Source organism: Cupressus sempervirens, chromosome 3, assembly GCF_028749045.1.
Source record: "Cupressus sempervirens isolate cs-2001-9-10 chromosome 3, ASM2874904v1, whole genome shotgun sequence".
NCBI lineage: Eukaryota > Viridiplantae > Streptophyta > Pinopsida > Cupressales > Cupressaceae > Cupressus > Cupressus sempervirens.
Genome location: NC_143120.1, coordinates 260,518,095 through 260,662,273, shown reverse-complemented (window position 1 = coordinate 260,662,273; position 144,179 = coordinate 260,518,095). Strand labels below are relative to the sequence as shown.

Genomic DNA, 144,179 nt, shown 5'->3' with positions numbered 1-144,179 from the left:
ATGCTTCCTTGGTTAGTTGAAGTGAGCTATGTATTCAATATTTGATCTTATGTATTACGTGATTGCAATGGCTAGATACCTATGCATTCCAGTGAGATGGATCATCTACCATATAGACACTCTTCTTTTCATTCTATTTCAAAGGAGGTTCTATAGATCAGCAAATTTTTTTTGACAAAGTTTGTGGCTTCTTCATGCTTCAGTGATTTTCTTCATGATCACTCTTTATTCCTATTTTCTAGAACATTCCTCTAGTTGGAGGCTTCTCCTGTCCTTCACTACATTTTTTGCTATCTCTTTTTGGAGTAGATTTTTTCCCACTAGATTTTCTTTATTTATTTGTTTCACAGAGATTTTGTTGTGATTAGGTACCTCATCAGGCCTTGTTGCCAGGACCCAAGTTTGCTTTCAGCTTTTCATTGTAGTTTCCTTGCTCTTTCTGCATTGTTTGTAGCTACATTGTTGCTCAGCTTAAGGGGGGATGTTAGAGAAAAAGGATAATTTCATTTCATTTATTAAATTACCTTTTCTCCTTTCTTACTATTTCACTTTATGCATTTTTTAGCTTTCTCTATTTAATAATTAATTAGTAATTATTAAATGGTTTTTCCCTTTAGGTTACCTTTTGTAACTTATTAGGTTACCCTTTTTGAGTTTCAATCTCCTTTTATAAGGATTGATCTCTTTGTAATTATTATCTCTTGAATAATCTCTTCTTCATCTTAATATACAATTTGCATTTTTTCAAATCAAACCCTTGCCTCTTCTTGTCTTTTTCTTCTCCATGACAAGTTTTCTACATACAAGTATTCAAGGGCTTCATAGATTTGATTTTCATATTTTCTCAAATCCTATAGGCATATCAGGGAGCTCTAAAGGAAACACATCTGCAAACTCTTGCAAGATAGGAAAATCATCAAGGGAAGTTTCCTTTTCAGAATCCTCATCTCTGTCACTAATAGTGATGACAAATAACTGACATCCCTTCGCATACATCGCTTAAGCTACATAGCAATATCATACAAAGAGATACCAGTCTATGTACTCTGGAAATCATTGTGGGAGTGCCATGAGTATGTACACATTCTGCTCTCTTCTATCAACAATCTATCTTGGCATTGTGGGCATATAGTCAACCCACATCAAGAACTAATCATAGGTACCTAAAGAGGCAATGTGAAGATCAGATATGGTAGTCATGTCTCCAATCTGAAACTCACAACCACAAACCAAGGAATTAACTAACACTCTAGCTCCTAAGGCTACCTATACCTCCCAACTGACATCATGTCTAACTGCCACTAGCCTGCAACACTCTACCACAAATGGAGATATAAGAGAGTTAGTAGCTCCTAAACTAAATAGAATAGAAACTCTACTACCTCGAATCATACCTGTAGCCTCAATAATCGTAGCTTGGTGCTTTGGCTAATGTTATCAACCGCTACAAAAACCCTGTGAGATCTACCCATGTCTTCTACTATGAGCTTTGAAGTAGCCCCCCTCTAAAAACCTAATGTTGGACCCTATGGGCAATCTCTAGCAAAGTGACCCATACCACCACAAGTGTAGCATGGTCCTCTAGCTTGAATCTAAACACCTTGTGACCTAGTCTGTTGAGTACCTCTAGTCCTACTAGATCCACAAAAACCACCCATGTTGGACAGTTGAGTCCTACCTAGCTATGTGTAAGGGGTCTATGTTTTATGATCCCATCTAGGACCTTGAGACTGCCACGGGTGCTTAGGCTTAGAGCCCCTATATTCTTGTGATGATCCTTGTCTATAATCTCATGGTTGTGGAACCTTAAAGGATCCTCTTGACTGATTCCTATTCCCTTTCCAAGGGGGCCTTTGTTGCCCTAAAGACTAACCTAAGGTGTTACGGTTTTGAAACTAGTTGTGTCCTCTCTTATGGATATCTTTTGCAACTAGAGTTGTCTCAACTGCCTCTTTGAAAGTAGTAGGAAACACTAACCAGACTGAATCCTGAAGTGGTGCATTAAGACCCTTAGAAAAATGATGAATATGTAGTTTCTCATCCTTCATGTACTCAACATAGGGAAGGAGTTAGAGAAACCTATGCTCATATTGTGGTACTGTAAGACCTCATTGCTAAAGATCATAGAAGGCCTCCAACTGTCTCTGCCTAAAATGCTCTGAGAGGTACTTGTCCCTAAATCTACTTAGAAATGGTTCCCATGTGAGTGTGTCAACATTCACCTCGCCTAAAGCATCCCCCTGCTACCACTAAATAGAGGTTGAGTCTCAGAGAAGATGGACTACAAGTCACGCCTACAAATTGCTCCCATAAGGACACAATCCAAAGCATTGTTGTCAACTCTGTAACCATGCCTTGGCTCCTACACTGTATGTATCTCCCTTAAAGATAGGAGGTTGGAATCGAATCAACTCCCTAATCTCATCTCCTATGTCTCTAGGATCTCTCTCCACTATGCATCCCACTGGGTCAGGACATGGCAATATCTGATGAACCCACTCCTCGTGATCATCCTGACCTTCAACCTGACTGGGTCAAGGACTCCTACTCCTCTCCCTAATAACTATCCTATGGCTACCTAAAATCCTCTACTCTAACTATGGAGGCATGGGTGGTGATCTCTGTTGGACAACTCCTATCAATGTATGAAGGGCATCCAAAATATCATGGTTAGGGTTTGGAGGTGGTTTATGTGGGGGTACATGATCCCTTCTAGAAACCTCAATTTCTTAATCTACTTTAGCATTAGCAAAAGGGGAAGCTCTAGGAGCCCTACCTCATCGACCACCTCTTCCAACACGACCAGCTCATGTAACAACTGGCATTCTTCACAAAAGTTTAAGTTTACATAAGTTGATACATGGTAGGTTTAGGGCAAGGTTAAACTACTAGGTGAATGAATTATTTAATTAGGTTAATTGTTCACATTTTTTTAGGTTAAACTATAACTACATTGTTAATATGAACTGTAGGTTTGCATTGCACAAAGAGTGTTCAAGTTGAAAGTTTAAGCTATTCATGTTTCGATATTAAATCTTTAAAAAATATAAGGGTCCATTTGGCAGCGCGAATACAAGTGGTATAGGCATATGTAAATTCTTAAAATTTTGAATTCTTCATTTGGATGCACCAAATTGGAATTGGAATAGGAATAAAATAGGAATACGTATTCCAATTTTGGCCCAAAAATTAGCATTTGCAATTTCACCTACATAGGTGGAATTGGAATACATATTCCTATTCCAAATTTATTTATATTAAAAAACATTTTTTTTTGGGTTTGTGGATTCCTCATCAAATTCTGGCTAAACCAAACAGAGAATAGGAATATGTACCCCCATTTTCTATTCCAAAATAACTATTCCTATTCCCATATTTATATTCCTGCAACCAAACAAACCCTAAGTTTACTAACTAAAGGTTTTCAATTCGTTTGTTTTAGGTTTAATTAGCGAGGGGAGGACAACATATATGCCACTACATGAGCACAATTTGAGGATTGCAATATGGGATAAGCACTATTTTAATATCACTATTTTGGTGGAGAAATGAAGACATGTTGGAGTCTAAATGGAACGTAGTTATGTATTGCTAAATAGGTATTAGTCATTGTCCACTCATCAACATCACAATTACATGCATAGAAGAAACATACTTTCGCAAGGTGGTGAGTTATTTAGGGCATTACAAAGATGATATATAGTTTGAAGTCCTTGAGGAGGCTATTAAGGAGATTCAACCACAAAATGTAGTCCAAGTAGCAATAGATGTAGCATGCATGGAAAGCTACAAGAAAGTTGGTTGAGGCAACCTACAAAAATTTGGTTGACTTTTTGTAAGGTGCATGCCACAATTAATGAATTCAAGGACATGAGAAAGTAGATTGGAGTGGTCAGCAATGCGAGACAAGCACACTTCACCTGCACTCTGGACAAGCATTTGGAAGAAAAAGTTCTTGAAACCAGTTGAGACCAAATATGCATCCTATTTCATTCTCTTAGACGAAAAGATTGAGTTGCAAGAGGCACGACAACTCAATTGTGAGTACAAAGTATAATCGATGGGATGAAAACAAGATAGAGCAAGGGAAATAGGGCAAACAAGATGGTGAAGAATGGTATATTTCAAAGTGATGCCAAGGACACTCTCTATCATTTCTTTAGTTTTCTAGATCATCAGATATAGAGATAGGGATGCACCTAACATTGGAAATTTGTATGAGTGCATCAATTATATGCTTGAACAATTGACAATTGTTGTGTGAGGACCCCAATTTAGCAATCTACAATGAGAACATTCGGCCAATGATTTGGCGCAAATGGGACAAGTTGAACACTCCCTTGCATATGGTTTCTTATGCATTCAACCCAAAGTGATACATGCCTAGGCCTAGTAGAGTTACAATGATTCTAGATGATGAGGTGAAGGCAAGGTTTTTCAAGTGGATAGGTAAGTTGTAGAATGCTAATATTGTTGACACAATTCACATTGAATGGACAAAACTTGGTAATCTATAGGGTTATTTGGATGCAGAAAAGATGGATATAGGAACTATGGCATAAAAGACCCAATCTTGTCATGGTAAAAAAGGAAGACTACCACAATAGTCATTTGATTTTTATCTTAGATTTATATTTTTCACTGGAGTTCAACAAGTGTTGCATACCCCAAGGTTGACTGTTATATCTAGATAGGTCGTTCATCAACAAAACACAGTAGGGACACACAAGGTGGAGTCTTGGAAGGAACGAGAAACAACAATGCACTAGGTGACTCAACCTATAATGTAGTAAACTCCAACATATGTAGATATGGATAGTGAGGCCCCATAGGTTGGGTTATTACGTTCAAAACATTTTAGAAGCATTTGATTCTTCGGATTGTTTCTAGGTGGATTGGACCAACCATGTGGTCAAAAGGGTGGTTGTTGTCCTTGTCAAGAGCAAGCACTCAACAATTTCAACCCTTTGATCGATGACCTGACCCCCTTCTTCTCGCTCACACCCCCCTTGGAGGAGCTCTTAGAAGAAGAGTGAGAGGGGGGAGGGGGAGGGGATGGGTCAAGTCTATTATCTACCCCTCCCTACTTATGACTAGGACAACTAAACCTTGAAAGTTGCCCTTAAACTACAAAGAGGAATTGACCTACTCCTAGCTTCATCCACTCCCTTAAGAGGAACATACTTACCTCTAGGTGAGTAAAGAAGCTAGTGCCACTAATACATTAGGGGTCAATTTGCGATGTCAATTTGTGATGGCAAGAAAAGGTAATGTATTTTTGGCTTCTTTTTTTCAATTTTAGCCCGATGTTGTCGCAATTGCGATGGAAGGCATCACAATTGCGACGCCACTAGGATATAAGAGAAAAAAAAATCGAAAAACCTCATTTGAAAGAAATCATGTGACACAGGGTTCTTCAGAAAGGAAAGGCACGCGGGAGACTTCAGCAGCATTGAGAGGGACATTGAGGCAAACTTGAGGCATTGAGAGAGTCGAGCAGAGACCCGCATCGGCTAACTCGACACATTGAGAGGGGCAGAGACCCGCATTGGCTAACTCAATGCATTGAGCTTTTTTGACCAACTATATTGTATGGGGATCTCTGCAGCGAAAGGTCCAAGGGCAACATTCAGAGGAGGAGGATGGCAAGGTGCAAAACAAACAAACCTATTACTCCTTTGTTCTCCAATCATTATTATTATTATATATATGAAGTAGAAAATGGGAGGAGACACAACCATACCAAATGTAAATTATCTCCTGGCCGCCAAAAATGTGGTGTTAGATACACAATTGCAACCATTGACTATAGTCAATTTTATTATACCACAGATGCGCTATAATACCATAGACCCAGATGTACATTTGACCATCGCCGGCCATTTTGTGTTTTCGAAAATTGTTTGCATTGAACAACACAATCGTAGTAGTCTGATGTACATGTGACCATTCCCGGTCATTTACTATTTTTAAAACAGATTATATTAACCTTACGATGGCCCAAAAATATGACTCTTGCATGTTTCTCCAAATAAGCCTCACAATATCTGCAATTAAAATTGGTGAGAATTTTGTATTGTTGTTTGTTGTACAATTGGCAAGCATTAGATAGAACGAACTCTATTGTACCATCAGACAAAATATAATAATATAACCTGATGTACATGTGACCATTGCCAATCATCTTTTAGTTTGAAGACCGTTTGTATTGACAAAATTCTAATGGCTTGAAAATAAGATAACTTTGTGTTTTTTCATAAAAGCCTTGCAAAATCTATCTGGGTCATTGCAACACAAATAGAATGTTCGTAAATTTTGAATGATAAATGCATGTTTGTGACATGGCACCTGCATAGTTTTAATATTACAGAATTCAAGTGAGCTTTCGAGGAAAATGAGAATAAAGAACAAATGTTCGAAGACTTGGCATCCATCAAATTGATCAGGGACCAAGCCTATTATTTACAAGGCTCTTACTTGTAATTAGTACAAAACAACATTAAAGCTCCCCCTTTGGAATAAAAGCTTTGGTAGAGAGGCTTTTCTCATTGCAAGGATAGTGCTGAAACAATATTCAGCAATATCTTAAAAATCAATGATGAAATTGATTTGTCATAGTTCAATAGAGAGACGTTGCTTTAAGGAACATGTTTCTAACATGTGTATTGGATACATTACGATTAAAGTCGATGCAGATGCAGTGTGAATTGTCTATAGAGACCAATATCTCTCACTAGATCCTTGAACTATGGCCCAAATTGCAATTTCAACATACTTCATAATTTCATTCACTTCTAATCCTCAGTGTGAATATGTTCAATGAAAAACATGTTCAAGCCATCAGTCAAAATTTCAATCTGTTCTGCTACTAACTACTTTTCATCACACACTTACTATGGATTCTAAAGCCACTTTTTCAATCCTAAAAATAATCTATGGCATATTTTTAAAGAAAAAACAATCCAAAGAAAATCATATCTTACAGGTCGGTGTTTTAATTCACAACGGCTCCTGGTAGTTATTTCATCCAAAATTTTACCATCATCAACATTCTCATTCATGCCTTCCAATATATCTATACCATCAAGATGTCGCTCCTGTATGTTTCAGTGAAGAGAAACCAAAGTATAAGTACTTACGAGAGAATCCAATACTGGAGACAAAAACAAGAAAAGGAAGTAAAGGATTGTACTGATGTAAGATTCTGAGATTTAAGGCAATTACACTAAAATTGAAACTCTGGTAATGAGTAAGGGCTTCACTCTCTTCATATTCAGTTGCATCTAATTCACTTAGGTACTGAAGCTCAAATAGCTTTGGAAGAATATACTGTCTAATTGAAATAAGCAAAAAGAAAGAAAGAGGGAAGAGTATCCCTGCTATTGGTATCTTTGTAATACCGAAGCATAACAATAAGTAAACAAACTATAACAATGTAAATTTAGCAATAGTCTTGAATGGTACTATTTCAAGAAATGAAGCATGTACATCCTCAAGTACTCTGCAAAGAAGTCATTTCAAAGAGTTTAGTTTTTCATAACCATTTATTATGTTAAATGAAAAGCACATAAAATTTTAGATTTAAAAATTGATGAATTTTAATCTCATTTTAGGAAAACCTTTCATGAGTTAGCATGTTAAAACAAATAGTAAGAAGCCAAAGGAATGAACAAAACCAAAGAAAAATGAACTAAAGATGTTTAAGACTCACTTATATCTCCATGATGGTGCAATGAATAATATAAGGAACCTCTCCCAAAATTGATTACCAGGTAAACTCTTTATTGCCATATAAGCAAAATAGCCCCACAATACTGATGTAGGGATCTTTTTTATAACAGGCATGACACCAACACAGGCAACCACAAGAATGGACTGCATCAAATTGCTCATTTGTTGTTCTTTGACTCTAACTAGAAGTAATTCATCGACATGTTTTTCAGGATCAAAAGCATGCCCATTCGTTTCAGTGTCCAAATGTTTGAGCTCCTTCAAGTCTTTTAACGACTATAGAGCAAAAGAGGCAAACAAGAGGCCTTTCAGTAGACATGACAGGGTAAACAATTGTTCTATTTACTTTCGATAACACTCGTTGAGTAGCATTTGGCCATGAAAGAGAAGAGGCGAAAATCAAAAAATTAGTGTTTAGGTTGCTATGCTTGCTGGCACGTTTTGGCATGACGGAGCAAGTACCAAAGTGTTGGGCCTATCATTCTCGCAGAGGGTGCTCCTGAGCTTCCCATTTCTACAAATGGTGTAACACTTGTTTAATTGCATGTTTAGTTTGGCATGCAAATGAGCATGTGTAATATTTTTCTTGTAGATCTATTTATTTTTCTTGCAAGGAGACATAGCATAATAAAAGGAAATATGGTTAAAAGTATTTGTTCAGAGCTCATTTTCAAATTGTTTGAAAGATCACTCAAGTCATTCTTTAAATCTATGGATTTGTGGTTTTTTCTGTCAATGCAAATCATGTTGTTGTTAGTAGGCTTAATTCCTTTTGATTACTATCTATGGCATTTTTTCATCTTCTTCATAGGGGCAGGAAAAGCCATACAAAAAGTTTCAAGTAGTCAGCATAGCTTCTGTTATTGCTCAACTAGTTAACAATATACCAAACAAATGCATCATTTATCCATCTGTATATTTTTACTATTTTTCTTAAGTTGACAATGCTTCCTTTTGAATCTATTTATGTTAAAGCAGGATGTATCAGCATTGATTGTAGCAGAAAAACAAGTTACACAGATGAAAACTTGCATTGTTGCACTTATAGCTGACATTTGACACTTGGAGTTGATATGCACGTTTCTTTGAGGTGGGTGATAACAAAGAGCTCATCAATTTTCACTGTGTTATCTTCTGGCTACAAGTCTACACCATTCTTCACTATTTTTTATTTATACCTAATACAATTTTATTTTTCAAAATGTTTATCATTGCCATATTTTTTGACAATTGGCTTCTTTGTATTAACGCCTATAAGGAGCCATTGGATATTGGAAGATAAAGGTTATAAATCTCAGGTAGTTTGTCTGCGAGATTTCTTTTGGATTTGGCTATGTTACATGAAATGTTGAAGTAAGATGCATATCAAATATATAGTTATGGCTTTTGTGTTATGTCCAACTCAAACATGGGCATTTTTTCCTACGGTTACGATTCTGTGCATGATGAGCTTGACTTCATTTTTCATGTCTGGCAATGGGAATTTTTGTATGTGCCTCATAGCCTAAATTTATATCTGGTTTAGGAGTTTGACAAGAGAATTGTGCAAAATATTACAACTTTTGAGTCTATTGTACTTGGCCTCGCTAAGGCTGATAAGCTTATGAGATCTAGGCCCTAGTGCCTCAAACTTCGGGTCCAAGATTTTGAATCATTTTCCAAACAGTAATACTAATTAGGGTTTTGTTGATGGATTTTTCGTAAAATATTTCAACAGCAACACGTAGAAATTTTCAGGTGGCTGGAGACAAGCAATTAATCAATTCTTGCTTTATTGCATGTTTTCTCTCCTGCTAGTTGGGATTTGTTTCTCAATAGATAATATTGTGTTTTTCAATTCATATTTGATATTACTCTTCATCTTTCTTCATATATCAATTTCTCACATATTCTTTTTTAAGTTGTTGCTTGAATTCCTATTTATCTGTTCGTAAGTTGCCTTTGCCTTTCAATTATGTAACACTTTTTCTACCTTTTCATCTAGTTATAATAAACTGGAATGTCTCCTATGGACTTTATATTCAAGCCTCAATCAAAGAACACATTAAAATAATTTTCATGCCACTGACATGACATATAAGTGACCTGAAACTAATTATAATTTAAAACAAGAATCCGTGGGTGCCCTTCTCTTTTACATACTCTCTAAGTTTTCCATTATTAATAGTCATATTAAGTTCCTTGGGATCCTAGCAGGGTATCTTCAAAAATGACCCATATTTTCACAACAATATGCCAGCTAACTGATTCGATTATAAGTTCTAAGGAGAATAGGAGAAGAATATATAATCCAACAAGGAAAGCTTAAAGGAAACTAAAAACTATGGCAAAAATAAAATAAAATAATCATCTGAGTTCATCCAATTTCTAGATTTCTTGGGAATTTGGTAGAAGCTTCTCTATTGTCTTGAGTATTTCATGCCAAATTATGGGCTCTCTTATTAAATGAGCATACGCAGTTTAAATGGTATACTCTTACAAACTATTAGCTCTTTTGTTGATCGCTTAGCTAATTTCCCTACAGCTACGAGCAGAAATTAACAATAAATATTTGACATAGTTGGGCACTGATTTCAACCCATTCTGATTGATTTGTACAGATTCTTATAACAAGTTCCATATATTTAATTATATTTAGAAACTATCTTTTAATGCTTTATTTCAGTGTGCTACATATTCTATTTCATATTTGTGATATATGATGAAAGTATTATAACATATGGAGGAATAGTCCATGAGTGGCGTGGCCAATTGAAATGGTTTTAGTTTCAATTTTACACCATTTGATACAAATAATCAATTTACCAATCGACCCCTAGGTTCATTCCATTTGCAGTAAAATCTTCATTACATAGAAAATGTTCACAAAATCTATGTCAATGCTCACACATCTTCTTGGACTTACGCAAATCTATGTCAATCCTCACACATTTTCTTGGACTTACGCAGGAACTATGTTGCCCTGCAGCTCTTGTTAAATATGATATCAACTTGACTTTTCTATTAAAGGCTCTTATGCTGAATTGAAAGCCAGGTAAAGAAAAAGATATTATACACTATTTTGTTGGTACCCTGTGCAGCACAACAAACTTGTTCTTACTATAAGAAAATTTTATTTTCTTTTGTTTCATTGCAGATCTTCTACTTGCACGGAGGTCTCTCCCCATCATTGGACACACTTGATAACATTCAAGCTTTGGATTGTAAACAGGAAGTGCGTCTATACTCATAAGTATAAACTTCTTCTTTTCCTGCAACACATATAACAGCAATTTTAAGTGCTTGCAAGGTATATACTTATGAATAAATATTACATCCTAATTTAAATGTATGAAAACAATTTTCATTCCTTTTAAGCTTTATTCATCTCGAGGTGCAATTCACAAACTCAAGAATAGTAGCTTTTGTTCTTCAGGATACCTTTAGGGGAAGAGTATGTGAATGCCCCCTCGTGTCTGGAGTCCAATTTAGAGGAGATGGTTACTTACACTGCTAAGGTTTGTTGAATCTAATTCTGAATAACATTGCTTGCTATTGTTGAATCTAATCTAATGTATATTTTAACTAGACTTGTAGCTTATATGTTTTGAAATTTTTGTTAGGCCTTGTAGTTTGTATAATTTGATTGCTGGAGAGCTTCTACAGCTAAGCAAGAAGGCTGTTGCACGAGTTATAGCCACACGCTCAGGTATGAAAATTGTTTTTTTTTTAATCTAATGTATATTTTAACTAGACTTGTAGCTTATATGTTTTGAAATTTTTGTTAGGCCTTGTAGTTTGTATAATTTGATTACTGGAGAGCTTCTACAGCTAAGCAAGAAGGTTGTTGCACGAGTTATAGCCGCGCGCTCGGGTATGAAAATTGTTTTTTTTTAATTCTAATGTATATTTTAACTAGACTTTTAGCTTATATGTTTTGAAATTTCTTTTAGTGGCTTAATGTTGTAAGGTCTCTTGAAATAAGACCTTCAGGCGGTTGGTCAAAGTTTTACAAATAATCTTAGGAATAAAGTCAAAGAAAATATTTTTAAAATATTAAAGTATTTAGCTAGGTCTAAGAAGATTTGTGTACTTTCGACAGTTTTTCTTAGTTTTTGAAAGTTGTAGACTGAAGTTTTCATAGCCCAATTTTTGTTTCCTGCAAAGAACGATCATGTTAGATAATATAAGTGAAGAAAAAAACAAGGAGACAATCGCTAGATTGTGGTATAACTTGAAAAGAAAAGGTGATGGAAAATGTTATTGTTCTTGCAATATTTGTAAGGGCTTAAACCATAGAAGACTGCTAATCAAAACAGTTAAGAGACATTGTAGGGAGAATGGTCACATTGAAGGGGGGCATGACTATCATCCACTGGTAATTCGTTCATTATATCATTTTAACAATTTATATACATATAAAATCACTTGATGATGAGTTGATGATCATGGTTTATTTATGTTAATCAATTTTATATAGGTTGATCTTCCAAGGGAAGTACATGATATGAACCACAACAATTCGAAGAATATGGTTTTCGAAGTGGAGGAACATGGACGTGCAAATATCCAAGGTGAAGATAATGATCTCATGGAAGATGACGATCATGCGCCAGAAAACACAATTGAAGAGGATGGTATAAATACATTGATCCATGACACATCTAGTCCAAGAATATCTAATCATGATGATGATGATAGCCTCGATGTACCTTTACTTCAGAAGGCATACAAGCCCCTATACAAAGACTCCCAAACAACTCTTCTCTTTGTTGTATTGTTGTTGTTGAACTTGAAGGTTATGAATGGTTTATCCAACATAACAATGTCACGTATGTTAAGGTATGGCATATATGTCTTTATAGTTAATAAAGGGTGAATAATGTACCACTAATATTGTTTATATTAACAACTTATATTTTTTGCTGTAGATTGATAGGCGAGTTTCTGTTACCATCATCAAATATTCTACCTCGCTCATATCGAGAATTAAATGCTGTTATGAAAGATATTGGAATGGAGTATGAAGCAATACATGCTTGTCTCAATGATCATATTATATATTATAAAAAACATGAATTTGCAACACAATGCCCTGTATGTCATACAAGTAGATATCAAACAAATCGACTAACAAAAAAGGTGCCTCAAAAGGTTCTTCGTTACATCCCCATTATTCCACGGATGCGACAATTATTCACGTGTAGTAGCTTGGCTCAATTTATGGATTATCATGCACGCAATAGAAGTCGAGATAACATTATTCGAATCCCTGCGGATGGTTTGGCATTTATGCACATAGAGGAAAAGTGGAAACACTTCAAAGAAGAACCTTGTAATCTCAGGCTTTCATTAGCAGCGGACGGTGTCAATCCATTTGGAGAGATGAGATCTGTTTACTCGATGTGGCCTATTTTTGATATCAACAATAACATTCCTCTGTGGATGTCAATAAAGAGGGAGCGCATTATGTTGGCAATGATTGTTCCAGGTATCTTATCATTTGATAGTTATTAATTTACATGTACTTACAAATCTTACAGTGAAATGATCATAATAATTATGTAATGTTATTGTTCATTCAAGTAGATAAATATCAAGTAAAATATATGAATGTATATATTGAGCCTCTTATCGATGAGTTGGTGGAGTTATGGAATGGTGTCACTATGTATGACGTGTCTAGACCAATAGGACAAAGACAATTTCAATTCCATGCAATACTTGCATGGACAATACATGATGCCCCAGGGCTAACACATTTTTGTGGTATGTTATAGTGAACTCAAGTTGCGCACAATAATTCTAATTATAAAAATCAACATATTTAATAATCCAATTATATCATTATCTTGTAGGTCTTCAAACAAAGGGAAAATTTGCATGTCCAGTTTGTGGTCCAAAGATGAAATCTCGTCACTCAAAAAGTTTAGGAAAGCAGGTGTTTGATGAGTGTAGACACTTCCTCCACAGGAATCATAAGTATCGAAGTACGAAAAAACATATTTTCAATGGGAAAGAAGAGACTACATCAAAGCCACGAAGAATGACACCTCGCTTATGGAAGTTGGAATATAATAGAATTAATCGTCGAGGTAATGTCGTTCCACCTAATGGTTTATGTTTGTAATTTATATATTTCTATTGTGATTTTTGTTGACTAATTGTGTAATTGATGATCGTGAAGGTCGTCAAGGCAATACTGACAACCTTCCAAAGGGACTAAAAAGCTATCCCAGACAATTTAGTAGCTTGCTCTACTACGAGCACTTACAAATTGTGCATTTGTTTGATACTATGCATATTGGAAAGAATGTAATAGAGACATTGTGGAAAATATTGGATGGAAGGCGTGACAAAAAAAAAAATTGTCAAAATTTGTAATGACATACATGAATCCAATCATGCATTGAAGAATTTCATTCACCCAAATAGCAACAGAGATCAGATTAATATAAGTGCCCTTCCATGGTTATTAACGGAGCAGCAAAGTGATGCCATAAAACAAGTCATACGAAAAATTCGATTTCCCACAGGATTTGCTGCGAACATAAACAATCTCATATCAAAAAAAAGTGAATTTGGGCCAGGGCTCAAAACGCATGATTGGCATACTTTTGTCAAGGTAAGTTATGTTCTTCTGTATTTACAATATATTCATAAACTACATGTACTGTTCATTATGTTATGTTAGAAAACAATGAAATGATTGGTTTATAATAACTGAAGTACGTGCTTCCTCTATCTCTCCCAGAGCACCTCAACAATAACATCAAACAAGTGATATACGATCTTGGAAAATATATGTGGTAAGCAGTAATATCTGTTCAATTTGTTGTATATATTTATTATATTCACGATTTTTTTTCTTGCTATGTAATCTATTGTATATTATTTTGTAAAGTCTCATATCTATATATTTTTTGTGACTTGAATCTCTTAATGTAGGTGGTTGTCATCTAAAGAAATCCATAAAGAAGATATAAACTATTGGAAGAGAAGAATTCCTCATTTACTGTGTGAAATGCAAAAGTGTCTACCTCCAACTTTTTTCAATGCACAAGAACACTACCTCATACACCTAGTTGAGGAGATTGAATTGTGTGGACCTGTACACACTAGGTCAATGTGGATGGTTGAGAGGCATTTGAAATCTTTGAAGGCTTTGGTTCGACAAAGAGCACATCCTGAGGGTTCTATGGTAGAGGGATATATGGTATACCAGACGATGGTGTACATTACTGAATATCTTCTTAAGTTTGCATCAAATATCCATGTAGATCGCATTTGGGATCTCGAGCCTTTTAAAAAATTAGAAGGGGAGTACTTGATGGGGAAAGGTACATTGAGGAAAGTGAGAGGTAATAAATTATAAGATGTTATTGTAATAAATTATTTCTTAATCTTCAAAATAAATCAGTTGTAAGTTGTCTATTTTTTTTTTGTACAGGTGCTCGAGAGTGGGATGCACTACATTTGTATATTGCAAACAATCTTGATTGGATGACGGTATGGATTGAACGATGTCAACATTCTGGTCGCACATTAACATGGGAAGGTGTATCTTCATTGGTTAAAGAAGCTCATCGTAATGGAGATTCCAATGTTATGCAAAGGGAAATAGATTTAGCACGTGGTTCAAGAGATTTCCAGGTACGAACAAATTTATTAATCACCCATATGTTTATCAACTCAAGATACAATAATTTTGATATGTTTCACATATTATTGCAAGTTAAACACCACAAGGCTATGTTCTATAATGGTCAAAAATTTCGCGTCAAAGTGTTGGATGACATGAAGAAAACTTGTGATTCGGGAATAACTATAATCTTTCAAGTGACTAATATTTCATCTAGAAACGACTTACATCCTCAAGAGTCTGAAAATCGATACTATGGCATTTTGGATGAGATACTTGAGTGTGACTTTAGTTCCTTCAAATTAGTACTCTTTGTTGTCAAATGGTACAGGCTACCACTTAATCCAAATGATCCTGATAGAACTGTTATTGAACATGATAATGGATTTACAATGGTTAATACAAGGTCGTTTGAGCCAGTTGGGGATGAGCCTTATGTTCTTCCAAGCCAATGTGAGAAGGTATTTTACTTAGAGGTTTCACATAAACTGGGTTGGTCATTTGTTGTTAAACATGAACCGAGAGGAAGGCCAATAAAGTATAATGTGATGGAAGAAGAAGATACTGAAGAAGTAGAAGATGGTGTAGATGGTGATCACGATCGACAGTTATTGGATGATGTTCCTGACAAAAATTTTCATGAAGAAGAAGATGATGATGATGACGATGATGCTCCTACTGATGATGATGATGAAGATGATGTTGATGTTGATGTCGATGATGATGTTGATGATGACGACGACGACGACGATGACGATGATGGAGAGGATGATGATGATGACGACGATGATGATGATGACAAGGACGATGATGATGATGACAACGACGAGGATGATGATGATGGAATTTAGAGGTATGTCATCAATCCTTAATCTATTTAATATTAATTTCTTGATAGAAATATATTTGTCTTATATATATGGTTACATAGTTTATTCATTATCTATTTAAAAGCTACAAGTTTCAACTACAAATAGAATACTGCTAATCTAAATTAATTAAATAAAACTATTTAAAACACATATTGATGCGTGAATGTATTGAGCCTTATTTTCTTTTAGGTCAAAAGCATTTGTAAGTGTTTAGTTTAGAAAAGGGAATTCATTAAATATCTATAAAAGGGAGTTGTACCTAGAATAAAATTCATAGGGAAAACATAATATAAGTGCTTACCCAATTTTTTGGTTAATAATTCTACCTCTATAGGTGATGCAGAGACCCTAGGTGGACTTGCAATCATTCATAACAAGAGGGACTTCCATAGTGTTCTCACAACACCAACCAAGCATCTTCATAAGATCCCTCTCCTTGATCCACGCCAACTCCATAACCTATCAGAGTGCACACCAAATCCTTATGCCACCTTAGGTTCTACATCTTTGGAATAATCTCATGAATGTCCCTCAATCCATCCAATACATTAATCCAAGCAATCTAATCAACAAACTATCAAATGCTCACAATGCCTCAATAGGTGCCAAACTTGACTTCACCTTAACTAGGTGTTTCCTCCACCTCCACACACATCAGACAACTTCAAATAGCATGTCCCCAAGGTGACTAAGCCCTCAACTCATCAGCTGATACAAAAACCCAGTTTTAGCCCTTCACTAGGCCTACTTCCCTAGTAGGCTTATAATGTGAGATTGATTTAAGTGTTTTATTGTGTACCTTTTAATGTTTTTAATTTTTATGTGATGCTAATGATGGATGTGATTATGATTATGATGTGATTATGCTCACGATAATTGAATTACATTTGCAGGAAACTGAACCCCTTTCAGGAGCATCCCGCACAGTCTCATGGATCAACAAGTATAAGTCAATACTCCTTATAGATAGTCTATTTAATACACTTATCAATAGTAAGATTGATGTCTTCTAATATCTCTCCCATTTGCAGGTACCATCAAATAGGTATTTGTCAGAAGTGTCTTCCTCGAGTGAGGAAAATATAGGAATAGAAGAGGAAAGTGAGACGTGCAGTTTATCTAGAACAGAGAGATTAACTAGAGGTCAAAGGACTAGAAGGAAATTCAATAAACGCATGAAATTTTTCCTTGCTCAATGGGGGTCATGTTCTTATGATGATGAGATGGAAGGTGACATCAAGGTGCCCTTGAGGTACCAACATCTACAGAAACATTGGGTACCCAAGGAACTTCCTCCAATAAACATTGATTTTTGTGTTAACGAGAGGATATATCACATAGCACCATCATCACTACATGGTTTGGTCCTATTTTCTATGGATGGCATAAAGGTGTCTTACAACAAAGTTTCTAAATTGATGGAGTATGTTGGACTATGTTACGATTACAAAAGTTGGATGCATATTGTTCAATATAAAAAAAGTATGCATAGGTATGCCCTCTCGGCAATTATATACAACAGCAAGACAATAATCAAAGTAAAAGTGTGGCTATATACATTGATGGAAGGCCAAAAGCAACAGGGAATATTGCGGGTTTTATAAATAGTACACGACCTGGGTCAACTATAAAGCAACCCAATTGCATATTTGAGGCACGCAAGGGAAATCGTGTATTCATCTATGCGATAAGATCAATACATGCAAGGGAAGAGCTTCTTATTGATTACAATTTGAACCGCATAGATACAAACGAGGCTACTATCATGGGGGTGGTACATACTATTAAACCAACTTCTAATCAATGACTCCAACATACCATTTAGTCAATAAATTTTTGGCTAACATTTTTATACTTGATCTTTGACACAGGGGCACAATATGGAGCAACCGCTCGGAGGGGATGCTGGCGATGCTCCCGACTCATCTACACACGAGCAGGTAAAACTCATTGTAATTGTGCAAACTAGATAGAAGAAAAATGTTATTTTTTTAATGTTGTTTTCTTCATTGTTTTGGATTAATTTTGATAATACTAATACTATTGTTGTCACAGAGGACCAGTGGTCAGAGGGAGGGAAAGGAACCTGCAGTCCCTGATCAGCAGTCCCCCCTTGAGGAGGACCCTTTTTATATTGATTTAGCAGACACCGATGACCCAATCGGTTTTACTAAAATGTTGCTAAAGAAAATTGGTAGAGAAATTTTACGTTTGGCAACCATAAAGCCTACTACTCATGAAATAAGAGAAAGAGGAGTTGAATTGATGCACACCTCTAAAACCTTAAAAGTAAGTATTAATGAAATTTTTAATTATAACAAGAGTTCAATAATGGTTTTTATGTTATGCTCTTTTATGGCATTAATTAAAATATGGATGCGTTGTCTTTATAGAGTTTTTTGCGTGATTTCGAGCCTCGTTCCCATGATGAGGGTGTTGCAGGTGGTTCAGGTAGATCGCATGTTCCATTCCCCACTTTTGTTTTCCACTAAATATATATAGGAATGATCATAATCATTGACAATACATGCTCGAACAATCCTTTTTTTAATGCTCTAACAATCTTGTCCATGCTAGTCCACGCGTTCTATAAATATGCATGCTCTAACAATTTTATTCAACTTCACATCAATTGAATCTTATGATGATGCCGCCTCCATCCAGGACAACCACAAATCTCTTTCCGACTATTGAGTCATCAACACGCAGCTTACAGGCATCGATTGTTGCACCATCTGCTGGTACACAAATCCCTCTTTTTCTCTCTTATGACAGCAACAGACAATTTTTCTTTTACAACTTTTTAACATCGATTATCATTTGTTCTTTTATACTTCATGACAAAGACTTATGAAACTTATAAAACTTTTTGCAATAGGAGCTACAGCATCATTTCCTAGATGTTCCTATGTTCCTAGTACAGGAACAGTGAAGGATGTCATATTGATTGTCAGTGACGATGAAGGCATTCCATTAAAAGTAGCCAAAGTTCCAAGTACTTTAAGTTATTATTGTTCTATAGTGATATAATAGTAATTTAGTTTTCGATCACTCTTCATCAACTAATGATCCCATGATTGTTTTGTAGGGAATGATCTTTTTTGGAGAAAACTTGGTGATGAGTGTTTGCGAATATTTGGGCCCACCCTGCGTACCTGGTGGAACATCATATCCTAGCTAAAACCCCAAACCACTATTTTGATTTCATATCATTGCTATAATAGTTTTCCTTTTCATCCATTTCTTGAACTATATTAAAGGTAGCTTCACTTCATTTATGAGTCTAACATGTTTTTTTTTACTTAAAAGGTGGAATAACCAACACAACCGTCGAAGGATGATCTTATAGAGAGCATGACCCAACTCTTTGGACCTCGTGCATTCGAGAGAAACAAGCTCCTTGAAAAAGCCGATTTATGTTTGAAGTATATTAGGGACTAGTACAGAAAAAATTTACGGGATAACCACAGGTACGAGCATCCGCCCTATGTTTCTGAGGCTGAGTGGCAGGCTCTGATTTTGGATGGAAAGTATAAAGCTAACAAGAAAAATAGTATTACACAGTGGAGAGTACAGCAAGGTATGTGATACTGTTGAGAATCTAATTATGTACTAATTAACCTCTATATTTATACTATATAACATATTTCAAACTTTTCATAGATTGCCTGACACATCAAAGGCAACAAAGGCAAGACTAGAAAAGCCTGGGACACACAAGCTCGGCTCTGGTGGTTTTTTGAAACTTCAAGCAAGAGTTGTAAGTATTAGTAAATGAAAAATTGTATCAAATTTTTTATATAATGTGATTGGAAATGCTAGGATAGACTAGCTTGTCTATGCTCCTAATCCTCAACTTGGATCTCAGTGTTCCTCCACACCAATATATGATGCAGAGTAACACGCTTTGGAAGCATTGGTGTAAGATAAAACTCCTAGGCATAGTTTTCCACTTCCACCAAGAGATTTCTCTTATCTCATAATATCCTATGCTTCTATAGGATCTCCTAATAGGATTAGATCATTAACTAAATCCTATTCACTCTTTACTAAAAGAGTCACACCTTGAAAACTCCACCTTGGATGATCCACACCTTAATTTTGGTTCTCTTTCTCACTTTCACTTAGATGGATATAAGTGCCAAATCCACTAAAACATCACAAATTTCAAACTTCATTGTGGGGACCTTCTTCACATTGAATTCATTCATATTCCATCCCATTTTACTGATTTGGGAAGGTTCTTGGCTCTTAGGTTTATCATATTCAAGATTTCATCCTAACCCTTAACACATAACATGAAAAAGTCTTCAAAATGACTATAGAACACATCTCAACCACTGTATCAACACGTTTTAGGCTTCAAGTATGACTGTTCCTTCAAAAACCGAAATATCACTTCAAAAAAGAAGTTTTCCAACCACTTCATTAACTCAAACTTTTTACAATATGCAACCAATTCTTGGAGATTCAAGACATCACTCCATTAGGTGTCTTCTCCACCATTCTAGGGCCTATTTGGTCGAAAATAACCTCCCACAATCAAAGGAATCCAAGGCTATCCGTGTTGCATGGAATATTTGCAATAAGTGCAAAATGTTGTTATGACAACATTCTTACAACACTTGGCAACTTTGATAGATGCCTTAATCCTATATTATAGGCTTCTTATCCTCGCATATTTTGAGGATCCAAGATCATTAATGATCATCATATTAATTTAATAACCATTAACCATTCTTAGGCCTAAGAACTAATCTGTTGTTACAACGTCTGCTCCTTTAATTCATGGACCCAACTCATCACATAAGGCTGCATACTAGTTACTTCTCCCTTGTACCATTCAAGGCCTCGTACACCCAACCTTGACACCAAGTGTTTTGGACAACTCCAACCCTCTAACATAAATGGAAACCAAAACAAAGATCAACACAACCCAAAACAAATCAGGTCTAAGGAAAACTTGTTGTTACCAATGACAGGGCAGATTGTAGCACTTGACCTTTATTCTACACACCCAACCAAGAGTGAAATTGGATCCTCTAGGACTCCCAAAGACCAAAGACAATTTAGAAAAACTCCAACATGACCAAAATAAGGTGTAACAAGGGTTGGAAACCCTGCTAACTATTTACCATTTCCTTTTGATATTTTAACTACCCTCCATTGGTTGATGAAACAATGCAAGTAAAATTCACCATACCACGCAAAAATGCAGGGCTCAGAGTTCAAGAGATGCCTCACAGAAGAGGATAAGAGAATTGGCTTCCAACAAGGCTATAGAGCCGTGGCTGAACAGCTACGAGCTAAAATCAGTGTGGAAGGTTCTAATAACAATGCATCTGAGCCATAGGTAAATAAGCTAAATGAAATTTATTTCAAATTGAATACTTTACCAATTAGTCTATTTGATGTTAAGTTCCAATATAAAGTGAGTATATCTATTTTAAGCAAGCAATGATAACAATGCATAGGATGTTGGAATGCAGCCTGACAATCCTTCTACACAATCTGTGGATGCCGAAGGTTCGCATGATGTGCATCCTAGTGGTGGAGGTATACATTTGCTATTAAAATTTTTATATGTAATTGCAATTGGTGTTTGGATTAACGTAACATTTTGTATAGTAGTTGTAGAGGATCGAGGGGTCGATGTTCATGACCATGTTGACGTTGAGTCCAATCAAAATGATGTGGTCAGATTAGGTAAAGAGGGCCACAGTTATGTTATTTAAAATAATTAAATACTTGTAACAATTATAATAAATTATTTTTAATTTAACTCTTTTATTTGTTATTGCAGAGGACCCCCCTTTGCAACAGCATAGGAATTTGAGATCATCAAGAACAGAGAATAGAACAACTAATGAGGGGGGAATTGATGATGACACTGATGCTCCTCTTAGAGCTTACATAGAAAAAAGAAATAGAAAGAAAAAAAAGAAATGATTGTCATCTACATACCTTAATTGATAATGACTGAATTTTATATCTCAATGAATTTAATTATGTGCTAATGAATGTTCATGAATTATGTGTTAATGCAGAATATTGATGAATGTTGCATGTTAACGAATCTAATGTGTTAATGAATGTTATCATGTGATATTGATTGAATGTTACATTTTATTAATGGTTGAAAGAATGAATGAATGTTAGATGTTAACGGGGAATGTAGAGTGATGTTAGGAGGAGGGGGGTGGGGCCAAATGAGCTTCCATCTTCACGTGGTTGGCCCTGTTTAGTAGAGAATATTAAACTATTCTTGAAACAAAGTGAAGCTCAATAAGATACTAACAATAGGTGGAAACAAGAAGCAATAACAAGCTCCTTCTAGAACATAACTCTTACCAATTATTGCTATCTTCCCCACGCTAGGAATCTCCATCATATTCTCATATGCCTGCAACAAAATTAGAATAACAAACCAAAAATAACTCATATTTTCATACTTCTCCATGCTTGGAATATAATCACCTTATTTAGCCTTCCCTTGGCTCTTCATCTCCATTTTCTTCTCATCCTTAGTCTCTTTGCACCTTGAGACCTCTACTGTTGTCTGCAACATGTATTCACACCCTTGCCATTTGCCTTGGTATAACAACTCCTGGTTGGTGGTTGTTCTATCCGATTTAGTCATCATTGTCTTTGTGGATTTTCTTTGTCCAACTTTCAATGGACACCATATAGAACCAATCAATATCATATATGCTTCTCCAAGCCTTGTTTCTTTGCTATTTACATCAGCATTTGTACTTTTCATCTTTGTTCCAATCATCTCATTTCCCTCAAGCCCTTCAAGACCTAATATTTTTCTGTCTTCATCAGCATCCTTTCTCTTTACCTCTGCTACAACCTTTTGAACCTTTTTGGTGTTAGGTTCTCCTTGCTCTTCAACACTTGATTGCTGCTCATTTGTTATTTGTCCTTCAAATGGACAACTTGTCTTCATATCATCCTTTTCTAGGTTCTTTTCCTCAACCTCATTCTCATTAGTTGTTTGCTTCAAAGCATCATCCTTTTTATCAAAACATCTTCCATTGCTTCACCATGTTCCTCTCTTCTTAGGAACCTTTCCCTCTCAAAGATGCCAATGCTCGCTAACACCTTCCAAGTTGTCTTGTGCTCCTCCAATGGTGTTAATACCATCTTCTCTCCATTATTTGTGAAAGTGTAGGTGTTCTTTCTGCCATCATGTAGGGATCTCTTCTAAACCTGCCAAGTTCTTCCTAAAATTATATGACAACCACTCAAAGGTACAATGTCACACAGTACAACATCAGTATATGATCTAATGGTGAAGGGAACATAAGCTTGCTCCTTCACATCAACACAATATCCAACATCTAATCCTTGTGCTTTGTAAGGCCTAACATGTGCTATTCTTGGTAGATTCAATTTGTTAACCATCTCAAATGAAACAAGATTTGTAAATGAACCACTTGAAACAATAACCTTTTAAAATTTCACAGATCCAATCTCTAATCTCTAAACTTTTAAAATTTAATAAAATTCATATTTTGACTTGTTTATTATTTGACAGGTTGTTCCTGGAATCATGATTGTAACTTAGTTTCATCACAATGATCCTTATGAACTTACATGTACATTCACTAACAAGTAACTCTAGATGAAACTTTAAGTTTATTTATCACATTTCAACATTCTCACCAAAATCTGAACTACATTATCTCATGATTGTTGCAGAGTACCACTGCTCACATGTGAAATATGCATCTAGATTACTGAACCCTTCTTAAAATTAGTTTCATTGAATTAATATATGTTATGTTGGGTGTATAATTTGAGCATGAGAATAATGTCATATCTATCTACGTGTTTTGCCTAACAAACTTCTGAAATATAATTTCTATAAGTTTTTAAAATTAGAGTAGATGAATTATTCTATAGGAAAAGGTGTTGCATTTAAGCATTTATTGATAGGTTTGGACATTAACAATTTTCTATTTCTAGTAGATTATAATGATGATAGTATGATAAAAATATCGTTAGTATTCTAATTTAAAAAAATCCAAAATAATATAGTTATTTGTTTTCACTCCAGGATTTTCTAAGACAACTAATTATTTTATCTAACTGCCTTTCAGCTTGCATTAACAACTGCAAGATTATTATTTTATCGTAACTCTAATTTCTTACGATACCATCCTTATCTATTTGGAAATATTGTAGGTAACAATCGCTTCCTTGGCTTTGGTTTTTAATGAATATGCTCTAAAGAGCCAATTTGAGACAAGCATCTACCTTCAGGTGAGTAATTTGTAGTGATCTACTGATATGAATTTTGCTCACTTTCTTTTATTGCAGGTCAATTATTCAACTATTTTTTTGGGATCAACATTTGAACTTCCATTTTCAGAGGTTAGAAAGTTAGGCTTAGAAACTCAAGTTATGCTGAACCATGCCTGGATATCAATGTCTGGTTCAAATAATAGTAAATCTACACAGGAATCTCAATCTAAGAGAAGCTCTAAGGTATTCTTTTGATCAATAAATAAGTTTTGTTCTTGAATTGTGTTCATCGTTGAGGTTGTACTGAGATTTGAAACGATGTATTGTTTTAAGTTCTTTCTATCAAGCTTTTGAGTTTTCTCTCGAATTCATGCCTTTTTGGATTTTGTATTTTTTGGACTTTGGTAATGGTAGTTTTTATAACCTTGTGAGTAAAGGAAAAAATAATTGGTTCTAGTTTTTAGGATTGTAACAAGTCCAAGCAGGTCTGCATTCCTCATTAATAGACTAATAGTTTATGTTAAATCTATTTATGCTAAAAACAAAAGGTTTCTAGGCACATCAATGTTACCTACACTACATAGTATACTGATTGTTCCTACTTCAAAATATTTTATTATAATCTTTGAAGAAATTTAACAAGCTTAGATTATTTTTGTCAGTGAAGAAACACAACCCACTGAAATTCTTTCCACCAAAGCTTAAGACATTGATAGCTTGATCCAATTTATCTTTATTGCAAGATGGTAGTCCATCAGCACGATCATCATTTTTTTTTGGCCTGGTAGGAATAATATAGTTTATCAATATTTCTATATGTTTATATTCCTGATTTATTGTCAATTGTTGCTGATATCATTCATAGGGCATATAGGGCATATTGTAGGGTTCTTTGGAGCCATACCTAAAACAATATTATGATAGCTTTATTTCTTTTTAGTCTTCTTGCTTCATTCATGTCAGTGATTCTCACAAATAGGTTATTCATGAGTTGCTCACGGTACAAGGTTCTGAAATTTAAAAATTTTAATCATTTCATTGATTATATTGTTATATGTGGAATTTGTGTATATTTTTTCTGTATGACAGGCAACTGGCTTCATGGAAGAGCGAAATTGAGAAAAAAAAATTAATACTTACATATGTGCATATAGTTGGTTTTGTGTCATTTGTTGCTGGTTGCTGATACTAGTTTAAGAGCATAGGATGGTTTAATGTAACCTTGATCTTATATTTAATATGGCTCATTAGATCTACTTCCTATTTCCTTTTTATTTTCTCTATCCCTTGATTTTAACATTGTGTCAACAGAAATTAATGGATTAATCTGAGTTGTGGTTTTGATGTCATTTTCAATTTATCAATTCTCTTTTAGGTCATATGTATAAATTATTAATGTTATATTTGTGTAGGTATTGTTGTATGGTGGACAAGTGACCTCATGGAAGAGTGAAAATGGAGAAGAGTTACTTTTCATGAGCAGTAAGGTGACTGTGACATCACTAATGAGTTCATTATTTATTCCTTAGTTACTAATTAAGAAACTTGTAACTTTATAAAACTTGACAAACCCAAATTTGACTTGGACTCAACTCAACAAAATTTCCAAACATAAAAAAAGCACATTTAACAACATTTATAAAACTGATATCAAAGAGCAAATAAGTGGTTTGTCATTCATTCACAAACAATAAAGAAGCTCAATACAATCATGGTGTTATATGATAAAAAATTGCAATTACAATTAATATTTTACAAATTTCTTCTATGAGTAGAACTTCTTAGTGGCTGTGTGGGTGCTCTTGAAGTTGATGATATTGATTCAACTTGAGAAAAATTATCTCTTTAATAGGCATATTGTAGGCAGCTGCATCCATTCACATACCTTCTGCCTTCTTATGTGGTTATACCTTCTACCCATTCTGCTACTTCTTTATTAATTTTAGTTTTACCTTCCTTAAAAAAGAGTGTCTCTTAGGCTCGTCCATATCATTGACAGTTGAATTTAAATATGAAATTATGTCATGAAGGTCAATAAGAGGTAGATGCTAAATGTATTGCACAAGAACAAGGTTATTTAAGTACTATTGAGTCAATATTTTGCACTTCTTGGTGTGGAGGGCTTCAAATGTGCTCAAATTCCACTCACAACTAGAACTGCTACAGGGTTGGCAAACTTGGAAGATTGTGCACCACAATCTTCTCACTACAAATCTACAAAGACAAAATTTAGAGATTGAAAAGCGAGAAAATAAATTGAAAGTTTTAGTAAATGATTGATTTATTTATTTATTTGTACAAAGTTGTTACTTTTCTAATGTATAAAGGTGAAGATAACAGCCTTATGTCTGTGTCCTTGTAAACTTCTTCAAAATTTTGTCCTTAAGGTCATTGTGAGGGACCATCCTCTATATTCATGTGTTGGGGCCATCCACGATGTTAATAAGTATCATTAGAATTTCTGCAGAGCAATTTGCAAAACCAAGTAATCACTGTTACAGATACATCATAATGTAAAAGTGATATGTACCATACTGGTCTGAAGTTATTCATTGTATCTGATATCTGCCTTATTGAAATGTGATATGATTGATTCTATTTGGTTTGTAAAGACGTTGGATATTTATTTGATCTCTGTCTGATATAATATCTTTGTAATGGTGATGACCCAATGATGGGTGATCTGTACTGTTGCAATTTCTGATGCAACTCTTGTTACTTATGTGATATATATGTCACTATTCCTGATCTTAATCATTGTACTCATGGGATCTGGCTTTCTAATGTCCAGTGGATTACTACCACTTATGTCTGTATAGAATATAAAGTAATCTTCTGTCTGAATAATGTCCTTGGACTAGTTATTGATGCCTTTTTAATATCATTTGAAGAATTGCAACTCTTCATTGCATCTTTTAGTATTTGGCTCCTCTATCATTATTGCACCCTTTTGGATAACTAATCTGTGATTAGTATTTGTGATCAGCATGATATAATTTAAAGAGAAAACACTTACATTTTAGTATCAAGCTTGTTTTATGAATGAATGGAGAAAAACTAGCGACATATCCATTTCAGCTTTGTGTTTTCTACTGTTAGTATTTGATTATTAGAACATAACTATACATCCTTGTGAATTGGAGTTTCAGCAAAGATTTAATATTATTTGGATTTCTTCCTTATTGTAGCAAAGGTTATGGAGGCCCTGAACATTCCAAGAGGTGTCCGGCGTGTGCGTTTTTGAACACTTAGTACTGACAGGTATTTTAAGTTTTAATAATATGGATCTGTATAATTCTAGTTTTAATACAATCTTATTGCAGGTTGATAGATTTTCTTAACAAGTTTTCAAAGTGTTTTCTATAAAGTCATTGTTCACTCCAGTTCGATCATCCTGACTTTTAGCTGCAGGCGCCTTGCCTTTGGTCAAGCATAAAGCTTTCCTTAGGCCCATGTAATATGGTGGGTAATTTGTTGGGTTTCTCCTTACCAATGAAAACTTTGATGTGACCCTTACTGTATGCTTTTGCCATGCATAACATGAATAAAAAACTAGCAATACTACATTGATGTGCAATGGGTACACTGAAGAGGTAGAAAATCAAATAGAAAAAATACATTGTTCTATGTTTTGCATGTATTTATGTAATACATGCTTACTAGGCACCATTACGAATATCTTCCTTATTTGTCCAATGAGAAAGGACTCTAATTGGAAAATTTAGGTGCATATCTCATGATTTCTGTCTTCCTCTTGCTACCTCTCCCTATCTCCATCTCTGCTTTAGTTCTCTCTACTTATTTTATAACCTATTTATCCCTCTATCCCTATCACCCTCTTTCTATATCTCCCTATATCTTTCTCTCTCATTCACCATCTATATATCTCTTTATCGCCCCTTCTCCTTATTCCTCCATATCTCTTTATCTGTTCCTCTCTATCTTTCCCACTTTATGTCCCTGAACATCTCAGCTTTTAGAGAAGCAAAAAGCTTCTGCTAGTCAAGATCAAGTGAAGCAAAAGGCACTGCAGATTGAGAGCATGTGGGCACGAGTAGAAGAAATGGAGAAGGTTGCTAGGGGTACCAGTGGTGTCCTCAAGGAAATGCAGCAGAAGCTTGAAGATATGGAACAAGAAACATCAAGACAAAGACAACGTGCAACAGAAAATGAGCAGGAGCTCTGCAAAGTTAGGCATCATTTTGAGGTTCTAAGGTCTAGTATTGATAATTTAGTTGGTGCACGAGAGTCTCTCTTGTCCTCTGAGAAGTGAATCCAAGAAATGGAGAAAATTTTGGAAGGGTAAGCCTGCTCATCATCTGTTATATATGTTTTATTTGGGCCAACTATCATGCTTTTTGAAGCTGACTTTTGACTGATCTAAATTTACTAGGTATAGGTTTTCATTGAATGTTCTCATTTTTAAAGAAATCTTAATGTTTTCTTATTGTATTTCGTTCACCGTCATCATTTTATCAAATGTCAAATAAGCTATATCTTCATAGGGTAGACATCATGCAATACAGATGAGAATGTGTAGTAGGAATTTAGAATTTAATGATATGTACAGGCCATCAACCAATTCTAAATACCATGTTATTGCTTTCTATTTTAATATAAAATGGTATGTTCAAAAGAAATAGAATTATAGTGAGGAGCACTACTCTTGATTGATTTAAAGCAGTGTCTACAATGAATATGGTCCATATAGTTTTTTAGTCACGAAAGTTAGCCACATTTTTAAGATATCAAAATATGTAAATATAGGTCATGGAAGATATTAATTTATTAAAAGAACACTAAGCATTCATTTTTACATGTGAAACAACATTTATTTTCTCTAGATTTTCATTACCTAGATTTATCAAAAGTTCCAGGTCAAAAAAATTCATGGAGGGGAAATAGACTTTGCTGATTATTTATTTATGAAATTCAAGCATGATTGAGTGAATGTTGTAAGTCTATCCATCAACACCAGAATATGAGATATTGATCTTCTACAGAATGAGATGCATGATGTAGAATTACATTTTTATACATTTGCTAAACAATTATTTACTCAGACGCTAGGTTAATTTCATTTCTCAGGTTGAACTAACATATTTTTGTTTTTATAATTTCAGTTTTATGCGTGTACTTATTAAAATTAGTAAAAGGCTATTGAAATATCCCAGAAATCGCACCTTTTTTTGAGAATTACAATCTTATATTATTTGTCCATTCTTTTTTCATTATGCCAAGCCGGCTCAATTCTGTATTACAACATTACATTTGTTATATGCCCAGCTAAATTTTTGAAGCAGTTGAATTTCATCTCTTTAGCCATTTTGTTTCTTAAATGATTAATCTGGATTGCTCTATATCCTAACATATTACATATGATAAGAGGAAGCTTTGTGAAAGCTTTATATACTAATAGAAGTCAAGTCACAGAGTTTGTTGTATATTCTAGTTCAACATTGGAAACAATTTTTGTGACTGGTAACAATATTCACTTTCTTTTCACCAATCAGAATCATCCACAAATAGAATGACGCACTACATGATAAACAAAATAAAAAGATGTTAGAAAATGATTGATTATGGTGTTCTTGTTCATGATGGCGGGAGCACACATTCTGCTCATTATTTCTGCTTTTTTGAGTCACTTAAACCTTTCAAAATTATTTTTATGCTGGGAACTCTAGGTTATAGTCTTAGAAAAGTATTTTATTCATTAACAATTGCTTCAATCTGGCTTGTAGGTGAAGTGCACACAATGTTCTTATTGCTCAAATAAATTTGATCCTTTCTTAGATTTGAGCCTAGAGATCATTCGAGCAGATTCCTTGTTGAAAGCATTATCCCATTACACGGCAGTGGAGCAGTTAGATGGGAGTGTGAAAAGAGATCAATGTGAACGATGCAAAGTAAAAGTGAAGGCTCTAGAACAACTCATAATTGATAAAGCACCACATGTTCTTGCAATTCATCTCAAGCGCTTCAGTGTAGTTGGATCTGGAGGAAAAATTGACAAAAAAGTAGACTTTGGTTGTACGTTGGATCTCAAACCATTTGTTAGCAGTTCACATGTAAGTAGCCCTTACAATATTATTTGCCAGTGGATCACATTTTCAATGGAATATAATAATATAGTTTTTGTAATATCTATTGGTTTCTTAATAAATATTGCACATTTGAATGATATTCTAGTTTCTCTGTCTATTGATCAATCACAGGAGGGCAATTTTAAGAACACTCTTTATGGTGTTCTTGTTCATGATGGCTGGAGCACACATTCTGGTCATTATTTCTGCTTTATTTGTTCATCCACAGGCATCTGGCATGCTTTAGATGATAATCGGGTATACATTTGCTACAGTTGTGAAGACATGTTTAATTTTGTGGAGCAAGCTCATTATAATTTGTGTATAACAGGATACACAAAAGAACTACAATTTTATGTAGAACCTTTTCTTTATATGGTAACACTAATTATACTGAAGTTGCTTAGACTGATTGAAGTTATTCTTATGACATTTTGTACTCTAGATTTATTCAGTCAGTGAGAAAAGTGTGCTTTCCCAGAAAGCTTACATGCTATTCTATATACGAGATAAGAAAACTAGCATTCAAACAGCAGGTGGGTCTGAATCTCAGTATAATGGCTCTAAACTAAAGAAGAGGGTGTCATTGAACATTGGACATCCAAAGGAAAACCACTTATAAGATTCATATGCCCCCCAGGTGATAGAAAAGATGCATTCTTTCCAAATGATAGCAATCTCTTTTAGTGTTGCAGTTGTAAACAAGATATCCCAACAGGTAGAAAATTTGTCAAATGTCAATTTCATTTCAGAAGGTCTAGAAAAGAACACAAGTTCTGGCCAGTCATGTAGTAAATCCAGATCATCAGCAGATCATGATGCTACATTACAGATGGTGCCTCCAAGAACCAATGGTATTCAAACAAATGTCTTCTAGTCAAGTCATACCATAAGTAATGGATGCACATCAAATGGGTCTAGTAATAATGTTAAGAAGTAGGAATCTGAAATAAAGGGAACTGATTCTGTGGGTAATTTTAATATTATGGTTGTTAGACATTCTCGGAACTGTGATGTGAGCAATGATAATGAGAACTATATTGGTAGAAATTCTGAAGCTTATTCAAAAATTAATGCTAACAGATCATGAGAATGTCAAACATTCTACAAATGGTTTGACAGGTATTATTACTCGGCATCATGCTTGCAACGGGGTCGTTGTGGCGGCGACGGCAGTTGGCGTCGCCGCCACAACGGCCTCGCCAAAGTGCTAGCCGCGGATGTCGCAATTGCGACGTCCGCACAATCATTGCAACGAAATGTGCGTCGCACACATAGCGACGCTGTTGCAATTCTTGAACTAACGTCGCAATTGCGACGCCATTGAAAGAATTGCGACGGCCGACGGCATCGATGCCACAGCTACCGCGCCGCCGGTGCCGTCGCGTCCCCGTCGCAATTTGCCATGGACGTCGCAATTGCGACATCCACGGAAGTACTGGGAAGGCTACCGCCACAGCGACCCCGTGGCCAGATGCCGACACGACCCCGTCGCAATGTGTGAGGAGGACGTCGGAATTGCGACGGGGACCGCATGCATTGCGACGGGAGTCGTGCCGGATTAGAATGGTGAAATTGCGACAAAGGGGCGTCGAAATTGCGGCGGCAAAGGATAGACGTCGTAATTTGCGACTAAAAAATGACGACGTCTATTACCATCGCAATGGCGACACATTGCTATTGTAAATGCGACACTTAGCTGTCACAAATCGATGCCGAATGTATTAGTGTGCCTATAAATATTGCCTTGCACCACTAACCACAAAACACATGTACACGGAGAGTCTAGTAGTACAATGGGTTGTAGAGCCAAAAGAGCTATCACATATTGGTGAGAATCTCAATCAGGATGTTATGGCTTTAGATGCAAGGCTAATTGGTGTTCATTTGGTGGATCTTGACCACGAGGAGTCCACTAGTTTCGTTGATGAGGGGTTTCTCTTGAGGGACGATTAGCAGCCTCCTTCATTTCATTTGACTTATTGTACTTCTTTAGATATCATGTTTCTTGTTGTAATCATCTTTATGATATTTTTTATATAATAGAAATATCCCACTCGCCAATTCAACAATTTCATTTGTCAAAATTGAAATTTTATTTAGTGTTCTACCAATGTTTATTGAGTATTTAGTTTTTGCAATTTTGCTATTTTACTTACCCTTTTCATAACTTGTATTTCCAATACTAAATGTGAAAAAAAACTAAGTAAAATATAACTTTGAAAAGTGACGAGTTCAAATCACAAGATAAACGTCATTAGGTTGTTGGCACAATTTCCAAACAAATATTAATTGCATTTTGCCGAATTAAAACATAAGTCTTTGGGACTAACAAAACTTAAGCAAGGCCTCGGATAGCATCCATTGTAAGGTTGAATGCTAATCCATTTTTAATCACATTAACAAGGCACATGTAGAAAGCGTAAAAAATGGAAACTTAAAATTGACTTGAATGTTAACTTTCTTCTAGTAGATTTTAGATCATACAAGAATATACATGAATAATACAAACACCGAATCATTATAAAACTTAAGTCAAAAGTGTTTAAAGGCCATATTCAAAGAATAGGCTACACCATTGCACCATCCAAGATGTTCCTGGTTACGAAGTACAAGATTTTATACTTGTAGTTTTGAAAACAAGATACACTACAAAAGAGTCATCTAGAAATACTTGTTGCTTCACAACTCAAAAGAAGATCGATTTAATATTAGTTTACCTATTTCATTTTTAAATAAGTTGGAAGTGCACTCAGAAGTAGAGAAATTTTATATGAACATTTTTTTTTCAAGGTTCTTTAAAATCCTCTCTTTGAACCCTCCACGGGCCCCAATAAAATGATGGCTTCATCATTGGAACAGCCTCCCCTGGATGCTCCTCCCAATATTTTTCCTGCTAATTAAAAAATAAAGAATGAATAGCAACAAATTATTAACATTCTAACTTGCAGAACGAATCAAACTAAGCTGAAAACCCTAAGTTGCACTTAGATTCTTACAATGTAAAGCTACCAATTGTGTCAATTAAGGTTATAATGCATGTGCCTTGTGGCTACTTTGGTATATTGCCACTATATAGTAGGCAAAACACATCTCATTTAAGGTAACGGTGATGTTCTAAAGTGAAACAAAAAATTAATACAATGTTGCTCTTCAGAGAACAGGACTTATGGAAGAAAGTATACAGAACATTTAAAATTATTTTGATACAGTTCAACAGAGCATAGCCGTTTTAATCTACAGTTGTTTTTCCATAATCTACTGTATGATAGCTACTCCAATTTACAATTTATCTATATAATTCTTTGAAGCTAAGGTGTTTCAATTTATAAATTTTCTGGTACAACCAATGTAGCATTGGAGGATACTTTAGAGGTCCTCTTGTCATTCTTTGCATTGAGGGTTTCTTCAGTGAGTTCCCAAAGTTTCTAAAGCACCGAAATACCAGAGTTGCAACTATCATATGTAACCAGAACCAGCTATAATTTATTTATCAATTTGTCCGACAGATATCCAACTCAGCATCAAATATTTGACTTATAATGAGGAGCTCTATTCCACAATCCTAACACTTCCATTCATCCTAAGAATGGGTCACATGGTTATGTTACGAAAAATCCTACAGAGTTTCATCTTAAAAAAACTTCCTTCTTATTACCACATATAGTTGTAAATGCATCATCTCCTCAATAGCCCTAAAAAGGCTGATAACTTTCTTACTTTGCTAATAAATCAAGTACTCAGATGCAAACAATCAAATACAAATATAACAAACCAAGAAGATTATACAGTGGGCTGTTTACAGTAAATACGAAATGGGAACAAAAAATAGACAAACTCAATCAATCTTATGATTTGGGGCAGAAGCCGTGGTTCACTCTAATCATCATATTTGGAGATAACTAAGTTACCAATTCAGATGTGAAACCAGAAGCACATGCGGATATAGGATGTGGGGAATTTTATTTTTGGGTACGGATGCGTTTGGAAACATATATATATATACATCACTTGATAGTATCATAATACATATGATACTTCACCATTGATCAAGATTCAAGATATTTCATGTCAAGTATATAGTTCATAGTGTATATATATATATTTATATATATATATATATATATATTTATATATATATATATATATATATTTATATATATATATATATATATATATATATATATATATATATATATATATATATATATATATATATATATATATATATATATATATATCATTTGATAGTAACGTAATACATATGATACTTCACCATTGATCAAGATTCAAGATATTTCATATGTCAATCATGTTAAGTTTTCAGATTTGAGGGCAGAAAATGGTGAATAATTACTTGCACATTATGTTTTGGCTTGTTCATTATTCACCACCCAACACATATAATATATATGAGATGAAGAGCTGCGTCTTCCAAAAGACATGACACTTCAAATGGGGCCATTTAAGCTTTCCCACTTAATTGAATTATCATATAATAAAATAATATATTTCATATTGTTATTATTATATTGCCATTAAATATGTAGCCACTCTTGGCTTACATTTGCATATTTAATTATTTATTGTTGATCTTTGCCATAAAGGCCACAAACATTAACACTCCCTCTTGGACTTGAGAAGAAGATCAACCAATAAGTCTCAAGTCTATAAAAGACCTCAACTTCTCTATCTTCACAATTGGTAGAGGTACCAAAAACATAACTTCAATAGATCTCAAATCTATTATATATCCAATATATCATCTCATGATGTAAAACCCATATAGATCTCCAAAGATCTCAAAGTCATCATCATATACTTTGAAGTATTAGTCTCTTGAGTCTAACTAACTCATTCGAACATCAAATCCCTAATGTCACATACTCCAACCTTGAGTTTAACTAACTCAACCGATATCAAATCCATGATATCAAAAGCATTGGCCAAATATCAAGTCCATGATATTCACTAAATGCTCCAAGTAATGGCTTCCTGACATAATGGCTTCCTGACATCAAGTCCATGATGTCACCATGTACTCAACCTATGGATCCAAGATCCACTAGTCACAAGGACTCAATTGACATCAAATCCATGATGTCACCCGTACTGGTATCCAGACATTAAGTCCACCAAGTACTAAATCCAACATCAAATCCATGATGTCACCTGTACTGGTATCCGGACATTAAGTCCACCAAGTACTAAATCCAACATCAAATCCATGATGTCACTCGTACTAATATCTGGACATTAAGTCCACCAAGTACTAAATCCGATATCAAATCCATGAGGTCACCTGCACTAGTATCCAAATATCAAATACATGATATTCAACAAGTGCTCCAAGTACTAGTATCCGGACATTAAGTCCAACAAATACTCAATCCTTGAATTGAGAAGACTCAAACCATGAGAATTTTCTGTTTATGTCACTTGGTCCAGATTTATCTAAGAATTAATGGTTTATACGACCAGTTTTAATTCTTTAACTCGTACTCAAAAATGAATATAATGTAATATCCCTATTGACATTCAACCTTAAATAGAAAAATATTTTGCTATGTTTAGAGTGCACCTGGAAATGTTTGAATACTCTTGGAAATGATTTCCTTTGACATATGGTGGCTTCCTCTGTGCACCTCAGAAGTGTTTCACCTTCAATAATGAATTCCCTCTCAATCAATATGATTGATATTGTCACAAGTTGACTAAACCATCTACTCCCTCTGAAGCCAAGTTTATCAACTTCTTGACCTCTTTGAAGATGACAGACTCCCTCTAAATTTGAATTTCATATGTGTTCGTCCTGAAAGTATGTCAAAGATAGATTACAAATAGTTCATAAAGCTAAACTATCTCGAACACAAATACAAATGATATAAGCATACACGATTTATTTAAAATTCATATGGATAATAAAACATGAAATACTTATCTTTTATGAATTTCAAAGTATTTCTTTTCGTAAGGTGAGCCCATATAATATCATGCATGAATCAACTTTTATATGATTGTTGAATCTGCAATGGATGTGCCCCGCATTCTCTGTTCCACATCACACTTCCTTTCACCCTGTCAATACAACTTTTACAAAATAATGAACCAAAACGCAGTCATTCCCCAAAAACTAGCTATTTGCTTTGCTCCGATGTAGCAATTAGCATGCCCTCTTCTCGAACAAGAGGAAACCAATACGACTCAAGAAAGATTTCAATCTTCTTGTTTATGCAGTCTAAATCAAATTTCCACAACCATTACCATTTAACAAAATTTAAAGCAGATTTCACAACCTCATTAGGTCTTCTATGTCCACGATGGAAGACTACAAGCAATCATAGAGCCCTCGCCTTTGCTAGAAATCATGTAGCCCAATCTCATGTGAAAAAGACATCCTCAGGTTTGGACAAATCGACACCCCCTCAACCTTAGTTCTAAGTCTATGAAATTGAAAGTTGGGAGCCTTCATCCCAAACCCACGATGTCATATAGGCAAAAAGCTCATTCTCTACAACCCACATAGCACCCCGGTAGCTCATTCATTTACTACGACATCCACAGCCAGACTTCTCAAGCCCTCAAATTTGCTAGACACTTGATGTGAATGCGTTTCTCTTATCTTCTTACTATGGTTGTTTGAACTACTTCCTGGTTTATAAGGCCTTGCTATTTACAAAAGACAACCCACCAACAAGCGATATTCCAATCATGCAAGAAGCATCGATAGAACCTCCTCAAACACCACTCACTCTGAGCTGTCTCATATGGTACAGACTATAATTTAAACTGCTCTGGCCAGTTGTCATTCTACATGTCCCAAGTCACACAATTCACTTTTGGTACCCAAAAATTACTACCAAGAGATATGAGAGTTACGAGCAGTTATAAGCACACTGGGACTCCTTACATCGAGATTTCCACAGTAAGCTAGTAAACTCTGCCCAACTTTATAATCTCCAACAACAAATGTAACTCCTGTCTCAATCAAATGTCACTATAAACAAAGTTTGTTTTCAGAGTGATACCACTATACAAGAATCGATATTCTCAAGCCAATTGGGCGCTCTGGAGAATAGTCATTGTATCTGGGATCCCACCTATGAACTCGACACCCGTGGAATTATAATTTCAACTCATTGGCCAATGAAATAATTTGATTAAAGTACCGATATAGTTAACTCAATTATTTGATTGAAATCTCTCCTTGTCTTTTCATGCCCCAAATATATAGCCTGGAAATGATAACTTATCCTACTCGCCGATTGGATCAGCCCCTTCAATACCTTCTGAATCACACACCAAATTATAGAGAAATACGCCAAGCAATTGATCTGGACTCGCTTGAAATATTATGTCAATGCAATATTGGAAGCTGTTTGTTTCTGCCCATGAATTTGAATGGATCTACCTTCAAGCAATTAAGTTTCCCACAAAGGAACCTGGCTCTGATACCATTGATCAAGATTCAAGATATTTCATATGTCAATCATCTTAAGTTTTCAGATTTGAGGGCAGAAAATGGTGAATAATTACTTGCACATTATGTTTTGGTGTGTTCATTATTCACCACCCAACACATATAATATATATATGAGATGAAGAGTTGCGTCTTCCAAAAGAAATGACACTTCAAATGGGACCAATTAAGCTTTCCCACTTAATTCAATTATCATATAATAAAATAATATATTTCATATTGTTATTATTATATTGCCATTAAATATGTAGCCACTCTTGGCTTACATTTGCATATTTAATTATTTTTTGTTGATCTTTGCCATAAAGGCCACAAACATTAACAAATTAAATAGTTCAAACTTCAGGCACAAATATTCATGTTCTAGACTCCATGTCCAAACTACAAAATCAAAAACAAAGTTCATGATTCAATATCATTGTTCACTAATTAGAATCATAAGGATTCTCAAAAAAATCTACATCCTCCTCATCTCCATCCACTACAAGGTTGATATCATTTGAACCAAGAAAGGTTCCACTTGTGCTAGATGCAAACAAAATGAGAACAGTAAACCCAGCTGCAAACAAAAGGGAGATTGAATAGTTGAAAGGCCTCTATTAGGGCTGTTTCAGGGGGTTGGCACAAAAAAATATAATAAAATCAAAATGTACAAATAAGCATGTCTTAAATGGTTTTTAAGTGAAATTTGCCCATTTTTTTTTACTTTTTCTATGTGGATGCTGACGGAAGCTCCCGGGTGCCCTATGGGTGCTACTAGGATGCCAGTCACAGGCAACTAGATGCGTCTGGATTCCTAAAACAGGCATCTGCCCACATCCAGTGCCTATGAGTTGCATTCGGGTGGCACCCATAGGGCTTCCATCTGTATCCACGATTTCATACGTATCCGCTTCTGGCTCCAGACATTTCCTGCAAGTATCGGTATCTAAGGGAAATAACAATCTACATAAAGAAGATACTATTTTTAGAGCTTTGAACTCAATTTTCCTTCATAAAACCTATTAGAACTACCTGAATGTATCAATATTTCCCAGTGTTACCCCGACGCAGGGGTGCGGCGGTGCGGGGGGACGTCAGGACGAGTTTCGGGTGCAGGAAAAAAAAGGCCTCAATTTGGGGACGGCAGGGGTGCGGCAGCGGGGAAGCGGGGGGGGAGGGGGTTGCATAGTATATATAAATAATATATATGACTGAAAATGCTAATTATGAAATGATACTTCAATATATTATATAACATTAACATACCAAATGTAGTTGAATACAATGAATAGAGAAAATTGAAATGCGATTCACAAACCATAAATATTTAATAAGTTCAAACTTGAAACTTGAAACTTCATAACCATTATTGATGACCATTTAACAAATTAACTTAGTTCAAGATGCAAGATTCAAAATTCATTGTCCAAATATGATTCTATGAATATCATATATCATAAAGATGCTCATGATGACAACGAGCCAAATAGCATGAAACAGTGAAATAATAATAATGTATCATAGCCATATCAAAGTGAGTACAATCAACAAAATGACAAAATTTCAATAATGAGAATGGAATCACCGTCTATTGGTCTTATTAAACTTTCAAATAGACCACATGGGACCCACACCCAATTAGGGTTAGCATGCCTAAAAAACAAAAAACAAAAAAAATGCAAAAACATTTTTTATTTTTGACTTTTTTCGGCCATCTTCTCAGAGCACCCCGCAAGCACCCACGCACCCAAGCACCCGAGAAGCACCCAAGCACCGCGTCCAACCTGGGTGCTAAACGGGTGCGGTGGGGGTGCAGCGGCCGAAAATCTCCCGGAGGGGGTACTCAAGTGCGTGATGCACCCGCACCGGGTGCCCCGGGGTTTTGACCCGGGTGCGCGCACCCGGGTAACACTGATATTTCCCGAAAGATTGTTCCAGCATACTTTACAATTTCGTGCAGCGTGTATTTTGCTTTCTCATGTTCCATATACCAGATTTGGTGATACTCTCAAAATAATAAAATAATAGAGTGAAATTTTTTAATTTAATGAAGTCCACAACTTCCATGAGAATAAATGAGGAAAAGCAAACACAAAACTCATCCATTGTATTCATATTGACCTAGCTCTGGGTTATGTCTTCCATGAAATTCAAATACAAGGAAGTTGTTACAAATAAACTTCATAAACAAAACCCTCTATTGATCGCTAGTACTAACAAGAGCTGACAAACTAGTGCCGACAGAACAGATATATGTATAGGTAGATGTAAATTCAATTAGTAAAAATTTTGCATTTTTTTTAATGTTTCCTCCCATTTTCTAAATTATTGAGCTTTTAAAACACTGAAGCATTCACCAATGAGAACGTCATTTTTTTCTGCTCTGAAAAGAAACGTTGAAACAGAATTTATTAAGATATTTGTTTTCATATTATTGGTTTCCAAAACAAATTGAATGTCCCCAGTTGGGATTGTTTGAAATGAATATTTAGTAGTTTATAAGCAGAAGGGATATTATATTTAAAAACAGCTTCATTTTCATAAGGACGCACCAGAATGAAGGTTAGTGGAATTGTCTGACTGTCAGAGGCCTCAAATAGACTATCTCAAACATGGTTTGGATTTGCTTAGCATCCCTATTGATGAAGTATTTCATTATATTGTTCACCCAAAAATTCCTCCTTCCTTCCATCCCTCTCTACCACTACCTTAACCCTTTTATTGTAGACCATAAATATTACATTCACTTCATAATTCAGATCTGAAGTTCCAAATCTAAATAACAGGAAGACTGTCATAAAAGCAATACATTGGCCAAGCTTTATGCCACAATATGGGAATGAACTCCTTGAGCACTTGGAGAGCAATGATCTTAGTGTGATGCAAGCTTCAGGAGAGACTTCTAATTTATTGATCATCACTGCCATCATAAAACTAATCCCTCCCTTACTCTTCATCCTCACTCAATTAAAAGTAGAGATCCCTCTCTTACCAAGCAGTAGTCCATCCCTCAGAGCAATGATCTTAGTATGAGGGAATTATCAGGAGCAATTTCCAGACTATTGACCATTACTACCATAATGAAATTAATCCCCCCCTTCCCCTCAATAAATAGTGATCCCTCTCTTACCAACCAGGCGGTGTTCTCTCCCTCCCTCCCTCAGGACTTGTCTGTGGACATGTTAGCTCTCAACTTCTGTCTTCGAAGATTTTAAGAAACTAACTCAAGCTTGTTATTCTGAATTTGTCTTGCAATAGCATGGACTAAGCAAAATTAGATTTCTCATCTGTTCGATCGTAATCTGACAATCACATTTCAATGGTGAAGGTACAGATTGTTTAGGATTTTGTCTGCTAATACGATTTGAACATAAACTAGTATGTGTGGAAAGCATGGTATCTTAGTATTTTGATTTAGCAGGTCATAACACCACTATAGATCTAAGAAATCATTCTAGTTTGTAGCCTGAAAGTACATACAGAAGTGCATATGATGTCAATCTCTAAACTTGCTTAACCACATCAGGTCTAGCTATTCAAAAATAAGTTGATCCTCTTCTCAAATAAGATCCAAGATTTAAGGTATATTTAATATATCTGGGAGCTTGTTCGTCTACATTGCATTATCTTCATTCTAAACATACATATGGCCTAGCTGTGCTCTTTAGAGTTTGGTTAGGAAGTAAAGTGCAGCAGTACAAAAGAAGACCATAATAAAAGAGAACAGCAATGATCAACCAAATATGCATACAAATAACTGAGAGAAAAAGCAATTGATTGACATGGTTGGTGAAGAGTGCACAATCACACTGAGTGGGAGAGGAGGGTGAACCACTAAGTACTATTTTTACCAATTTAAACTTTATCCATCACAATAGCTTCAATTACTAACTCTTAACAGTCGTACACACAATAACAATAATGTTTACATGAAAATCTGAAAGGGGAAAACCATGGAAAATTAATGCTCTTATATAATTCTTATTTTATAATTTTAGTAACCACCAATTCCTAAGTTAATGTTGCCAAATTCTTACTAAATTCTGAATTTGACAATTTGTAGGCACCAAACCCTACTGTTAAGCACCAACTTAACGACATGTATCAATTTCTCCTTTATGAAGCACCAACTTCCAGATCAAATACCACCTTCTATTTTGCTAATTCAGCAGATGATGGACATTGCAATTTCTTCAACTCTAATAGCTTCTTGAAGTTTACTCCTTCAATGATCTCCTCAAAATTTTTTATTTTATAATTTATTCACACAAATCTGTCCTTTATAATTTCTTTATATAAATCTGACCTGAATGCACTTATCCTTTTCTCAAATCTGCACTTATTTCTCTTCATAATTCTGCCATAGACTCTTATAACTTTGTGAATATTAGCTCTGTTGATTTACATGGTATATCTTTATCACAGACATGCTCTTCAAAATCTAATTATGATTCCTCTATATATCTTTATCTTCCTCTCAAAAGACGTGACTCTTTATTAACAGAATCGTGCTTCAAAATGTTAATCTCTATAATCTTTTTATTAATGATATACACCTTCTCATTAATCGCAACCCTTGGTCATTAGTTTAAATTGTGCATTTTAAAGACTAAATGAATCGTGCTTTGATTTCTATTATCATAAGTAGCTAAATTCTTACTAAATCTACCATTTACTAATTTACATCTTTTAACAAATTGCACTTTATTATATTAATAATTCTTGATCGCTGTCTGTCTTATACCATTGTCATCTAACATAAACTCATTGTAATTGCTGCATCTGAACATTACTATGATTAATATAAACATATATACATCTATGTTATCTTTAGTTGCTAGATATCATAACCAGTTCTGAATAGTTCTCATACTGCACAATATGAACTTCAGAATCCACTGTATTAAGGACATCTCTGCAGTGGTACACCTCTATGTTAAGTGTAACTTTGCATTGTTTGATGACTTTAAATCCTCATTAGATTTCTAAACAACGAACTCATTTTCTATCGGCTACTTTTTATCTTCATACTGGTGTTTATTAACATCAGCTATATCACTGGAAGCTAGGTCGAATGGTTGCTGCTGCTATTGGATGTGGTATTGCTGCGGATGCTAGCATGAGGTCTTCTAGATCTGCTGCAGCTAGTGTGGCTGGTTTGAGGTCTGGCACTGGTTCTGTTGCTGGTCCTGGTGCTGGCATGTGTGCTTCCGCAGTTGCTGGTGTTTATTACGAGGTAATTGGTAAATACTTGCTTATTAATAACAGAGACCGAGAGGTCAATTTATACAAAAGGAAGAGACGATGTTTCCTTAGGAAATGATCCTAAAGAATAGAAACATTCTATTCCAGAGAAAGCAAAAAACGAAAGCAAACTAAAGCTAAAGATATTTACAAGATAACCATTAACTAATAATAGACGTCTTATCTATTATTGTAATACCCTCCCTTAATGGTTAATCTATCTAACACACCAAGCTGTCCTCTGAATTTGACAAACTTATCAGGACCAAGAGGCTTGGTGAGAATGTCTGCAGTCTGATCTGAGGTAGGAACATACTGCAGATCTATAGTCCCGTCTTCAACCAGCTGTCGTATGTAATGACAATGAACATCCACATGCTTGGTTCGTTCATGGAAGACTGGATTCCGTGCTAACTTGATAACGCCTTCGTTATCAACAAACAGAGTAGTCGGTCCTGCTGGTGACATCTGCATATCCCCAAGCATCCGACGAAGCCAGACAGCTTCACATCCTGCCTTAACAGTCCCTCTATATTCAGCCTCTGTAGAAGAGAGAGAAACTGCCTACTGCTTCTTGCTGGTCCATGTGACTGCACCGGATCCCAAACTGAACACATATCTAGATGTTGACTTTTTATCATCAACAGAGCCTGCCCAATCTGAATCTGTGAACCCACTGAGTTTAGGATTAGAACTCCGAGAATACAGAAGTCCATAATAAGAAGTGCCCTTCACATAACGAAGCACACGCTTTGCTGCCATCCAATGATCAGCCTTAGGAGCTGTCATAAAGCGTGAAATATAGCTGACTGCGAAGCTGATATCAGGCCTAGTAGCAGATAGGTAGATGAGGTTGCCTACTAGTTGCCTATACGTAGTATCATCAACGGAAGGAGAATCAGACTTGGCTGATAACTTGAGACCTTTCTCCATAGGTGTAGATGCAGGTTTGCAATCCTGCATTCGGAATTTGTCTAACAAGGCCCTGGCATATTTGGACTGAGAGATGAATATACCAGAAGACTGTTGCCAAACTTCAACACCTAAGCAATAATGCATGAGCCCAAGGTCAGTCATATCAAAAGACTGGCATAAGTTTTGTTTGATTCCCTGAATCAAAGATGCCGAACTGCCAATGATGATCAGATCATCCACATAGATAACCAGAAGGATGATGTCAATGTCAGTAGTCTTGATGTACAGATTTGAGTCTGAAGAACTCCTCTTGAAGCCTTGATCACTGAGGTACGTATCAATCTTGATGTACCATGCCCGAGGGGCCTACTTCAAACCATAGAGAGCTTTTACCAATCTGAGAACCTAATGGTCTGTACCAGCAACCTTGAAACCAGGAGGCTGCGTCATGTAGACCTCTTCATGGAGATCACCATTCAGGAAAGCACTCTTTACGTCCATCTGATGGACCTTCCAGCCAAACTGTGCTGCCATGGCTAGGACAAATCTGATGGTGCTCATCTTTGCGGTAGGAGCAAAGGTCTCATCATAGTCAATGCCCTGACGCTGAGAAAAGCCCTTTGCCACTAAACGAGCTTTGTACTTATCCAAAGTACCATCTGATTTGTATTTGATTTTGTAGACCCATTTGCAGCTAATGGGTTTCTTCCCTGGGGGAAGATCAGAAAGGACCCAAGTGTTGTTCTTCAGCAGGCTCTGGTGTTCAGATTGCATGGCCTGTTCCCACTCTGGAATTCCTTTAGCCTCGGAATATGTTTGAGGTTCAAACACACTGTGAATGTTGGCCATAAGAGCAAAGTTAACAGAATCTATAGTTTTGCTCTTTTTCCGAGTAGTTCTCCCATCAATGAGCTGATCATCATGAAGATCAGCAAGTGTCTTAGCCCACCACTTAGGCCGGAGAGGAGAATGACCAACAGTAGTACTAGGAGATGCTTGATCAGCAGGATCCTGATCAGAAGAATCTGGATCAAACTCAGGTGAAGCATCTTCAAAACGAGGTGATCCTGCAGGAGAAGCCGGAGGTGGCTGTACAGGTATCACTGGCAGGACTGGAGCTGTAGGAGCTACTGGAGCCCTCCCATCAGGTGGACCTAATGGAAGCCGAACTCCCAAATCATGAACCTACATAGGCTGGTCTACTAGATCAGGAACAGGAGAAACAGGCATGAATGGTCCTCGCTGCTCATCAAAGACTACATCGCGGCTGTATATGAGACGAGATCTCTCAACATCAATAAGGCGGTAGGCTTTGTGAAGACTGCTATATCCAGCAAGCATCAGTTTCTGACTCTTGGCATCCAACTTGGTGCGTGAAGCATCAGGGATCCAAACAAAAGCAAGAGAGCCAAAAACCTTCAGGTGACTGATTCTGGGCTTGCGACCTGACCAAGCCTCTTCCGGAGTTTTACCTTTGACCGCCACTGTGGGTGACCGGTTCAACAGATAAACTGCAGTGTTAACTGCTTCTGCCCAAAAACGCTTCGGAACATGTCTGTGTTTGAGCATGGAACGAGCCATCTCGGTGATTGTCCTGTTCCGACGTTCAACTACACTGTTCTATTGTGGCATGTGGGGTGTGGTGAACTGGCGTTGGATGCCATGTGTATCCAAGAAGCTGGAGAAAACATCAGAACAAAATTCCCCCCCATTGTCTGATCTAAGAGTAATAATAGATTTCCCAGACTCTTTTTCAACTAAGGGTTTAAACTTCTGAAATACAATAAATGCATCGGATTTCTTTTTAAGGAAATACACCCACATTTTTCTACTGAAATCATCTACAAACAACAGAAAATACCTGTACCCAAGAACAGAAGGAGTGGCCATTGGGCCGCAGATATCAGCATGAACAAGCTGAAGTACTTGAGAAGCTCGCCAAGAATCGCCACTGGGGAAAGGTGTGCGATGTTGCTTCCCAGCCTGACATGCGTCACAAACTCCAAGGTGTTGGGTTTGAATCTCTAGCAAACCAAGAACAAGCTCATCCCGAACAAGTTGTGAGAGATAATGCACATTTAAGTGCCCATATCGTTGATGCCAAAGTGTGCTGATGGAAGATCGCCGAGCAGCCATAGCTAAGTCCTGAGAATCACCAGAATCAGTAAGTTTGAAAAGACCATGATCCTCAAGACCAACTGCAATAGTAGACTTAGTCGCCCGATCAGTGATGGTGCACTGATGTGAACTGAAGGTGACTGCCAAGTGTGGAGAATGTCGCAGCAACTGACTGACCGAGAGTAGATTTAGTTCCATCCCTGGAACGTAGTACACATCAAGGAATATGAGCTTCCTCCCAACAAACTGAATTTGAATGTTGCCTTTACCAACAATCGTGTACTCTTCTCCACCACCAAAGATAACAGAATCTGAATAAGGTTGGTAGTCAATAAACCAGTCTCTGCGGTGAGTGAAATGTCGAGAGGCACCTGAATCAATGTACCAGGCAGATGACTGCACATGATCTGCGGGTCTTTTAGCCATGAAGGCATAAAAGGCAGATTCCGCCTGCTCAGTGTGCTCTGCATTGTTCACTTTGGGTTCCGAACCTGATTGCTTAGACTGGGTAGCTAAGCGTTTCTGACATGCAACCTTCATGTGACCATACTTGTGGCAATAGTTGCATTGAATGTTCTTCTTTTTGGTACCATCGGATGCTGGAGCAAAAGACTTCTGCTGAGATGATTGCTGAAACTTGCCCTTATCCTTCTGAAAGGATTTCGCAGCAAAGGCTTGCTCAGTGGAGGTGGAACTGGAGCTGCTACCGAATTGTTGTTTCCACCGATCTTGCTGAAGTAGCAGGGTGCAAAGATCAGTGAACTTTAGATCAACACCAGTAGATGTGATGTTGAGAGTCTCGATAAAATGCTCATAGGAATTTGGTAAACTCCGAAGAGTGATTACCACAATATCCTCTCCCTCCATCTTGCGACCGATGGCAAGTAACTGATCAAGGATTTCCTGAATCCGATTCAAGTGTGCTTGGAGCGAGGTGTGCTCATCCATGACAATAGAAAACAAAGTGTTTTTCAAAAAGAAGGCTCTGCTCTTGTCGGAAGTCTCATGAAGACCTTTGAGATGTGTCCAGATTTCGGCCGCTGTCTTGCCGGATGGAATCTGAGAAAGCTGGTCATCAGCTACGGATAGTTTGAGAAGCATTACTGCCTCTCGATTATTCAGATCCCATGTATCTTGATCAGGACCCGAAGAAGTCGGACGTTGCGTAACACCCAGAACAAGTTGATCGGTGTTTCGATATTCGAAGATTGCGACGATGCGTTGCTTCCAGGTTCCATAATTGTGACCATTGAATTTGGAATTATGCTCGAGCAGAATATTTGTCAGAGATGCCATGGCACGTTTTTCAATGAAAAACTGTGAAAATCTGTGAAGGCACGTTCTCCGAGGCAAAAATACGGAAGACCCAGAAGAATCAGAGAATGACCCAAAAGAGAGCTCGAAAAACCCAAAAGGAATCTGCTATCATTTTTTGAATCCGCTGGCTCGAAAATCGAGGCACAAAAATCGAGGCACCCAGAAAAACGGACAACCCAGTTGAGCTCTCGAAAAACCCACCAAGAATCTGCAAACAAAATTTTTTTACGACCCCAAAAATTAGGGTTTCGAAAAAAAACGGCCCTAACTGAAAAAAGCTTGAAAAAACTTCAGATTTCTTGATGAAAAATGGTGGAATCTGCTTCCCAGCAAATGATTAGAGACTGAGACGTTGCAAGACAGAGTGTGACCTCCAAATGATGGCGGATTTGCAAAGGTTTGTAAAAAAAAAAAACGCAAAGCCGCGACTGATACCACGTGAGCTTGCTGAAGAGAGAAGCCACGATTTTCACCAAACACAGAGCCATGAGTCTAAAGGACCAGACAATTCGTGGTAAAAAATACCACTAAAAAAAATGCGATTTGCACAAGATGTTAGGCAAAAGAAATCGCGATTTTTAGATACCAGCTAAGAATGGTACAAAACGACCACGATTTTCATGCAATTTGCAGACCCGTAATTCAGGAATTTCTCCAAGCAGAAAACCCTAGGTGGGTTTTGGAGAATTTAACTGAAATAATTTTGAAAAAATTTAAACAAATAATTTCAAGAAGAAATTATAAATTTTTCCGAAAAAATTTAAGTATTTAGCTCTGATACCATATTACGAGGTAATTGGTAAATACTTGCTTATTAATAACAGAGACTGAGAGGTCAATTTATACAAAAGGAAGAGACGATGTTTCCTTAGGAAACGATCGTAAAGAATAGAAACATTCTATTCCAGAGAAAGCAAAAAACGAAAGCAAACTAAAGCTAAAGATATTTACAAGATAACCATTAACTAATAATAGACGTCTTATCTATTATTGTAATAGTTTTGCTTCTGGTTATGTGGCTGGTTCGAGGTCTGGTTCTGGATCTGGAGTTGGGGCTACTTCTGGGGCTTTTGCAGGATTTGTTGTGGCTTGTTTCGAGTCTGGTAAAGGTCTTGGTTCTGGTGTTAGGGCTATTGCTGGGGGGTCTAGCAATGGTTTGGGTGCTGGTTCTGTTGCTAGGGTTTCTGTTGGGGTTGTTGCTGGCAGCGAAGTGAAGGGTTCTGTCGCTGGTACAGTTGCTGGAAATGGTGTTGTTCTTGGCACTAGTTCTGGGACTCATTCTAGGGTTCCGTCCTCTGTTGGTTCTGGTGTAGTTGGATCATCTGCTGGAGCGATTTTGTCTGTTCCTGGGATTGATGTTGGTATTAGGACAGGTCAGATTGCTAGCTCTATGTTGTTTGGTGAACCACCTTCTTTTGCAGCTAGGGTTGCGGTTGGAACTTTGGGTCCAGCAAAGGTGAAGGATCCCATTCATGTTAGTAGACCTCTCTTGATCAGCCTGAAGGAGGATGTGGTGAGCAACATTGTCCATAATTCCGATGATCTTTCAATTTGTACTATAATTTGTCACTTTCAGAGGCTGTTGCCAAGTCTATCAGATTTTTTATGCATGGATAACTAAAGAGTGGGAACCTATTTTATCAGGTAATGTCCACATTTTCCCCATGGCTAAGGGTATTTTTATTGCTAAGTTTGGGATTATTGAGGATCGAAAGAGGATCCTTTGTGGCCCTTCTTTTTCTTGGTCGACCCTATACCACCCGTTGATGGTGGAACCATGGCATCCTAATTTTTCACCCGCTTTTGAATCTTTTAGTAAGTTTTCGATTTGGGTTCGGCTTGCCTACCTTCCTCTTTATCTTTGGGTTGATTCCTTGTTGGAAACTGTGGGAGATGTTATTGGAGATTTCTTGATGATTGATGAAGATTCATCATATATTTTGTACTCAACCTATGCTGGAATCCTTGTTGAGGTGGATATTTCTGAGTGGTTGCCAAAGAAATTTGAAGTTGGGCTCCCTAATGGGAGCAGGTGGATTCAAACTTTAGACTATGAAGGGATTCCCTTCAAATGTAAAAAATGCTATAACCTTGGGCATTTGGCTGCCCAACGCAGTCTTCAAAGGCCTAAGTCTAAACAGGCTTCTTCTTGGTGGAAGGGGGCTTCTTCTAAACATTATATTGTTGCTAAGAAAAGGGATCATATTTCTGCCACTGTCGATCCTACAATGGGTAGTGATTTGGATGTTTTGGATGTTGTTGTGGCAGCTGGATTTGGCTTTGTTTCTGTTCTAGCGAGTTTTGTTGCTGTTGATTTGTCTGGATAGGATGTTGTTGTGTCTGTTGGCACTGGTGGTGTTTTTGTTACAACAGGTTTTGCAGGTATATCTACTGTTTGCCCTGTTGTCACTGATGGATTTCAGTCTTTGGTTGATTCTTTAGTTGTCCCTATTTCTAGAGTTCCTGTGGGTTCCCCTATGCGGGCAATGGTTATTTTGGTTGGGATTTCTAACAGTGTTGGTTCTGTTGTCGTTGCCTCAGCTGGTACTATTGTTGATGGTTTTGTCCATGTCTTATCTACTGGATCTCCTGTGACAGATGTCGGAAATCTTGCAGGTTCCCCTGTGCTAGAAAGGGTTGTTCTGGCTGGGGTTTCTGTCAGTATTGATTCTGATTTTGTTGTTGTTACATCTGCTGGTACTTCTACTAGAGGATCTCTTCAGATCTTGTCTGTTGGATTTCCTGAGTTAGATATTCCTTGCCATGCTTTGCAAAGGGATGTTGCATTTGTTGAGGAGGGGTGGACCCCAGTTATTGGAAAACATCATAAAAAGTTCTCTCCTCATTTCCTTCGCTCCCAAAAGAAGGGAGGTAAAGGAAAATCCTACTATTCTCCTTGTTTCTTCTAGTTGAGGGTTTTTTTCCCTTGGGGCAGATTGGGTCTTATTTCCTTTGTTTTTTTTATTTGCCAGTCTCTTTTGGTCCAGTTTTGTGTGGTTCCTTTTTGGTACTTGTTTTAGTTTCCTGCGATTCTTTTGGAAGCTGATCTTGTTGCCTATGTTTAGTTGAATATCTACTTGTTGAGAAGTTCTAAAGGGTTTTGGGGACCCTTCGAAACCTGTTTTTCAATTAATTGAAAACTTGAATATATTATGATATTGCTATCAAGATTCAACTGTGTTGATTTTTGAATCAAACTCATTGACCCATGTTTCATGAGTAGAGGTTCACAAGAACCCATCTCTCATAAGAATGAATGGAACACTCGGCAATTATCACATCTGGGTGATCACTGAGGTGGTGCATAGGAACTTCCTGGGAGGTCACCCATACCAGTACTACTCCAACTCAAGCATGCTTAACTACGGAATTTCCTCCATGGTTAAGCCCACTTTGCTTGCAACCTCATTTGCAAAACCTTCAACAAGTATTGTGCCTTATGAACCATTCATTGGAAAGCCCCTTAAACACCGAGACCCATGTTTCATGAGTCGTGGTTCACAAGAACCCATACCTCATGAGAATGAATGGAACACTTGGCACTCATTGCATCCAAGTAATGCTCACAAAGGTGATACACCAAGACTTCCTGGGAGGTCATCCATCCCAGTACTACTCTTAGCTCAAGCATGCATAACTGCGGAGTTTCCTACAAGGTTAAGTCCACTTTGCTTGCAACCCCATTTGCAAAACCTTCAGCAAGTGTCGTGCCTCATGAAATATTATAAATATCCGCTATGCCTCCAATATCCCTAGTATAATTAATGGTTCTTGTAGATATCAAATCACTGTCTCAAACACAATAATTTGATCACAGTTTCTTTTATTTCTTAATCAATGACCAAATAAACAAATCCCTGTCATTGCGAATGCCTATTATCAATTAAGCCGCTACATGAATAACACTTTGTTTTATCCCTGTCTCTTAATTAATCACTGTTATTTGTCTTTGCTTTTCTTATTAATAAATTGTTCCTTAGTGTATTTGTAACCTTGACAAAATAATCAATGCCTTTTTTTCATTATCTACAGCACAGTCAATTTATATACGGCTTCAAACATGGTCAGCCAGGTTTGGTAATTCAAAGAAAATAAATACTCTTTTACTATTTTACACTGTTGACCAGCATATAGTCAACCAACCCAGAGTAATGTATATATTCTTAACATATGCATTTAACTGTGTTTATAATTGCATGTGTCTTGGGTGTCGAAAAATAGGGTCAGCCAGCACAAGAGTCAGCCATCATACAAACAAATGAATTGATTTCATCGTAGTTCATTGATTTGTGGGTACCGTTCTTAACTCGTCACTGTTCTTACCGTGTCTAACATGTTCAGTCAATTCAACTAACATGCCTTGGTCTTGATATTAAGTCGTGAAGTCCCAACACTGCTTTTAGAGAATTTAATCACTCCCTTAAGAATTTAAGCATATGCTTTAAAGGCGCTGCATATATCATCAGCTCCTTTTTGTATTACTGTCTTATGATGACATTATATAAATCACTGCAATACTAATCACCATCACCGGCTGATGTAGTCACTTCTTTGTCACCATTATGGAATACATATCAAGGAATTTTTTTTACTTTTTTTAGCCCATAAATAAAGATGAACAGCAATAAACAAAAGAAGAACAAATAAGGCACATAAAGATAACAAATTATCCTGGGAAAACCCTCCAACTTAAGGGAAAACCCCAGCCACACCAGAAAAACATCTTCTATTAAAATAATAAATGTCCAAGTTCAATGTTTTCGACTGAATTTTTCACACAGAGCAATCATATCTACATCTACATCTACATCTACATCTACATCTACATATACATATACATATACATATATATATATATATATATATTCAATTGAAGGACTCTTTGTATCATAACCTAAGATCTCTTCATTTACCAAATGTCAGTCTCTTCGCATTTCCAGACGCATGTCTCTTTGCATGTTACATGACTCTTCATATAATAAAATGTCAAATATTTAGAATGAAACACCTAGCACACCTTGAATGCTGCATCGTGCTCACTTGGCTATACAGAAATATCATCAAATATCTCTTCTCTAGCATTAAAAGATCTCTACTGCAGCTGTAATCTTCAACACTCCCTCTTAGCAAGAGAGAGATCTTTAGAATGGCGTAGATTATAAGTCATTGTCTTTAGAATGGTAATAGATTATAAGTCATTATATGGAAAGGTCCGTCCAAATGATACAATATTGAAGCTTCAAAGAACGATGCCCTATTACAAAAGAAACAAAGCTCATGTTTGTGGTTTCTATGTCCGTGGCGAGTGTACACGAGGTGCTGAATGTCCTTATCAACATGAGATGCCTGTTACGAGAGCTTTCTCACCAGAATATTAAGTATTGATATTATGAAGTAAATGATCATGTTGCAGCAAAGCTGTCGAATAAAGCTGGTTCGATGTCATCTCTTGCTCCACCAGAAGATGAGGGTACAAAGACCTTGTATGTAAGTGGACTTCATTAAAGAGTTACTGAAGATGATCTGAAGGACAACTTTTATGGGCACAGTGAAATTGAATCCATCAGGCTAGTTTTGCAATGAGCAAGTGCATTTGTGACATATACCACCAGGGAAAGGGCTAAGAAGGCAGCAGAAAATTTGTCGAACAAGCTTGTAATTAAAGGCTTGAGGCTAAAGCTATTATGGTGGAAACCACTGCAAGTGCACCAACACGGGCACAAGCAGTCACTGTGAGCACGACGATAGTAGATACCTGTGCGTACCTCAATAAAGAGTAAATTCAATACATCTATAAATATAATGATTACAAAACAAGGGTCAATATAACCCAGTGAAGAGGCAAGTTTATATATGAACCTGTAATGTCCCTATACTATCTCTCAGTGTTATAACTCAAGTACTATAAATGAAATTGTAAGAGGTTGCTTTTCTATCTTACTTTGTTTACAATTGCATAGATAAGTTTATTGAATAATGGTAAGGATGTATAGAAATCAATATATTTATTTGATGGAATCAACAATTGCTCTCTTAATGTTGTTCAGCAATGATTATATTATTCATGATATGATCCTGCAATCTGTCTTCTGTACCCCAGCTGAGGATGATATAAATGTTCTGAATGGAGACTCCCCTTTATCAGAATTATATATATACTAATTCAAAATGCTTCTTGGGTGTTAGTATAATTTTGCAAATATAGGAGGATGGAATACTAATCTACCAATATATGTACTGTCGAAAGAGATTAGTAAAGAGAGTGCTTCTTATGCTGATCAGGCTATTTTAAGAGATGGAGGTTCTGTGGAATCACAGTTCCTTATTCTTGGTGACCAATAGTGAATTTATCATATGGTGTTTTCTGTCCTTATTGCTTGGTTATGCTTTCTGTAGTTCCTGCTGCAATACCACTTCCCTTTGTAAATATGCAACAGCTAATGTCAAATAGTTGATCATTCAAATAAGCTGGCCCACTGAAATAAAATGAAAAATGAGATCTAATCTGATGCTTCTTGTGATTGATGAGAATGTTTCCTTATAATTGTCCTTGAAAGAGTTATGTGGTAAAGGTGTGTCTCGCCAATTTCTTAATTGTACCCTTTTGATTATTAATGCTATTAGTTACTAATTATACTATCATCGATCTTTTTCACAATGTGTCAAATTTATGTTTAGCCCCCTAAGTGATTCCAAATCATATCATCGAATATATGTATTAGAAAGCATAAATACTATTTGTCGCTGGCCATGTGGTAGTCGTGGAATCTATTTATACAAGCCTCCTTAATCATCGATATGCCTATATTTCTCACTCTGTTTGCTCTATATGCCCAAGTGTTGATTTACCTATTGATGTGCATTAAAATACTCAGGGTTCGATGCCAGGGAGTATGTAATACAGTGAGCCATTTGTGACGACATATAGCGATTTCTCCCTAGATTGGAAATGCTTAGTGGATGATATGTTTTTGGAAAACTTCCAATGCTTTTGTTTGAGTATGTAGTTGTCTGGTCAAAAGCCACATATCAACAGCTTGATGGGTGATATACTTATCATCTATCATTGCTTAGATAAGGTAGGTCATTGTCGTTCCTTTCTGTCAACAAATGTACACATGGGTCTAATGCAAGGAGTGAATGATAATTATAGTCAACAAGTTGTATACAATCAACAATAAAATCAAAGATCATATTATTGGTGAATATTATTATTTTAACCAATAAATCATAATTGTTGTAATATTATTATATTATTTTAAAAATAATAATATAATAATTATAATATCGTTATATCCATTGTATTATATCAATTTATATATTATAATGTATTTAATTTAATAATATTTAATATAATATATTGTGAAGTATTTATTAAATCTGTCGAAAAAGGGGGACATCACAGTCTGCCCTTCCTCAAAGTGCTTGCCCTCAAGCAATCACTAATGGGCTCAGCTATGCAACTTAAAATCCAATCTAATGATCTTGGATGTATTTTAGAGCTTTTGTGCTCCTTGCTTATGCATTGCCCTATCCCTCAATGAGTTCTAATGAGTAAACCGTGTAATTTCCCAAAGAGATTCTATCTCTTCCAAGACCATATAATTACTCTTTTAGTATGTATTTGTAAGCTGTAGGGGAGACTTTATGTCACTTTAGGCCCTTGTGGATATCCTTTAGCGCTATCCATCTTATAATCCTTAGGAGAGACAGTATCTCATCCTAAGCCTCTAAAAACATGATCTCTTCTCTATAGTTGGGTACCCTAGCAATTCTCCCATAATCACAGCATAGTAGGGTGTCCTACTAGCGGTTCTCCCTTGACTACTACCGTGACAGGGTGCCCTCAGCAGTTCTTCCTTAACTACTTCTGCAATAGGGTGCCCTTAGCGGCTCTCCCTCACTAACAACACATTAGGGTCCCCTTACCGCGAATCTTTCTTAATTGTTACTATAGTGGGATGCCCTTCACGATTATCCCTTAATTGCAGCCTAGGTCTCTTCTGCAATAGGGTGCCCTAACAGTTCTCCCTTAATTACAAAGGTAGGGTGCCCTTGTAGCGATTCTCCCTAATATGTTACTATAATAGAGTGCCCTAGCGATTCTCCCTTAATTGCAGTCTTGGGAAGGTGCTAACAATAGGGTGCCCTAGTAGTTCTCCCTAATTGACAGTGCAACAGAATAATCTTATAATAGCTTTTCTTACTTGCTACTACAATAGGGTACCCCCGCAATTCTCCCTTAATTGCCACTCTTTCTATTTATTTAAATTAAATATTAAATTTCTATTAATAGTCATAAAAACATTTACATACATGTATTGTTGGATATGTAGATCTCCTGATTAGGATATGACTAAAGTTGAACTTCCTCAAAGCTCCACTAATTCCCTATTCCCATATTCTACTTAGATATTATTGAGACTCTCTTGATCACGGTTTGCACTCGTGTTTGCAATTTCTTCCTTGAATATTTCAAGTGTTGCTTCTATTTTATGGAGTTAACTCTTCTTGTCACACTTATGTCCCGATTCCCAAGGGCCTCTACATCTAAAACATATGCCTTTCTTCAATGTGTCCTCTTTTTGTTTTTGGGCCTCCTTGTTCGAGCATTGGTGTCCTCTGCTCCATTTCCCTTTGCGAAAATAACATTCTTTCTCCCTGTGGTCTTTTCTTGACTCTTCATTTCTATACATTGTCTTTCTTGAAAAAATCTTAGATCTTTCTTTCGAAGGGTTTGACTCTACCATTTTTGCTTTTCTGATGGCTTCTTCCAAGTTTTGAGGTCCATGCGGTTTAACAAAGTGCTTGGTGGAGTCTTTAAAATTCTCTAAACACATGAGTGAGTCTCTTTTGGGAAAGGTCTGGGAACATAACTAATAACTCTTGGAATTTGCGAGCATGTTCTTCCACTGTTCCAGTTTATTTGAGTTGAGTTAGTGCTTGGAAATACCATTCGATGTCCCTATCATCAAATTTGTTCATAAGTTTTTGGGAGAATTCTTTGTAGGATTTTACATCTTTATGTCCCAATGAGATACGTCCATGGCTCCACCAATCATGTGATGCTCCCTCTAGATGAACTATGGCGAATTGGAGGGTATCTTCTTCTGTCATGGGATTTAGAATAAAAAATGTGTTTAATTTTTCTAACCATTGGTGCGATGTAATCTTTTCTGACCCATCAAAATTTGGAATTTTTATTTTGTTGATTTTATGTTTGAGTTCCGTATTTACAAGCCTTTTGGATATCTCTCTTTGTTTATCTTCACAAAATTCTTTGAATGGTACCACTTCTCTAATGTTAGGTTCTAGAACTACATACGCCCTTGCAATATCTTTGGTCCTAGTCATTGGTTGCTCTATTCCTTCTTCTCTTGGTTGTAGAAAACACATTATTATTTTTTGAGTGAGTGGAGCTAGTATCTCTTGCCTGGTTGGGTTGATGTCTCAAATTGTTGATAGAATTTCCCATATCTTGCAATGCTCGGAAAAGTGCTTGATTTGATTTTTCCATTTTAATCAATATAGTTTGGTTGGTTTGGTTGTTTTTCTCCTTATAGGATCTCACCTCATTTGCTAAATTATTCATTGTAGTTTTCTTAGTCCTCCTCTCATAAGTTTGCATAAGCCCTTCATTCACAGGATGGTAGGATTATGCTCTAATACCACTGTAATGTCCCTATACTATCTCTCAATATTATAACAAAATTCTTATAAATGAAATTGTAAGAGGTTGTTTTTCTATCTTACTTTGTTTACAATTGCATAGATAAGTGTATTGAATAATGGTAAGGATGTATAGAAATCAATATATTTATTTGATGGAATCAACAATTGCTCTCTTAATGTTGTTCGGAAATGATTATATTATTCATGGTATGATCCTGCGATCTGTCTTCTGTACCCCAGCTGAGGATGATATAAATGTTCTGAATGGAGACTCCCCTTTATCAGAATTATATATATACTCATTCAAAATGCTTATTGGGTGTTAGTATAATTTTGTGAATATAGGAGGATGGAATACTAATCTACTAATATATATACTGTTGAAAGAGATTAGTAAAGAGAGTGCTTCTAATGCTGGTCAGGCTATTTTAAGACATGAAGGTTTTGTGGAATCACAGTTCCTTATTCTTGGTAACCAATAGTGAATATATCATATGGTGTTTTCTGTCCTTATTGCTTGGTTATGTTTTCTGTAGTTCCTGCTGCAAGACCTATTTGTTAATAAGATAATTAATATAATAAAATTTAATCATTGTTTTATGTATATATAATATTAATTTCTCTCATATAACAATAAACTTATATATATAAATTATATCTCATATATAATTATATAGGTTTATCCGACATAAGCTACCAAACATCAACAATTTGTTAGGACATTAAAAGACAATGTGAGACAAGCATATGAATCATTACCTACAAAGTATCTCATCTTGGAAAGAATTTGAACAATGGTTCTTATATGAATATCATGATGCAAGTGAGGAAGATAACATGTGTTACGAACAAGAGGACATGTATGAAGGCCAAAGTTGCAGCATCAATTTACAGAGATTTGTACGGAAGTCTCCATCACATTTGTTCATGAGGATGACAAGCATTTATCATGAGATACCATCAAACATCATGCCTCCATGCAAGGAGTTTATAAAGAATTTTTTTTGAGTTGGGAATCTCACCAAATGACCCTGATTTGAAGCTTCTTTTTCAGATATTAAAAGAAGATGATGAAAAATATTCCAGAGTGATACAAAAACATAATGATGTTTCAGGTTTGAGTGGAGAAGAAATTTTTGGACAGTCTAAAGAAGAATCCACCCAGGATGATACTCATATGACAGAAAATATCAATGAATGTAAAAATGAGGAAGAGGATTCTCTCAGTGTGGAAGAATTTTCAGATATTTTGCACATGGAATATCAGAAACATGTTGAGAAAAATAGTCCAATTTTTTTCTCAATCCACCACAATAAACAAGTTGATGGATCAGCGCATATTCAGGAGGTGCTAGATGAAACAAAAGATGATTTGCAAAAGGATGAATTTAGTAAAGGTGTACAATTTGTCGATATCTTGTGTAATGGAACACCCGATGATCCAGATGAAAGCTCTCATGGAGATAATCCTGAATTCTCTATGTTCCTGAATCCATTGTTTGAAGAGGAAGCAAAAAAAAGATACGTATAAGTTCTCTGTGTTCTTGAATCCATTATTTGAAGAGGATTTATTATGCAATCAAGTTCATCAGCATCATGATGAAGATAGAAGGCATAGTGATAATTTTGAGGATACTCAAAATGTGTGTGGGGAAGTGTATTAAGAAAGTGAGGCATGCATTAGTTCATCCTATGAGCAGGAATTATATCAAACATGTGATGATGAGATGAAATCAGAAAAGCACAATGAGGAGAATGTATTGAAGAATAGCTCTGAAAATTTTCCAAATGTCCTATCTGATCAGATTCTTGATAAAAGAGAAGTAATATTTCTTGAATATGAGCTATCTTCAAAACCTTCTTGTGAAGAGAAACAATATCTGGAAAATGGAGATGAAGCAAATTGTGTCCAAGAGGATGTCCAAGTAGAGAAAATTGATCTAAAAGATGGTATGACTGATCAAATGCATAGAGATCCTCCATTCAGCAAAGACCACAGTTCATCTGACGACCTCTCAAAGGCTAAACAATAGTAAGATGCCAACGGCCGCGTTGATGAAGAAATAAGTATTGTCCATAAGGATGATGCACCTGATACTGGGTCGAAATATGGGCAACATACTGTGGAAATGAAAGATAAGCACATGTTATGTAATGGTCATGATTATATAAAGGGAAAGCATACATGATCAGAAGGAATGAGTTGTTGCATGATCAAAATCACGTGTTCAACAAAGGAAAGAATCAAGGTTCACTTTTGGGGGGCCTAGGGCCACCCAATTTTCATTTTGCGTCAAGTATGGTCTGCTCCCCAGAGATAGCTGGAATCTCATTATGCCCACAAGGAGCATATTTTCCCAACAAGAGCCACTCATGGTGTCCTATTTTTTGGCAAAAATCAAGGCCTTCATTAATGATGTTGGAGACTTGGAAAAAGATAAGACCGATTAGACTAAAAAGATAGAGCACTTGAAGAGTAAACTAAAAGACTACTATACAAAACCCATGATACGACGTACAAGAAAACAGAGGTTTTCCAGACATGCAGCAAGCTAAAAAATGTTTGTCAAATGTATCTGCTTGATCTTGCGTATGTATTGCTTGTCCAGGTTCAAGATACGGTTTTGGCTATTAACACGAAAGATGCTATTCCAAAGAGTGATGTCAATAGAGAATATATTGCAAAGTAGCAAGATCAAAAACCTAGAATATAAGTCATTATATGGAAAGGCCCATCCAAATGATATAATATTGAAGCTTCAAAGAATGACACCCTATTACAAAAGAAATAGAGCTCATGTTTGTGGTTTCTATGTCTATGGCGAGTGTACACAAGGTGCTGAATGCCCTTATCAACATAAGATGCTTGTTATAGAGAACTTTCTCAAAAGAATATTAAGGACCAATATTATGAAGTAAATGATCTTGTTGCAGCAAAGCTCTTGAATAAAGCTGGTGAGATGTCATCTCTTGCCCCGCCAAAAAACACGGGTATAAAGACCTTGTATGTTGATTGACTTGATCAAAGAGTTACTAAAGACGATCTGAAGAACTTTTATAGGCACGGTGAAATTGAATCCACCAAACTAGTTTTGCAATGAGCATGTGAAATTGTGACATATAACACCAGGGAAGGCGCTAAGAAAGCACTAGAAAATTTGTCGAACAAGCTTGTAATTAAAGGTTTGAGGCTAAAGCTATTATGGTGGAAACCATTGCAAGAACACCAACAAGGGGCACAAGCAGTCACTCTGAACATGACAATAGTAGATACCTGTGCATACCTCAATAAATAAAGAGTAAATTCGATACATCTATAAAAATAATGATCACAATACAAGAGTCGATATAATCTAGTGGAAAGACAAGTTTATATACAAATCAAACATTATCAAATTGCAATTGGAATACCATCGTGAGTGCGGAGGACCAAGAGACAAGGTTTTACAACAGATGAGAACGCCAGCACATCAAAGGATATCATTTGGACTCTCTAATGTAAAGTCTCACGGTAATGCTAAAGGGATAAAGATGTAAGTGGCAAGACAAAATGGATTTGACTTTGCCACATCACGAGTTAGTGAACAAAGACCCGATCAACACATTCAAACTGAGCATCCTCGTGTTGTCAAGTACTATACAAGCCTAAGAGCTTCTTAATATACACAGGTGCCATTGCTAATTACAAATCCCGAGAAGAAGCATGCACGGGTGTCTTCATATCGTTTCAAGTAAAATTGATGGCAATGACCAATCTATGAAGAATAGCAATTAAGTTATTACCTCATGATGGAATTAATGAACAATTAAATTAATCAACACCAGCTTAAGATTGATTTCTTTTTATGGAGCGGCATGACTTGTGCTCGCACCTTTTCGTTTGTTTATAAATATAAGATGCAAAAGCCAAAGAGCAATATAATAGCAAGAAACAAATTTTGGAAGAACTGCAAAAGATATTCAAACCTTGCCAAGAGAAAGATGAATTATAAAGTTTGACTTATATTATGAATCAATATATTATATTTTAATAAAAGATCTATATTTTTGTTTATTCAAGGTAGAGAGAATAAAATGCAATTTTGATTTGTCCTTTATGATTAATAAGATGATTATTAAATTATTACAGACAAAGCTTATGAATTAGATTTTTCGTAGAATTCTTTGTTTGATAAACAGGGATAGTGTGAAATATATAAGTGTTTCTATATCTATGTCTAATTGGACTTCCCACCAAAGTAGATAAATTCCATTTAGACTAACATTGAATTGCATATAAGAGTTATCTTCTGCATTTGAAGTACAAGAGTAATTGATGACATTTTAATATATATTCTCTCATAAAGCTGTACATAATAATCTTCATTGTGGTAGACTCTATTGCCCAAATAAACAAGGCATTGAAATACAATTATTGGATTTATGGTTGAAGTCAACAGTTTTTTTTGTATCTCCTTGCAAGCATCAACTCAATTATTGATAAAATCTTAGATAAACATTCAATCATTTCAAGCATTCATATACTTTTTATTTGATCGAGTTTATAGATTTTTGCCAAATTAAAGACGCACGAGATTCAAATTCGCTATAGAAAAGCTTTGAACCAAGTGATCAGGGTTTAAAGAAGGTTTACCCGCCTACGTTTAGCAAGGCCCAAAGTGCAAGGGAATTGAATCAGGAGGTTATTCTTGTTTGTTGGTCAAAACTAATTAAGTAAATCATATTGGAGATTTGGCAACCAACAAGTGGAACAAGGGTTTTCACCTCTGACTTCTCCTAGAGAACAATGTTTTTCCACCATGCCTACTCGTAGAGGGCGGATTGAGGGCAATGCATTTCCACTGTGCCTACTCGTAGAGGATGGGACAAGAGCTTTCACCTAAAAGTTCGAGAGGGTGAACCATAAAAGCAGAAGATTAAAGCCATGGAATCACACATATGACTTCCACCCTACCTACTTGCAAAGGGTGGGTTCACCATAGCTGCTCACAAAGGGTGGAACAAGGGTTTTCACCTCAGACTTCTAGAGAAAAATGCTTTTCCACCATGCCTACTAGCAGAGGGTGGATCGAGGGCTTTCACCTCAGACTTCTCCAAGAGAAGAATGCATTTACACCATGCCTACTCACAGAGGGTGGATCACCATACCTACTCGAAGAGGGTGGAACAAGAGCTTTCAAATCAAACTTCTCCCAGAGAAGATAACAATATGTATAAAATGGCTGAGATTATCACAATAAGAGAGTTGATTCTTACTACTTTGATTACAACAATAAGAGAGTTGATTTCGAGTTGACCAAAAAAGGAGCTTCAACAGTCACACTGCCACATTAAGCTTGCAAAGTATTAGACATCCCCCTCTGTCACGCAACCTCCCTCTGAAGCTGATAAGTCTTCCTCTGAATATCATTTCTTGTATATGATCTTCCCTTTTTTAACGAAGATATGTATCAAGTCAATCCCATGATTGCAAGCAGTGTCCCTGTGTTTATTTCTACAATCTATATGATTCTGCAAATACTCTCTCATCAAACCATTGCTTCTTGTCTTGCAGCCATGAGGCATTATTAATAATTCATAAAATCAATCTATCATGAAAAGACATATAGAGATCATAGCTAAAAGCAAACACTATTCCCAGTGCTATAACAGAAATTCACAATCAATTTTCAAGAAATAATCAAAGAATACTTGTATCTTTATAGTTTGGATTCACAAGAGCTCAGCTCTACAACAAAACATTCTCACACTAAAAGCTTGTCATTTCAGCAAAATTGAATTTGAACGATCCTTGTTTCTTCTAAGAAAAACTTGTCAAATCCACACGAAATTCAGAACAGCTGAGACTAGTATCTTTAAAGCTTGTTACCAAAATATTTCATTATGGGAAATTATGTTGCCAACATCACCACAAATTTGCACTGAAGGTCTTGAGCTTGAGAGTAGTATCTCACATCCCGTCTCCAAATATCAATGTGGTATTCAACAGGGAAACGAGCTCCAAGATGAGTCACTTCATCTTCAATAGTGAACACCACCTCCAAGATTACAGTCTCAAGATGTCATTATCACATGCATTTGTGTCTCAAGAAGCTATTGAAATCCTTCTAGTGACCCTATGCAAGGAATATTCCCAAAATTATATATTTTGTGGCCTTCTTTTAATGTTTAAGGACTCTAGATATTATGGCAACCTTTGAATGTAACGTCTCCCAAATCTATGGGTGTGTTGTCTGGTTTTCTTAGAGCACTCAATAACTCAAGCAAGAAGAAAACTTCATTACGGCATCAAATTATTACGACAATAGATAATCTTCCAAAATGCAGCAATATGTCGGACTCAACAATGTCAATATCTGTTATCATCTTGGACAGAGAGATATCCATATAGCAGTCCAATCATATTGCTTCCATACAATAGTTAATTTATTCTCAATTCATTCGCACCCCCTCAGATCTAGATTAAACTCAAAAAACAGCTGAATGTTGTTAAGGAACTTAAGATCTGAGATAGAGTTTTCCTTTTATTTATAATTCAGTTTATCAGAGATTTACTATAACAGGGTATTAATGAATTCTACAGATCTGCAATTATATGACTGCAGGAATGTATGAGCAATGTTTGTATTTCTCTGATATTCTACTTTTTAATAATATTGACTATCTTCTATTGTGATGGCTGTAGATAAGGAGGAGGAAATGCTGATGATTGCAGATGTAATAGATAATGATATTGCCTTGTGATTGATATGGTTTCTATTGCATTTGAATCAATATATATACAAGGTTGAATAAATGTCTTACCGTAGAGACATGTTTCTATGGGACATGTCATTATTTATAACTAATACAGATTTGTTAATGCCTGATACTTAATCTGGGCTATGATAAATGCGGGCCCGATAACAATAATTGACACTCATATTTAAATCAAGCCCAATAATAATCTGGGCGATCACGGCAATCAAAAGCCTTGGTAATATAGAGGATGTCATTCAATGACATTACCGTCATGAATCAATGCTTGATGCAAGGGAAAATAATCACAGCATATAAGTATATATGCAGTCCGATCTATACATGATTACCAAGTGTTAAATAGCTTGTGATATATAGTATATGAAGGAATACAAACACATGCATATATGTGTGTATGTATATACATATATATGTGTATACATATACACATGCATATATGGATGTGTATGTATATACATATATATGTGTATGTATATATCAAAGTAACGAGAATTGCCCAAAAATCGCGTGAATCGGCGATTCAACAATCAAATTCATGGATGGTGATTTTTTTGGAGTCGGAAATCGCCATCGCCGATTTCATCAGGTGAATCGCCCAAATCACCTGATAAAATCGCCAAGAAATCGCCCACGGCTAGTAAAGTATGGACTTGTAAAATTTAAAAAAATCACTTGTTTTTTTTACTTTCTTTTTGACCTATTCTCTTTGTTATAACCCTAAACGGCCTTCTATTTGTTTAACATGAGTAGAGGAGAGGAAAAGTGAGAGAGAAGAAGAGAAAAGAAAAGCCATAGGTTTCTAACCGGCAAGAAGGAAGAGCACAAAAGAGATCAGCAATCCATTTCGGAGGCCATCAATTGCATTGGGAGCATTAAGGAGCCAATCTCAACACTCCTCAACTCATTTGCAAGAGGTAAGTGCTCTTTTTTTTTTGCATGTTAGTGTATTATGCATTTTTTGTTAAATTTTTATAGTGTTCAAAATTTTTACTTTAGATCTTGAATGTTCTTTATTTTTACTAAATTGCAAACTAGGGTTTGTTGTTTTGTAGCTTTTATTAGCTTCAAACTTTGATATTTTACATTAAAAAAATTACTGCAGCAGCCTTTGCTTTCATTTTTCGCAAATTCGCAATGGGTAGAAAAGATGAATGTTGGAAATATAATGAAGAGTTTCCTGGAAGAACCAAATATCAAATAAAATGTATTTTTTGTAAAGAAAAAATAACTTCTAGGGGTATTTATAGATTGAAATACCACATTGCTGCTATACCTGGACACGATGTTACAATTTGCACTCACCAAACTCCTGAGGCAAAACACACTTGCTTAATAGCATTAGAAAAAATTGCAAAAGACAAAGCCAATAGGAAAATGCAACTTGAAGGGTTAAGGGATATTGGCTCCCATGTTCCCGCATCCACATCTGCATCTGCATCAGCTTCCGCATCCGTAGGTTGTGTTGGAGAGGGTTCTTCTGGGCTTCCTTTTTATCCTAGTTCTTCTGCTCGTGCTAGTGCTAGTGCTAGTCAGTCACATACTGAGACAGAGTCCCACACCAACCTATTGCAGCCTAGAGTGTGGAAAAACAGAATGGATAGTTACTTTGTGCCCCGCACTACTCTTGGTTCCCAACCCATGCTTGAGGACATGGGTTTGAACAAAGAGATTCATGATGCTGCCAGAAAGGAGATATGCAAATTTTGGTACTTTTGCAACATTCCATTTATTGTAGCCAGGTAATTTGTTCTTTTTTCTCTGTTTTCTTTAAAGTTAAAATTAAAAGTAAAAGTAAAACTTTAATTATATCTACTTGTTTTATAATTTGAGTCTTTGACATCGAAACTTTTATTTGTGACAAGGTTCCTTATAGGCAGAACATGATAGATGATGTTGTTATTTGTGGTCCGAGGTTTAAAGCCCCAACTGAGGTTGAGTTGAGCGGATACCTCTTGGATGAGATGGTAGAGGACATGAGGGCTGAGCTCGAGGAGAACTGAAAGGAGTGGATTGCAAAGGGTTGCACCATCATGACTGATGGTTGGACAGATAGGAGGAATAGAACACTCCTCAATTTTCTTATATCCTGTGGAGGTGATTGATCATTCTACTTTCCTACATACATAATTGTAAATTTTGATTTGTTGAATGCTAATTTGTTGATGATCCATTTAATATTCTAATTCGTTGTTTTGTTACTTGTAGGATATACCATGTTCATCAAATCCATCGATGCTTCTGCACATGTAAAAAATGCCACATAATTATGTGAGGCTGTTGAGGAAGTCATAGCAAAGGTGGGAGAACAAAATGTGATCCAGGTGGTGACGAATAATGTAGCAAGTTATGTTGCTGCAGGTAAACTTTTAACTTTTCAAGTTTTGAAAATAAATTTATTTGAATTTTGAAATTTGAATTTCTAATTGACTTAAAATTGTTGTAGGTAAACTTTTGATGGAGAGGCATCCCACCATATTTTGGTCCCCTTGTGCGACACACTGCATTGACCTCATGTTGGAGGAAATTGGCAAACTTGAGTTTGTCAAGTCATGTGTGGAAAGGGCAAAAAACATATGCAAATTCATTTATAATCATTCATTTGTCCTTAGCACAATGAGGAAGTAGACAGAAGGCAAGGAGTTAGCTCGCCCAGGTATCACGAGGTTTGCCTCGAATTTCATCACCCTGCAGTCCTTGTTGACATCAAGGGATGAATTGAGGAGCATGTTTGTTGGGCGGGACTGGATTTCCTCTTCCTGTGCTATGACCACTGCAGGGATAGATGTGGTGGATTGCATATTTAATGAGGATGGTTTCTGAAAACCCACTAGAGAAATCCTTAAGGTAAATTTATTGCAATTTAACACTTAGTATTTTACTTTTACTTTAAGTTATATTATTTTATATTTAAGTTTTGACTCAAATTTTTTGTTTTACTTTATATGTAGGTCACTGAGCCCCTTGTAGCTTTGCTACGAACTACTGATGGGGAGAAGCCCTCTATGGGCTACATTTATGAGGGCATGGATAGAGCCAAGGAGGCCATCAGAGCCCAATATGCAAGAGTGCAGGAGAGGTATGGCCCTATTTGGGACATCATCGATAGGAGATGGCAGAATTAGCTCCATCGACCCATCCATGCAACAGCTTACTTTCTGAATCCGGCATTTCGTTTCCATCCTGAGTTCAAGGCAGATGCAGAGGTTCTCATTGGCTTATACACAGTGATTCAGAGGTTGAGTAGTGATGAAGATAGTGCTACTGCAATTGTTGAGCTAGACTAGTTCAACAATAAAGAGGGGCCACTTTTCTCTGGCAAGATGGCCATAAATGCTCAAACAACACTAGAGCCAGGTAAAAATTAAATAATATATTCAATGTTCATGAATCTAGATTCTAAACTTAAAGTTGATTATGTAATTTTAGAGTTAACTTGTAATTTGTAAATGAGACTAATTGTTTCTATTTTCCCTTATTGCAGATATGGTGGCAAATGTTTGGGGCCACAACCCCAAAACTTCAAAAAATCGCCATTCGTATTCTGAGTCAGCCAAGCAGCGCTTCTGGATATGAGCGCAGTTGGTCCATGTTCGAGCACATCCATTCAAAGAGGAGAAACAGGTTGACAGTGCAGAAGTTGAATGATATTGTCTTTGTTCATTACAACCTCCGTCTTAGGATCAGACAGATTTTGGGCACTGACTCCTCTCCGATCATTCTGGAGGAGATTGATCTAGAATCAGAGTGGCTCACAGAGGTTGTGGATCCAGTCTTCACTGAGGAAGACCGTGCGTGGGTTGACCAGGTGGATATAGAGGCTGAGGCAGCTAGAGCACGTTCTTCAGGCATTGGTAGACGCATACGTACACGCACAGGCACGGGCCCTAGCGATGTTCGTGAGCCCATCTTATGTGCGGGAGATATGGCTCGACAGTCCTCTAGAACCTACATTAGACACCTTGCTACTAGGCAGACTGGATACTCAAAGCTGAGGCTGAGGCTGCAGCCGAGCTTCAGGATGATGTTGAGGATGATGATGATGACTATGAGTCTAAGGCTTGAATTGGAGCCTTGTTTTTATATTTTGTTTACAAATATTGATACTGAATCATTGATAGACATATGTTTCAAACTTTCATGGATCTTCATCTTAGATTCTTACATACATTTATGATTTGATGTCTTATGGATCATCTTACATACATTCTATGATTTAAATCATTATGATCATTTGATTTCTATTTACCTCAACTAGCCTACAATTTACATTTTAGATAACATAGTTACATATGTGATGGATTTTATGTTCCATGTTTATATATGTTAAGTTTTAATTTCTATTTGATGATGTTATAGTGTGTTCAAGTTATATTCAATAAAGGGTGCATGAAATTAGTTTTAAATTGTTAAAATCTTTAAATTTAAAGGGTTTTTTCAAATTTGCCAATTCATCGCCGATTCACGATTCGATTCAGCCTTGCCGATTCCGATTCTTGTTACTTTGGTGTGTGTGTATATATATATATATATATATATATATATATATATATATATATATATATATATATATATATATATATATATATATATATATATATATATATATATGTATGTGTATGTATATATACATGTGTATGTGTATATATATATATGTGTGTGTGTGTGTGTGTGTGTGTGTGTGTGAGCATGTTTCACTTACAAATATCAGATCCAACCAAAGCTATGCTTTAACATTCCCTCTTAGCGAGGCAGTATATGATTAATTTCTCAACATCAACAATCTCATATTGAGTTTGCATCAAAGCTGCTTATTTACAATTATATCCTTTCAGCATATAGACTATCTGATTTCTAACACATTCCGGGATAAAACATAGTCTATCAAATAGTCAGTCTTGATCTCAAATAACAAAAATCATGACATTCGGCTCACTCTGTGACTAAAGTAGTCTATCATGATTTACTTATTGCAATGACTTCCGGCACAGCCCGAGACAGCAAGTTAATGTAGTCTATCATAACAATGGATCAAGAACTCAAGCAACAACACAAGTAGCATCATGATTTCCGGCTCATTTTGGGACAACTTAATGGAATTAATCATGATGCTTTTGTTATCATAATTACCAGCTCAGTCCGAGACAACAACTTAATGAAGTCTTATGATAACAAGTCAATCTATTGTTAAGGTCGTCACCTTACGACAGAGACCTTACATCCAATTCAATGAAAGATCGTGACCTTTCATAAATAATACACATGTGCATTGTAACTCTTAGCAACAACAAAATATACATACATACATACATATATATATATATATATATATATATATATATATATATATATATAAAAACAAAACTGAGATTTAATCTCAGGAATTACATTTACATCGTAGCCATACCAAGTTTACCTCTGAAATATTCCACTTTCAATTTTGCAAGAGGTTTGGTAAATATGTCAACAATCTGCTCTTCAATGCTGATATATACCAACTTGATAACAATTATGTCTGCCATATCTCTAATGTAGTGATAGGGAATTTCTATGTGCTTGGACCTGTTATGGAATAATAGATTTATAGAGAGTTTAATACAGCTTTGATTATCACATTGTATAATTGTAGAATTTAGGGGCTTCCCAAATAGTCCAACCAATAACTTTCATAACCATATTGCTTCTCAAACTCCCATATATGCCATTGTAGATTCTACTTCAATAAAGCTCTAAGCAACTAAAAATCACTTCCTGTTAAACCAAGATACCATAGCAGACCCAAGACTAAAACAACATCTTGAAGTGCTCTTCTACTCAATAGAACTGTCTACCCAATCAAAATCTTAATATCCTTGAAGTTATAAATCAACATGGTCATATTTTAGACCAAGTTCAATAGTGCCTCATAAGTAACTCAAAATGTGTTTGGCTGCCATGAGATGGATCTTTTTAGGTTCACACATAAATTGACTTAATGTGTTTGTAGCATAACAAATATCAAGGCGGGTATTCACCAAGTACATTAGAGATCCAATTATCTGTCTGTAATATGTAGGATATGTGGCTTCAGATTCAGATGCTTCACTTTTGAGCTTATGAAGATTTGTCTCCTTTGGTGTGGACAATGGTTTACAATCCATCATGTCAAATTTGTTTAATATGTCAATAGCATACTTGCCTTGGTTCAGGAAGATATAGTCTTCTTTCTACCATACTTCTACTACCAAGAAATAGTGTATGAGACCTAAATCTTTCATTTCAAATTCAAATATAAGATCTTGTTTACACTTTACAATAAGGTGATCTTCCCCTATTATTAGACGATCGTCAACATAGAGAATTAGCATATCACCCTCTAATTCTTTGAAGTATATATTAGGATTAACTTCATTTCTTGAGTACCCCAATTTGATAAGGTAACAATTCTCTCATACCATGCCCTAGGGGCTTGTTTAAGACCATAAAGAGCTTTCTTTAATTTACATACATGTGTGTTCCTGTCATGGATAACAAACCCTTATGGTTGTTCCAGGTATACTTCTTCATCAATGACAACATTTAAGAATGTTGTCTTTACATCAATCTGATGTATCTTCCACCCTTTGGATGCAGAAATTGCAATGATGGTTCTAACAGATATATATCGAGCAATAGAAGCAAATGTTTCTTCATAATCAATTCCAACCTTCTTGGTGAATCCTCTGGCCACAAATCTAGCTTTATGTTTTTCAATAATGTCATCTGGTGTTTGTTTGATTTTAAATAGCCACATTGAGGAAACAACAGATTTGTCTTTGGCTCTTGGTACAATGTCCCAAACATCATTCTTTAATATGGATTGGCATTCATCAATCATGGCATCTTTCTAGGCTTGAGATTTCAAGGGTTCTCCAACATCTGAGGGTTCTGATTGAGTGAGCTCATTTATATGAGTGACACATGAGTAACTTCTTGTTTTCTTATTTTCTCTAAAGATTTCATCCAGAGCCACATTATTTTATTCAATCATTTTCCTTGCCCATAATGGTGTTTTCTTGCTGAGTGGATTTGAGTCATACCTAGGGTTAGGGTTTTGGGTCCATTCGCTTTTGTACAACTCTCCCTCTCAATCATAGAACTGTCATCTAACTCTAGGATGGGGTCATCATTTGATTCTTCTATATTTTTAGAGTGTTTATATGCAACATCTTCTTCAAACTTAACATCTCTACTGATTTCAATTGTCGTTGACCCTAGTATGTATACTCTGTAAGCTTTGAAAGATTCCCTATAGCCAACAAATAAGCTTTTTCTTTCCAGAGAGCTCTAGTTTGGTCCTTTTCTCTTTAGGTATATGAATGTATACAAGGCACCCAAAGATTCTTAAGTGACATAGATCAAGTTTGATTCCTGAGAAGACTTCTTCAAGTGTTACATTTTCTAGAAATGAATGAGGAAATCTATTTTGAATGTATACTGCAGTATTGGAGGCTTCAACCCAGAATGCTATGTGAAGATTTTGATCATGCATCATGGCCTTAGCTGCTTAAATAATGGTTATGTTCTTTCTTTCGGCTACTTCATTCTGTTGAGGATTACATGGTACTGTATACTCCCTCTTAATCCCAACAAATATGTAGAATTCTTTATAGTTTTCATAAATGTGTTCTCCTCCATTGTCAAATCTTAGGATTTTAATTTTCTTCCCTGTTTGATTTTCGACTAAGGCTTTAAACTATTTGAATTTAGATAGAACTTCATTTGACTCTTTTAGTTTCAAGAAGTAGATCCAAGTATTCCTAGAATAATCATCGACAAAGATGATATAATATAAGTATCCTCCTAGGGAAGGTATTGACGTTGGTCCACATAAGTCAATATGAATGAGTTCAAGTACAATCTTAGATTTATGTTCACTATGAGGGAAAAATGTATTGGAGTTCTTTCCTAATGCACAGCCTTTACATGTTCCTCCATGTTCAGGTTTTAGGTTTGGTATGCCTTTCACAATCTTATCTATGGAGGGTAGAGTGCGTAAATGTAGGTAACCTCGTCTTTTGTGTTAGATCTCATTGTTCTTTATAACTTCATGATTTAAGGCTTGATTTCGAGAGTTACATAGTTTATATAGACTTTCATCTCTGAATCCAAAAGGGATTGCATTTTTAATATTAGATAGGACCTTATCTTCTTGGAAGGTGATACTATACCCTTAATCAACTAGGCCTGAAATAGAGACTAGATTTCTCTTATTACATGGTACAAATAGAACATCTTTTAGTTGAAAAGCAGCTCCAGTTTTCAGTTGAACTGAACAGGTCTCAATTCCTTTCACAGGGTAAGTGGAGTTATCCCCTATTGTGACTTCTTCGGTTGAGTGTCCTTTGAAGGTGACAAATTGGTCTCTAAATCCAGTTATGTGTTTAGATGCTCCACTGTCAATTATCCAGGCATTGTTATTAGAGTTTAGCTCACTTGATAAGGCAAGGAAAAATAGCAAGCTTTCAGGTTCCTTGACTTCAGATATGTTGACAAGGGCTTTCTTTGTTTCTACACAGTACTTGTCAGTATGTCCAAATTTGTCACATTTGTAGCATTGAACTTATGACAAATATCTTTTCTTATAGTTTTGATTCTTCTTTCCTCTTTTCTTAAAGTGTCTCTTCCTTTTATTGTTTGAGTTCGCATGTAAAGCTTGAATTTCCTCTTCTTTATTAAGAATGATTCCTCTTGTAATCAGTCTAGATTCTTCCTGAGTACAATCATTCTTGAGTTGATCAAATTTTGTTAGAGTAGGATGAGCACTAACCCCTTGAATGAAGGATTCCCATGTTCTTGGCAACCCTTTAAGAGCTATCAATGATAGTTCTTGATCGTCTACCATATTTCTAAGAGTAGAAAGTTGATCTCTTAATTCGGATATTCTAGTGAAAGATGATGTGCCACTTTCTCCTATATTCATCTTAATATGGAGTTGTGTTTTTAGGGTAAGCAATCTGCTTGTATTATTGATTTCATATGAGTTTTGAATAGTCATAAACATCTCATATGCGGTTGTAGATTTTGCTATAAATGGAAGAATGTGATCTTTTATATAATCAATTATAATTTTCATAGCTTTATTGTTATGCCTTTTCCATATTGTTTTATCAGGCTCATTTTCAGACATAGTTTTCTTCTCTTTCACATATTGCTCTAATTTGACTTCTCTAAGAACGATCATGAATCTTGTGCTCCAGGATACGAAGTCTGATGCTCCATAAAGTCTGTCTTCTAGCTTGACTCCATTCACCATGATTGCTCTTTAAATAGATTTAAACATTTCAGAGATCTTTGGGAGAAAATTTTCAGAAATTGCTTTTTTTAAATTCTATCTACAAACTAGACTATGATACCATGTTAAGGAACTTAGGATCTGAGATAGAGTTTTCCTTTTATTTATAATTCAGTTTATCAGAGATTTATTATAACTGTGATTATATGACTGCGGGAATGTATGAGCAATGTTTGTATTTCTCTGAACTTTGTAATAATACTGACTATCTTCTATTGTGATGGCTATAGATATAGAGGAGAAACCACTGATGATTGCAGAGCCAATAGATAATGATATTGCCTTGTGATTGATATGATTTCTATTGCATTTGAATCAATATATATAGAAGGTTGCATAGACATGTTACCGTAGAGACATGTCTCTACAGAACATATCATTATTCATAACGACACATAACTAATACAGATTTGCTAACGCCCGAAACTTAATTGGGGCTATGATAAATGCAGGCCCAATAACAATAATTGGTGCTCATATTTAAATCAAGCCCGCTAATATGATCACAACAACCAAAAAGCCTCGGTAATATAGAGGATGTCATTCGATGACATTACCATCATGAATCAATGCTTGATGCAAGGGAACATAATCACAGCATATAAGCATATATGCAGTCCAATCTGGACATGATCACCAGGTGTTAAATAGCTTTCAATATTGCCATATCAACAAAAAACTAGGATTTCATCGGGCAGTCGTTATTCTTCCATGGATCGTGTAGGCTGTGTCTGTTAAAGTATAGCTTTGGTTGGATCTGATATCTGTATATGAAACATGCTCACACAAACATATATATGTATATACTACACACACAGATATATATATATATATATATATGCTTTTGACTGAATGCAATACTTTTCACACAAAGCAATCATACACACACACACACACACACATGCATATGCATATGCATATACATAGACATACATATACATACATGTATATATATGTATATATACATACATACATACATACATACATATATATATATATATATATATATATATTGAATTGAGAAACTTCATATCATAACAGAAGGTCTCTTCATTTACCAAATGCGAGTCTCTTCATAATTTCAAACTAGCATGACTCTTCATATAATAAAATGTCAAATATTTAGAATGAGACACCGTGCACACCTATAATGACACATCGTGCTCACTTGGTTATGCAGAAATATCATCATAAATCTCTTCTCTAGCAATAAAAGATCTCTATCACAGCTATAATCTTCAATATAAAGCTCCTCTTTATTGGTGGATTTGCTCCTTCAAGATCTTATATGTTTTCTTTTTCCATGTGTTACTCTAATTGAAGATTTTCATCATATGTCATCATTCTCTCTTTGCTTTAAATCTCCTCATTTTGTAATGCTTCTTGATCTTGATAGCAGCAATCCCTATACTTGTAACCTTCCCAATTCTTCAATCTCATTAGGAAACTATGATTTACTGCTTAATGAGTAGGTAGAGGTATGCAAACTCTTATCATCTAAGATCTTGAACATTTCCAACCAATTATGTAGATGACAAGTTAATGTTATTCCTTGATACCAATTCATTGTTATCCTTTATATCAATTTATTTCTTAAGATTGCAGATCCAGGAAATCAGATATTTTCAATCTTGACCCCATCCTTATTCATATTCTCCATCCATAACATCTTTAACATGATTTCTTCCTTCTTTAATTGTGGCTTTTGCACATTGAACCACTGTCATGTTTTAATCTTCCTCTTCAATATTGTAGTGCCTCCCGTGGTTGCATTATGTTCCATGGCAATTTTTATCAGAGATGTATTCTTATTATGATGTGTGGTTATCTGCATGATGAGATACATTCAATGGCTATATTATTTTGGTTGTCAATATCTTAACAGTTATAGATGGTTAGATTATGTTGTTGTTTATAGTATTGATCATATCTATATGATAATGCTATTGATGTGAAATGATGCCTTATGATGAGATATGGTGTATTTTGCGTTTGAGACTATTGATTATGTTATTAGGACAATTTTATTGCTCCATGATATATTGTGCCTTTAGTTATCGATCTTCACTAACTTATGCTCATATTGCAATAAATTGATTATTTAAATGCTTTATATTTAAATGAAATGTTTAACTTAAAATAGAATATTTATTTAACACTATATGTACAATGAGGAGTACAAAATGGGACGACCAATGTCGTGACATTCTTATGTTTCACCTTTTCATTAGGCATTTTTATTCTTATTACATGTGCTTCAACTATTTATATTGTGAGCAGCTAGACTTGATGTTGATGTGTTCCAGTTAACAGGTACCTGACATATTATGCTTAACTTGTGGGATTTGAGTGTGCCCATATCCCTGACAGTGATACGAGAGATAATATCATCAGCCCTTCATATTTGAGCCATTATCCTCCATGTATGCATGGTATGTGTGTGTGTGTATTCCCTCTGTTATGTGTTGGTAAATCCGGATTTCATTATGCATAGTGGTAGACCATGAACGTGTTAGTGCATTAGAGCTCTACAGTTGTCGCATAAAAGGTTTAATGAAATGCTGGTTTTTTATGTGTCAGTGATTTAATATTTTATTTATCACCTAATTTCCTGTAGTCGGATTCCTAGAATTGATTTTATTTGATTTTTGGGAAAAGCCAATAATTCACTTAAAATTATTTAAGTGACTTATTTTTAAAGCCATTTTTGAAAAGTGCCTTTATGTTTGAAAAGTGAGTTCTTTTCACTCACTTCTCATTTTTGCTTTGTGAGAACTTGGATCTTGCTCTAATGTGCACTGCAGAAAATAACATTTGTGCTTGTTGCGTGCGACCTACTCGTTTGATTTTTGTGAGAAGCAACTCGTTGGAATTGTCTCCCCTTTGCCGAAAGTCTCGTCCAATTCAATCAAATTCTGGATTTTCCTCTTCATTTGAGTTTTCTCCAATTCGTGAGAGGCAGGGCATCTTGAATCTTTCATTTTACTCCATTTTTTTTTATGAAATCAATTGCTTTAGCATAGTGGGACGAGAATTATTATTTCCCCCACAATTTCGTTTATTTATATCACCCGTTTAGGTTTCTTTTTATGTTTTCCCATTTTGTGATTTGGAGTTTGAGTAGTGTTATGCTGCCCAAAATTTCTGTGTATACCTAGAAATGAGTTTTCATTGTAGAAATGTGATGTTGGGTGCCCAAGGAAAAATGAGTTTTAATTTTGTGAGTTTTTATGATCTTTGATTTTTGGGTGTTTTTAAGCTCGCTTTGTCTTTTGTCACCCAAGAGTTGTATACTACCATGTTTGGTCTGATTAGTTTATTAGAGGTTGGAGTACTACAACCTTGTAACAAGATTGTGAAAACAAATTGGCTAGAGGACCTTCCGGATATTTGATATTGCCACTGAATCTACCCATTTTATGATAAACTGTGGCTTTGCACACCTTGCTGAATTTTACTGGAAGTTGAATGTTTTGTTGCTTTTGGGCATTGTGACTCTTTCTCGTGTTCAAACAAGATGTATAATGAATTTCATGGGAATCCAGACTCTTCGTAAGTGGTTGATTGTGCAGTATGTTATTTGGCTTATGCTTGCGTTTAAACGAATTATATGCCTTGAGTGTTTTAGAGTAGATTTTTCCTCTAACGATTGCCGTTGTGCTGGTTAATTTTGTCCCTAGTTTAGACAATGTTGACAATGCATCTTGTGTGCATCCATGTGTAGACTGAGTGCACAATCCTTGGGTCATATCATCCTTGCGTAGACCAAGTGGATGAAATCCCTATTTCATGTCCTTGGTATAGACAAAGTAGACAAAGTGTTTTGTGTATGTCCTCAGTGTAGACTGAGTGGACAAGCTTCTTGTTTGGTCTTCATCGTGTGATGTTCAGCCATAAAACCAGGTACGTTGAGTAGGCATGGGGAGTAGCTCCCTGCATTGACCCTAACCTAAAAGTAGTTGTACTAGAAGCATAAATGAATTCCTTAAGAAGTGATAACTTAATAAAATGACTTGAGCTTAAACATTTATCAAGGGTAATCGGAATCCCAAGTGTCAAAGATTGATCCGAGCGAGTAGTTGAACCCGTTGAATCCCCAATTGTCATGAGTGACTCAAGCAAGTGGTAGATGGTAATTGAGCCCTAGATGTCCATATTTACCCATGTAGGCAAAGATACTCCCTATGGTTGGTACTCTCATTTCTAGGTTCATTAGCGGTGAGAAGAACCTTGATTTGTTGTGTCGTACCTCATGTTGAGTGTTCTCCATGTATTTTGTATTGATATTTATTGCATTGGATCATTTCATCTTTATATGAGACTATGCATATGCTTGGCGTGTGTGTTGGTCACTCCTTGCTTGCATATATGACATGTTTTTGGTCACGTTACTATCTCCCTGAGCACAGTACGGTGAGCCTGAGGTTTCTGCATAGTAGGGTGGCATTGCACATTACCACTACTGGGGGCTAGTGTAAGAGTGAAGAGCTTCCTATGAATACAAAGATATCGAGCATTGAGTGTTCCATGGTATATTTACACTTACTCCATGGTGGTATGCTTATATTCATCCTTTGTTGGTTATGCTAGTAGAGTAGTTTATTTATGTTTCATGCAATTGAGATCTTGAGTGAGTATTGTCTCAATAGGTATCGATCTAGTACTCCCCGGCGTGGAGGAAGTTTGTCTTTTGGTCGTAAGTTGGTGTCAGCAGCCTACCCATTGGTAGAACCTAAATTGACCTTCAATTTTGGCCTCTAAGCTTGAATTGGACTTTTGTAAAGCAAATTCACGCATATGAATCATTAGCTAGCACATACAATTCATATTTTAGTGCATATGAATCATATTCTAGCACATATGACTCGTAAATTAGCACATATGAATATAAGCTAATTTAGTGTATTACTTAAGGTGGTTCACCAACTTAGCTCATTTGCTTCATAAATTAGCACATTTACCTGCTAAATTTGTGCATCTATTTTAGCGTATATAAAACAGTGGTTACTTCTCGGGGGCTGGTCAAATATGTAATTACAGATTTGGATACCCTTTTCCTCAAGATGCCTTCCATGTACTCATAGTTTGAATTCAGCCTCAAGTCAAAACAGAAAACGTAACATTTAAGTATAAGTTACATATTCTTCCTTTCTTATACTTTAAGTTACATTTTATGTAATACTTTCAAGATGTTACTTATACTTAAATGTCACATAAAATGTAACTTAAGTATAAGAAAGGAAGAACATGTAACTTCTACTTTAAGTTACATTTTATGTAATACTTTCAGAATGTTTGAGAGTGGTAGTAGATTCATAGGAGTTAAAATACAAATTTTAGTTATTATAAAGTATAAGAAAGGAAGAATATGTATCTTATACTTTAAGTTAAGTTTTCTATAATACTTTCAAGATGTTTGATAGTGGTTTTAGATTCATAGGGGTTATAATAAAGATTCTTGATTTTGAGTTTTTTACAGAATTTCAGACTTGGCCAAGTTTTGGAAATCAGCATGCTTTCTTAGCATGATTCTCATGTGGCGACTTGAATGTAATTTAGACTTGTCTTGGAACCTTTGATTGTAATCTTAAGTCTTCCATTTGTGCATGATCTTCTAAAGATTATTATTCGCCTTATTGTTTATGCTTATAGTTAATTGGCAATTAACATGTATGCTTGACCATGTTAGGAACATTTACTTTGGGCTTAAAATGAACATCAGATAGGTGAAGTTGAGGATGGAATTAGTTTCCTCGTTTAGCAGTGAGTTCTTGTCGGCTTAGCGTCTTGTGATTACTAGACATTGTCTAAGTCCTTGAAGGGCAATCTCGTGGACGTGTGTTCTCCGTTCTAAGTGTTAAATATTAATTTGAGCCCCGAAAAATAAAGATAAACAGCAATAAGGAATAGCCAAAAAAGATACAAAAGGCACACAAAATTACCCTGGGAACCTTTGATTGTAATCTTAAGTCTTCCATTTGTGCACGATCTTCTAAAGATCATTATTCATCTTATTGTTTATGCTTATAGTTAATTGGCAATTAACATGTATGATTGACCATGTTAGGAACATTTACTTTGGGCTTAAAAAGAACATCAGATAGGTGAAGTTGAGGATGGAATTATTTTCCTCCTTGTTTAGCTGTGAGTTCTTGTTGGCTTAGCGTCTTGTGATTACTAGACATTGTCTGAGTCCTTGAAGGGCAATCTCGTGAACGTGTGTTCTCCATTCTAAGTGTTAGATATTCATTTGAGCCCTGAAAAATAAAGATAAACAGCAATTAGGAATAGCCAAAACAGATACAAAAGGCACACAAAATTACCTTGGGAAAACCCTTCTAGAATGAACGGAAAACCCAACCATACAACAAAAGATCACTTTATTGATAATAAAAATATTCAAGTGTACAACATTCTTCGCTTGATGCAATATATATAACATATAGAGAGACTCTCTGCGTTACAACTAAAAATCTCTTCAATTTCCCAAAGCATGACTCTTTATTTTCAAATACATCTCTTTGCATTTTCATGCCTCAATGCATGTTGTATGACACGTTTTAATATTACAATATATCATAGATGTCCTTTTCAGCTGAAGGTGACCATAACGGTATTAACGCCCAAAGATAAAGATCTCAATCATAGCTACAATCTCCAAAACTCCCACTTATCGAGAGAGAGATCTTTAATTGAACTGTCACACAAGGCTACAATCAAAATGTCAATGATAAAATCTAATCACATAAAACTTATAAAATTCATGGAATCAATCAACATGAAAACCCTACAAGAAACACAACCAGCTTTCATCACAATCTCTCTCAATGGGATGTTGTCATGGAATCTCTCAACATGACACTAAGAGAACAATTTACTCATTGTTAATAATGATGGAATCACTTAACACAATAGACTTGTAACAATTACTTATAATCATGGAATCACGCAACATGATAGATGGAAATATTTATTCATAACTAATAATCATGGAATCACTCAACATGAAAATTTTGCAAAAATCACATTTAACTTTCATCACAAACTCACTCAACGTGATGCTATCATGAAATCTCTCAACATGACAAACCTGCAAAAATCAAAATCACAATCACCATTCATCATAGACTCGCTCAACATGATGTTGTCATGGAGTCTCTCAACATGACAAGTTAGTAAGATTTACAACCAACATTTTACCACGGACCCTCTCAACGTGATATAGTCATGGACTCTCTCAACATGACTTCCAACTCCCATCACAGAATCTCTCAACGTGATGACATCATGGACTCTCTCTACATGATGTTCACTATGAATCTCTCATAAGTGAAAGAGTTCTCAGGTTGTCCTTACAACATATATTAATTTCTCATAAATTGCAAATGAAACTCTTTTCCAACAAGAGTCTTATCACAAAGAAAGAAACTTATTAATAGTATGCATAAGAAATGATATCAATACCCTCTCAACAAAGGCTCCCTCTTGGTAGGGATGGCTTTGAATGACACAATAAAAGAGTTGATGTAGCCTCCCTCTAAGCTTGAACTTCTCCCTATGAATCTAAAAACATCTCCCTCTAAAGATGAAAAACCTCCACCTATATATGATCTTCCCACTTTTATGAAGATATCAAAAGCGGTCAAGACTGCAACCAGCATTTCCACATTCATTATGTCACTTTATCATGATGTGTCCTGATCAAGATAGATTCATCAAAGCAATTAGTGCTATACACTATTCCCATTGAAGTGACAAATACAATATCTATAATAAATATAGAGTGCTTAAACGTTATTACAGTAAAAATATTGAAGTAAGAAAATCAAACTCCCTTCCATAGCTTTAAATTCCAAAATGATGACAATCATCTCAGCTAGTATTTTATAAGTTTCAAAAGTGAGTCTCCATGGAATTCTCAATGCCTCTATCTGACGCATAATGTTTTCTCAAGTTGAATTCCCAAGTGTCAATCGTTCTCGTAACACAGCCAAAGCTGGTGTTGAAATTGAACCTGCATTCTAACTTTTTCAAGCTCCTCTTGCAACTACGCATCCACGACAATGTGTATCCTCTGCGAAGTTCCTTCTCATCAAAATGAAAACACCCCATTTTCTACTTTTCACACCAAGACTTTCTAAAAGAAGGAAAACTGATGATTGCAATGCATCAAACAAACACAAATAAAAAACAATCCAATTCTCGTGATTCAATCCACAACACCATGTCACAACAATGACAAAACAAAATAATTTGCAGTAAATGCAAGATATGAGAATTTTGAAATTCTGGATATATGATGACAATCCAACAACGCAAATGCAGCCTCCTAAAGGCTTGAAAATTGTGGAAATTCGAATGACATCCATATTTTTTGTTACATCCCAAATTTTTGACCTAATTCTAAACTTGTTCATAATCGTTGGATTTAACGAATTATTCTTTCATGATCATGTGAAATAGGTAGTTATTTATATATGTTGTATTAACTGTTAATGATGATGGTCGTTAACTGATAACTGTTATTAGGTAATTAGCAGTTGTTTGATTTAAAATAACGATTGATATGTTTTTATGAAATATTATGGAATTATTATTATGGCAAAAGTGTTTTTCATGGGTGATTGCAGGAGAAGATGAAGAGGGGGGAAGCATTGCTAAACGGGGTCATCGGAATGGGATGTTCGCTTAGTTCAGTCACTAGGATCGGCAGGTATGATCTTAAACTTTCTTGGAAAGGATGCGATGACTTGATCATAGGATACATTATGGGACCTGCATGAGCTATTAAGAAAATAATCTAGGAAAAACATAAAATAATCTAACTTAAAATATACTACATACCTCAAGAGATTTTTAATTAATCTCTATCATATTATTATAATAAATACTTACATACACATAAATATAAAAATGAAATGGCACCAATAAATTATAATAATGTAATTTAATGATGTCACCCCATTAATATACTTACATGTACATATATAAGAACATATTATAATAATAAATGAAAATTATAATCCTTCCAACTTCTCTTTTCAACTTTTTATTTAAATTCTTTCTTCCCTCTCTTTTCATAATCAATTTATTACTTGGTAAACCGAAATGACATATGTTACATAACCAAAGGAAGCCAAGAAGGCACGGCCTTCCTTTTAATTTAGCTGTGAATGAAGTCCGGCACCTTTCCTTATATATTCGTCTGCCTTGCCATATTAAGGCATTCAATTTAGCATCTGTGTTACCATCAACCTTCCTTTATCACTACGAACCTTGCCGTAATAACCTCTCTAGCATTCGAATCCACAAGAGCCGTGAGCCAAGGTTTCATTTTATACTACCAGTCTGAGCATCCAATACAATAGCAATTCTGCCATAAGAACCTAGCTTGGAGGGATCTGCATTTGGGACATCTCTAATTAAAGGAGGACAGATTCCAAATTTGGGTTGCAAGGATTCTAGCATATCCAGTGATACATCAGGTCATGTTATGACTTTTCCAGTATTATTCTTATTTCTTCCAAAGCAGCCAGTTAGGCGTCTAGAAGTTTTATCATTTCAGACTTATTTTTTTTCAATATGAATTGCTACTACTCAATGTCCTTATTATCAGTCCTCTTTCCTTAAATTTCTTTAATTCAATTGGATACAATCTCATGTGTAAGATTATTAAAAATCTGAATTACTGTCCAAAGAGTAATACTGATCTCAAAAGGAATTATGTCTTATGTTGTTGCAATTTGTGATAGAGGATATAAAGAGCAGAATGGTCATGAAATTTCGAACACCTGGGATTCACCGGCAATGTAGTCATGAAAAGGTGAAGAAGTGTAAATAAAGGGGCAGGGTGCTCATAATCTTTCAAGAACCTGGGAATCACTGGCTATGAAGCCACATATGGTGAAGAGGTGGAATGAACCTACAAGGATACAGAAAAGAAATCAGACATGAATAACTTAAATAATGAAATACTTAATAGCTCATGCTTATCCCTGTAATGGAACCTGTTGTAAAGTCGAGCGGTGGTGATCGGGTGAATGTACCCATCGAAAATCCTTGGCCAAGGTAGTTTATAGGCATATGTGTCATCTAATGATCACTTGATGTCTGTAACGTCAATTATATAGGTATAACTGAATGGGCACTCAAAACACCCGGATGCTCGAATGGCTGGACAAAAGAACATCCCAAGCCTGATCCCAAGGTAGGGAGCGTCATTCTAATTTAATAGAATGTCTGGGGATAAGTATGGTCCGAGGTTGGGAGGTTAAGCCTATGTCATTGCTTCCCCTCTCACCAATGTTGAGGCTTGCACAACCAAATAAAAGATCTTCTGATGATGTTTGTATGTTTCTTTCTTTCTTGTTAAGCATTTACTTTACTTGTTAATCATTGATCATGAATACAGTTACGATAGTTAGTCGTTAATCTATTTATTTTCAACTGAACATGACTACAATTAGGAATAGTTAATTGTTATTTCAATTGAATATGATTATGTTTATCATGATTACAATTATGATAGTTAGTCGTTAATCTATTTACTTCAGTTGATCATGAAATTACAATTATGAATAGTTAATAGTCGATCTTGAATATGATTACAGTTATTTTTTGTTAATTGTTAAAGTAGTCATAGTCATGTGAAAATGATTCAGTTATCTATATAAATGCTGGGAGTTTTTAGTATAAAACGTCTTTGATTTAGATATGAAAACTGTTTGTTACATTTTCGAATTTATGACGACAAACCACAAATTCATTCCACGATCGAATCAAAATCTTGCCCTTGCACCAATCGAATGAAAGTAAAAGAGAAGAATCCTTGAAAATAATCATTTCCTAGGAATCTGAAATTTTACTCCATGATTGATACGCCTCTCATGTGATGGCATGTCGTAGGCCATACGGGCATTGACAAGACAAATCATTAAAATTGAAAAACTTTCTTGAAGCAACCCGACAAAAGGAAGACAAGGAGAACCTTTGATTAATAATGCATAAAAAAAATGTTGTTACAAGGGAGACAACCGAAGAATGCCAATAAAGAAACTACAATGATATCCATAAACATCCTTCCTTATTTCCACAACAAGGAAATGACATTAAAGACATGGAATGAGAAAAAAAACAATAACAATGCACATCTTGAGTGTCCACAAAGACAACATGGATAGAAAAGAAAAGAAACCTCACAAACACATACACACAAGCGGGGAGAAGAAATGGAAGCTGCAGAGAACAGATTCCACAATCTTTACAGAAGATGTCAAAGAAGGCGACCAAGCACAAAAAGACCAATAGCCATCCCCCGAAAAATCTTCAAATCACACTGCAAGACATAAGAAAGAAACATGGACAGATACAAAGGCACAAAAGTCTTTGATAAAGATGGAAGTAGCTTCAAAAGAAAAAAAATGTCCAAAGAAAATCAAGCAACTCCCAACAAATCATAATAGAATACAAAAATGCTATACAAGAGAACCAACTCCCAGTCAAATGATAGGAAGAATATATACCCAGATCATCATCACATATAACATAAATAGAAGTTCTTCTAAAGCTACAAATTTAACAATCTTTCATAAATTGTTATCAACCTGGCTCTGATACTATATATTTATTTGAACCTAGAAAATAAAGATAAACAGCAATAAAGAATAGACAAAACAAATACAAGAGGCACACAAAATTACCTTGGGAAAACCCTTCTCGAATGAAGGGAAAAACCTAGCCACACAACGAAAGATCACTTTATTGTACAATGTTCTTCGCTTGATGCAATATATATAACATATAGAGAGACTCTTCACATTATAACCGAAAGTCTCTTCAATTTCCCAAAACCTAACTCTTTATTTTCAAATACAAATCTTCATATTTCCATGCCTCAACGCATGTCGTATGACACATATCTTAATATTATAATTTATCATAAATTCCTTTTCAATTGAAGGTGATCATAACGGTATTAATGCCCAGAGATAAAGATCTCTATTAGAGATACAATCTCCAACACTAAGTATGTGGTTGTCTTGGAAGCTTTGGAAGTGTTTGTTAATCATCCGCTTATGCACAATCATGTAATGATTGTGAGGTCATCTCTTGCATGTTTAGATCTTTCCATTGTTACGTAATGTTTATTGCACGTTCAAAAATATATATTGTTAAATGCATATTTAACCCCTTTGTTCTTAGGGTTCCTTGGCGGGGAATTACAAATGTTTTTTATTCTTATTCTCCATCCATAGCATCTTTAACATGATTTCTTTATTCTTCCATTGCCACTTCTACACATTGAACCATTATCATGTTTAATCTTCCTCTTCATTGTTCTATAATTGCAAGTTGCTATCTTTGATTTAGAGACTATCACCAATTTTATTGTGTTATACTTCTTATGCCTCTTGATGATAATATAATCACCAACCTCATTGTACCTTGTCGTTCAAAGTGTTGTCAAGCATCATCTATCACCTATTTGTCATACATATTTTTTAAATATGTTGCCACAAAATTTTGCGCCATTGTTTGAGTTATGAACTCAAACAACCTCATGAAAATGGAAAAAGCCATTAAGTGTGGGACCTTGCTAAATAGGTCGAATCTCCAAAGAAGGTCGGCCTCCTTTATAATCAAGGTGCAAGTGTTGAACTAACCCAACACTTCAAATCCTACTCTAACCACTAGGTGATGCACCAAGATGATGATTTGTTTCTCCCTTTCTATGATTGCACAAGACATCAACAAAAGACACCTAAACATGCACAAATCTCTATCCCACTCAATCTCCAATGACACATATGAAGGTCAAGGCTTAATGAAATGTTGAAAGGAACTAGAAGCATTAACAATACAATATCTATAAGTATGAATAACACAACATACAATCTAGAAACAAAGAAAAATACATTCAAATACAAAGACAAGATGATTTGTACGAAATATTTTAATCTAAGAGGAGGTAAAACAAAGAATTTTATTGATAGAAAGACAAGACAAGTTTACAAGTACAGAAAGGCATAAGTCTCAAAGAAACAAAAAAAGCGCCACAAAAAATATGTTACAAGATTAGAATTCAAAACTCTGACTCAACTAGGATTTAATTGTAGGACAACTGATTAGAGGGATCAAATCTTGGTTAGTAGATTTGATCCTCTAAAAGTGAAGGACAGGCCACAATGGATATCCTTACAGTCAATGAAGAAAAGCCCAGAAAATCAAGGCGACTCTATGATAGGTATGGCATTTGATTCTTCCTTACCAAAGCAGGAATCACCTGCAAATCCATTAAGTAGCATGGTAGGGTACTTTGGATCGTGTGTGTAGGGCTTTGAGAGAGTTATGGCACTGTTGAATGTTGACTAGAGGACTGAAATGTAGCTGGGCTAGTTGAGAAATCCCTCCCTGACTGGTTAAAAGCCACAACCGTTGGAATTTGAACTCTAGTTGCAAGTTTAAATGTTGACCATTGATCTTGAGCTTCGGACAAAATTGGACTAGATGCTCCTAACGATCCTCGTAATACAACTTTAAAATATTGTTGTCCACCAGGAATCATTGAACTTCCAACATGGGCTCAAACACATGGCATCATCTCAAGCCTCGCGAAGTTGGGAAGCTAGCTCAAGAAAGCATCTTTCGTTAATAGCACAATGTGTGAATCTAGGTCGTTGATGAAGCATGGGAGGCATTTTTTTGTTCCACCAAACTTACAAATTTCATCAATGGACATCTTTATGTGGGTTGTCCATCCTTTAGAATTGTTGTATTTGTGTGATAGCCATATGAACATAGTTTATTGGAGCCACTGCCCTTTCCTCTTCCCTACTGAGTCCCACAAAACATGTGGAATTCAAACACGGAGACTCAAGGAACACATACATGGCACCTCTACGTGGTTATCATTGAATCGACAAAGTGAAAAACAAGCTTCATCGATGACCTAAGCTCCACCTATATCACAACAATAACCAAAAGTGGTCCATCCATCTTGTTGTAATGTAGTTGAAGTGCTTGAAAGGCTTGGACGAAGAGACTAGTTTTGTCAATGAGCCAATGAATAGAGGAAAGCATGCCACCTCACCCATCATTGAATCAACAAGGCTTAAAATAGGCTTCATGAAAAAGGATATACCTATCAATAGTCCTAGCTGGTATATAAGGATCCCATTCATCCTATTGTCAAATCATTGGAACCCAAAACAAGCCTAAATGAATGCATAGGTAAGGCTTGGACGAAAAGACTAATTTCGTCAATTAGCCAATGAAAACCACTATAACACAAGGACTCATCACCCCCATGCACCCAGATTTGGGACTTGGCATTCCCAAGTCCCCCACCACTACCTTCATGCCACCATCTTGCATCAGGGGTTTCCACAAGCAAAAAGTTGCAACTGCAGCAGTTCTGATAGAAAGGGACTTTGTTGGCTATCATAAAGGTCATTGTTACACACACACTACATATGCATATTTATGAATATATGTCTATGATCTTTACTTGTTTTGATATCATGCTACTCGTTGTAATCATCTTTATGATATTTATGTTGCAATTTTGCTATATTCAAGTATTTGGTATTATAATTTAGTAGTTCTTATACTATTATACATCATTCCCTAAATTGAAGCCCTTTTATTCCCCGTCTCAAAGTCCCCCAATGCCCATGTTACACTGATGAAAATAGGAAAGCATTCCACCTCACCCATTGTTGAATCAACAAGGCTTAAAATAGGTTTATAAAAGAGGATACCTTCATCGGTGGGCCTAACTAAGATGCAAGGGTCTTACACGTCTCATCATCAAATTGTTGAAACCAAAAAAAAATCTTCTATGAAGTTATAGGCTTCAACGATGAACAAATGAATGCCAACAAAGCACACCACATTAACTATCATTAAATCAATGAAACACACAACAACCTTCAAAGACAGGGTTGGTTTCATCAATGAGCACAACTAGTACATGGCAGGCCCACAACCAGTACATGGATGGTTTCATCAAAGTGTAAGCTCTTATAGTGAAGCTCTCATGGTGTAATCTCTTGTACGCAAGCTTAGAGATGAAAGTTCTCTTGGTGGAAGCTCTTGGTGAAGCTCTTTGTGTGAAGATTCTTCTTGTGGAAGCTCTTATTTGGGAGTTCTCTTATGTTGAAGCTCTCAAGGTGTGATATCTTCTTCTATAGAAGCTTTGGAGGTGAAAGATCTTAATAAGATCTTGAGAGGAAGTTTCTTCTTGGTGAAGCTCTTCGTTGTGGAAGTTCTCTTGGTGGAAGCTCTTGGTTAAGCTCTTGGTGTGAAGACTCTTCTTGTCGAAGCTCTTATTTGGGAGCTCTCTTATGTTGAAGCATTTGTAAAGTTCTTTTGGAAGAAGTCATATCTATGATATCATCTTGTAAGAATTCTCAAGTATAATAAAAGCATGCTTTGTGAAGCATTTTGTCATCTATTTGTCTCCATATTGTTGCATTCTTGGTTATGAGTTGGTAAGGGTGGTGCGGCCCTTCGTCAAATGGTATCAAAGCGGGAGTTCCTAAGCGTGTGGACAAATCGCCGAATGTGAGGCAGTTTGCACCAGGACCTTGGGTTGAGTGAAGTTTGTCAAGAAGTTCTTGGTTGTGTAGACAAATCGCCAACTGTGAGGTAGTTTGCACGAGGTGCTTGTGTTGCACAAAGTTTGTCTTATGAAGACTTGATCATAGACAAGAGAAAGAAGATGACTTTTGTGATTGGATGGATTCTAAGGATTCCTAGACTTGAGAAAATTAGAGCAAGAAATCAAGAGGCATTACAAGTTGCATTCTTTGATTTGCAGAAGCAAGTGAATGAATTAGAAGTTGAGCTGCGGAAGAGGAGCGCGTCACCAGAAAAGAGATGTTGACAATTATTTGGATGCGGAAAAGAAAGAAGATCCAGTGGAGTATCACACATGCGAGACAAAAGAAGAGCAAGAGGATGAAGAGGACAATATTTGTAAACCTAAAGTTGAAGAAGATGGAAGAGAAGAGGAAGAGCATCAAGATGACAAGATTTGTGAGCCCAAAGTAGATCAAGATGATTTGAAGACTACAGCAATGGAGGAAAAGCACAATGCCTTAGTTGGAGATCAAGAAAGTGAAGCAATTACATGCATTGTTGACAACATGAAAGAGGCAAGCGAAGATGATGAATATGTCAAAGAGGTATATTCTTACGAATCATGGGATGTTGTCTTTGAGATGAATTTGAAAGATGATGATGGTTTGCATGAGGATCTTGTTAGTGGTGTGTGGTATGAAAAGGAAGATTGGTATGGTTTTGTTGAGTTTATTACTGGTGTGTTTAATTCAACAAGATTAGAGGAGGATGAGAGTTATACTTGGACAGAGTTCATTTCGGAGGAGTATTTTCAGTAGCAGACACTTGTTCTGGCTAGGTGTTGGAAAATAAGAAAGAAGAAAATATATCGGCAGCAGATACTTGTTCCAGCTAGGTGTTGGAAGAGAAGAAGAAAAAAATGTCAGCAGTGGCTACTTCATTTTGTGAATTCATATCCACAAAAAATTTCCTAACATGGGTGTCTAATGCAGGAGCATCTTGCATCAAAAATGAAAGGGGGCATGTTGAAATTTAAATTTAAAAAAACAAAACAACTGGAGGAGAGAGAAAGTGACAAAAATTAGAGGAAAATAATTTTAAAATAAAAAAATAGAAAAAAAAAAGAAAAAAAAGAATTTCTATTTTCAAGGTGCACAGTTGGTGTAAATAGAAAAATAAATAAAAATGGTTGTCATTCCATTTATCGAGGTGTGTAGGTGGAATTCTAAAAGTTTGTGGACATTTCCTTAAATCATGCATTTAATATTTGTTGGGCCACATGGTGGTGCTTAGTTGTATTTGGGTGGGAATCAAATATTTTCTAAAAGGTAGTTGCATTTACCTTTTATCCCACATTGGTTGTGTTTGTAACATCTTGGATGGTAAGTGTCTATTTAAGCAAGGCATATGAGCATTTGTAATCAAGCTTCAAGGTGTGATCTCTTCTTAGTAGAAGCTTGGAGAGAAGGAGGAAGAAGAGGAGTGAAGTTTTCCAGAGTGAGTGGACAGAGCACCAAATGTGAGGCAATTTACACTTGGATCTTGGATAAAGTTTGAGAAGGGCTAGTAGCTAAGGCTTGGAAAACTAGGAGATTGCTTGGTGGGCTTGCAGGCACAAGTTCAAATCTTCCTTGGAGGTTTCTACCAGAGTGTGGATCTGGACTAGCTAGTGTTTGGGTTGGATCTTGAGGGATCTTGCAAAATTACTATTGTAATTGCTATGTATTTGGCTGTAACCCAAAAGGCCTTACAACTAGGTATGTTAGATGTAAATCTTATGATTATATTATGAAAATTGGCATTATTTTGGATCTAATTATCTGTGTTATTATTTATTCTTCCGCATAGTGGTTATTTGTTGGGGGCTAGGACATCTCCTTTGGGGATTCTCCTACCTTGCACTATATCAAAAGAACATGTCAATTCTCAAGGATCAATGAACAGAGGGATTCACTAGGCTAAGCGGGTCAGAGATAGGAAAAATTAAAGCATTGGGAACTTAAGAAATATTAAAGGCAACTGAGGATGGCAGATGACCAAAGAGTTGAGGCTAGATAACAAACAATGGGAAGACTTTCTGGCAGTTTGTATAGTTGCAAATGACTAAGTCAACCAATCAATTTGAAAACATAACGCATGCCAAAAGAAAAGGCTAAGGGTTCAAGATTTAAGGTTTGAGGGCTTAAGCTCACCCATCAAAGGATTTTAGCTTATTTTTTATGTCTCAAATTGGCTATTTGTGATTGGGCTAAGGGGGGCATGGAAATGCCAACAAACTACACTTTGGTAGAGTGTTTATGGTTTTTACTTCTCATGTCTTGAACGTCCAACATTTCAAGAATATAACTCAATAATTTTGTTGTATGCTTAGTCATTTTTAGTCTCTATTTCTTCTCTTCAATCATAACTTCTTTATTTGACTAATTATTCTTCATTTTAATATAAGGTAACTTTCTAACTCTCTCCCTGTTAGGAATTGAGGTCATGTTGGCACCTGCATGAGTAGATGTTACGTTCTATTGATGATTAGTTTTGTCATTGACGACAACATATGTTTGTAAGTTTATGACAGACACAAATTTTGTATATCGTAGGATATTTATTGGTACAACAAAGTTGGTGTGTGATAGAATGTGATATGCAAGCTTAGATTTGTGTAGCAGAATGAGTGTAGAAATTGTAAAGTTTCTGCAAATTCTGATGGAAATGTTCAGTAAAATCTGCAACAAACTCTGTCCTAAGATATTTCCCTTTATGAAGATTTTATGTTTGTTCTTGACTGCTGAGAATGATCTTCTTGTTAATCTGAATATAGAAGAAGTTGTGGCCTTTACTTCTGATCTGAATATTATATATATATGCAATAAATCAATAGGATTGTATTGCTTGAAGAAGCAGACTTAATTGTAATTGTGTGTTCTTCAATCTGCAATACTAACCTTCCTATATACCCGACTAAAGGTCATAACACTCCAATGGACATGTCTCTTACCTAGGTCGACACATATGCCTCTTCCTTAAATTGGCGACTTACAAGTTTTAGTTATAATTAAATACTAACTAACACCTAGTGATTAGATTAGTTTTAATGTCATATAACACTTCGAGGAAGTCGTCGTTTCATACTAGGAATAATATATAAGGCCATACGTAGTATATATGCTTAGAAGTATAAGTGCGGACTGCACTTCCAAACCTGTAGGTTATCAAGTTATATACTTAGCACTCCCTCTTAACCTGATAATCATACAGAGAGATATCATATCTAGGACATCAATACAAATGAATAAGCAAGAATTAATACTCTATATCTGTCTGTATCTTCTTAGCATTAGGTATCATAGAACACATTATACAAAGTCATATTACTAAACCTGTGATATGAAAAATCACTGTTGCTAGTGATAATATACAGGATAAATCTGAAGAGTAATTTAATTTCTTCATTTATCCAAGTTGTGACTCATAGAAACTAGTATTTCTATATCACAACAAGATCCTGAGTTTAAGATCTACCTGTTAGAAAGGTTAATCTTTCCTTGGATATATTAATTGGGATATTCCAAGGATTCCTAAATGTAGTTTGTCCTATTGTATACATGTGGAGGACATGTCATTGTTTGTCCTTTATTCCACATGTAAGGACAACTCTTTTTTATTCCTTTATTTAGTTTATCCTCCTTAAGAGGATTGTGACACTTTGCACACACCTATTATGAATGTGGCATTCATAGAAATGGGAGTTACAAATGCAACTCCTTTCTCATCTCTATATAAGAGATGCTCCTCCTTCTTTCCTCTTCACTCTTAGCACTTGATGTTATTGTATTGAGCTATTTTTGCTCCAACACTCTCTCTCTCTCTTCTTTAGGCATTTGCCTTCATTCATAATACTCACAAGGGGTTTTCTTTGCTTTCCCCTTATAAATCCTTGTCTCCATTGTTGAACCATCTTGGTGTATGCTCTTGGATTTTGCTTATCTTATGGTAACATTGTTTCACACTTAACTTACTTGGATTGTTTCTCGTTCCTTGCTCAATATTATCATTTCTTACACTACCAAAAAACAGGATAAACCTGGAGAATACTAAAATTCTCCCTTTATCCAAATTGTGACTCATAAACATAGTAATGTCTACATCAAAATATGATCTTGAACTCATCTAGATCTTACAGTAGAACTCTACTGTTTAGCACATTATCTAAGAGATCGTCACCTCTCATAATGTCTTTTATACAAGTGTTCATTATCTCAGAGATCGTCACCTCTTAAATAATGAATACATATGGTGGAGCCCATAACAGTCAATAGCCTGACAAAAAATTATTTTATTAATAATAGAAAAATACAAATGAATTACATTTCAACCATACCAAATCTTCTCCTGAAGTGGTCTATCTTTACTCTAGATAGAGGTTTGGTGAGAATGTCTGTTGTCTGATCTGCAGTGCAGATGTATTCTAGTTTTACAGAATTCCTATCTACCATATCTCTTACATAATGGTAAGGAATTTCAATATGCTTAGACCTGTCATGGAAAACTGGATTTACTGAAAGCTTGATGGAACTCTGATTATCACAATGAATAATCGTAAGATTCATGAATTGCCCAAATAATCCTACAAGTAACTTCCTTAGCCAGACTGCTTCTCGAGAAGCCAGACTGCTTCTCGAGAGGCCATCGCTAATGCAATGTATTCGGCTTCTGTGGAGCTCTAAGCTATTGAAGACTGCTTTCTACATATCCAAGATATCATAGCTGATCCTAAACTGAAATAGCATCTTGAAGTACTTTTTCTGTCTTTAACACTTTCACCCCAATCGGAGTCGGTGAATCCATGCAAATCTAAATCAACCTTCTCATATTTGAGTCCAAAATTAAGAGTGTCTTGTAAGTATCTCATAATGTGCTTGACTGCAACTAGGTGAATCTCTTTTGGCTCGCACATAAACTGGCTTAAGGCATTAACAGCATAGCAAATATCCGGTCTTATATTTACTATATACATAAGGGACCAAATCATCTGTCTGTAGAGAGTAGAATCTATGGAAGGTAATTTTGTTGTTGCTTCTTTAAGTTTATGTAAATTAGTCTCCATTGGAGAAGACATAGACTTGCAATTCCACATTCCAAATCTCTTCAAAATATCTAATGTATACTTCCCTTGATTAAGTATGATATTGTCAAAATTCTATCGTACTTCCAATCCTAGGAAGTAATGGAGGAGCCCCAAGTCTTTCATCTCGAATTCTCTAGTTAGATCTTTCTTGCACTGATCTATACGATGATCATCACCTGTTATTAGTAAATCATCAACATACAGTATCAGAATTACTATATCATCTTTATCTCTTTTGTAATATAAATTTGGATCGGCTTCATTCTTGGAGAATCCTAAGCCAGTGAGATACTTATCAATTCTTTCATACCAGGCTCTTGGAGCCTGCTTAAGCCCATAGAGAGCTTTCTTGAACCTGCAAACAAAAATGTTAGGGTCATGAGTTGCAAATCATTCAGGTTGCTCCAGATATACTTCTTCTGTAATCTTTCCATTTAGGAATGTTGTTTTTACATCTGTCTGATGTACTTTCCATCCCTTTGATGCGGCAATTGCTAAGATTGCTCTTACGAAGGTATATCTAGCAACAAGAGCAAAGGTTTCTTCATAATCAATCCCTTCTTTCTAAGAAAATTCTCTAGCTACAAATCTAGCTTTATACTTCTCAATACTACCGTCAACAGCATGCTTTATTTTAAATATCCACTTTGAGGAAACAACTGATTTTCCTTTAGGTCTTGGAACAATTTCTCAAATATCAATTTGCATAATAGATTGGTATTCTTCTATCATAGCTTCTTTCCAAGTTGTATGTTTAATAGCATCAAAAGGATTGGTTGGTTCTGTTTTGGATAAATCACTCATGTTTGTTGTATGGCTAGAGAATCTTTTAGGTCTTTTGCTTTCTCTAACTGTTTCAGAAGGTGCAGCAAAGTCTTGAGCTGCCTCAACTGTTTTAATGGCCCACAATGGTCTTTTCTTTGAATTTTGAGTTTCTTCAAAGTTCAGATTTTGAATTTCATCCTCAATTTCTTCTAAGTTCTCCCTCTGGGACCCAGATTCACTATTTCTTTCAGAACTAGATAAAGGAGAAGGCTCTTTAGAACTTAGGGCTCTTTTGAATGCAAGATCTTCTTCAAAAATCACATCTCTGCTAAGTTCAATACTTTTTTGTCCAGGTATGAAAATCCTATATGCCTTAGATGTTTCGCTATACCCACAAAAATACCTTTCCTCCTAGAGAGTTCCAACTTGGTTCTCTTTTCTTTAGGAACATGGATATACACGAGACACCCAACAATCCTAAGATGACTTATATTGGGTTTGACCTTAGTAAATACTTCTTCGGGAGTTTTATCTCTAAGGTAAGAGTGAGGGCTTATATTTTGAATATATACAGCAGTACAAGAGGCTTCTGCCCAAAGATAATATTCTAGGTTTTGATCAAAAATCATAGCTCTAACAGCTTCTATAATTGTTCTATTCTTTCTTTCTACTACCCCATTTTGTTCTATATTATAAGGAATGGTGTATTCCCTCTTAATCCCTAATTCTTTACAAAAACTTTTAAACAAGTATGAGGTATATTCCCTTCCGTTATCAATTCTAAGGGTTTTAATCTTATGTCCTAAAAAGTTTTCAGTTAATGTCTTGAATTCTTTGAATCTCTTTAGGATTTCTTCTGATTCTTTGCATTTAAGAAGTACATCCATGTTTTCCTAGAGAAGTCATCTATGAACAAAATGTAATACCAAAATCCTCCAAGAGAAGGAACAAACATAGGTCCACATAAATCTGAATTAATTAATTCTAATACATTATTTATTTTCCTAGTACTATCATGAAATGGACTTCTGGTGTTCTTACCCAGAGCACACCCTTTGCATATACTTGAGTGGTCTTTATTTAGTTTAGGTAACCCAGTAACCATCTACTCCATAGTTGATAAGGTTTTGAAATTTAGGTGCCCTAATCTTCTGTTCCATATTTCATTTATGTTTGCAACTTCATGAATTAAGGCTTGAATAGGTCGGCTAGATTCTGTATTCAGTTCATACAAATATCCTTTTCTCTGACCTATCAACTTTGCTTTCTTGATTGAAGAGTTTTTTTGTCCAAATTAGTACTTTGTTGTCTACGAATGCGACATTATGCCCATCATCTTCTAGTGTTGTAATTGAGATTAAGTTTCTTTTAGTTCCTGGTATGTAGAGTACACCTTTGAGAAGGAGAGAATTGCCAGATTTTAGCTTCAAAGTGCAATTTCCAATTCCTTCGACAGAATGTGTTGAATTATCACCAATGGTGACTTTGCCATTAACTTTTTCTGAAAAGGAGTCTAGTGCTTCTTTGTATCTCGTTATGTGTCTAGAAGATCCACTATCAATTACCCGCGCTTTACTTGAAATTTCATTTGCTAGTGATGAGTACAATACCTGATTCTCGGGATCATAGGTATCTTCTTCTCTAGTAACATTGGTATAGTTTGCTTGTTGTTTAGAATTCTCAGGCCAATTAGATTTGTAGTGTCCAAACTTTTCACATTTGAAACACTTTATCTTAGATAAATCTTTCTTGGGTTTTCCATTCTTTCTATTTCCCCTTTTCTTTTTGAAATGCTTTTTCTTGCCCTTATAGGAGTTTGTATTAAGAACATGAAGTTCTTCATCTTCTATTTTTGGTTTCCCTCCTTTCTTTAGTTTTCTAGATTCCTCTTGAAGACAATCGTTCTTCAGTCTATTGAAGTCAAGAAGTTTATCTCTTGTGCAAAAGTCTCCCATGAATCTAGTAATCCATCTATAGCCATTAGTGTTAAATCTGAGTCACTAATAATGGTTCCTATACTTGACAGTTCATCTCTAATGCTGGCAACCCTTAGGAAGTAGGAATTCATTGATTCTCCTTTCTTTATCTAAATGTGATTTAGTTGCCTTTGTAGTGTGAGAACCCTAGTTGCATTGTTGACCTCATATGCATTTCGTAATGCTTTCATCATATCAAATGCATTTTGATGTTTTCTAAGCATGGGTACGATATCATTTTTTACTCCATCTAATATGATTTGAATTGCCTTTCTATTTCCTCTGCTCCAGATAGATTTGTGAGGTTCAACTGAAGGTGGTTTGGATGCTCTCTCAACAAATTGTTTTACATCATTCTCTTCAAGAATCATCATGATTCTGAATTTCCAGGCATCAAAATGTTCCTTCCCATCAAACCTGTCCTCAAGTCTGATTGTGTATGCCATTGACGATAGGAGATTGTTGCTAGATATATACAAAGTCCGATTACTAAATTTTGCAGAGCCTAGGTTCAACTACCAAAGCTCTGATACCATGTAAAGTTTCTGCAAATTATGATGGAAATGTTCAGTAAAATCTGCAACAAACTCTGTCCTAAGATATTTCCCTTTATGAAGATTTTATGTCTGTTCTTGACTGCTGAGAATGATCTTCTTGTTAATCTGAATATAGAAGAAGTTTTGGCCCTTAATTCTGATCTGAATATTATATGTATGTATGTATGTATGTATGTATGCAATAAATCAATAGGATTGTATTGCTTGAAGAAGCAGACTTAATTGTAATTGTGTGTTGTTCAATCTGCAATACTAACCTTCCTATATACCCGACTAAAGGTCATAACACTCCAATGGACATGTCACTTACCTAGGTTGATACATATGCCTCTTCCTTAATTCGGCAACTTACAAGTTTTAGTTATAATTAAATACTAAATACTAACACATAGTGATTAGATTAGTTTTAATGTCACATAACACTTCTAGGAAGTCGCCGTTTCATACTAGGAATAATATATAAGGCCATACGTAGTTTATAGGCTTTGAAGAACAAGTGCGGACTGCACTTCCAGACCTGTAGGTTATCAGGTTATATACTTAACAGAAATCATGTCTATGTCCATTGAGTTTTATGTTATGTTCTGGATGAGTTGCAATTTGTTTGACGAAGACTGGTAACAAACCAGTGTACAAAGAATAATGACAGAGACAGTTGACAGTATTTTTGATATATCTTATTGGCAAGTTGGAATTAATGTCAGCGAACTTGGGATATGATAGAAGAATTGACCATGCATCTATGTTCAAGACTGGAAAGGAGTTGGATTATTTTGGAAAGGTTGATGTTGTGTAACATGTGGTATATTTTACTAGCAACCGATTGAGTTGATAAAGGTGTCATTTATCATTGTAAAAAGTAATACCTCTATTGTAACATGTGGGAACTATATTGTAATATTTGTAAAACTGCTTATGAAGGCATGTATGCCTTAGCATGGACCTATGTAATTAAATGTTCATTTGGGACACTATAACAAGCCATCTTAATTAATTATTTGTAAAGGGGTAAAAAGGAAAGTTGCTTTCCTTGGTTGGGTATCAGTAGAGCATGTATGATGTGTATTGATGTGAACTTATATGCTAGATGATCATAGCAGAGAAGTAGTGATGTTGATTGATTGAGGTGAGCTTCAAAGAAACTGTTTTGGCAAGTTGCAGGTCAGTCAGTTCATGATTTTGGCTATGTTATCCTGAAAGATTGTCTCTCACATTTACTGTAGCATTTAGGCAGTGGATCTATTTGTTTCCTTTCATCTTTTAACAGGGTTGGAACCTTCTAACAAGGGTTCAAGGTCTCCTAATGGGGATTTGTCCTCTAACAGGAACTGTTGTACTAAATGCATTATATTGGACTCCTAACAAGGCCACATCCTTTCACAAGGAACTTATATATTAGTACATTATCTTGTGGGTGCCATCCCCATCAGGGTTTTCCCTCTGATCAAGGTTTTCCCAAGTCAATAAATCATTGTGATATGGTGTATGATTTCTTCTTGTTGTGCATCATTGTTTAATTGTTGGAGATCAGATTTATACATTCAGTTTTAAATATATTTGGTCACTACTGATTCACCCCCCACCCCCCATGTTGTGTGTGGACTTTACTTCTTAAAATCCCCTTGATCAATCACGAGAATACTGATATGATCTGATCTTAAATTGACTTCATGGAGCCAAAGGATAGTACAATAGATAACTAGCTTGTGCTTCTTATGCTAGGAGGAATCCCTCGTTTATGAAACACAAGCATGGATGCTTCCTTGTTATATTTCTCATGTTTTCTTCTCCATGATCTTTTATTTTCTTCGTTTTGATTGTTCCTGGCTTCCACTTTCTTGTTTTGCCTAGGGTGTTTGAAACCACTTCTACAGTCTCTTGCTTTATGACCAACGGGGTTGCATTTATAACATTTAATATTGTACTTTCTGTGCAGCAACCCATAACATATTCTATTATTGTTCAATGTCATATTGTTCCTTGTATAGTTTCCATATTCTATACCCTTATGACAAATTCTTTCTTCCCTAATCCATTGCTTTATGACTACAGTTATTTCTTGCATGTATTCCATATTTTATCGCATGACCAAATTATCTGCACAGAAAAACAATAACAAAAGGAGTGGTGAAACCTACTGATATGAGTTAAATTTTGAACCAGAATACATAGGAATGCAATATACAGAAACTCAACACTTAAAAGAACAGAGAACACAAAACTTATCCTAGAGAAAACCCTCCACTTGAGGCTGAAAAGCCCAGCCCACAAAATAGATCCTTTATTGAATGCTAAAAACAAAAACAGAGTTCTCAAGCTTCTGATTGTTGACACTTAATAATCTAACAAATTAGCCTTATACAGAGTTCGATCACTTAGCTATGCAGATATAGATTATGAAATTCTTCAGGTATCTCACAGATACTATATTCAATGAGAATGAATCATCACTTAGGTCTCTTGATCACAGATCATATACCAATTACATACTATAGCAAATATAACACACCTATTACAGCATCAGTCTTATTCTCCAGACACGAGAATATCACAACTCCATACACAAAGATCCCCATCAATTCTAGTGATAATCCACTTACGATGCTCAACAACAAAAAGCGTTGTTCCATACAACCGAACGAAAGGAATGGACTTCTCCTTGATAAATACCAAAACTCAATGCCACCACCCATCACTAATCGAAGGCAGTTACAAAGAATAGTGCTTTGGATCCTCCAGCGATGACATGTTTATGCAAACCGGAAATGGAAGCCCATAACATTTCACACGGCAAATCCACCTCAGCTAAAATGCTTAACAACACTTATTTATTGTCTTCGTAAATGTTGAACATCTCAGTTATAAGAGAACACAATACAATCTGCAGAATGATAAGGCAATATACATTGTGACTGGAGAAGAAACATGAGGACAAAATCTGATGCCATCAATGAGCACATAGAGAATAAAATAGTCAGCAAACATAGCCACGATAGTGTCTCTGCTGAAGACAAGAAACAGCTTCCAAAGATGCATGACATATAACCATCCACACAATTGATCGAACCATGGAATGATGACCACAGTTCAGCATAGAAAATATACTCTGAGAAAACTGTAAGGATCAACACAGGTATGAATGAGTTCTCACGCAGCTACCAGAACATTAACAATATGCACTTCCATCAACCCGCTCAAGCTTACCATTTGGTAAGTAACTCTGATTCATCAACTAAATCTCCCGTCAACTTAATTGGAGATCCACTACAGTGGTCCTACTACAGGTATTCTACTCCAAACTTCACTGATAAACCGATCAATACATGTTAGAAAACTGGTGTATTTATCTAAAGTTCTAAACCTTTGGTGGTGTGGTGGTGACTAAGGGTGGTGCCAGGGAAAGCACAACTGTGGACAGTAATACATGTATTAATGAAAAATTCTAGTGGAGGGTCAAATCAAATCCGAAGACATTAATCCATTCAAATTCACAATATTTTTCTATGCCCCCTCTTCTGGCTGCCAGCGATGGCTCATATTCATTAAGAGGATACACAAAGGAAAAAAAATTGCAGCTTTTATCATTGAGAAATTAGACATACAACAAGATTTTTGCACCCTCCAGAACAAAAATATTGGTTGTGAGTTAAAATTTACTTTCATACATTATGCAAGCAATGTTTGAAGTTTTGAACTGCCTGAAAGTTGTCTTTGAGCAACTTTCCCAACAAAAGCTACTACAAAATATAGGCTAACGACTAATTATCCACTATATCTCATTTCCAGCAGTGCGGCTGATTTTTGAAAGACTTAAATATGGTCAAATGGCAAGTAAAACTTGTTTTCAAGAGTCGAATAATTAATTCTCAGATTGTAAATTTTACCTTTTTGTTCCTTCTAATTTTATATTTAAACTTACCAAAAAAATTATAATTTAACAAAATAGTACTTACTTTCAATATTCATATTAAATTTAAAAACATAAACTATTTAAATTTCTCTCCCCAAATTTTTTGGATTTCCAATAACTTCCTGATATATTAAAAACATAGGCCTAAGTAATTGAGAATATTTCTCCTTTGGTTTGCTGAGACTTCCCAATAAAGATATTTCCTTCTATGTTCTATAAATGTGTTTGTATGTGTCTTGTTTGTGTGTGTGTGTGTATGTATATATATGTATGAACTATGATGTATACATATACACATACATACATGTGTGTTGAGAGAGAAAATTGGCACATAACTTTTGCTTATCTCAGTGCCACAAAATTGAGATTAGGATTCATGTTTAGAAACCAAAATAATAAACATGAAGAGAAAAGAAGTCTGTCTTTGGAAAGAGGATATGTAATAGAGAATAAACTGTACGTGGTTGCAAACCATTTAGTGTAAATATATAAATTTCTAATATATTGTTTATAAGGAAACAGACCTTGTAAAGTTGTTCTTTAATTGCTGCACCAACGACACCTGTATAGAACGCTGCAATATTTACTGATATAAATGGTAGGAAGGATCTAGGCCGCCGGTAAGGCTCTACCAGGATCCACAGATAATTCTTTTGCCACTGAGTATGTAGCCTATTTGCATATGCTCGCCAAAGCCATTCTGTCCTGAGCCATCTGTCACAAGAAAAATCATACATACCACAAAATCCAGGTTAGCACAAAACATCAAAAAAATATGACTACTATTTTACTCAAAAGCTCAATCCAATAATGAATAATAAAAATAAACAACTCCAAAGTACAAGAAGACCCAAAATACTTAACATGAACAATAAGGAACTTTGTACCTTTTGATACGTTCTGGCATGCGTTCAGGCATATGTTCTGCCATATTTAAATTGCTTGTTATGGACAAATTCTTCAATATATCTGCCAATGACAAATCATAGCAATCAATCATATGAAAATCTTAGACCCAAAAATTCGATAAGTTGTTTCTTGTGATTTAAAAAAGATAGCATGGTGTCATTTCCTAATATAAATTCAAAACAGCCCTCAATTAAAAGAACCGAAACTAAAGCAAGACATGCAACAAAATTATGTAAAATACATGCTAGTTTGGATTTAGGAATGACAAAAGAAAGCTTTAGAAATAAGTTGAAAGAGCTTCTTGGATTCTTCTGTTAAGAGATACTTGTAAACTGTGTCATAGCATAAGCATAAGAGGATCATGACACTAGAGAGAGTGGATGGGATGAGTTGCAGGGAACATGTAATGGAGATCAACCATAAGCTCATAGAAGACACCAGATAAGATAAGGTAAATTTATTAATGTCCACCAAAAGACCATAAAAGGTCAAAGGGACTGCTGAACAAAAGAGAAAAGGTCAGTCCAAAGCAAAGTCATTGGGCCAACAAATGGCTTAGCTACAAGGGGACACTTACTTGCCTTCAATCAGTAATCCAGGAAATGCCTATTTACAAGTTCTCTATTCTTGTTGTCCCCTGTTCCATTTGGAAAGATATTGACAAAATTCCTTTGGAATGGTACTAAAGACTAAAGGAAATTTAGATGCAACAACTTAACCAAAAGTTGCTAGTGATCTTGACCTTAGATGTGTTGAGCTCAGGTAAATATCCACCCCCACTTCTCTCTTTGGAAAAATGATGACAAGTAAGTACTTTGGCTGGATTAATACGAATGATATATGCAGATATCCTTTGGATGGCAGCAGTTCTCTAGCTTGGCAAGTTTTAAAGCTTGGCTCCAAATCGGTTAAAGATGGACTTTTCCGGAATGTTGGAAAGGGTGACAAGGCACTATTTTGGACTGATGCCTAGAATCAACATCCTCCAATCATTGAGGAACATCCAATTAAGCGTCCTATCATTGATGCTCTTGAATGAAGGGGTTTGACAATGGTTAGGAGCTACTTAAAAAGTTGTCAAAGTCAGAATTACAGATAAGCAATTTAAAAATCTCCATGAATGGCTCATACCTATTCCTCCCAAGATTGTTGGCATTATTAAGGGCAATTTGTCTAACCACATTCTCATTGGTAGTGAATAAGAAATTGAAATTGCATGGGGATCTGGAGGATTAGGTACTTACACAGTTAAAGCCAGGTATGAGACTCTCGTTGCTGCCCTTCTCCTGCCTCTTCTAGTCTAGATTGGTCTAAGATCTGGCAGCCAAAAGGGTGGTCCAATGTCAATATTTTTGCTCGGTTGTTTATGCACAAAGATATTCTCAGTTCTGAAAAAAAAAGTTGCAGAGGGGTTATAGGTTCCTCAAGATGTGTCTTATGTAACTCGCAGGAGGAAACTTTTACCCTCTTGATGTTTGAGTGTTCCTTTACTTGTGAAATTTAGAAAACATGGTTCTCTTCTTTTAAATTAAAATTTTGGAGCCAAAATGTGTTGGAGATATAGCTTCGGGAGAGATCTTTCTCCCATTTTGAAATATATAAATAGTCTATTTTTTATTAAAGTCATCAAAGGATCCTCAATTTGATGGGACAAGACATTGGAGGGTCAAAAGTCGAGACAACGTTTCACTTTGTAACGGCAAGACAATGAAAGGTCAAGGCAATGTTTTATATTCTTCAAGAAGGAATTCGCTGATACAGATAGACATTATTTGATGAGTGACTGTATCAAAGGGGTATTTCATTTATTGTCTATAGATCATAGGGATGATAATCATTGCTTCAGTTTTGGCCTACTTTTGGTTATATTGTAAATTTGTTTACTGCTCTTTCATTGGTAAAACGATTCTTGCGTGGCAGGGTTTTCTCCCCTCATGTTGGATGGTTTTCCCAGGATAAATTGTAGCTTCTTTTGTTCATTTATTTGTTTGTTGTTTATCTTATTTCTGATATGAAAAACCAACATGGTATCAGAGGATATACAATCTGGGGAGAGCAGGGGTAGATAATAATGGATCCTCATTGAACTCTTTAGGTTTTCCCAATGTTCAGATTTATTGAAATTGATAAAATTGTTGATGCTTTAACAAATTCTGAAGACGAAAACCTTGAAGTATTTAGCAGGAGAGCTGGACAGAAACCTAGTTTCAAAGAAGGGTAATTCCTGACGGAATCTACATTTGGGCAAAATTGAGTAATTAAATATTTCTGGTATGTCATTTAATATTTGTATCTGATGTGGTAAATGAGGATCAGTTTCATATAATAGAAAGCTGGGTGCCTGTCTGCTCAGTCCAATTTCATATTGAAAAATATCTAGTCGTCCCATTCAGATTTTCTATAGTTGGTGAATAAATATTAGGAGAACTGGAAATAAAGTGTTGGGTTGTGGAAATGATTCATAAAAATAATAAGTTTATGATGAATGACTAATACATTGCTATAAAGTATTAGGCCCCTTAATTTTTTGAAATAAAAGTGTTGTTGGAGAAATCATGAATTATGACTTTGTCGTATATGCCCTGGTTGTGAGAAATAGCAAGTCCCTTTATATTCAAGTACATTATTTTGAACATAGAATTTGTTCATCCAAGCATACTCTTATATGGGAATACCTTCAAGAAATAGGGGACGACCCATCTTTACAATATAGAAGGAAAATAATATTCGAGAGGGTGCAAATAACAAAAAGACAATTGATTCATTATGCGATCTAATATTTGGTTTTAAATACCTGTGAAATATTCGTTGGGCATTGTTTACCGTACAAGGTAAACGGATAGTTATTGCATTAAGAGATTAGAATGTAACACAGAACAGATAGCACTTTATTCATATAAGCATGGTATACAATCACGAGTACAATGATGCTTCATAGTTCAATTCAAACAATATACATATATCTTCTGAAGGGGTGACTCAACTGTCACGCAACCTTTTGGACACTAACTAATCCCGTCGGCTATAGTATAGTTTTTACTGACAACATCATCCCCCCTAAAAGAAAAGTCGTCTCTGGACGACAAAATAGAGACAACTAAACTACTAAGTACATCAAGACAAAACTAAGAAGAAGAAGGGTGCATCCCTAGTGAAGCGGGTGTAGTAACTGTCCTCTATGCCCGTAACTTGTTCAGCTGTGCCCACAACTCGTGCACCTACTGTGTCTGAGTGTTCAGATTCACCTTAGCCTGCATCTAAATCTCTAAGGCTCTCTTCATCATCTCAGCTATGTTTTGGAGCTCCACCTGTTTTGCATCCGACTCCATCTGTAGCCAACTGTTGGCTTGCTTCGCATCCTCCAACTGAGATACGAATGTTGCCTTCTCTAACTCTCTCTCAGCAATGAGTCTTGCCCGCTCTATCTCCCAAGCTAACTGTTGCGTGGCCAAACTAGCTTCTACTGTAGCTAATTTGGTAGCTATCTCCTCCTGAGCCCTCTTTGCTGCTACCTAATCTACCTCACTCCATGGTGCATAGTACGCATCCCGATACACCTATACTATCTCTCGCGTTAGGTTCTCAACTTTCCTCTATACTACAAGCTCCTTGGTAGTCCACTCCTGCCGCATCTTTGGGGTCTTTGTGTTTGGCCATCCTCGTGCCTCGAAGCATACTGAAAAGGTCGTTGGGCAACTAACTCACATGAAGGATAGAACCTGCTCCAACTCCTGCACCACTATCTCCAATGCACGTGTCTGTGCTAAAATCACTAATTGGCGACCTCAAGTCACCATGTCTACCAAGTATGCCTCTACATCCTTCCCTATGGCTATCGAGGGATGTGGGTTGCATCGTGACCATCGTTGTCTCTATTGCTTCTAACATCCTCTCAGCAATACTTCCCATCAGAGGTGGAGGTGGTAGCTCAACTGCAATGGTAGGATGACTCTCCTCCTCCGATGGAGCTATAGGATCCATCATGAGAGATACATCTCTCATAGGCAAGAGGGTGTTAGATGTCAGCGCTATTGGTCTGATGTTGGACCTTCGACTCAAGTACGCACTCAAGTCCTGCTCACTCAAGTCATGTGCTGCAATACCCTCACTGGTAGCCAATAATGCATTATCTATAGTGGCCACTACATCGAACCCAACTACCTCCAGTCTAACCTGAGGTGCCCTCTAAGTCAAGAACCTCCTGTGCTAGTATCTCCATCACCTCGTTTGGCAAGGTTGTAGGCGATGATGGGTGGGACTCTGTCTGAACTATAGCTACAGCCTCCACAACAGTCGGGGTCCTTGCAAGTACTAGCTAAGCTGCAACTGTGACAGGGGTCATCACTACAGGCTGTCTGGGCTATCCAAAACTTGGAATGTGTGCATTGTGTGCACCCATAGGGGCCAAATGTGTTGTTGTCGAGAGTGCAGGTCGTGGGAATAGAAACAGTGTCACGGTAATGACTTCAACCTCTTCGTCATCCTCCACATCCTCTTCCTCTTCGTCAGCCTCATTATCGTCAAATGATGTCTCCTGTCGGCTGCAATCTGTATTCCCATGCTCCGATCCAGCCTCCAACTCTTGTCTGGGTCGTTTCTGCCCGACCGTGACCTTCTGCCTACCTGGTGTGTCTAAGTGTCTCCACTACATGATGGGGGGCTCACCTGGCACTTGCGGGCTAGGCTTGACCCCCAGCCTATCAAGGGGAATCATCTGCATTCTCGCATCCAGGAATAATCCAATATCATAGTGGGGCACGTAGAATGTCCTATGCTCTAGTGTCATGAACTCGTATATTCGTTCTACCAATAATGTTGCCCAATCGTACACTCTCGTTCATGATCCCATTCTTCATTGCTACCTGCAAAAAGGAGATATTAGACACGCAGCTCGATCCCATGAACCTACTCTTAACCAGGTCCATGAGGCAACACCAATGTCCTTCCTGGATATTAGACTTGTTCAGTCCTCTACCTTTTGAAGTGTCCATCAATGCTTCTTTTTCTGCCTGAGACAGTTCACCACACACAAGGTCTATTAGATGCGCCTTCACCTCTCGACTTAACTTCTTTGGTTTGCTATTAATTTTCCTGCCTCCCTGTGCATGGCCCAGTATGCCGAATACCCTAGTGAAGTCTTGTGCCCTGAAGAAGATGACCAAGTCTTGCCCGAGATAGGAAAAAGAACTAGTTCTGGAGAACCGGTCATAGGTCTCTACCATTGTGCGCAAAAAGCTCTCATAATCACGAATGCAAAAAACTGGCATTCGTATAGCCCACTCTACCTACGCCTTTCTGATGCTATTCTTCACCAAATGGTTCGCAAGAGCATCCTGCCACCATTTCCTGTAGTCAATTCCATTCAGGCCTTCGAAAGAAATGTTTTGTGGTGGGAGTTGCACTGTTGCAGCCGTTGCTTATGCTGCTTGTTTGCCCTTCTTTTTGCTTGTGCCTCCTACAACATCAACACCTGAGGGTAATGTCGTCACATTTCGATTCATCTTCATGCTGGTAGCGGAATCCTCCTCCAATCTCTTCTTCCAGGCTCTCTCCCCAACCAACTCCAAAACTGTCTCTTCTTTTGTCTTTTTGTTTGCAAAGAAACAGTTAGGGCATTTTGCTTCAACTCTGCCACGCCCCTCCGGGACGCTCTTGTCCGCTATATTTGTATGGCTCCTTTGCCAGCCACAATACGGCACCTTTGCCAGCCACAGTACGGCACCTCTTGATCTTGAGAGTCCGTACAATCTACGTGCTTCTTACAAACTTTGTAAGTGAACAACTTCCTTTCCACCGAATAGAACTATGGCCTATCTGCTAGCCTTGCCAAGAATCTCCATAGTCATTATGTTTCCACCAACCTTCCGATCAAACTGAACTTTTTGTGTTGACCATATTACATTTTAACTTTGACCTTGGCTTGTATTTGGATGCAAATGAGAATGGACTACTGTGGTCCTATTCCCTCTTGCCCAATCCGTATGATCATACAATCATCACAATCTATCCCCTGTTGCTTGCAATCAATGTTTTCACCTGTCGTACGGTACTCACAATCATGCATTGGACATTGGTCTCTACCATACGATCTTAACTCGTGACAAACCAATCTCCAAAGCCATACAGTGATTTCTCCTTCCCGTTGAATGTTGTTTTAGCTAGTCGTACTATGTACTTGGTAGCTATAGGTATTTCAAAACTTTGCTTTCCGAGTATTCTCCCTTGTGGTCGTATGGCTCTACAATGTACACCTTCTCTTGTTTACTGTTTGTTCAAGCCGTACAGTCTCTGTTCTCTTCACTGTCTACTAGAAACCGTATAGTGATGTTCCTAACCTTTCCTTGTTTCGTCTTCTGCAAGGTCGTACGCTAGCTTTTCCTTCACTATACACTCGTGACCGTACGGTCTCTTCTTTCTTCCCTCGTTGGTCTACTCTAATGTCTTTGGGTATTGTATGACCTCCTTAAGGTCATGTTACAGAACAACATGTGTGTTTGTTACTAGCCGTATGGCCCAAACCCCTGTGACTTGTTTTTCAATAACCGTAAGGTGCTCTTGCTTTCTTTCCGTAATGCGCTTGCTTCCCTTCCACAATGTTTGTACATTGATTCCATTCTAGAGTGTCTGTTTGATTGATTTCGCTCCATACGGTGACCTTTTCCTCTGTTGTTGTGATGCACTCTCCAGATATAGCCATACGGTTTGTCTCCTTTTGGCGATTTGATTCTTTTATACTTGCTTATGTTCGTCTATCTTTTTCCCCTTTTCCTCACCTATGACTTGACATAGTTCTACCTTTCTTGTTATTATTATTATTATTATTATTATTATTATTATATATATATATATATTTTTTTTTTTTTTTTTTTTTTTTTTATCTATTTACTTATTTACCATTATTATTAAATATTTATATTTCAGCTGAATCGTTCGTCCCAGTTTCATTATTTCCCTGAGCTTCATTCCTTTCCTGATAGATTTTTAACTTCCTTCCCGTCCAACATCCACAATTTAATTGCTCCGTTATCGCCCACTTCACGAATCTTGTATGGCCCAACCCACTTCACCTTAAATTTGCCAAGTTTGATTTCATTACACCCGTTATATTTTAACACTAGTCCTGGCTGGAACCTATTCAGTTTTAGATGCTTGTCGTGCCATGCTTTGTGCCTAAGTTGCAAAAGCTGTCGCCCATTGTGCTTGTAATCTTCGCTCATCAAGACTATTCAAGTTATACAGCCTCTCCCTTAGACTCTTCATGTCTCCTAGTTTTTTTTCAATCGCTATTCACAAACTCGGTACCATGAACTCTGCTGGTAATACAACCTCCTGACCATACATTAACTGAAACAGAGCATGTCCCGTGGTAACTTTGTAAGAGGTACGGTATGCCCATAACGCCGATGGCAACTTTTCCTCCCAATCTTCGCCTTCAACTACACAAGATTTGAAAATTACTGCAACCAAGATTTTATTTGTAGATTTTGCCTACCCGTTCGCTATTGGGTAATATGGGCTCGACAGGGAGTGGTAGATTTTAAATTCCATGGTGAGTAGTCAGATGACATGGTTGACAAAATGTCCTCCACCGTCACTTGTCAATTGTATTGGGCTTTCGTACCTTGTAATGATCTTCTCGTAGATAAATTTCGTCATGCTCAGTGCAGAGTTGTATGGTAAGGCTCATGCCTCCACCCACTTAGTAAGGTACTCAGTTGCTACAACAATGTATCTACATCTTTGGGCTTTTCTCACCTTCAAAGGTCCAACAAAGTCCAGTCCCCACCGTTCAAACAGTTCCTGCGCATGTGAGGGGTTTAGGGGTATGAAATCTCTCTTCAATGGTTTCCCGGCTCTCTAGCATGTATCACACCCAACGACCCACTCCCTGGCGTTGCTATACACGATCGGCCACCATAGCCCTCCAAGCAATATCTTCCATGCAGTTGTCTGGCCCCATGTGTCCGCCTGCAGGCCCTTTGTGTGCTTCCTTTAGTACTCTCACTATTTCCTCTTCAAGAACACATCGCCGGAGGATTTGGTCAGGTCCCATCTTGTACAATTGTTCGTTGATCAATTGAAATCTTCGACTTCTCAGAATGAGTTTTCGTCTTTCATTTGGTTGCATTTCCCTAGGGAACTAACCTGTTGAAAGGTACTCTCCAATATTTGCATACCATGATGGTAGTACGGCGATCTGAAACAATTGTGCAATCGGAAAGTCATCATTAACTCCCTCTAGAGGTACTCCCGACTTGATCCTGGATAGATGATCCGCGCTCACGTGGCTTTTCCTGGGCTCTACCACAATTTTAAATGTTAATTCTTGCAGGAGAAGTAACCATTTGCTTATCCGTCCTTGAACGATCGATTTATTCACCAAGTATAGCAAGGCATGATGGTCTATGTAGAACACGAATGGGGTCCCCAGTAAGTAGTGCCTAAACTTTTGTACGACGTATACCATTCATTCCAAGAGCCTCCTGCTCCGTCGTGTTGTAGTTCTTTTCTAGTTCTGACAACAGTCTACTTGCAAAGTACACTGGGTGGTCTAATCCTTGATCACCTGTCGGCACCAGTATTGCTCCAATTGCTAAATTTGACGCATCAACATGTACATGGAACTCCTTGTCCCAATTTGAGTAAACTAGAATAGGTGTTGTGGCTAGTCATGTTTTCAATCCCTGAAAGGCTTCATCCTATTATGTTCCCCATTTGTAGGGTTCCCCTTTGCAAATTAGCTTGTTGAGAGGGTAAGATATTTTGGTGAAGTTTTTAATGAACCTCTAGTAATACCCTATATGACCTAGGAATGATTTTACTTCGGTCACATCTGTCGATGGTAGCATTTCCAAAATCACTCAAACCTTATCCGTATGTCTTTAATCCCGCCTTACACACAATGTGTCCCAAGAGTTTTCCCTGAGGCACCATAAATTTGTGCTTCTTAGGGTTTAGTGCTAGTCGTACCCATCTGCATCTTTCCATACATTCCTTGAGTGTGGTCAGATTTTTGTCCTCCGTACTGAAAACTGACCACTCGTCCAAGAACGATTTGAAGTTTCCTACTAACATCTTGTCGAAGATGTGCAGGATGATTCTTTGAAATGTTGTTGGGGTATTACCCAAACCGAACAACATCCTGTTGTAGGCGTACACTCCATCTTCCACCACAAAGGTTGTTTTGAGCTTATCTTCTTCCACGATGGATATCTGGTTTTAACTAGAAAATCCATCCATGAATGAGTATATTTCATGCCCGGCAACTTTCTCCAAAATACTGTCAGTAAACAGTATTGGGAATGGATCCTTAATTGTTACTGCATTCAAATAGAGAAAGTCTACGCATATCCTTATTTGAGTGGTGTCATTTTTTAGTGATATCACAATTGGGATACCCACTCACTTGTCTATACCCGACAGATAATGCCTGCGTCAAGCATTCGGTCAATCTCGTTCGTGACCCATGCGGCATAGTTTTTGTTCACGCAGTATGGTCGCTTCCGTACGAGTACTGCACCTTGTATTAGTGCGATGCGATGGACACACCTCTGATTCCCTTTAGTTTTTCATTTTATAATCCTTCATAGAATGTATATTACTTCAATTCCCAACATTCAATATCTATTAGTTTAGTTTCTTTACTTTCTCTACTCTTATGGTTTTGTAGTTCAACTCTCTTAGGTATAATTGTTTTTTAATCCTCCCAAATTTTATTTATCATCCATGTCATTTTCAAAGAGTTGCAAAGCTTCATAATCACGATCCTTTTAATAAGTCAAAACCCTTCATAATCACAATCTTTTGGAGAAGTCATAACACTTCATAATCAAAATCCTTTGCAAAGTCACAACACTTCATAATCACAATACTACCAAAAAGTCACAACCTTTCATAATCAAAATCTTTTTGAAAAGTCACAACTCTTCATAGTTAAAATATTTTTGAAGAGTCACAACCGTTCATAAATACAACCCTTTCTAAGAGTCACATCCTTTCATCATTGAAAATATTTGAAAAAGTCACTTGTTTTCTTCTCATTCCTCTTCTAATAATCCTTCTTTAACACCTCTCTTCTTCTCTTCTTCCTTACTCTTTAAAATGAACTCTCCTCCCTTTTATACCTTAATTTTAAAGAGTCACATCTTTTTATTACATCTCGACTTTTTATTAAATTTAGTTAATTTATATTATATTATTTCTTACTTATCTATTTTGTATTTATTATCATTTTTTATTAAATCTTATTTAGAAAGATAACATACTTTCTACAATATTATTTTCTATTTAATTTTATTTATTTATTTATTCATATTAAATTTATTATTATTTAATTGTTTTAAATATTATACTACATATTATTTTATTGATAATATATTATATATGTAATTTCTTATTTCTTATTTCTATACTTGAATTTGATTTTCTTATCATTTATTTAATTATTATTTAAATTATATTTTTAAATGGGGACATGATAGTTTGGGACTCATTGAACATGAGCCTCACAGCAAACCGCTCGTTGCACCAATTCCCTTGGTTGTTTGCACAAGCGTTTCTAGTGCAAACAAGGCAACGAGAGGAAATCGAGTGGGAACAGCGCAGGTAGCAAACCCTCTGAAACTTCCTGGAGCACAACCATCAAGAATCTAAGGAACGTGACGAAAACCATCGGAGGTCTAACCCATGTGCCATAGGCCATGGGAATACGAGTGAAATGTGAGAAGTGTAAGTGAAAAGAGCACTAAACTCTATAACAGTCACATAGACAACCCACGACGATGTACGGAGAATATACATAAATAAAAGTGTTATTTTTATACGAGTTGTTTCAAATTCACGAATGAGAAGTATATATGCCAAATACACTAAATAAATATAGAAATAGAAGGGAACAAATCGATGTCATACACACCAAACACCAAGCCCTAATTCTTGCACAGCAAACCGAATGAAGACAAAGGTTAAAGCAACTCGCTGAAGGGTACCATGAAGGTGTCACGAAGGGTGACCACGAGGGTGTTGTAGGAGGTGCAATAACTAAAGGGGAACAGTTCAATTCACCAAAACACCGGCAAGCAAGTAGTGAGGAACTTTTGGAGAAAACACGGTAGAGATTGGGTTTGATTGAAGAGACACATGAACAATTCTTAAACCTATCCAACACACCTCGAACAGAGGGAAACCGAGGCAGAAACACCCAAAGTGAAGGGGAAGAGAAAGCGAAGGAAGCCAAAGACACTAAGGCAGCAAAAAGCGTCCGAAGGACATTGCATGGTGGTCAGGGAAACCTTCCACGATCTAATCCTAGTGGTTTGGGAACACAACAAGTTGGTTCAGGACATAAGAGAAGAATCATGTCACATAAACAAAAACTACCCAAGTTTACTGGTGACGGGAAGGAAGATCCTGTCAGACATTGTTGTACATGCAAAATTATCTGGGCAACGAATGGGGTGATCGATAAATATGAATGGGTTCAACAATTTCCTGCAACCCTATGGGGTGTTGCCATCGACTGGTATTCAGACATGGACAAAACAAAAATAGATTCATGGGACTATCTCAAGAAAGAATTCCAAGCAGAATTTAAACTGCTTAGGATGATAATGAGATTGTCACAGAGATCTACAGTGCTAAGCAAGGGAAGAAGGAAATTGTCCGAGCATACAATAGAAGGTTGAAGGAATTGCTCGAGAAGATGGAAACCCAACCAACGGATGAATTGAAGAAGAGATGGTTTGTCGACAGATTGAACGCATCTTTGAGAAGAAAAATGAGGATTGTACTGCCAACATCGTACAATGATGCGTATGACAGAGCTATGAATTTGGAAAGCAAAAGTAAAACATTAAAGAAGAAGAAAAGCAAGTCATCTGAGAGTGACGAATCCTCAAACGAGGATAGTAGCAGCAATTATGAATCTAATAAAAAGGTACAAGAATTACAAAAGGATATGGAACACATGATGCGGGAGTTCAAAACAATGAAAGGAGGCGCAGGGCGGAATGACGAAGAAGAAATGTGGTGCACGGAGTGCAAAGAAAGCGGGCGCACAAAAGGAGCGTGTCCAAAAAAGTCATTATGTGACATCTGCCAAGTGACGGGCCATTCCACCAACGATTGTCCGTATGACTTAAAGACGAGAGGGCCATAAGTGCTTTTCACCCAGGAACAACCATCTACCTCTGGGGCAGCCACCGCAAACCAGCAAACAAACAATGCGTCATCTAGCAGGTTCCAAAATGACCGACGAGGTGGAAGAGGAGGTAATGAGAACAGAAGTCAGATACAATATCACTCGAAGGGCCAACCGATGATCCAGTGTCAAGCATGCAGCCAGTGGGGCAACTTCACCAAAGACTGCGAGGAAAATGACACATTGCAGAAGTTGTGCCGATGGTGTGGTCTTGGAGATCATGAAGAAGCCAATTGCCCGAAGCCTTGAGTGAACCTACTCAACATTGAAGACGAAGAAGTACTAGCAGTCACTCGTAATCAAGCGAAACAAGTCGTGTACCCTGATCCCTGTATAGAGAAGCAAAGAGTACGGGAGATGGAGGAAATAGAGAAGGCAATGAAAGCGAAGGGGGATTCACGTGTAGCTACAAGTACCTCCGAACGAACAAAGGTCGATAATAACATACTAGGGTGGATATTGCAAATGGAGGTTCCAATTAATGTACAAGACTTTCTCCACAGATTACCCCAATTGAAGACGACATTACTGAATACGTACACCATACAACCAAGTACCAGCACCACACAACAGCCTGCCATTCTGAGAGGATCAGCAGTAGACCCTATGTTACTCGCGTTGAACAATGGACAGTGGTCATGGAGATGGGTATCCTCGGGACAATCCTCACCGATACCATAGTTGATGGTGGGTCAGGGGTAAATGCGCTTCTGGAGGAGATGTGGAAGAAACTTAGGAAGCCTACCCTGTGGCCCCCCACCTTCAACTTACTGAAACTTAGGAACCCTACCCATGGAATCAAACCTCTCGGAACATTGATGGCTCAGCCAGTCACCATTGGAAGCCAACCATTTGTGCTAGATTTCGTCGTGATTCCATTGAAAAAGAAGGGGTATGATGTCATTCTCAGAAGGGGATAGCTAGTAGTAGCAAGGGCAAACAACAATTAGAAGAAAAACACGATGGCTGGGAGCAACAAGGGCAAACCACAATTGGAAGAAAAACACGCTTTCATTGGAGAGCGGCGGAAGGAAGTTCGTTATTGACCTTCAGACACAAATGGTGAGTGAGGAGATGGCTTCAAAATTTGAATCCAATGAAGAGTCTAGTGGAAGGGACGAGGGAAGAGACCGAATGGAGCCTAATGATGGTGGTGTGCTGGAACTTGAAAGATGTTCAGACGATGACTTGGATTCCTTAAACGGATTCTTCCACAGGCAAACGGAAGATTACGAGTTATTTTTGAGTTGCAATATGCTAGGAGTGGAAAGAATGAATGAAGAAGAGCATGAGGTGTTTCTTTCGGAGTTTAGGGAGTACAAAGGAGAAGCCCAGGAGAATGAAAGTCCTCACAACTTTGACGCAAGGAAACCAATCAAGTATGAAGACTCATCCGTACAGGTCATGAATCTCGAGGACGAAGAGAATCTGCACAACATATTGGTTGGCGATGATTGGGATCTTGTGTTGAAGGCAGCAGCATTCAAAATCTTCATGGAGTACAAAGATGTGTTTGCCTGGAGTTGCAAGGACCTAAAGGGTGTACCACCAGAGTTGTGCGTACACCGTATACCCCTAGTGCCTGGCGCTGTACCTGTGCGGAAGAGACCGTATAGGATGAAGAAGAATTGTGCACCTAGGGTTGATAAGAGATACATCGCATGTTGGAGGCAGGAATAATATTTAGAGTGGAGACAAGGGAATGGGTCTCGCCCATTGTGATATCGTTAAAGGAGGCAAACCAGATTAGGATCTATGTCAATTATCATTGCTTGAATATTATCACTATAAAAGACCCCTTCCCTATCCCGTTCACAGATTCAATACTTGAAGAAGTTGCTAGACACAAAATGTACTCATTTATGGACGGGTTCTCTAGTTATAACCAGATATCAATAGTGGATGAGGATAAGTTGAAGACCACTTTTGTGGTAGAGGATGGCGTCTATGCATCTAACCGAATGCCCTTCGGTTTGTGCAATGCGCCAGCAACCTTCCAAAGAATAATTCTTCATATCTTTGATCCATAGGGAACTTTCGTGCATTCTTGGATGATTGGTCTATCATCAGTGGACAAGACATGCATTTGGCAACAATTGGCGAGTGCATGGAAAGGTGTTGTCAAACTAGGCTTGTGCTAAACCCAAAGTGTAGATTTGTGGTACCCCACGATAAGCCTTTGGGGCACATTGTATGTAAGACAGTACTCAAAACTGATCCAAACAAGATACACGTGATAGTGGAGATGGAAGTGTCGATTGACGTCAATGGAGGCAAATCCTTTTTAGGACACATTGGATATTACAAGAGGCTCATAAAGAACTTTGCTCAATTTTCATGCCCCCTCGACAAACTAACAAGAAAAGGGGAACCCTATGTTTGGGGTATAGAGTAAGAAACCTCCTTTAAGGAATTGAAGACGAGATTGCTAGGGGCACCAATTCTGGCATACCCGAACTATGCTAAAGAGTTTCACGTGCACGTGGACGCTTCTAACTTTACAATTGGCGCAATACTTCCACAGACGGGTGATCATCGTCTGGATCATCCTATCTATTTTGCTAGCAGATTGTTGTCAAGGGTGGAGAAGAACTACAGCACAAAGGAGGGGGAGGCTCTAGGAATGGTGTATGTCGTGCAAAAGTTCAGACATTATTTGTTGGCAACACCCTTCACATTCTCACCAAGCGTTGATGTACTTAGTAAACAAACCCATCATTCAAGGGAGGGTGAACAGATTGGTTGTTGCTTCAGGAGTTTACATTCACCATCATGGTACAATAGGGGAAGAGCCATGTTATAGCTGATCAACTATCTCAAATCAGGTCGGGGGAGCCACCGAAAGGAGTGGTATTCTGTATAGCCATCCTTCCGGAGTGGTACAAAAGCATCGGCAAATATCTACCCACTTCACAGTTCCCCAGGGAGATGCCACTAGGAAAACGATGGAAGTTGGTATTAAGGAGCAGAACATTTTCACTGATTAATGGTTTGTTGTACAAAATGGGACCAGATCAAGTATTGAGAAGATGTGTCATAGAGGAGGAAGTACAAAGTGTCTTTTGGGCAGCCCACAAAGGCTTGGTAGGAGGGCATATGGGACTGAACAAGACGGCAAGGAAAGTACTCCTGGCAGGGCTATGGTGGCCTACACTATACAATGATGCCAGAGAGTGGGTGGTCAGCTGTGCAACTTGTTAGCGCGCAGGTAAACCCTTGAAACAGGATTTTATGCCGCTCAATCCATCACATGCCCAAGAGTTGTTTGAATGGTGGGGTTTAGATTTCGTGGGGCCCCTCAAGCCAAGTAGGGCTCGGAGATGTCATTACGTTGTGGTAGCAACCAAGTATCTAACGAGTGGGTGGAAGCACAAGCATTACCCAACATCTCGGCCATAAGCACGGCGAAGTTTATTTATGAGCAGATCATCACGCGTTACAGCATCCCTATTCAGTTGACCAATGATAGGGGAGGTCACTTTGTCAATCATGTGATTTGACTGCTCACGATCGAGTTCAAAAAAATTCACTCTTTGTCAAGCCCATATTATCTAAGGGCCAATGGTCAGGCAGAGGCAACGAGCAAAATCCTAGTGTTGGTCATCTACAAGTCATGCAAGGTGGAGCTAGCCGATTGGAAAGAGAAGCTGCCATCAGCACTTTGGGCATACCGCACAACCTACAAAGTCACAACAGGACAAATGCTATTCCAACTAATGTTTGAGCAAGAAGCAGTAGTGCAAGCAAAATTTAAGGTTCCAAGCCTTCGAATAGGGATTGAAAATAGACTTGGCGATATGGAAAGCCTTCGAGAGAGATTGTATAGGCTGAACAAGCTAGACGAACAAAGGTTGACAGCACAATAGGCAACGGAGGTAGCACAAACTCATCATAAAGCGTGGAATGATAAATATTTGAAGTAGACAAGATTTTAGCGTGGACAATACAATGGGCGTAATGAGATTAAACTTGGGAAGTTCAAGGTGAAAAAATTAGGACCCTACAAAATACGAGAAGTTGGCAACAATGGAGCCATTAAGCTATGGACTCTCGATGGACAAGAGATAGCTGATCTAGTTAATGGTTCAAAATTGAAGATCTACCATCATAGGAACCAGGGTAGTAGAGTTAACACCAGTCGTCCAGAAGAGGGGAACACTTAAAAAATTATATATATATATATATATATATATATATATATATATATATATATATATATATATATATATATATATATATATATATATATATATATATATATATGTAAAAAAAAACAGAGCAAGCAGAAGTCACTACACGGTGACTATCACCACAAGGTGAGGTCACAGTCAGCAAAGACCACCGTCATCGTCCATAGGAAAAAAATCATCGCACACTGGAGAAGTAAGCAAGATCATCGCACAAACTCGTCGCCACACAAAGAGTCTAAGTTACTACACGACATGGGGAGGTAGCCACCACAAGGGTTTAGGGCAATAAATAATGCCACACGAAAGAAACCATACCACGCATTAAAGACACTGCACAATTGAAGTTATCACACGTTGGGAACAGACCACACAGAGACACCGCATGGTCACTCACATGGAAATATATTGACAAGGAGAATAGAGCCAACACAATGCAATAGCATAGAGCCAACACATAAGACGTGCACGAATATTGAGGAGAAGAACGAATTACGCATGCTAGGCAAGACCATTGTTCAATGGAGGGAGAAGCACACATAGCAAAGTCATAAAAGACTGCACAATGTAGGGGAGACCGCTAAGTCTCACACCACGAGTTAACAAGAATCAGTTACAAATTTCTTTCCTCATACGAAACAACAAAAGAGGGATGGTAATGGACTCAGCCGGAAAGCGAACCGTTTCCTGGAGAGCAAAGTTACATACAGACTTGCCTAGTTCGAGTTCCCAAATGACCAAGAACGCTCAAATTTTTCCTTCAGGCATAAGAGTTCCAGGCAGTATGGACAAAGGTAAAAAGTCGACAAGACCGAGAGCGTCTACAACCCTTGCCAAAGAGCATGTGACGCCACAAACAATAATGTTCGAAGGTTTGAATGGTTTGGATTGTCGGAGGTGGTGATTCGAGAGTGCGGCAACACTAAACAACCAAGTTATTAAAGATAACCTGAGGCATGCACAAGTGCAATGGATGACACCAGATGTCGTTATTCTACATCAAAGATTTTAAAGGCCCTCTCCGAGCAATGATTAAGACCTTCGATAGCATCTCCATGAAGAGCACAATATCATACATGGACCACTTGGTAGTAGTTTCTTTCACACTAGCAAAATTTAAGTGATTTTTTGGCTTACTGGCAAAAGGGCATAAAGTGGAGTTGAAGGCAAAGAAATTGAGGCCAGAGTTGAAAGATTTCTACATTCGGCTAATCTGTCGAGACGAACTCACATGGGCAGAGAGAGAGTTGCTTAACAAGGCTTCACAGAACAGGGAGTTAAAGCGATCATTTATCAAAGATGGGCATTGGAGATACTTGATGGACTTGGTCAAAAGTCGGCTAACAAGCGCTAGCCAAGCGTATGGCATTTCATTTCACCAGGTCTCCCTCATGAATAACTTGTTGGAAGGGTTTATGATTGGGAAAAATTATTGTAGGAGCGCATGTACGAATTCATGACCCTTTAGCACAGGACGTTCTACATGCCGCACCATGTGATCGGATTTCTTATGGATGTCATGATCAATCAGGTGTCGCACAACATTTTGGTCAGAGAGGTCAAAGTAGTACCCATGGTACCACACGAGCCTCCAATTATGAGATGGTGATATTTGGACACACCAGCTGGCAAAAAGTAGCACAAAAGAAGTCCAGACAGGAGGCAGAGGCCAGCTTAGGTACAGGGAATATGGATAGCGGGCGCTAGGAGGCAGAGACCAACTTAGGTACAGGGAATACGGATAGCAAGCACCAAGAGATGTTTGAGGTTGAGAATGAGATAGAAGAGGACGAACATGAGGAGGTCGAGGTGATTTTAGCAACCCCACTATTATTTCCACGGCCCATGTAGTCTAGCACGGCTCATTTGGCACCCATTTTCGCCAATGCCCTTATCTCGGCATTTGGTCAAGTTAGAGCGGCGATAGATATGACTCAACCAACAGTGACGACAACAAGGGTTTCGACGGTGGTCGAGACAACAGTGATAGAGACCACTCCTATGACAGTATCGACCACAACCACGAAGAGCATTGTAGCAGTTTCCAATATGCCTCAAACAGTCAAAGGTTTGGTTGGGCATGGGATAGGAGTCGGGGAGATTGGAGGTGGATCACAGGAGCAGGGTCGACTAGAGCTAATTGGGTCGGACGTTGTGGTGATTGTGGATACCGCATTATTAGCTGCTCCAGTCAGAGGTAGTCTTGGGGTCAGCATAAATGTGAGTATTCCAGAGCAAGAACATCATGCACCACTGCGATAGAGCAGTTCGTTGAGCCGAGCGAGTGCATACCTGGCATAGTGACTACTTCCCCCTGTAGCACTAGGACCTTCCATTCAATGCTACAGGACTTTCCACTCAGTCCCCTATGAGGGAGGACCTCCACCTGAAGGTTATGTTGTTGGACAATGTTGTCCCCGAAGACATCATAACACCTTTGCTAAGCGAGATGGGAGAATAGAGTAGAGTAGCACCAAAAGGGGAAGTAGAGACTATGGTACAAGTAGAAGACGAAAGGCCAGCAGATGATAGGAGGGATGTGGATGTCCATACATACCTCTGTGCTATGACTGAAGTTATGGATAGAGACAGGTTGCTTGCAAAGGAGGTGCTTGCAGCATAACGAGAGGAGAAGGCTAGGGAAGAGGCTCGGGTAGCAATAGAGAAATTTCAAAAGGAGATGGCTACCCGACTAGCCACTCAACAGACCGCTTGGGAAGCGGAGCGCGCAATACTGATAGCACAACTAAAGGCAGCCATGCAGGGTAAGAGTGCGGTGGAACAGCAACTGGCAGAGGCAATGAAGGAAAAGGAGGTTGAAAGGTAGCATATGAGGAGGCTGAATTATACGAAGTCACATTGATGCTAAAAGAGGTAGTCAAGGAGAATTCAGAAATATGAATAGATCGGGACATTCGCACTCAGCAGGTGTACCAGTTGCAAAGGAAACTAAACACTTCTATGTCCCAACCAGCAGCACATGCAAGTACATTCAACCCTAAAAAATATAGACTTCTGCTGCAACCAAGAAATCGCAAGATCAAAACCCTTAACCAAGCTTGTAAATTCCACCAAAAATCCTCAAAGACGGACCACAAAAGTTTCATAAAATACCTCTAACAATTTTTATTTCTAAAAATTAAAAAGCAAATTTCTATAAAAAAATCCAAAACAAAAGAGGCTCGAATTTTCTTTGAAAAATCCGCCAATTTTTATGAAAGCCCATTGACCTGCTCTGATACCATGTTATGATAAATCGATGTTGTTGTTGTTGTATTAAACAAAGGAGATAAAAGCTCCTTATATAGATTAGCATAGACAATGTTTCTAATAGAAACAATCGTGAACTAAAGATAGAAATAGAAACTACCTAATAAACTAAAGACTAACTAAGATGACCATTAAAGAAACATTATAATATTTTAATACCATAGTGGATGTCATGTTGAGTGATTTCATGATGTTATCATATTAAGAGATTCCGTGATAAAAATCTTTTCCACAAATGGGTATATCCATTGTGGGTGTCATGTTGCAAGATTCTTTGACATGGATATTTGGAAAGATATCTCCCTAGCTAAGAGGGAGAGTTCGAGATATAGCTTCATAGGATATCTATCTACCAATTTTAAATATATAAATAATCCTTTTTTTATCAAAGTCATCAAAGGGTGCTCAATTTGAAGGGACGAGACATTGAAGAGTCAAGGGTCAAGACAATGAAGGATCAAGACAAAGAAGGGCCTTCACTTTGTAACGGAAAGACAATGAAGGGTCAAGAAAATGTTTTATATTCTTCAAGAAGAAATTTGCTGATACAGATGGACATTCGTTGCCGAGTGATTGTATCAAAGGGGTATTTCATTTACCATCTATAGATCATAGGGATGATGATCATTGCTTCAGTTTTGGCCCAGTTTTGAGCATATTGTAAATCTGTTTACTGCTCTTTCATTAATAAAATGATTCCTGTGTGGCTGGGTTTTTTCCCCTCAAGTTGAAGGATTTTCTCAGGATAAATTACTGTGTATTTTGTTCATTTATTTTGTCTGCTGTTTTTCTTATTTTTGATATGAAAAGCCAAAAAAATGCAGCACCATGGAAAAGTTGAAAAGACAAAGATTCAATTACAAAATGGCAAGTGTTGGTTGGAACTTGGCACCTTGGTCTTAACTTTATTTGGTGGCAAATCTGGCTTGAACATAAGTGTCATCTTTTCAAGGAGACTTCTTGCTCTGTTGGTGTTGTTTGGCATACCATATGGATTAAAGTTACTAAGACTGTTATGGCTCATGAAACTCCTAATCCTATGCAGGTAGATACTCATTGTGATGGGAGATCTAGAATAAATGTGAGCCATGAAAACAGAAGACAGAGTCTGCCACCTAATGACTGGGTGAAAATCAATACTAACAATACTGCTAAAGGTAATCTGGTGATTGCTGGTACAGCATTTGTTTGCAGGGATAACAAGGGCACCCTTTTACGCTGGCAACTGCAGGGTCTAGGAAAGGCCACCAACAATGAGGCTGAAGCTTTAGTCATCCTCTATGCTTCTCTCTGGGGTGTTAGTCAGGGACGTATTGAAGTTATTGTTGAATCTGATTCCCACATTCCTGTTGGAGCTTTTGATTGTATGAGGAACTTCTCTATTACCTCTTGGCACTTGCAGCAGATCATTTCCCAAGTGAAGGATTTGTAAAGGAGCAGTCCTGATTTTATTCCAGTTTATACCAGACATGATCAAAACCACTTGGTAGATTATCTTTTCAAAACTAGGCATGACATAGACTAAGATGTAAATAGGAACGTGACTATGAGCTACAAGATTGACTATATAGGTCAAGTAAAGGATCACTTGCAAAATCTTGTCCTAGAAACTTAGTCATTCCGCCTGGGGCTTGCGCTGGCTGCCTTGCTGCTGTGTGCTTCCCCTGTTCTATGCTTCCAGCGTTCTGGCCTTGTTTTGCCAGCTGCTAAGTCTGTAACTTCTTGATTTTTTAAATTTATTTTCAAATCTTTCCTGGACATACAACTGTTGACATTAAGGTCAATTTGTCTATTAGTTACTTAACACTTAGTCAATTGGTTTCATTGCAACCAAACTCTACAGTTGCTACCGAGCTGATCATTCTTCTAGCAATGTTAACCAACTGTATCAGTTGCTGCCGAGCTAAATAGTCAGTCAGATTGCAGTTCATGTCGAGCTTCATGGTGTCTACCGAGCATCTGAGACAGATTACAATGCCTGTCGAGTTCTACAACGTCTACCGAGCTTTAGATGCAAAGCACAAAGTTAACCGAGCTTTGTAGTGTTAACCAAGTACATCAGTGTCTACCGAGCTCGCAGTGTTAACGAAGAGAATCCAGTGTTGACCCAAGCGTTGCAGTGTCAACCGAGGCTTTCGGGTATCTACCGAGTTTCTTAGTGTTCACCAAGTCATACAGTGCTAACTGAGTTCCTGCTACTCAAAGTGATCACTATGGATCAAGCTTCAACTTCAACCAAGTGCCAGAGTTTGCCGAGTGTCAAAACATCACTGAGTTTGTCTTCAGAACCCGAGTTACAACAATGGGCCGACGTTGTGAATTATGATGAATTTGGTATTGTAGCCAACTCCAGCAAGTAATTAATTGGATTGGTATATATGTAATGAATTGTATCATATCCAAATATATTAAGTAATGAGTATGTAAAGAAATAAGAAGCAGATGAGTGCGAATTGAAGAAGGCTACAAGTAGTATATGGTATAGTAGAGACTTATCTATCACAGTCAAGTGATCATTGCAATTCAAGGAATCTCATTCAGCAAATCAAAGTTGCAGATCAGAGATCAGCCACTGATTCATCCTAAGGTGCATCAGTCAAATCCTTTAACTGGATGGACTTAATAGTCTTTTGCTAAATCTCCTAACAGAGTGCATACTTCACTATATGTTTGTAAATCCTTTTAAAGAGGTTGACCTAACAGTCCTTATTGCTCCTAACAGGGCAGATCACCAGAAGTGGTCAATTGTAAGTCTTAACCAGCGAACTTTATACTGCAGTACTAAAGCTTGTGGGTATCATCCCCACCCCAGTTTTACTTTCTATTTGGAAGGTTTTTGGATCACCATATCTTGTGTCAAAGTGTTATGAATGTTATTGCTTTCATTCTTTCATGCATGCAATTAGATCAGAATAATATATGAAGGATTAATTGGTGAAGTTTAAAGTTTTATTGGTTCCTGATTCACCCCTCCCCTCTCAGTAACCTAGCCTACCTTATATTTCCAACAACAACATAAGAAAAAGAATGAAATTTAATGATCAAGAAATCAGAAAGATAAACAACTTTTACTCATGCAATTTATACAATGAACAGAGTGACATTGTGGCTCCAAATCATTGTTAAATCCAAAGGTGACTAAACAATATTAATGGACAACATCTTACTACTGTTGTTATTTGTTGTTATTTGGCATTCATGGAAAAGTAAAACGATTACATGAAAGAACACAAACTTACCTTTTGTCTCTGCTAATGCCATATATGAGGTGTTTTTTTCCGTAAAAAGGACAACAAGGACTCTCCCAAATCAAAGATTCAATTGTCACTGCACTTCACCACAACACTAGTATAGCTGGGTTGTATCAGGAGTTTGTTTTATTAATATTGGAGTCCACACTTTTATCTTGCCACAAAATACCTTTTTTTGGACACCTGGCACTCATCGGGCAGGCACAGATACATCTTACTCAGGTCTTTTAAAGAATAAAACAAAAGGACTTTTACTTCCCTAATGAGCACACAGGGAGACAGCACAATGTCTAATAATAAGACAACCAAATAAGTATTTACATTTTTTGTTATGGCTTCATTCTACAGAAATCAATACTCAAACCTTATTGTATCAGCATGCCCAAAGCTAATATCAAGTGCTGCTCAAGGTCATAGGTATTTATTGTGCAAATTGAAGAGGCATCGGTTTCAACTACTTCAGATTGATTCTAACCAAAAGAAACTTCCTTAGAACTATATAATGCAAATAAAAGAAACAGTTTGACTTTGTTTAATAAGACTTTAATTAAAATAAACAAGTAACTCTTTACAACCAATTTTTCTACTTTATAAAGAACATTTGATTCATTGCATGAACATGAAGGGTGAAGTGATATATAGAAATTTTGCTGTCTAAGTTGGATAAGAATATCGCCATGTGAGTTAGAGTGTTGTTTTGAAAGAAGATATTTAAGGTGTGACTGTGCCTTTGGTTGCACTGTGACTGAATCACGAAGGTTTCTCAGTAGGCTCGATGCTTACAATTTTGGAACGAAGAACGGAGGTCTGTACACAGTGAGGAGTAAATCTGAAACTGGTATTGAGATTCAAATTTCTTAATTTCCAGTTGTTAATATTCAGTGATATAATCATGATGTCTTGCTGAAACTAAAGTTTTCTATTTTATTCTTCATGTTTGATCAAATCTGAAAACAGTAAGGTTTTGTGAACCTGTAATCAAGATGAATAGAAAAGGAATGCCTTGAATTTACAGTCGCTACTCTGCTAACTTCTTCTGAATTGGTGGCAGAATCTTGTGGATACAAATCAGTAACAGGAAAATCAGAAAATTGAATTTGCAGATTTTCATGTGTTGAGATACAGGGAGTTGACTCTAAAATTGGCTATTGAGCTGCCCCACGGCTATGCCCCTGTTCCTCCCACCTCGGGTGCACATTTTTGATTGCCTCTAGCTATTTCCCACTATCTGCATTTCCTGTAGTACGGTTTGCATGCGCTGGGGGTCCCCCCCAACCCAACTATCTCCAGGGATTGGTGGGAGGGGTGAATAGTGAACCCTGGGGCCCTATAGTTTCAAAGGGCAGGGGTGGGAGGCCCTTCAACCTAGGGATTTTGGAATTTCATATCAGTTCTACTGTTGGGAAAGAAGTTGAATTTATCTTGATTTTGTGACTTTCTGAAATTGATACTTCAAGGTTCTGAAATATTGTGACTTTCTGAAATTGATACTTCACGGTTCTGAAATATTCTTGAAGTTAACTGAGCTAGTGCTCTAAGTCAATTGGGTTAATGCCCAGAGTATTTGAATTGTAAGCTGATAGTGCAGATAAAGAGGGTGGTTATTTCCAGTGGTTCCCTGAAAATATTGTGATTAATTTAACTGTGAGGCTGGATTGAGGTGGTAGACCCTAACAGCATATCTCACTGTGGTTTTCCCAATTTGGGTTTCCATGTAAACATTTTGGTGTTCTCATTGTGTGGGTGTTTCTCATGTGGTTGCATTGCATTATTGCTTCATTCACCTTTACTTTTATTTCAGTTTGAAGAGTAAAAGTTTCTAATTGGATTAATGTTTAAAAAATTTAGATTCTCCACTGCTTCACACCCCACCCCCCTCTCAGTAGAAGACTTGTGATCTACAAGATTACATGACAAACTGGGAGACAAACAATTGCTATAACTAACACCAGGAAGACATTTATGAGAGATATCCTTAATGTGCAAGACATGAAGACAAGAGTGCTTTCAGTCAGTTAATTTGGGTCAAAGAATATGTTACAGAAAGAAGACATTTCAGTAAAGATCAATGAGAGAATATCAAAGCTATACTAGTACTGAGTTAAATGATAGTTCTTGTATGCTATAAGGTTTTATTTTTCATGGTTTATTTATAAGAACAGCTCTAGAATGAAAGAACAGGTTATTTCTACATATAAATCGATGCCACAATTAAACACAGTGAATGATCTTCTGAAAAACTAAAGTTGACAACTGTCTCAGTGAGTCTTGTGTGACAACAATTATCCTGAAGAGAACCTTGAAAGAGACTCTCTGGACTGCAGCAAAAAAAAATCCTATTACACTCCAACTTGTGTGGTTCAATATAGAAACCCAAATCACCAGGTTCGTGTTTGTGTTCAAGTTTGATGAAAATAAAATTCAAAAGATGTTTGTCAATTGCTAAAATATCAAATTCCTATATTATAAATATCCAATTTCAACTTTTATATTTAATAATTATTTATAATATATTAATATTGCCTGCTAATGAGCACTCTAGGGTTGATCCTATCTCTAGGCAAAGGGATGAAGTTCAATGGATGAAGCCGTATGTCGGATGGGTCAAGGTCAACTTCGATGAGCCCTCGAAAGGGAATCCAGGCCCATTTGAGGCTGTTTGTATTGCTAGACTCAAGTGGTAACATAATCGCAATCATCTCTAAGAAGCTTATAAATGATACCAATAGTGAGGCGGAGGTTCAAGCAGTGTTACTCGCTGCTCATTTGATTATATGACGTAGGCGGTTTAGTGCCGACCACCTTCGCCTTGAAGGGAACTCTCAAATTGTAATTAATGCCATCACAAATAGGAAAGCAGGTGTGGAAAATTGATAAAATTGTTTCCATCATTCGGATAAAATTACCAAGTTTTCAAATTTTCATAATCTCCCACAGTTCCCAGGAAGGGAATGTTTTACCAGACTCGTTATCCAAGTTGCTCGTGATATTGGGAAATTGATCTGGGGGTAGACTACTCAAGGTGGTGGAGATATGATTTGGCAAAGTAATAATGAGTTGGAGAACTTGAATATTGTTGGCACAATCTCATTTATTATGCACATGACTTGGAATAGTTGCGTTGTGTGGATGTATGACAGGAATGTGGCTGCCTTTGTAATGCATTTGACTAGGGTCAATCGGAGAAGCATTGAGAAAGTATGGAGGCAAGTTTAAATTTCAATGCGGCCAAACAAAAAATGGCCTCTTGGGGAAAGATTACAGAGGAGCATCTGAAGATGGTCTTTATGATAGATGACCTATTATTTTTGTTTCTGGTTTGGCAATTGCTTGGTGATGACTTCATTTTGGCCAAATGCAAGTACAAAACAAATACAGACATTGGCTCCATGTTCTGTGCTAGGAGTCTTCAATTGGACTGCAAAGAGAAGGTAAAAAAGATGGTGGACTGGTGCTTGCAACAAGACTAGAGGGTGGGATTGGATGCCATACTAGTTTTCGCTAAGCCAATTCATGGATTTGTCACTACGATTGTTGACTAGGTTGCCTTGTCAAGGTACCCACCTCCTGTACACCCATTCTTTATGTGGTGTGTTTTGGAGGACAAGAATTTGTGGATTTGTGAGGCCAAACAAACTTGGGGCTTCATATGTGCATGACTAGGAGGTGGCACTAGCATTCGACAATCCAAAGAACAAATGGAGAAGAAGACAATCAAGTTCAAACTGGTTGACTACTAGCATGGAAATGCACAGAGTGGTGCTAGGAGCGGTAGTGTTGTTTGAGGTCGGGATGAGGGAAGTGCTCATGGTGGTTGTGGTCACAATGTCAAGGAAGAGGCATTTTTAGGAGGGGTTGTATGGGTTGTGAACAATGGATGAATGCACGCTAAATTACCAAGGTGTGATCTCCATTTTTGTTTTGTTGATGAATTTTGGTACTCTTTGTTTCAACATGGTGAAAATTTGAAGTATGAGAATCCTCTATTTGGAGGTTTTGAACTACAATGTAATTTGGGGGCAAGGAGTTTAGGGGAATTTATGTGATGATGTATACAGGGGTTGTATAGTTTTGTGTTGCTGCTGCAGATTATACGCCCTAAGCAATCTGGCTTTCTTAAGTCTAGATATATTCTGGACAAAATCATTGCGGTTTGGGAAGGTATGGAATGAGCCCATCAATCTAAATAGCAAGCCTTGTTCCTTATAATTGATTTTGTCGAAGCATACGACTGTATTGAGTGGCCCTTCTTGCTTAAAACGTTGCAGGCCTTGGGGTTTGGTCATGTTTTTCTTCAATCAGTGCAAATGCTTTTTGGGGATGCCTCTGCGTGCATCACCATTAATGCGCATCAAATCTGATGCTTTTAGGCTCTTTAGATCTATTTGCCAGGGGTACCCTCTTGAGCCCTCTTTGTATATGTTGCCCATTGAAGGGTTTGGTTACTTGCTTGCTGATGCCATTTCATCGGGGTAGGTGAGGGGCATCACTCTCCCTGATTCCTCTGAGCAATTGGTCAATGGGCACTTTGTTGATGACTACTTTCTCACTCTCCTTGAGGAGGATAACATTGTCAATGTTTTACAGTGCCTAGATACTTTTTGCCTTGCCTCTGGTTCAGCTATCCAATGGCACAAGACTTTGTGCTACAAACAGTCTTTTCTGCCTAGCCTCCTTGGCTTGCCAAGTTTCAATAGAAGTGGATTCAGCATGGGGAAGTGTTTCGGTTTCTTAGCATACCTTTTTCCTTTCAAGCCTCCCCTGTAGAGCTTTGGAATGCAGTTTTGACCAGGATTGAGAAAAAGCTAGATTACTGGAGTACCAAACCGCTTTTGCTAGCTGGCAAATTCTAGATTTGCTCCAAAGTGTTGGCCACCACTCATGTTTATTACTCCTCCTGTTGAGCACCTTCAAAGGCTTAATATCTCAAACTCGAGTGCTTGTTGTGTGACTTCCTCTAGACCTTGAATGCCTCACACCATAGCTTCCACAGGGTAGCATGGAACTTTTTTTGTTTGCCTAAGGAGTCTGGGGGCCTCAACTTGCTTTCCACCTAGAAGCAAGGGACTATTTTGTGTGCCAAGTGGGTCATTTGTTCCCTCACTTGCAATGAAGCCTAGAAAATCTTTTTGCGCCATTGTATTTCTTCATGCTTTCCAATCAAGCAGCCTGCCTAGAAGGAGATTGGTTTTCAAACCCTCATGGTCACTCCCGAACCAGTTCAAGTTCAGGGGACCTTTGTTGCCAAAAGCATTTGGAAAGCTTGGGAAGTCATTAAGCCTTGACTTCACTGGGTTGGAGATGGGTTCAGAGATGGTCTGTCTATGAACTAGTAAAATTTGTGGTGGTCTCCCTTGTTTGTTATTCAAGGGATCCCCTTGGCTAAGATCCAGGGAACCAGTGCATTGCATTTTTTCAAACGTGGCATCAGGTTTCCTAGAGACCTTTCTTCTAGAGTCACCATGAGCCTCCACTCATGGGAAGACATACAGGTGCAATTTAGGCTATCCCGTCTAGATCGGAGTGCGTTGCATTTTTTCAAACGTGGCATCAGGACTCCTAGAGACCTTTCTTCTAGAGTCACCATGAGCCTCCACTCATGGGAAGACATACAGGTGCAATTTAGGATATCCTGTCTAGATCGGCAGACATTTGATCTTCTAGTTTCTGCGGTGGCTTCACATTTGTTTCACAAATTGGGTATTCAGTCTGTCAAGCCTTGGTGGAAGGATTGGAAATGGTATCCTGCCACTCCTTTGTCCAGTTATAAACTCAAGTTGGGTTATCGTTGGTTGGTTGCCTATGGTGGATGTGTTCAACCAACGTTGGCATTTGCATTCTTCTCAACAGTCCTAGAGATATAGATTCGCCATTGTTTGGCAAGCTATCACTGAGCCAAAAATTGTGCACTTCCTTTTCCAGGGATTGCCCTTGAGCCCTTGTCTCCGACATTTGGGTGTTTTGAACCCCAAATGCCCTTTTTGTGGGCACCCTGAGACGTTGTTGCATATTTTTTGGTTTTGCAAACGGGCCTAGTAGTATTGGGATTGGATTCATGACTTTTTCAAGCCTTCTCGTCCAGAAACCTTTTCTTGGCATATGGTCATGCTGGGGGATTCGCCCAGGCTCCCCTATAAATACTCTCAAATCTAACATGCTTTCAAAATGGAGATCGTATTTACTATATGGAAGGACATAAATGTTGTGTTTTCTCATAGCTCTCTTGACATTAACGTTGCTATGTAGACTAAAGCTTGCGTATGCAATAATGTGATGATGCAAATTCAAGTACAAACTGATAAAGTGGTTCTAGAGGTGGCCCACCTACAGGAGATCTTAGCTCATTTGGGGAATGCTCCATGTACGGTTGCCAGGGTGCCACCTAATGTTGTTTCTGGAGACCGCACGCCTCCTCACGGTCATCGGCATGGTTGCAGCTCTTCGGCCGCCAATCTCACACCCACATGTCACAGCCTCCTTATCGCTCACCCAGTAGTGGTTTTGGAGGTTGCCAGTGCTCGGTTTCCCCTCCCTCGAGGCATGGTTCCGGCTGGTCCCCAGTGGCACCCCTTGTTGCTCCTACTCCTACGTGGCCTTTTGCCCATTTGGATCCTAAGTGGTCTTTCCCCCAATTGGAATTGGCGATCTCGCCTCCTAGGCCGGAGGGAGATAAAGATAAAGAGAAGAATAATGATGATGCGGATGAGTGGGCTCCTCTTGAGGCCCCCCACCAACCCCGCTGATGTATGGGGCCATGATGATCGTGATCCTCCCTCGATTGGCACTACTCTCGCAGCCTAAGGTTACTTTATATGTTTTTTTGATGAATAGTTAAGTGTTCAACCTTTGGCCATGTGAACTCTCATGGGGTGACCTTGTGACCCTTGGCCCCTTTTTGTGAACATGTAACTTTATATTTAAATTAATAGAAAGGGACCTATTCATCAAAATAAAAATGATCCTACTTTAACATGGTATCAAAGCTAGTGTTTCATTCAATGTCATGGGTTCTCCTTTTAAGGTGACAATGTCATATTTGATAAGAGACATACTTTCAAGCACTGCATATACTTTATACCATTCCAAGTTCTATGATCACGTATTTTTCTAAAGCAACATTTGGTTTGGAGAAGAGCAATCATTTTATAGAGAGGAACTCTTCATTCTTCCATCATCACTCAAAAAGATGTGCATCTCAAGAGTTTCTTATTAGTGTGGACTTTCAAACAATGTCAAGATAAACCCTTTCCAACATAGATACTTTTGCTCTTTAGTGTGAGCTTCTGAAGGTAACTGACTACATACGGTAGTAAAGAATTCATGAAAGGCACCAACATTAATTCTCGGCAAAATAAGTCAATTCTCTCATTAGAGTCATTCCTATTTTTCTATGGTTCTAAAGATATCGTTTCATTCATAGATTGTAATCGAAGCCAACATTTATTCTAATGATTCAAACATATTTTGTCAAGGAATTATATATGTTGTAGAAAGTCTGATGTTTTTATATTTAATGTGAATCCCCTGTTGGTGACGATATTATACGGACTAAAGTATTTTTTGATTTAGTTTTTTGTCCAATGGTTGCATTCATTGTGAAAGAATACTTCATCAAGCTTAATGTTAAAAATGTGAAGGGGAAGAGAAATTGTTGACAAAACCGACGACGAGGACTAAAGATGAATCCACTTAGAATGATAATGAGTTTGTTGTTACAAACGAGGGTCTCCAACATACATTAGGACATAGATCGTCCTATCATCACATGCAACCTTTGGAACAAGGGCCAAGGTAGATAACCCTTTGTTGCAATCAACTCACAGGAGGTTGTAGACATATCCTAATTTCCATCATGATATTGGGAATTCCATATCTCAACCATAGGTGACTGTAGCATGGTATCTCTATTACAAATTGCGGTCACTCCTTTACAAACTTTGGTGGCTCCATTACAAAGTGTCGTGGGAAAAATACAAACTGTGGTGGATGAATTGGTTCAGCCTAGACACAACTTGGTATCCAAAGATGTGAATAGTTTGCTAGACACTCTCACATGTGGGGGTAAAGAGATTGTCCTCTACACACTTGGTGTCACTCGGCATCACACAATAAACAACCACATAATGGCTTTCCATGATGCGATGCATAGATGTTTTTCAAGTCAAATGTTGATGCTTCTCCCCATGTAATACATAGTGATGTGGATTCTTTCCACACGAACACTCTTTCTACAACCCATGTTGTTTTCCGTCAAGACGGGTTGTTTTCCCTCAAGACAGTCAATGCACCATGATTGGAGGGATTAATTTGTATACGACACATGCATTTGTTGTCAGATTTAAACCATGTGGAAGCAAAGAAAACTCTTAATTCCTCCCGAAAACCTTTTCAAATATTCATACATAGGCTCAGATTGGTATAGATAATGGTTTGGGTAAGCAAAGGATTAAAAATACAGAGAATCATGTTAGCAATATACATAGAGTGTATTCAATGAGTGGGAATTAAAACATCTTGGAGATTCTAGTCATTGAAATGTCTCTAAAAGTGTATCATACAAAATTGGTAGTTTACAACCTTTGGAAAATGTTGCCAATGTATCATGAAATGCACTTTGGCAGTTTGTGCCCTTTGGAAAACTTTGAAGGAAAAAATAAGGATATTTGGGGTTTCTCCTCCACCATAGACCATGGTGGTAATTCCTTCACCTATCATCAACACACATGCAAGGCGACTGGTCTATAGCCCTGTGTGTTTCCAGGCTGCGATTGTTGAAAGCATTGTTTCGTACAAAGAAGACCACAAAGGTGAGCATCTACACAATGCCAATTTGGGCATAAATGACTTGAGGATGCAGAAAATAGAGGAGAATTTTATTGAAAGAACCAAATCAAATGATTTTGGTAAAAATAATTCAAATAATGATAAAACAAATACTTCATAATTTAGAGGATGGGCATAGGGTATTGCCAATCCTACTTGCTACTAGAAAGCCAATCATTACATTGCAAGACATCAAAGGACTCAATCTCTTCATTAGCGACGACATATACACTGCATGTAAATTGAGGGGATGTGATGACTTTGCAACCTGTGTATTGCTACATACCTTGCAGAGGGCTAGTTTGGGTGGTTGGTATATTGATTGGCCTGTATACCTTGCCGCTTGCCTCCTTTCTTCATTGGATCAGCCCAGACAAACTATCAACTGAAATTTATGGAAGAGAAGAATGGTGCATTAGAAAATGATGCCAAGGCCTTTATGTAGATCAAGAGAAGACGACTCTCCTAGTTAGAGGGAGTTTGATAGTTCATCATAGTCACCTTACATACAAGTAAGTCAGGATGTTGATATCTGATTTAGAGTGAGTCTGACAGTTTATCTAAGACAACCTCGGATGAAGAGGTTAGAAGATTAAAATAATTGGGAATTTTACATTGTGGGGGGGAAATAATAACCAATGTTCTATTCCCATTGTTTGACAAATGCTTATATGGAAACATTTTCTGATTTATTGCATATGGACCCTCATTGGAGCAACTTGTATCAAGGATGTTGAAGTATAGAAAAGTATTTATTATCCTTGAGTATCACATTTATCTACTCATTATAGCCTCTCTCTTATTTGTATTTCTATATGTACTGTAAAGAGTCATTTGCCTTGATCTCTTCCTTTGTCTCTAAGGTTGTTCTTGTAGGAGAAGAAGGTTGGTACTTTACACATGTTTCCAAATATTGTGTAGAATGCAAGCTTATGACAAAGGCTCCAAAGAAGTTTTGATCTAGGATTCATTAGTCATATGATGATCATGGTGGACAAAGTGAGGCTCTTGAAGCAAATAGCTTTAATGATTGAGATTATGAAGTAACCTTCTATATCAAGAGGGAGTCTAACAGTTTATTAGAGGCAATCTTGGACAAAAAGAGGGAGCAGATAGAAGATATGCTTCAGTCAAACTTTGATGATCTTGGTTGTATTGATTTAGAGGGAGTAGACCATGTTGAGATGGATTCTCCAGTGATCAAGAACTATAGCAGTTAAAGGACTATGATTCATGGGATAAAGTTTCATGTATGTAGGCTAGAAGATCTTAAGCTATCAGAATATCTATTGAACTAGGGAGGCATGACACAACTTGCTGCTAGGAGGTTAGAAGGATGATAACAAATTTAGAGGGAGTCTGACACTTCATCGGAAACAGCCTTGTACTAAGAGGTCGAAAAAAAGTTGATATCAGACTCAGAGGGAGTTTTGACAGGCAATCCCTTGTAATTAGAGGTACCCGAAACGCCACCCTCTAACCTGGGACACCCGTATTACCATATCTGATACTGATACGGATACGATACGATAAAAATACGGAGGGAAACACATTTCGATCCGTTTTTTGAAAGATGTTGTTTTTTAGCCCGTGTCAGAATCGCAGGATGTATTATTTTCTAAAAACAGAGCCAAATTCATAGATATATTTTCAGTTTATTACAGACTTAAAATGAAATAAAAATTGTATTGCCTGTTTATAGTCAGTTAACTGATAAATGTAAATTAAATTGCCCTTTTCAGAGAAATCTGCCGTTACCTATAGATTTAAGTAAATATGCACATTAAAATGTCATTTTTGCAGACAGAGATCTTCTGTTAACTACAGATTTTGAAAGGAAAAATGAAAGAGACTATCGTTTGTGCACCCGTAATAGAATCGTTGAAAACAATATTTAAAAATAGACTCAGAGATTTTTTAAAATAGACAGTCAAATATTAAAAAAATTCCTGTTAGCTACAGATTTAATGGAAGAAATCAAAATATAATTTGTTATAAATAAACCCACAACGTGATTGAATGATACACACCAGTCAATTTTCATTGATTTTTGGCGTGCTCTTTGTTTCCTCCATCTGTTTGCTCGATCTGTGTTTCCGACTGCAAGGAGTTTTCGGGGAGTTTTTGCATCACTGTTGGGCGTCACATCTGGTTCCTCCGCTGGTTTCTGGTGCGGCTAGCCAGGTAGTTTAATATTAGCTTTTTATATTATATGATTCTATATAGTTAGTATGACAAATATTAAAATTACACTTTACAATTATAAATACTGAAATTATTAAGTAGATTATAAAATTGAATAAATAGATATATAGAATTAATAGTTAAATTTTAATATTATTATTTTTTAAGAATAACTTTCTAATCAATTTACAAATATTAAATTTTATTATTATTTAATTTTTCAATAATTTATAAAAATTATTAAATACTAATACTTACTAGTCTATGAAGTAAGAACGATTATTTCAATAAGTATATTTAAAATTTTAATTGTTTAAATTTATTATTTAATATTATTTAGTTTTTTAAAATGAGTTTATATGTTCAAATTAAGATTATTAAAAAAATAAAGTTAACTTACATTTTTATTTTTATTTAACTATTTAATTCTATATAATTAAAACTTTTTAGTAATCAGTTTAGGAATGTTAAGTACATAATTTCATAAAATCAATTAATATTATAAATCTAAATTTTTTATTTTATTTTATTTATTTTGGATTATTAAATAATTTAGATTTGAGTTTTAAAGTAATAAAAAAATTAAATTAAATTTGAAACGAGAATTATTGAACATATATTAATACTTAAAATTAAAATTATTAAAAAAATTAAATAATTATTTTTACTTTTATTTAACTATTTAGCTTTATATAATTAAAACTTGTTGGTAGTCATTGTTGGAATGTAAAGTATATAATTTTGACAAAATCAATTAATATTATAATTCTAAATTGTTTATTTAATTTGATTTAATTTTGAATTAATAAATAACATAAGTTCTAAAGTAATATTTTTTTAATTAAATTTGAAACAAGAATTATTGAACATATATTATAGATGATTTGAATTGCATTAAATAATATTATTAAATAAATTTATAAATCATAATTTTTGTTTTATAAATTCAATATATATATAAATATATATTTGCAGGAAGCTAATTATGGCATCATCTTTAGCTGACATTGAAGCATCTGAAAATGACAAGTAGATCAAGTCAAATCCTAGATATCCATTATGGAAACATGTAACCATCCTTGAAAATTTTCAAGGTGGAGGTAGTTTTAAATGGAGGTGTCACGAGTGTCAAATTGATTATAATGGTTCTTATACCAGGGTTCGAGGGCACTTTTGTCAAAAAAAAGGTACAAGATGTGAAGTGTGCCCTGGTCCAAAGGTTGATGGTCAACCAGGGAAGAGATTGTCAAATGAGAAGATTGCAAAGTATCAAAAAGAAGAGGATGAAGCTAATAATCGAGTTCAAATGTCAACTCAAAGGTCAAGTCTAAATAGGCCTCCTTTGCATCCAACTTTAGGAACATCTATTGGTCACAAGAGGAGCAATTTAGGACCTCTTGAAAAAGCATTTGATTTGCAAAGTCAAGAGGATATAGATCCAAATATTGCACGTTGTCTATATGCAAATGGAACTTCATTTAATGTGGTTCACTCTCCATATTGGCAAGAGATGGTTAGGTCAATTAATGAAGCCCCAAAAGGATATAAAAGCCTAGGGTATGAGAAGGTTCACACTACCCTTTTGGCTAAAGAAAAAGATATCATTGATAAACAATTGCAAGTAATCTGAGATTCATGGAAAATTTCAAGGGTTTCCATCATTTTGTGATGGATGGAAGGATGCTAGAAATAGACCACTAATCAATGTAGTTGCAACGAGCGAGAAGGGGGCAATGTTTTTGAGAGCAGTGGAATGCAAGGCTGAAGAGAAAGATACAAAATTTATTGCCAGCATTATAATTGAAGCAATTGAATATGTGGGGCCTGAAAGTGTTTTTCAAGTGATCACAAATAATGCAAAAGTATGTAGAGCAGTTGGGTTAGTCATGGAAGCGAGATATCCAAACATTTGGTGGACCCTTTGTGTAGTTCATTCTTTGAACTTGATACTACAAAAAATTGGTAAAATTCAATGGATACAAAAGATTTATGAAGAAGCCAAAGAAATTCAGATGTTAATTTCTAATCATCACATGTCGTAGGCCATTTACAGACAATTCGCCAAGCTAGAGCTATTAAAGGTAAATTTCTTGTCTTAAAAATATTCAAATATTTTTTTATTAAATGATTTTATTTAAAATATATGTAAGATTTATATATATTTTTAAATTGTAATTGTTTGATTGAAGGTGGTTGAGACACGCTTTGCTACACACTACATTGTTCTTAAAAGGCTTGTAGATGTCAAGCAAGCCTTGGAAAGTATGGTGATTAGTGACATTTGGACAGTATGGAGACAATCACAAACAGATAGAGAAAATAATTTCAAAACTTTAATTCTTGACGAAGATTGGTGGGCTCAAATAGATTATTTACTATCTTTCACTGCACCAATATACACCCTCATTCATCGTTGTGATAATGATAGGCCGATTTTAGGTGACATCTATGATTGCATAGATACAATGGTGGAGCTGCAAGTTAGAAATATTACTATAGCAAAAGAGCAATATCCATTTGAAATTTTTTATAGGCAAATATATGAGATAATCAAGAAGAGATGGGATAAAATGATAACTCCTTTGCAACTTTTGGCATATGCTTTAAACCCCAAGTACTACCATGCTAATATTTTAGCACTGCCAAATAGGAAAGCACCAAATAGGGATGTTGAGGTCATTAAAGGATATAAAAAAGCTTTCAAGAAAATGTGTACAGACCCCAGAGTTGTTGCAGAGATTGAGATGAGTTTGGAACATTTGCATCCTCTGATGGAACTTATGTTGATGTTGATGCAATGGCAAATAAAAAAGAAATGGACCCCATAAAGTGGTGGAACTTCCATCGTGCCATGACTACACATTTGCAAAAGCTAGCTATCAAACTTCTATCACAGGTTTAATTTTATATAAATTATTCTAATTAGAATTATTTCTTATTTCAATTTTATTTGATTTTTATGTCTGTAACTTATAATATAAACTCTTTTATTACAAGTTTCAAATTCTTTTGCATCTAAGAGGAATTGGAGTACATATGGCTTCATCCATTCTGTGAAACAAATTAGGTTGGCAACCAACAAAGCAGAGGACCTTGTATATGTCCATTCCAATCTTCATCTCTTGTCACATTCCTCCTCAAACTACATGAAAGGACCTAGTAGACTTTGGGATGCACAACCTAAGATAAGTGACATTGATGTATCCATAAATACATTGACACATGTTAATCTCATTGTTGAGAAGTTAGATATGGTCAGAGGATCCTTTGGTGAATCTTCAGTAGGTTTTGAGAGTCTAGTTGGCAGTCACACTCGAACCAACTATCCTAGCTCTAGAGAGAATCTTGATGATATAGAGCTTGAGTTTCAAGACAATAGTGATGATATTTTTGATAGGATGTGATTCTACCAAACTATTAATGTATTTGAAGTTTTAAGTTTTAATAACAAAGCTATATTTAAATATAGTTTTTTGGAATATGTCGCAGTTGTGTGTTCATATTGTTTTCATTCTAATGAAAATCCTCTTTAGTGGATTTGAAAATTTGTTAATATAAATAAATGTATGTATGTATATGTTTTATTGAATGTCATATCCTTCCATTTCCAAATGAGTAGACTCAAAAAATGGTCGTATTTGTACCCGATATCGTACCCATACCCGATATTGTACCTATAGCTGATATCATATCCATGTCCATGCAACTTTCCTTGTAATACATTCTTGTCTATGAGAGATAAGTTTGAGGTGAAAACCTCATTCTCTGATATGTTTCATGGTGGATGTGATAACAACACCGCATCATAGTATCCATGGTGACTTCATGTGAACTTTTGATGTCATGTGTGTAAGGGCCTACCCCTTGTGAACATCACGAGGAAGTGACAACTTCTAAATGATTATCACTTGTATTTCTAAAAGTTATTAGAAGGTGACAACCTTACAATAACTTAAATAATGATACACATTTTATGTAAATGTTGAAATAAATCAAGAAAGACGATCTTGTAAATCAACAATTAAGTATTAGATGTCATTAAATTGACAATCTATAAGCTGTTGGTATAGATATATTATAGGTATTCGGTGAATATCTTGCCTTGATATTCTGACAGGCCATTATTGTATTAAGTACTTGGTGGACATCAATTATTGATATTCCGATAGGCCATTACTCAGAGTCATTAGCGAATATCATGTGTTGATTGAGTCATTAGTGAATATCATGTGTTGATATTCTGATAGGCCAATACTGATATGATATCTTATAATGGAAATCTTTTGATTTCCTTGATGTGTCATTCCTAGATATTGCCAATGGTGTAATATTTTCCTATATGTTTATCCTCTCTAAATTAAGAGGGAGTGTTAATGTTAGTATAATTTCAGTTGGATAAAATGTACTAAAGATATTTGTATATATATTAAATAATTTGTATATATATGAAATATATACTTAATTCATTATATATATATATATACTATTAATTGTGACTATTAGCAAATGTTATTGATAACTAATGAGAGTTAAAGAGACATGTTTCTATGAGACATGCCTCTTAAAATCATATAACATATGCTTTGAGAAAGTATAACTTGAAATACACATAAAAATCTTTAAGTGCTATTACAAGTTATAGGAATAAAAAATTGATCTTACGTTAACACTATTTTTTCGTTAAGAACCATGAACAGTTGCAAAGGGAAACAACAAGTGACACTTAATTGTCCTCTACAACCCCAAGTGACTTAAAAACCGAGCATGGCGGGGCCTAAAAGAACCCCCACGCTCCTTTATACCAACTGTAAACCTAAAATAGCTCCATCAACAACTAAAAAACAAAAACCAAACTCATTTTGCAAATTTCCAAATTGCGAATATAAAAACAGAGAAAAAGCTACAGAAAGAGAACAGCTGTAAAAAGAAATGAGAAAAGCTGTGGGAAGAAGAGAAGAAAACATCAAACGTACATAATTTTAAAGCAAATTTACAATACATTGTTCATTTGTTCAAATTTCTTTCAATTTCAGTTGGTTGAAGGTGTTTTCTTATCTGTTATTGTTTTATATTTGCACTTGCAGTTCTGTTTTGAAATTTGAACACAAAATATAGTAAGCTGCAGTACGGGTAGTGAGGGTGAAAAGGATCAAATTTAACAAAATTGTAGAAGTATTGTTGAGGATTCTTTTAAGAGTAGCAGTATTGCAAGGACTATGCGTTCAAATAACTCACTCCTCAAAACCTATGCAAAAGGTCCATTTAATCCAAAATAAAACCTCTTTTACAATTTGAAATAGCCATAGACAGAGACAAGAAAAAAAATCAGAAGGGAGAAAGCATGCGCAACAAAAACTATAGGATAACTATGCAAGGTTTTATTCTCATCTATTGTGCATACGTGGGCAAGGGTTAAATTGTTATAAGACTGAGGTGACCAGGTTGTACATGGAGGGGGATGCAAGAAATAAGGGAATGCCAATAATGGCGTACAAGTGATGACCAATTTACCCCGTGTATGTTGGTTGGTTTAAAGGTGGAGGGCACTCATCAGCATATTATTTGGATGCTACGTTGGGTTCATCCATTGACTAACAAATGAAAGACACTCGGAAGGTAGACTGCATGAAGATAGTGACTAAGATTTTCGAAAAGAACTAAAAATAGGGAGGTTTTTGTTGGCCGTTCACGCCAATCTCCCGTCACTTGACGGGAAGGAAACCAGAGGAACAACTCATAATTTACCTAGGAGGTCCCGGTTTCGAATCTCGGAGGGGAGTACAATAGTGTGTACCAAGTTTTGTTGGGGGTTTGACCGAAAGATCTCATAATAGTGGGACCAGGGCAGCAGACACAAGGAAATAACAAGAAACAGCGTGGGTGCTTCTATAAGAAATAGTGGGACCAGGGCAGCAGACACAATACCAGACAGGGTTCAGATCCTAGGTAGGCCCGTTTCCAAGGGTAAAACGAAGACTGGGGCCCAGCCCACAGCAAGATAGTGGCAGGCCTTAAGCCAGGGGTTTCAAGGTGCACTTTTTGGTTTTGTTTTATATATTTGCTCTTGTTAGCTTTTGTTTTGCCCTTCTTTCTTTTGATCAATGGAAAAACAAATTGAGGATACACAAATGAGAAAACAAACGGTGGATATGCAAACCATGGAAAAACAAACCATCTCATTGGTAAAAAACGGTCAAGAAATTATGGTACACTTTGAAACTAACCATTTAGGGCAAGTCAAAATGGCATCACTTGGCAAGACAGGAAAATATATCTGGGTCAATGTTAAACAGTTCAAGGGCATTTTAAAATGTAGACTTGCTCGTATGAAAGGGTCACATGACAAGCAGAAACACGGGCAGAGATTGCATAAACAAGTCAAAATGTGCCCTCCTCCACACTTAAGTGGTGACAGTCATCTGTATGGTAGTAATAACTTCGATGAGTCTGTCAGTTACAGCCCTACCTCCACACCTCTTGCTTGGTGCCCAGATCTTTATGTGCAAGAACTTTTGAGGGCCAAGAGGAGGTTGGAGCTCCTAGAGGCTAAGGAGCAAGAAAGTTACCGCAATATACAGGTGCTAATTGCAACAAATAAAACTCTTGCAGATGATAACAACACTTTAAAAGCTCAAATCTCAACGCTGCAAGAAACACTTTTAGCCGGGAAGCTTGAATGGCAGAATATGAAGGATGAATGGAAAAACCTGAATGTGACATTGGAAACAAACAAGGTCACAGCAAATACCGAGTCATCTCATAATAAGGAGAAAACGATTCTTCACACTAGTTTGCCAGGAAAGGCAGATGGTGAAGAGAAGAGAAGGAGTTTTGCAGAAGTCACCAAAACTTGGGACAAAAATAGCAAACACCCTGATATGGCAAGAGAAGAGGCAAAGATTCGTGTGAACACGCAAGACAAAGAGGTCAAGGAAAGGCAGCTTAGGGCATCCAATATAATTATCAAGGGGATAAAAGACTATGGGGAAGGCGAACATACCCTTGACCTAACGAGGGATTTCCTACAAGATGTGTTGTTGTGGCAAGGACAAATCTGCCAAGCTTGGAGGGTTGGCAAACCACACGCTGAGAGAAATAGGCCAATCAAGGTAGTCATGCTCAGCATTAGCGACAAACAAAATCTACTTAACAAAAAACAGCTCTTGTGGGGTTCTCACTTCGTTTTAGAGGAGGATTTAACTATGAGACAGCAAGTAGAAAGAAGGATGGAAATGGAAAAAATCAGAACAGCTAGAAATGAAGGCAAAAGAGCTTGGATGTTCAAGGGAAAAGTAGTTATTGCTCATTTTGGCCACCGCTACAATGAAGGGCAACAAGAAGGCAACAAAGGTGCAACAACAAACACCTTAACAAGCAGCGATACAACAAGATCCATAATCACACCTAGCGATAATAACTCAACTTTGAGTCTTTCGCATCAAAATAAATAGCAATCAAGCTTAACCCAGGCGTCCTTAAGTTTAGTTTGTTGGAATTGCAGAGGTTATCCGTGGAGACGTGGGCCTGGGTTAGGGCCTATTGCGGAAGGCAAAGACATTATTTGTCTCATAGAGACACATGAGCATGAGGGATGTAAGACCCCATTGTTTGAAGGCTACTGGAAGATGGCAGTGTGGAATGAGGCAGCGGGAAATGGTAAAGGTTATGGAGGTATAATGGTTCTAGTAAAAGAAAAAGAAGGTCGTGTCATTTAGCTGGAAAAGACTGATTCTAATAAACAATTTATATGGCTCAAAATCGTGGAAAATAACACTCTTCTCAGGATTGCAGCTTGTTACTTTGCTCCACAAGTATCTAAAATTTATAAAAAGTGTGGTTTAGATCACAATGACCCTTATGCTACGTTAAAGAAAGATGTTGCTATTTTTTCACAACGTGGGGATGTCCTTCTCGTTGGAGATTTCAATGCTAGGACAGCAAATTGGCAAGCAAGTATTTTCAGCTCCGAAGTAAATGATAACCCTATTTGGCTCACAGAAGAGAGAAATCATCCATGGGATAGAATATCCAAAGATGCTAAAGGCTGCAATCATTTTGGGGAAGAATTGATCACTTTGTGTGGC

The 144,179-nt window shown here is 36.7% G+C and overlaps 1 protein-coding gene and 1 pseudogene across 4 annotated transcripts; both read right to left on the bottom strand.

The window, feature by feature from the left end:
- Positions 1-7,083: 7,083 nt before the first annotated feature.
- Positions 7,084-8,179, bottom strand: LOC149565887 (boron transporter 1 pseudogene; annotated as a pseudogene).
- A 24,886-nt stretch (positions 8,180-33,065) lies between these two features.
- On the bottom strand, positions 33,066-136,147 carry EMB2752 (embryo defective 2752). Of its 4 annotated transcripts, none has more exons than XM_089819361.1 (5): positions 135,942-136,083; positions 103,426-103,498; positions 102,160-102,241; positions 101,797-101,986; positions 33,066-33,456 (listed from the first exon to the last, which is right to left on the bottom strand). In XM_089819361.1, exons 3-5 carry the CDS (start codon positions 102,201-102,203, stop codon positions 33,352-33,354), a joined length of 339 nt encoding a protein of 112 aa, XP_089675487.1. In that variant the 5' UTR covers positions 102,204-102,241; positions 103,426-103,498; positions 135,942-136,083; the 3' UTR covers positions 33,066-33,351. The 4 variants fall into 4 exon arrangements, with proteins under 4 accessions (XP_089675487.1, XP_089675484.1, XP_089675486.1 ...); XM_089819358.1 differs by having other exon boundaries at positions 33,066-33,459; positions 135,942-136,080; XM_089819360.1 differs by lacking the exon at positions 103,426-103,498 and having other exon boundaries at positions 135,942-136,147.
- Positions 136,148-144,179: the final 8,032 nt, after the last annotated feature.

What these genes read in the sequence shown, in the direction of transcription:
- EMB2752 (XM_089819357.1), bottom strand. Translation starts at nt 102,203, where the DNA reads ATGGCAGAACATATGCCTGAACGCATGCCAGAACGTATCAAAAG. An exon ending in ATGCCAGAACGTATCAAAAG is followed by an intron (nt 101,987 to 102,159) that starts GTACAAAGTTCC and finishes TTCTTGTGACAG; the next exon opens with ATGGCTCAGGACAGAATGGC. An exon ending in TTAAAGAACAACTTTACAAG is followed by an intron (nt 33,460 to 101,796) that starts GTCTGTTTCCTT and finishes TTTTTTAATTAG; the next exon opens with CAGGAAAAATATTGGGAGGA.